At 44.0% G+C, this 144,179-nt stretch overlaps 1 protein-coding gene across 1 annotated transcript; it reads right to left on the bottom strand.

Annotated features, from left to right (window-relative positions):
* Positions 1-77,700: 77,700 nt before the first annotated feature.
* CDC42EP3 (CDC42 effector protein 3) lies at positions 77,701-139,217 on the bottom strand. The gene is made up of 2 exons (XM_075338131.1): positions 138,758-139,217; positions 77,701-79,958 (listed from the first exon to the last, which is right to left on the bottom strand). Exon 2 carries the CDS (start codon positions 79,724-79,726, stop codon positions 78,959-78,961), a length of 768 nt encoding a protein of 255 aa, XP_075194246.1. The 5' UTR covers positions 79,727-79,958; positions 138,758-139,217; the 3' UTR covers positions 77,701-78,958.
* Between the last annotated feature and the right edge of the window lie 4,962 nt (positions 139,218-144,179).

The following is a 144,179-nucleotide window of genomic DNA, read 5'->3' as shown; positions in this document are numbered from 1 at the left end:
ACAGCATTTACAGCCACATGAACCAAAGTCAGCAATAGGTTAAGAATGTGGTCAAAGGCCCACAGAGTCTCTCATGGAGAGAATAGGGACGATTATGCTAATGACACTCCGGTCAAACTCTAATCAGAGTGTCAGCTTAGTGTGATACGATTCTCTTGCCTGAGAGAATGGGATCTTACTGGCAGGAGAAGATAGAGAACAAAATTTCTCCGTCTTCTCCATTCTATGAGTCAATGGAAATAGAATTGCACTCAAATGTCACCCGAGTGTAGAATTTAATGGGCGCCCTCTGTCCGATTTCCACTGCTAATCGCAGAATGCTGCAATTTGTTTCTCATACCCAATTGGCATGAGATGAATACGCTGATCAGCACTGCCTCGTAGTATAACACTGGTCCAAGAGCTATCTGACAAAACATGGGATAGCCCTAGTCCGTGTTATATGCTCATGTGAGCAAGCCCAAAAGCTCATTAATTGTCAACTATAGGAAAGGTTTTTTTACGCATGCTGAGACCATTGTGCAGTAAGGGGAGGTGAGCTTCGACCATTACCTAATGTAAATTGTCATCCAGTGTTATCTACAGTTGAAACCAGACATTTACATACACTATCTAAAAAGACATATCTGCATGTTTTTCTCACTATCTAGTTAAAAGAAAAAGGTTTTGGTACTGTGTTAGCCAGTTGAAAAATGATTGATTGCTCTTAGTGAGAGAAACAAAAATAAAATTTTGTAGTTCTGATACCTTTTAATGGCTAACTAAGATAAAAATAAAATATGATGTTATAAAGCAAGACATCTCAGGTCTCTTCCTGTGGCCAAACATTTCTGTGCTCCAGGACACAACATAAACCACATGAAAGTTGTCATATTAAAAGGCAACTTCAGATCACAGAGCCATCGCAGGGTCTGGGAATACAACTTCATCACACTGCTTAACTCTGTGGACACAGGACTCAATCTCTCAGAAGGATTTATGACTCATTATAAAATCTGAGAGGTCAGTTCCAGAGACTACAAGGGCACCAGGCCTCTGATCCTACATGGATATTTTGGACAATAAAACTCACACCACTAATCAAAGCTAATTAAGGACTCACTTTCCAAGCTCAGTGTTTGTTTATTTAAATGTCCTTTTACTATGCATCGCTCTGCCCTGTTTTGTGTATATATTTGTGTTTCTTCAGCTATTTTGTCACACCATGCCTGAGGAAGAGACCTGAGATGTCTTGAAAGCTTGCTTTATAACATCATATTTTATTTTTATCTTAGTTAGCCATTAAAAGGTATCAGAACTACAAAATTTTATTTTTGTTTCTCTCACTGAGAGCAATCAATCATTTCTCACTATCTGACATGGAATCAGAATAAACCTCTCGTTTTAGGTCAAATAGGAACCCAAATTATTCATATTTGCCAAATCCCAGAATAATGAAAGAGAGAGAGAGAGAGAGAGAGAGAGAATATTTTAAGACATTTTTATTACTTTCTGCAAAGTCAAAAGTTTACATACACAGAGTATTATGCCTTTAAACAATATGGGGCAGCCCATATGATGATGTCATGTCTATAGAAGCTTCTGATAGGTTTATTGCAACATCTGAGTTAATTAGAGACACACCTGTGGATGTATTTTAATGCTCACCTCAAACAAAATCAGCCAAGATCTCAGGAAAAGAATTGTGGACTTGCACAAGTCTGGTTCATCCCTGGGTGAATTTCCAGATACCTGAAGGTGCCTCCTTCATCTGTACAAACAATTGTACGTGAGTACAAAAAAGATGCGAATGTCCAGCCATCATACCGCTCAGGAAGGAGAAGGGTTCTGTGTACCAGAGATGAACGTGCTTTGGTCAGACATGTACATATAAACCCAGAACAAAAGCAAAAGACCTTGTGAAGATGCTGGTGGAAGCTGGTAAGATTGTGTCATTATCCACAGTGAATCGAGAACTGTATCAACATGGGCTGAAAAGCCACTTTGCCAGTAAGAAGCCAATACTCCAAAATAAACATAATAAAAACAGATTATATTTACAAATGCATACAGGAACAAAGACCTTAATTTTTGGAAACACCCTGTAGTCTGACAGAACTCTTTGGCCATAATGACCATCGATATGTTTGAGGAAAAAGGGAGAAGCTTTGAAGCTAAGAACACCATCCAAACTGTGAAAATTAGGGGTGGCAGCATCATGTTGTGGGATTGTTTTGCTGCAGGAGGGACTAGTGCACTTCACAAAATAGATGGCACCATGAGGAAAGAAGATTATGTGGCAATACTGAAGTAACATCTCAAGACATCAGCCAGGAACTTAAAGCTTGGGTGGAAATGGGTCTTCTAAATGTACAATGACCTGAAGCATACTGCCAAAATCTTTACAAAATGGCTTAAGGATAGCAAAATCAATGTTTTGGAGTGACCATCACAAAACCTTGATCTCAATCCTATTGAAAATGTATGGGCAAAGCTGAAAAGGCAGGTGCAAGCAAGGCAACCTACAAACATGGCTCAGTTACACCAGTTCTCTCAGGAGGAATGGGACCAAATTCCTACCAACCATTGTGAGAAGCTTGTGGAAGGATATCCAAAACATTTGACCCAAGTCATAGAGTTTAAGGGCAATAGTACCAAATACTAATGAAATGTATGTACATTTTTGACTTTGCAGAAACTAATAAAAATGCCTTAAAACATTCTCTATCTCATTATTCTGGCATTTGACAAATATAATTAATTACTAATTTACCTAAAACGGGAAAGGTTTATTCTGATTTTTATGTCATATAGTGAGAAAAATCTGCAGATATGTCTTTATAGAAAGTGTATGGAAACGTCTGGTTTCAACTGTATATGGAGCTTTCAGCTTGTAAACCTGTCTGTGATGATAACTAGATAATTATATAAAAGGGATCTGTGGAAAACATCAAGTATGAGCTTAGAATTAGGGTTAGTAGCCCTGTGAAAATTGCTACATTTTAGCAATTCTTTTTACATGAATAGTGATATAGAAAAAGAAAAAAAATAATTTTATATTGCAAAACTTTTTTTTTTACCTAACAATGTTTAAATCAAGCTTTTAAGTTATCTTCAGTGAAATAGTCATTGTCTTCAGTAAATGTTTACTTTAGGTAACATGTTTGAAAAAAAAGACATATCAGATGTATTCCCATGCTCTATTGCAATATTAATTACTGCCCATACCAATCTCTAAAGCCGTCAAGAGGTTAAAATCAAAAGTTTTTTCTTTTCTCTATTGCCTCTTTACTTGGATTTATCTTCTTCGGGAATACAAAATAAATTGGGGTATGTTATACGTAATGTTCTTTAGAACATTGTGATATATCAAAGTCATATTTCAAAAGAGCGCTTGGCCCAAAAAGGAATACAAAGTTAAGACCAGAAACAAAAAATGATTTCATTTTAAATTTAAATTATTTGTCTACTGGCCCCTTGAGTATTGCTGTTAAGTCTTGAAATGTATGATTCAGTTCCAACACCGCAGGGTATATCATGGCTCTTCTCATCGAAGTTAAATGTATTACTTTGAAAACAATGAAGTGATTGTTATTCTCTTATAACTTGTAGAATGGACCAGTATTTCAGGTAAAAAAAGCTGAAACATGGAACGATTAATGGAAAGATTCTGCTTTAAATATTCATTTCACTGAGCATTAATACTGCTTCTTTGTATGTAGCACAGGGCATACACTATGTAGCCTGAAAGAAATCACACTGAGTGGAAAATGTCTACAGCAGAACCACTGATTACTTTGGCGTGATGCTGGCAAGATGACTATATTTTTAAAATGGGATCATAAAATGCATTGGTGCATCTTGTTTTATCTCTAACAAGTTCCTATTTAAATAATACTAAAAAGGCTAAAAATGTTCTCTGTTTAGTTATAGAAAAACGAGAACAAGACACTTACACAATTCTTTATGTTATCTTCGGCAACATGCGGCTATTCTTTTCTTTGCATGTCTTCTACTGCTTAAGCTAGACATTTTTTTTGTTGGCTAAATAAAATTGACCAATTGCTTAAAAAGGTTGTCCACTACTTTTACATTGATGGCCTATTCTTAGGATAGTTTAGCAATGTCTGATCGGCCAGGATCTGAAACCCAGCACTACCGCCGATCAGTTGTTCTCTGTGCTGCCGCATGCAGCACGAAGTCGGAAATACTCAGTGCCGGAGCTGCCTCATCTTCTTACAGCGGCCAGGTACTGCACGACCACCCCCTATTGATTTGAATTGGAGACGGATGTGCAGTACCCGGCCCCGACCATCAGTAGACAGGGCAGCTCTGGAATTGAGCATTTTCAGTCGCCTGCTGCCATCGCCACCACTAAGAACAGCTGATTAGCAGTGTAACTGGTGTTGGATCCTGGCTGATCAGACATTGATGACCTATCATAAAGGGCAGGCTATCCATTTAAAACAATTGGACAACCATTTTAACTTTTAATAAATACAAACAGCATAGGAGACAGATTTCTGCACGATTCGATAACTATCTAATGTGTGTAGAGATGTTCTGAGTCTCCCATAATATTAGCTTACAGAGGACAGAAGTTGGATTTTATCTTGAGAGAATAGAGGGGGGCTTTGACGTTTGTCTACTTTGCATGTCTACTTTCTAGTGTCTCTCATCTGTGTAAAAAGATTTAAAGAAAATCATACACCACTTGTATGTTTGTGCGTTGGCTAAGCAAATGGCCAATTTCTGTGTTGAGCCTCAGTTACAGGGAAGAAGACAGTTGAGCGAGAGGATGACAACTGAATTAGGAAGAAGAGAGCTGCTAACAACCTTCATAGCTTAGCCTTAGCAGAGAACCTGTTGCATATATTTTGCACTTACCAAGCATCATCATCGTTCTCCCCATTGGGGCTCACAATCTAAATTCCCTATCAGTATGTATTTCAAGCAATACTAATAATTTGGTCAGAGTCATATACTATCACAATAACAATTGCACTCAAGCAAGAGGGGAAAAAAGGCTGAATGATGATGAAAGTGAACACAGGTATGTGAACATGCATTACTGCTTGGAAAAAAAACAAAAACATTTTTTGAGAAAATGAGATACTTAGCAGATAAAAATGGCCAATTTTATTTGAGCCCAGTTACCATGTCATGGTGTACCTCTCAACTGGGTCCTATCCTAATGAATGGCTCTCTTTGTGTCAATCCTGACCTTTTATATATTGGGTGGAAAAGGACCTGCCATCAGATAATTAAAAACACCTAAAGCAACTGGGAGAAGTGCACAGTCAGAGAGCATGAACTCATAATACAAATAGATAAACTGCCAACACTTCCTAAACTAAAGGTCTGAACTGGTGCATTCTGAACATAACATATATTATCACAATAATGGTTGCACTCAAGCAAGAGGCAAAAAAAGCTGAAGGATGCAAATAGAGTACACAGGAATGTGAACATGCATTACTGCTTAGAAAAAACATGAAAACATTTTTTAAAAGAATGAGATACTTAGATAAAAATGGCCAAATTTATTTGAGCCCAGTTACCACATCATGGTGTACCTCTCAACGGGGTCAAAACCTAGTGAATGCCTCTCTTTGTGTCAATCCTGACAACTTATATAAAAGTGCACCACAAAATTAAAAAATACATATACACATAATCAACCACACAATATTATTGCCCTACAGTGCCCACATACAGTAGGATGAATAAATAGCCTCACCAATCAGTATGATAGCCACCAAAGCTGCCCACACACAGTATGATGGGACTACCGTGTGATGTACCCACACACAGTATAATGCCCCACAACCACTGACTGATAAAATAAAAACTTAACACCATATACTCACCTAACCTTGGACCCATAGAGAGTTCACCAGTACAGTGTAGCAGAGTGACACTTTGAGGTTATCAAATCCCCTGTGCTGGGACTCTCTTCATTCTAGTGTCATTCTATAACCCTAAAGTGACCTGCAACCTAAAAAAAAAGTAAAAATCAAACCTTACCAAATACTGTACAAAATACAGTCCAAAGAGAGAAAAACAGAGGGTGCTGTTTCCTGCTAGTGAGCGCAGTGAGAAGAAAGAGAGACCTTCAACCATACATGATTACCGCACCAATATCATAATAAATCCAGGAAAATTCCATTTCATGATCATAAGGTGCAATTTAATTCACATATAACAATACAATTTAACAATAGATATACAGGGATGTCATTTGGACACACAAAGTGCAGAAGTGCCTGTAAAAAATCACACCCAGGGAGGCGTGCCTGAAAAAGCAGATCCAGGGGTTTAATAACCCATAACATGCATGGGGATTATTGTAATTGCAAGCATGCAGTATTCTGTAGTACAACCATTGTATACAATTACATTTCATCAGGTTAGCTGAGCATAAGATAATAACCACTATTCAGCAATCACAGCTCATGATAAAACATGATAACAGAATGAAACATTATCCTTGCATATGGGAAAGTGCATACAGAACAGGATATTATCTCCATGTATGGAAAGGTGCTGTCACAGCCTGACCCATAGCCATGGCAATTGGGAAACAATGAGCTCCCTTGTGAATATAAGAGGCTGGACCGGCAGATAGGATAACCTACCACAATAACCCCAGGACCTGGTACAGACACACCACCCTGCACCTCGACGCGTTTCGCTGTCGCTTCGTCGGGAGGTGCAGGAATGATGTGAGTGGCTGCTATATATCCGAAAATATATCCCTTACCGTCCCTCATTGGCGCGCCGCGGCAATCCGATGCCCATCCTCCACACTGACCGGCGTTCCGGAAACCAAGGTGCGCATGCGCGCAACCCAGAGTCCTGGTAGGTCGCCAGACAGAAAGGAGGAGGGGAGATCGGACGGCCGTGCGCGCTCAGGACGGAAGCCGGTGACACCATATTTAGAGAGGGCAAAGAGATGGGCAGCACGATAATGCAGCACATAGCAGCAGAGAGCAATGACAAATAAGATCACATATACAGTAAGTCAATTTGTTAAACAACATAATAATGATGACGAGGATCCTTCTATTAGCAGATCTCTGTTGTGCTATAAATCCATATGAAACATATAGTTGTCTCTCTTCACTCTCCAGTGTCTCCCTTCCGGTAACCAATCAAATCAGGGGCAGCAGCCAGTCACATCTAAAAAATCATGTAATGGAAAAACATAAAAATTAATTAAAAACAAAAAATAAAAAATGGTGTATAGCCATCGGCACAATCAACCACAACCAATGCAGAGCCACGGTTAGTACATTTAATTCTGTTCAAGCAGATCAATTCAAAAACGGCTTGTAACTAATCATGTCATTCAAACCCCTTGGTTTAACGGTGTCAAGTATAGTTATCCACCGAGTTTCTCTTTTAAGTAGTGTATTTTTAAGGTCACCACCTCTAGATCCAAGATGAACTTTATCAATTCCTCTGAACTTTAACAAATGCCAGTTACAGTCATGACATTCTTTAAAATGTTTAGGAATATTTTTTAAAAGGAAAATATCCTCTGGCCTGTGTAGTTTGGCCGCGTTTTTGATATCCCGGATGTGCTCCAAAATCCGCACCCTGAATTCCCGGGAAGTCAGCCCTACATAGACCAGACCACAAGGGCAGACCGCCCAATAAATAATGCCTGACGAACGGCAGTTGATGAATTCTCTGATTTTATAGACATTTTTACGGCTTGAGTCCCAAAACTCCACCGCACGATCCATCTGAGGACACGCGCCACAATCCCCACAAGATCGAGAACCCCAGTTGGAACCCCTAGAACTGCCAAAAAAATTAGTAACAGTGGGAGTATAATGACTCCTCACAATTTGATCCTTTAATGTTTTTGATCTTCTTGGCGTAATAGCAGGTGTCGGACTTAAAATGTGAGATAAATCACTGTCAGTCTGAAGAATTGACCAGTGTTTTCTGACAATGTCCGACATCTCCCTCCACTGGGCATGGTAAGGGGTGATAAAGCGAATGACTTCATCATGGCACTTAATATGAGTTTTAAGTAATTCCTCACGTGGAGTATCCCTAGCCCTAATGTACCCATCTTGTATGGATCTATGATGGTAATGGCGGGCCCTGAACCTCTTTTTTAATTCATCAGATTGCTGCTCAAACAAGGCATCACTAGAACAGACACGTCGAACACGTAAGAACTGGCCAATAGGTATAGACTTAATCACCTGGGTTGGATGTGAAGATTTTGCATTCAGGAGTGAATTCACCGCTGTTTGTTTACGAAATAAATCTGTGCATAAAGTTCCATCATTCCCTTTAAAAACCCGCACATCAAGGAAGTCGATTCTCTCACTGCTGTGGACATAAGTAAGATGAATATTGATAGAATTAGTGTTGAGTCGCTGCATAAAGGTGTCAAGCTGATCAATCTCCCCCTGCCAAATCAAAAAAATATCATCGATGTAGCGCAGCCACATGTGGACTGCGCCCATCTCAGAATCTGGAAAATAAATAGACCGCTCCCAATGTCCAAGAAAGAGGTTCGCGTATGAGGGCGCACAAGACGCCCCCATCGCAACTCCTCTCTCTTGGAGATAGAAGCGGTCCTTAAATAGAAAAAAATTATGAGTGAGAATAAATCTTAAAAGAAGCAGGAGGAGATCAATCAGCCGGGCATCCAACCCAGTGGTTTTCAGAAAAAAATTAACCGCTTCAACACCGTCATCATGCTTTATAGATGTGTATAACGACTCAACATCAGCGGTTATCATTACCACATCAGTTTCAAAGATTATACCATCAAGTCTATTTAGAAAATCGGTAGAGTCCCGGATGTACGAGGGAAGGGTATTAACCAAAGGTTTAAGGTAATAGTCAAGGAATCTGCAAGCAGGTTCACATAGACTGTTATTGCCAGAAACGATCGGTCTCCCTGGCGGACAGATTATGTTTTTATGTACCTTTGGTAGAAAGTAAATTGTGGGTACAATAGGATGTTCCACTATCAGTCCCTCAAAAATGGACTTAGGTATGATGTTTCTCTCAAATGCCAGAAAAAGCAGATCAAAAAGTTCACTCTGATATTTCCTTAATGGATTAGTCTCTAATTTAGTGTAACAGCTGGTGTCATGGAGTTGTCTAAAAGCTTCTGCTTCATATTTCTCTTTTCCCCACAATACTACATTCCCCCCTTTGTCGGATTGTTTTATGACAATATCATCCATATTTTTTAGTTCTTGCAAAGCCACTCGTTGATTACGGGTGAGGTTGTCATGTGTACGCCTACGAGGTAGGCGTCTAAATTCCTGTGTTACCACTTTCGTAAAGGTATCAATCACAGGGCAAGTCGACAAGGGAGGAAATGCAGTAGATCTTTTTTTAATAAACGAGGGAAAGCCTGCCATGCTTCCATCCTCCTGTTCTGCCAATAGTGACTCCAATGTTCTCACTGCCTCCAATTCTTCAGGAGATAAGTCAGAGTGCAAACTCATCTCTTTTTTCCTGAAATACTTCTTAAATAGAAGCTTACGACCAAATAGATTAAGGTCCTTGATGGCAGTGAAAACATCGAAGTCAGCTACAGGTGAAAAAGAGAGACCCAACTGTAACACCTCAGCCTGATCATTTGTTAACAATTTGTCAGTAAGATTAATTACCTTAAGGGTATCCGCTGGGTTAGAGGATTTTTGTGCATTCTGGCGCTGCTTTTTCTTTGCAAAATTTCTCGTTTCCATCCTATATGTGAAGGGATTGTGTCTTCCATGACTACCAAAGGGAGGGCGGGAATGTGATATTCCCTCACCAGAGGAGAGTGATTCCGTGTTCGACTGTGACTTGGAGCGACTATTAGACCCAGACTTGAAGAATTTGTTATGATGCCATCTGAAAACATTCCCATTTTGATAATCAGTGACATCACGCTTGAATTTATGTGCCTTTTTCTGTTTGATATCTGCCTCCCATTCCTCAAATTCTTTGGCCAGCTCCCTGTCAAAATCTGAGAGGGCAGTTTCAGACATATTCTGCTTCAACTCATTATTGATTTTCTCAATTTCACATTCAAGTTCTTGAATTCTCTTTTTGTCATAACCTACAAGAAGCTCCAGCATGGTTCGGGAGCATAACATGCAGGCCTCTTCCCACCTGGTTTTGAACATATCATCATCTACCACAAAGGCAGGAAATGTCTGAATACGTAGCCCTCTTGGTATAATATCTTTACAAAGATATTGCTCTAGTGATGCCTTATTCCACCACGTCTTGGTCCGCTTGAACAGAAAGTTTTTCAATTTAACCTGGAGCTCGCGGTGCTGCACTGGGGGCGAGGGGCCAGGCTGGCCATCACCATTTCCAAACACATCCGACACCTGTGTTCTAGGGGTTCCAACTGGGGTTCTCGATCTTGTGGGGATTGTGGCGCGTGTCCTCAGATGGATCGTGCGGTGGAGTTTTGGGACTCAAGCCGTAAAAATGTCTATAAAATCAGAGAATTCATCAACTGCCGTTCGTCAGGCATTATTTATTGGGCGGTCACGGACCAAGACGTGGTGGAATAAGGCATCACTAGAGCAATATCTTTGTAAAGATATTATACCAAGAGGGCTACGTATTCAGACATTTCCTGCCTTTGTGGTAGATGATGATATGTTCAAAACCAGGTGGGAAGAGGCCTGCATGTTATGCTCCCGAACCATGCTGGAGCTTCTTGTAGGTTATGACAAAAAGAGAATTCAAGAACTTGAATGTGAAATTGAGAAAATCAATAATGAGTTGAAGCAGAATATGTCTGAAACTGCCCTCTCAGATTTTGACAGGGAGCTGGCCAAAGAATTTGAGGAATGGGAGGCAGATATCAAACAGAAAAAGGCACATAAATTCAAGCGTGATGTCACTGATTATCAAAATGGGAATGTTTTCAGATGGCATCATAACAAATTCTTCAAGTCTGGGTCTAATAGTCGCTCCAAGTCACAGTCGAACACGGAATCACTCTCCTCTGGTGAGGGAATATCACATTCCCGCCCTCCCTTTGGTAGTCATGGAAGACACAATCCCTTCACATATAGGATGGAAACGAGAAATTTTGCAAAGAAAAAGCAGCGCCAGAATGCACAAAAATCCTCTAACCCAGCGGATACCCTTAAGGTAATTAATCTTACTGACAAATTGTTAACAAATGATCAGGCTGAGGTGTTACAGTTGGGTCTCTCTTTTTCACCTGTAGCTGACTTCGATGTTTTCACTGCCATCAAGGACCTTAATCTATTTGGTCGTAAGCTTCTATTTAAGAAGTATTTCAGGAAAAAAGAGATGAGTTTGCACTCTGACTTATCTCCTGAAGAATTGGAGGCAGTGAGAACATTGGAGTCACTATTGGCAGAACAGGAGGATGGAAGCATGGCAGGCTTTCCCTCGTTTATTAAAAAAAGATCTACTGCATTTCCTCCCTTGTCGACTTGCCCTGTGATTGATACCTTTACGAAAGTGGTAACACAGGAATTTAGACGCCTACCTCGTAGGCGTACACATGACAACCTCACCCGTAATCAACGAGTGGCTTTGCAAGAACTAAAAAATATGGATGATATTGTCATAAAACAATCCGACAAAGGGGGGAATGTAGTATTGTGGGGAAAAGAGAAATATGAAGCAGAAGCTTTTAGACAACTCCATGACACCAGCTGTTACACTAAATTAGAGACTAATCCATTAAGGAAATATCAGAGTGAACTTTTTGATCTGCTTTTTCTGGCATTTGAGAGAAACATCATACCTAAGTCCATTTTTGAGGGACTGATAGTGGAACATCCTATTGTACCCACAATTTACTTTCTACCAAAGGTACATAAAAACATAATCTGTCCGCCAGGGAGACCGATCGTTTCTGGCAATAACAGTCTATGTGAACCTGCTTGCAGATTCCTTGACTATTGCCTTAAACCTTTGGTTAATACCCTTCCCTCGTACATCCGGGACTCTACCGATTTTCTAAATAGACTTGATGGTATAATCTTTGAAACTGATGTGGTAATGATAACCGCTGATGTTGAGTCGTTATACACATCTATAAAGCATGATGACGGTGTTGAAGCGGTTAATTTTTTTCTGAAAACCACTGGGTTGGATGCCCGGCTGATTGATCTCCTCCTGCTTCTTTTAAGATTTATTCTCACTCATAATTTTTTTCTATTTAAGGACCGCTTCTATCTCCAAGAGAGAGGAGTTGCGATGGGGGCGTCTTGTGCGCCCTCATACGCGAACCTCTTTCTTGGACATTGGGAGCGGTCTATTTATTTTCCAGATTCTGAGATGGGCGCAGTCCACATGTGGCTGCGCTACATCGATGATATTTTTTTGATTTGGCAGGGGGAGATTGATCAGCTTGACACCTTTATGCAGCGACTCAACACTAATTCTATCAATATTCATCTTACTTATGTCCACAGCAGTGAGAGAATCGACTTCCTTGATGTGCGGGTTTTTAAAGGGAATGATGGAACTTTATGCACAGATTTATTTCGTAAACAAACAGCGGTGAATTCACTCCTGAATGCAAAATCTTCACATCCAACCCAGGTGATTAAGTCTATACCTATTGGCCAGTTCTTACGTGTTCGACGTGTCTGTTCTAGTGATGCCTTGTTTGAGCAGCAATCTGATGAATTAAAAAAGAGGTTCAGGGCCCGCCATTACCATCATAGATCCATACAAGATGGGTACATTAGGGCTAGGGATACTCCACGTGAGGAATTACTTAAAACTCATATTAAGTGCCATGATGAAGTCATTCGCTTTATCACCCCTTACCATGCCCAGTGGAGGGAGATGTCGGACATTGTCAGAAAACACTGGTCAATTCTTCAGACTGACAGTGATTTATCTCACATTTTAAGTCCGACACCTGCTATTACGCCAAGAAGATCAAAAACATTAAAGGATCAAATTGTGAGGAGTCATTATACTCCCACTGTTACTAATTTTTTTGGCAGTTCTAGGGGTTCCAACTGGGGTTCTCGATCTTGTGGGGATTGTGGCGCGTGTCCTCAGATGGATCGTGCGGTGGAGTTTTGGGACTCAAGCCGTAAAAATGTCTATAAAATCAGAGAATTCATCAACTGCCGTTCGTCAGGCATTATTTATTGGGCGGTCTGCCCTTGTGGTCTGGTCTATGTAGGGCTGACTTCCCGGGAATTCAGGGTGCGGATTTTGGAGCACATCCGGGATATCAAAAACGCGGCCAAACTACACAGGCCAGAGGATATTTTCCTTTTAAAAAATATTCCTAAACATTTTAAAGAATGTCATGACTGTAACTGGCGTTTGTTAAAGTTCAGAGGAATTGATAAAGTTCATCTTGGATCTAGAGGTGGTGACCTTAAAAATACACTACTTAAAAGAGAAACTCGGTGGATAACTATACTTGACACCGTTAAACCAAGGGGTTTGAATGACATGATTAGTTACAAGCCGTTTTTGAATTGATCTGCTTGAACAGAATTAAATGTACTAACCGTGGCTCTGCATTGGTTGTGGTTGATTGTGCCGATGGCTATACACCATTTTTTATTTTTTGTTTTTAATTAATTTTTATGTTTTTCCATTACATGATTTTTTAGATGTGACTGGCTGCTGCCCCTGATTTGATTGGTTACCGGAAGGGAGACACTGGAGAGTGAAGAGAGACAACTATATGTTTCATATGGATTTATAGCACAACAGAGATCTGCTAATAGAAGGATCCTCGTCATCATTATTATGTTGTTTAACAAATTGACTTACTGTATATGTGATCTTATTTGTCATTGCTCTCTGCTGCTATGTGCTGCATTATCGTGCTGCCCATCTCTTTGCCCTCTCTAAATATGGTGTCACCGGCTTCCGTCCTGAGCGCGCACGGCCGTCCGATCTCCCCTCCTCCTTTCTGTCTGGCGACCTACCAGGACTCTGGGTTGCGCGCATGCGCACCTTGGTTTCCGGGACGCCGGTCAGTGTGGAGGATGGGCATCGGATTGCCGCGGCGCGCCAATGAGGGACGGTAAGGGATATATTTTCGGATATATAGCAGCCACTCACATCATTCCTGCACCTCCCGACGAAGCGACAGCGAAACGCGTCGAGGTGCAGGGTGGTGTGTCTGTACCAGGTCCTGGGGTTATTGTGGTAGGTTATCCTATCTGCCGGTCCAGCCTCTTATATTCACAAGGGAGCTCATTGTTTCCCAATTGCCATGGCTATGGGTCAGGCTGTGACAGCACCTTTCCATACATGGAGATAATATCCTGTTCTGTATGCACTTTCCCATATGCAAGGATAATGTTTCATTCTGTTATCATGTTTTATCATGAGCTGTGATTGCTGAATAGTGGTTATTATCTTATGCTCAGCTAACCTGATGAAATGTAATTGTATACAATGGTTGTACTACAGAATACTGCATGCTTGCAATTACAATAATCCCCATGCATGTTATGGGTTATTAAACCCCTGGATCTGCTTTTTCAGGCACGCCTCCCTGGGTGTGATTTTTTACAGGCACTTCTGCACTTTGTGTGTCCAAATGACATCCCTTTATATCTATTGTTAAATTGTATTGTTATATGTGAATTAAATTGCACCTTATGATCATGAAATGGAATTTTCCTGGATTTATTATGATATTGGTGCGGTAATCATGTATGGTTGAAGGTCTCTCTTTCTTCTTTTTGTGCTCTCTTTTGGTGACCCTTCATATATATAGGTGTTTAATAGTATGGACCCAATTATTCATTTCTTGTTGTTTTCTAGTGAGCGCAGTGGTAAGCAAAAGAAAACCAGGACTGCCATCCGATAATATAAAACCATTTCTTTATTCAAGGTCTTTAGTAAAAGAGTTCAAAAGGACACATAGAACAGCATGTTCAACTGACACGTTTCTAGCAAAACTGCCCTTAGTCATAGCATGTGACTGTGGGCAGTTTCTCCAGAAACATGTCAGATGAACATGAAGTTCTGTGGGTCTTTTTGAACTCTTTTTTTTAATGGACCTTGAATAAAGAAATGGTTTTATATTAACTGATGGCAGTGCTGGTTTTCCTTTTTTCATTTTTCTTTTAAAACATTCAGATTGATTTGGAAGAGAGACCATGGCTCCTTGTTATACCATAGAGAATGGTCTCCATATCGATACAGTTTAGAGTGATGGTCACACTGGGGGTTGTGAGAGTGTGCCAAGGGCAATGGCCCCTTCTGCACCCCGGTAGCTATGTGTCACACTGGTGACTATGATGTGACTGGATAGGGATCCCTAAGCTGACCCAATGACTAGGGTGGACCCTGAGCTGACCTTCAACCCAGAGCTAGACTGGGCGGTAGTGAGGCTTAGACCCCCAGCATGTCCTCATCCCTCCCCATCAGCTGTCCAAGACCCTGTTGTAACACCCTCCACACAAGGGTCAGGTTGGGACAGAAGTCACAAAACCCCATTGAAAAACAACACAGACTGGGGGAACAACAAAACTCACGCACCCCAAAAACAAACACCAGGGGGACTACAAGAAGATGTATAGTGGGTAAATAAGGTAAGGGGAAGATAACTAAACAACAGAGTACAGCCACACCAAACAACTGAAGATGACAACAGCAACGGCAGCAAGACCAAGAATGAATTCTGAATAACCGGTGCCCTCTATAGGGAGCAGCGGGTATTAATCCAGGTTGGTAGTGGTTATCAGCAGATACACCTAAGTAGGGGTAATGAGCTTGCTGCTAGCAAGAAAAGTGACATTAACCCTGTGCATGCCAAAAGGGAAAAATACATTTAGGCTATGTGCGTTTTTCACGGCGTTTTTGCGCGTTTTTCTGGTGCGGTTTTGATCTTAAAACTGCATGACTTTACTTCCCTAGCAAAGTCTATGAGTTTTCATTTTTGCTGTCCGCACAGCACAGTTTTATTTTGAGTCCGTTTTTGTGGTGACCACAAAGATGCAACAGGTCAATTCTTTCTGCATTTTTGCCAGCGTTTTTCACCAATGCAATGCATTGGAAAAAACGCAGCAACAAAAAAACGCCAAAAAACCGTGGTAAAGCACACAAAAACGCATGAGTTTTTGTATGCGTTTTTTACCGTGGGTGCATTTTTGTGCGTTTTTTTAGTGGCCAAAAACGCACAAAAACACTGCACCTTAGTGGTAAAAAAAAGGCAACGTGCGCATATAGCCTTAAGGCCACTTTACACGCTACGACATCGCTAAAGTGATGTCTTTGGGGTCACAGAATTTGTGACGCACATCCGGCCGCGTTAGTGATGTTGTTGCATGTGACACCTATGAGCGATTTTGAATCGTCGTAAAAACGTTCAAAATCGCTAATCGGTGACATGCCCCCCTATTCCTAATTATCATTGCTGCTGCAGGTTCGTCCTTCCAGCGGCAGCACACATCGCTATGTGTGACACTGCAGGAACGAGGAACCTCACCTTACCTGCGGCCACCGGCAATGAGGAAGGAAGAAGGTGGGCAGGATGTTCGGCCTGCTCATCTCTGCCCCTCTGCTTCTAATGGGCGGGGGCTCAGTGACGACGCTGTGACGCCGAACGAACCGCCCCCTTAGAAAGGAGGCGGTTTGCCGGTCACAGCGAGGCAGGTAAGTACTGTGATGGGTCGGCGCGATTTTGTGCGCCATGGGCAGCGATTTGCCCATGACGCAGAAACGATGGGGGCGGGTACTCACACTAGCGATCTCGCTAGCGAGATCGCAGCGTGTAAAGCAGCCTTTAATGTGTAGTCTCAAAATGTAATAAGAGACTCAGAGCCTAATCCTGCCAGAGGGAAATGACCGTGACACTATGCTACTCAATTTTAGGAATTTTGCTTTGTAGTTTTCTTTATCTAAGGATACGAATAATATGAGTATTCTCAGCAGGAATGTATGAGAGTTAAATACTGCTGTATATTTAGCTCACATTTAAATACCAAACTTTGTGTCCATTGTAAACCTGTGTATTATAAGAAATGATATATCCTGTATGGTAAACATATTCATACTGGAATTTCCTGAGCTTTCAAAAAGCAATGGTTATACACATCCTTACAGTACAGTGTATGGAATGTGGCTGCTTCAGGTCCTCAACTCCTCATTAGAGTTGAGCGCGGTTCGCGGTTCGAGGTTCTCCAGTTCGCGGCTCGAGTGATTTTGGGGGCTGTTCTAGATCGAGCTATAACTCGAGCTTTTTTGCTAAAGCTCGATAGTTCTAGATACGTTCGAGAACGGTTCTAGCAGCAAAAAAACAGCTAATTCCTAGCTGGCTTTCCGCTGTAATAGTGTAAGTCACTCTGTGACTCACACTATTATGACATTTCAGTGTATAGTGTGCGGGAACAGCGCATTCAGATCACTGCTGTATGTATAATGGCGATCGCCATTTTTTTTTTTTTTTCCTTGTCTTCCATCCCTAAGCGCGCGCGTGTAGTGGGGCGGGCCAGCATGTCAGCCAATCCCAGACACACACACAGCTAAGTGGACTTTTAGCCAGAGAAGCAATGGCATGTGTGATAGGATGTTCATGTCACATGTCCCTGCATTATAAAACCGGACATTTTCCTCCAGCACGCCATTATCTGCCTTCTGCGTCCTTGGTGTCAGACATCACTGGCGCAGCTCCTATCGCCGATACTGCTGTATACGCTCCATACACAGCGCTGGACAGCTTAGGGATAGCACTTTCTATCAGTCCTTTTAAGGGCTCATATCGGCAGGGTCAGAGCCATAGGTGACAGAGTTTAAAATAGAGTTTAACAGCTACACAAGATGACAGCGTCTGTGTAGCTAAGGTCAGGGATTTCCTCGCTGCATTTCCCCATTAGGAGGGATAGAAAGGCAGGCTTCCTTTCCTCTACCCAGAGACCCACAACCCTGCCACTGTACACTCCTGCACTTTGCACACTCCAACTCATTGTTACTAAGCCATTATACTAGCAAACACTGAGTGAACTTAGTGGCATCCTAAACGTGGCTGTTGGACTGCTGTATTGCCCCAGTAGTGCAAAGATATTTGCAGCACGTCTGCCTGCATTGCACACTCCAACTCATTGTTACTAAGCCATTATACTAGCAAACACTGAGTGAACTTAGAAAAAAACCAAAGAGAAAAAATTGCATGAAAAATACCCTGACTATAAATAAATAAATTGCAAGTGCTTAATAAGAGGGTACTTAGTGTATACATTTTTGCAAAAAGGTAAAAAGCTGTCTCACCTCGTCAAGGTGTACCCATCTGAGACAGTCCCTAACCTACTGAAGTTAAAAACATTTTCAATACCTGACTTGTGTCATGTCAAACTCCAATATGAATGGTGGCAAGTGGTCAGCTGTGTCCCAGATTAAATACACAGTGAAGTGAGACGCAATTAGTTGTTCAGTCTCAGTATTAGGAGGCCTGCGCCCCCAACTTGCAAAAAAGCAAGATAACATACAAAAAACACAAAAAAAAAAAACCTGAGCTGAAACAATGTTCTGTAAACATGCAACATTAAGCATGTGAATTGCAGCCTTAAGACTAGAAAAAAACCAAAGAGAAAAAATTGCATGAAAAATACCCTGACTATAAATAAATAAATTGCAAGTGCTTAATAACAGGGTACTTAGTGTATACATTTTTGCAAAAAGGTAAAAAGCTGTCTCACCTCGTCAAGGTGTACCCATCTGAGACAGTCCCTAACCTACTGAAGTTAAAAACATTTTCAATACCTGACTTGTGTCATGTCAAACTCCAATATGAATGGTGGCAAGTGGTCAGCTGTGTCCCAGATTAAATACACAGTGAAGTGAGACGCAATTAGTTGTTCAGTCTCAGTATTAGGAGGGCTGCGCCCCCAACTTGCAAAAAAGCAAGATAACATACAAAAAACACAAAAAAAAACCTGAGCTGAAACAATGTTCTGTAAACATGCAACATTAAGCATGTGAATTGCAGCCTTAAGACTAGAAAAAAAACAAAGAGAAAAAATTGCATGAAAAATACCCTGACTATAAATAAATAAATTGCAAGTGCTTAATAACAGGGTACTTAGTGTATACATTTTTGCAAAAAGGTAAAAAGCTGTCTCACCTCGTCAAGGTGTACCCATCTGAGACAGTCCCTAACCTACTGAAGTTAAAAACATTTTCAATACCTGACTTGTGTCAGCAAACTCCAATATGAATGGTGGCAAGTGGTCAGCTGTGTCCCAGATTAAATACACAGTGAAGTGAGACGCAATTAGTTGTTCAGTCTCAGTATTAGGAGGGCTGCGCCCCCAACTTGCAAAAAAGCAAGATAACATACAAAAAACACAAAAAAAAACCTGAGCTGAAACAATGTTCTGTAAACATGCAACATTAAGCATGTGAATTGCAGCCTTAAGACTAGAAAAAAAACCAAAGAGAAAAAATTGCATGAAAAATACCCTGACTATAAATAAATAAATTGCAAGTGCTTAATAACAGGGTACTTAATGTATACATTTTTGCAAAAAGGTAAAAAGCTGTCTCACCTCGTCAAGGTGTACCCATCTGAGACAGTCCCTAACCTACTGAAGTTAAAAACATTTTCAATACCTGACTTGTGTCATGTCAAACTCCAATATGAATGGTGGCAAGTGGTCAGCTGTGTCCCAGATTAAATACACAGTGAAGTGAGACGCAATTAGTTGTTCAGTCTCAGTATTAGGAGGGCTGCGCCCCCAACTTGCAAAAAAGCAAGATAACATACAAAAAACACAAAAAAAAATAAAAAAAAATTGCCCCAGTAGTGCAAAGATATTTGCAGCACGTCTGCCTGCATTGCACACTAAAACTAATTGTTACTAAGCCATTATACTAGCAAACACTGAGTGAACTTAGTGGCATCCTAAACGTGGCTATTGGACTTCTGTATAGTCCCAGTAGTGCACAGATATTTGCAGCACGTCTGGCTGCATTGCACACTCCAACTCATTGTTACTAAGCCATTATACTAGCAAACACTGAGTGAACTTAGTGGCATCCTAAATGTGGCTGTTGGACTGCTGTATTGCCCCAGTAGTGCAAAGATATTTGCAGCACGTCTGCCTGCATTGCACACTAAAACTCATTGTTACTAAGCCATTATACTAGCAATTTATGCTGCCAGTTTAAGGGCCGTAGTTGCATTGTCAGGGATAATTATTCTTTATTATTCTGCTGTTAATAAAGCTAGACCACCGCTGCAATCTACACCACCTCTCAATTTTTACTACCACATTTTAAGTGCACAATCTTGTCGCAATCAACATGAGTGGCAAAATGACAGATGGTGGTGGAAAGGGGAAGAGGCGTGTTGGAACAGGAAAAAAAGGGTTTGTCCGTGGGGAAGGTGGCAAAGATCCATTAACATCTGCTGAAGATAGACCATCTACCAGCAAAAGTAAGATGTCTACTACTTACCGTGGACAATCCGATGTGCTCCCATTTTTACGGACACGAACAACAGGAACAAAGGTAGATGATGGCCAAAAAAGGAAAATGCTTGAATGGATCTCAAGTGGTCCAACAAGTGCCCTCTCAGCCACCTCAACTACCGCATCCAAAAAACACCAGTCCTCTGAGTTGTCATCCCAATCAAACTTGCTTTCTCCCAGCTCTGAAGTCTCCATCAGCCCTGCACAGTATGGTGGAACTGAGATGGCTGAGTCTGCAGAGCTGTTCAGTCACACTATAGCCTGGGAATCAGAGGTCTGCTCCCAAGCTACAGTGAGTACAGACCAGGAAATGGTCTGCAGTGATGCCCAGAACCTTTGTGACTCTGATTCAGGCCGTGAGGACTAAGTTTCTGAGCATAATGTTGACCCTTTGTCACAAACTGTAACACCTGTGGTTATAGACAATGAGTAACATACTGATGACGATGAGACGCAGATACCAGATTGTGATGACAACTTAAATATTCGGTCAGGGCAAGAAGAGGCTCGGTCTGAGGGTGAGGGGAGTGCAAACACAACAATTGATGAGGAAGTTCTAGATCCCACCTACTGTTAACCCACAGTTAGGCACTCGAGGAGGTCAACAGAGGCGGTGGAGGAGGATGCAACCGACGACGAAGTTACCTTGCGCCTTCCTGGACAGAGTCGGAGCACTGGTAGCACGTCTACAACTGCATCATCAGCCACCACTCTGCCTCTGAGCACTAGTCGGGGGGGCTCAGCAGGTCGCATGCCCTCTAAGCCTTGCCTAGCCTGGTCCTTTTTTGACATAGAAAAAGATCGCCCAAATTATGTGATGTGTAAAATTTGTCGTGATTCTGTTAGTAGAGGTCAAAACCTCAGCAGTTTGACAACTTCTTCCATGAATCGTCACATGAATAAATATCATAGGTCCCAGTGGGAAGCTCACCGTGCTGCAATGCGGCCTAGCGGAGCGAACCATCCACGGCCTGCCCCTTCCAGTGCATCCGCGCGCTCTTCATCTTCTAGGACTGTGGTGACAGCTGTCACACCTGGTTTTCCACGCACAACTTCTACCACTGTAACCGCAACAGGCAGTTTGCTTGGTAGGTCGTCAGTTGGTTTGGAAGGGGAAACAAGTGCGTGTGTACAGCTCTCTCAGACATCGATAGCACCTACGTTGGATGAAGGCAACATCATGTCTCCGACTGCACTTTCCTCACAAACCTGCATTTTTCTAGGGACACCCTACTCAACACCGTCTACACACAGCAGCCAGATCTCTGTCCCTCAGATGTTGACAAATAAAAGGCCATTTCCTGCGACCCATGACAAAGCTAAGAGGTTGACTTTATCCCTCTGTAAGCTCTTGGTGGGCTGGTCAGGCCACCAGTGTTCTCACTGCGCAGAAGGAATCACGCACCCCTCATTACTATGCTGGCAGCAGAGCGCAACGTCATCAGGCGGTCTTTAGCTTGACATGTCTTGGGAATAGGAGTCACACAGCTGAGGAGTTGTGGTCAACTCTGCGGTTCGAGTTTAATAAATGGTTGTCTCCACTCAACCTGCAGCCTGGTAAGGCCGTGTGCGACAATGCTGCAAACCTGGGTGCGGCCCTTCGCCTGGGCAAAGTGACACACGTACCTTGTATGGCTCACATGTTGAACCTTGTTGTCCAGCAATTTTTAACACACTATCCCGGCCTAGATGGCCTTCTGACCAGGGCACGAAAACTGTCTGCTCACTTCCGCCGTTCAAGCGCCGCAGCTGAGCGACTTGCATCGCTCCAGAAGTCTTTCGGCCTGCCGGTTCATCGCCTGAAATGCGATGTGCCGACACGCTGGAATTCGACTCTCCACATATTACAGCAACTGTGGCAGCACCGCCGAGCCCTGGTGCAATACGTCATGACGTATAGCCTGGGCCAACAAGATGCAGAGGTGGGGCAGATCACCCTGATGGAGTGGTCTCAGATCAAGGACCTATGCACCCTTCTGCACAGTTTCGATATGGCGACAAATATGTTTAGCGCTGACAATGCCATTATCAGCATGACAATTCCAGTCATTTACATGCTGGAGCACACGCTAAACACTATTCGGAGTCAGGGGGTGGGGCAACAGGAAGGGGAGGAACTACAGGAGGAGTCATATGCGCAAGACATAACAACATCTCCAAGGTCCAGACGTTCATCATCACCAATGCGGAAGGCATGGGACCATGGGGGACAGGGATCAACAAGGGCGCATGGTAGTAGGCGAAATGTTGAGGAAGGTGCAGGAGAACATGAAGAGATGGAGGACGAACTGTCCATGGACATGGAAGACTCAGCGGATGAGGAAGACCTTGGTCAAATTTCAGTTGAAAGAGGTTGGGGGGAGATGTCAGAGGAAGAAAGAACGGTTAGCACCTCTATGCCACAAACACAGCGTGGACTTGGTCCGCATGGCTGCGCAAGACACATGAGTGCTTTCTTGCTGCACTACCTCCAACATGACCCTCGTATTGTCAAAATTAGAAGTGATGATGACTACTGGCTTGCCACACTATTAGATCCCCGGTACAAGTCCAAATTTTTGTGACATAATTCCAGCCATAGAAAGGGACGCACGTATGCAGGAGTATCAGCAGAAGCTGTTACTCGATCTTAGCTCGGCTTTTCCACCAAACAACCATGCAGGTGCAGGGAGTGAATCTCCCAGTTGTAACTTGACAAACATGGGACGGTCTCGTCATCTTCAACAGTCTACCCGTACCAGTAGGACTGTATCTGGTGCTGGTAACAGAAACTTTATGGAATCTTTTCATAATTTTTTTAGACCCTCCTTTGCAAGGCCAACAGAGACAACAAGTCTAACACATAGTCAACGGCTGGAGAGGATGATACAGGAGTATCTCCAAATGAACATCGATGCCATGACTTTGCAAATGGAGCCTTGCTCATTTTGGGCTTCAAATATTGCAAAATGGCCAGAGCTCTCCAGTTACGCCTTGGAGATTTTGTTGTGTCCAGCTGCCAGCGTTGTCTCTGAACGTGTCTTCAGTGCTGCTGGGTGTGTGCTGACAAATAAGCGCACGCGTCTGTCCAGTGACAATGTGGACAGACTAACGTTCATCAAAATGAACAAGTCATGGATCCACAAGGAATTTACTACCCCTGTGTCATCCTGGGGAGAGTAAATGCTTGTGGATTTGGAATGTGCTTGATGCAAATCAAAACATCCTGTTTGCAACTAGGGCACAAGTGCTGCCACTAATGTGGTGTCTGTGTTGTCCAATGTTTTGAAAAAAGGGAGACTCCGCTTGGAGTAACCCTTGCTTACATTGTTTTTAAAAGGAGCCAAGATGAACAAGTCATGGTTCAGCAAAGACTTTGCTACCTACCCCGGTGTCATCCTGGGGACGGTTAGGAATGGCGTATTTTTGAATGTGCTTGATGCAAATCTAGCTGTGAAGTGTACAACTAGGGCACAAGTGCTGCCACTGAATGGGTGGGTGTGTGTGGGGCACAAATTTTGGAAAAAAGGGAGGCTCCGCTTGGAGTAACCCTTGCTTGCTGTGTTTTTTAAAAGGAGCCAAGATGAACAAGTCATGGTTCAGCAAAGACTTTGCTACCTACCCCGGTGTCATCCTGGGGACGGTTAAGAATGGCGTATTTTTGAATGTGCTTGATGCAAATCAAAACATCCTGTTTGCAACTAGGGCACAAGTGCTGCCACTGATGGGGTGTCTGTGTGGCCCAATTTTTGGAAAAAAGGGAGACTCCGCTTGTAGTAACCCTTGCTTACATTGTTTTTTAAAAGGAGCCAAGATGAACAAGTCATGGTTCAGCAAAGACTTTGCTACCTACCCCGGTGTCATCCTGGGGACAGCTAAGAATGGCGTATTTTTGAATGTGCTTGATGCAAATCTAGCTGTAAAGTGTACAACTAGGGCACAAGTGCTGCCACTGAATGGGTGGGTGTGTGTGGGGCCCAATTTTTGGAAAAAAGGGAGACTCTGCTTGGAGTCACCTTGCGGTGTTTACATGATTTTAGAAGGGCGTGCCATGCCTATATCTGTGTCTCGTCCTCTTTTTCCTCGTTACGCTCTTTTGTTTTCGCATGAGAATTTGTTCTTGTCACTTTCCCATGTGTTTGTGTTGTGTTGTGAGTTGTTTGTCACCTTTTGGACACCTTTGAGGGTGTTTTCTAGGTGTTTTTATGTGTTTGTGAATGCCTGCCATTGTTTCCTATGCGGTTCGAGTTCGGTTCGTCGAACGTTCGACGAACCAAACTCGAACGGGACCTCCGTCCGGCGAACCGACCTCGAGCCGAACCGCGACCGGTTCGCTCATCTCTACTCCTCATACACTGTGTGCAGAATTATTAGGCAAGTTGTATTTTAGAGGATTTTTTTTTATTATTGATCAACAACTATGTTCTCAATCAACCCAAAAGACTCATAAATATCAAAGCTTAATATTTTTGGAAGTTGGAGTGGATTTTTTTAGATTTGGCTATCTTAGGAGGAGATCTGTTTGTGCAGGTACAGTGCCTTGCAAAAATATTCAGCCCCTTTGAATTTTTCAACCTTTTCCAACATTTCAGGCTTCAAACATAAAGATAAAACATTTTAATGTTATGGTGAAGAATCAACAACAAGTGGGACACAATTGTTGAATGAAGTTGAATGAAATTTTGCTTATTTTAAACTTTTATAAAAAATAATAAACTGAAAAGTGGGGCGTGCAATATTATTCGGCCCCTTTAAGTTAATACTTTGTAGCACCACCTTTTGGTGCGATTACAGCTGCAAGTCGCTTGGGGTATGTGTATCAGTTTTGCACATCAAGAGACTGAAATTCTTGCCCATTCTTCCTTTGCAAACAGCTCGAGCTGTGTGAGGTTGGATGGAGAGCGTTTGTGAACAGCAGTTTTCAGCTCTTTCCACAGATTCTCGATTGGATTCAGGTCTGGACTTTGACTTGGCCATTCTAACACCTGGATACATTTATTTGTGAACCATTCCATTGTAGATTTTGCTTTATGTTTGGGATCATTGTCTTGTTGGAAGACAAATCTCCCTCCCAGTCTCAGGTCTTTTGCAGACTCCAACAGGTTTTCTTTAAGAATGGTCCTGTATTTGGCTCCATCCATCTACCCATCAATTTTAACCATCTTCCATGTCCTTGCTGAAGAAAAGCAGGCCCAAACCATGATGATGCTACCATCATGTTTGACAGTGGGGATGGTGTGTTCAGGGTGATGAGCTGTGTTACTTTTACGCAAAACATATCATTTGGCATTGTGCCCTAATAGTTCGATTTTGGTTTCATCTGACGAGAGCACCTACTTCCACATGTTTGGTGTGTCTCCCAGATGGCTTGTGGCAAACTTTAAATGACACTTTTTATGGATATCTTTGAGAAATGGCTTTCTTCTTGCCACTCTTCCATGAAGGCCAGATTTGTGCAGTGTATGACTGATTGTTGTCCTATGGACAGACTCTCCCACCTCCGCTGTAGATCTCTTCAGTTCATCCAGAGGAATCATGGGCCCCTTGGCTGCATCTCTGATCAGTCTTCTAGTTTGAGATGAAATTTTTGAGGAACGGCCGGGTCTTGTTAGATTTGCAGTGGTTTGATACTCCATTTCAATATGATCGCTTGCACAGTGCTTCTTGGGATGTTTAAAGTTGTGGAAATCTTTTTGTAACCAAATCCGGCTTTAAACTTCTCCACAACAGTATCATGGACCTGACTGTTGTGTTCCTTGGCCTTCATGATGCTCTCTGTGCTTTAAACAGCACACTGAGACTATCACAGAGCAGGTGCATTTATACAGAGACTTGATTACACACAGGTGGCTTATATTTATCATCATTAGTCATTTAGGACAACATCGGATCATTCAGAGATCCTCAATGAACTTCTGGAGTGAGTTTGCTGCACTGAAAGTAAAGGGGCCAAATAATATTGCACGCCCCAATTTTCAGTTTATTCTTTTTTACAAAAGTTTAAAATAAGCAATAAGTTTCGTTCAACTTCACAATTGTGTCCCACTTGTTGTTGATTCTTCATCATTACATTAACATTTTTATCTTTATGTTTGAAGCCTGAAACGTGGGAAAAAGTTGAAAAATTCATGGGGGCCGAATACTTTCGCAAGGCACTGTAACTATTAATGTGCAGAAATATTAGGCAACTTAATAAAAACCAAATATATTCCCATCTCACTTGTTTATTTTCACAAAGGTAAACCAATATAACTACACAAAATTTGGAAATAAACATGTCTGACATGCAAAAGCAAAACCCCAAAAAATTAGTGACCAATATAGCCACCTTTCTTTATGACAACACTCAACAGCCTACCATCCATAGATTCTTTCAGTTGCTTGATCTGTTTGCGATCAACATTGCGGGCAGCAGCCACCACAGCCTCCCAGACACTGTTCCGAGAGGTGTACTGTTTTCCCTTCTTGTAAATTTTACATTTTATGAGGGACCACAGGTTCTCAATGGGGTTCAGATCAGGTGAACAAGGGGGCCATGTCATTATTTTTTCATCTTTTAGATCTTTACTGGCCAGCCACGCTGTGTAGTAGTTGGATGCATGTGATGGAGCATTATCCTGCATGAAAATCATGTTTTTCTTGAACGATACCGCCTTCTTCCTGTACCACTGCTTGAAGAAGTTGTATTCCAGAACCTGGCAGTAGGTCTGGGAGTTGAGATTCACTCCATCCTCAACTTGAAAAGGTCCGACAAGTTCATCTTTGATGATACTAGCCCATACCAGTACCCCACCTCCACCTTGCTGGCGTCTGGGTTGGAGTGGAGATCTCTGCCCTTTACTTATCCAGCCTCTGGCCCATCCATCTGCCCCATCAAGAGTCACTCTCTTTTCATCAGTCCATAAAACCTTTGAAAAATCAGTCTTAGGCCCTGTGCGCACTTACCGTATTTTCCCGCGGATTTCCTGCGGTTTTGCTGCATGTTTCACTGCAGAAAATGTTCATAACATCTCTGCAGTGATTCACCAGCAAAACCTATGGGAAAAAAATGCTGTGCTCACTATGCAGAATTTGGCAGCTGCATGTTTTGCTGCGGGATTCCCGCAGCAAAAACAATTGCATGTCACTTCTTTTCTGCAGGTCCCTGCGGGATTTCACTCCATTGACTGCAATGTAATCGTGAAATCCCGCAGGGAAGTGATGTCATTACAGGAAGAGGAAGCGGAGCAGAGAGTAAACACACACACATCACTCACACATCATAGACATAGAATACACACACATCACACTCACACACAGACATATAGAATACACATACAAATCAAACAGAAATATAGAAAAAATAACACGTGGGCTCCGCCGTATTTTTACCTTCCAGCCAAGGTAAGCACACAGCGGCGGCCCGGTATTCTCAAGCTGGGGAGGGCGGGGGCAGGGTTCATGTCCCCCCTCGTCCTGCAGCTGAGAATATCAGCCGCAGCTGCCCCGGGACTGTCGCATGCATTATGCGACAGTCCCGGAGTGTCCTCGGCTCTTCCAGATGCCGTGATGCGGTGGCTATCCGGGTAATAACGAGTTAATGGCAGCGCATCGCTGCCATTAACTCCAGGCTTGATCATGGCAGCGTCTATGTGACAGCTGACATGATCACCCCGTAAGTAAAGTGAATAAGCACACACACTGAAAATTCCTTTATTTTAAATAAAACACAAAAAATCCTCCTCTTTAACCCCTTTATTAACCCCTCCCAAAACACACAGCTCCGGCGTAATCCACAGGTCCGGCGTAATCCACAGCTCTGGCGTAATCCACGTCTTGCGCTGCTTGCATCCAGGAGCGAGTGACACAGACACAGGCTGAATGCAGCCTCGCAACGAGCCTGCAGAGGTAACCATAGGGCATTTCCCACGGCCGGTAATGTGAACTCAAATTACCGCTCGGGAGAAATGTGCTCACAGGGACTCTATTTATCCCTCTATCTATCCCTCTATCTATCCCTCTGTCTATCTATCTATCTATTCTTCTATCTATTCCTCTATTTGTCTATTTATCTATCTACTATCTATCTCAGAAGGAAATTACCTTTTTTTTTTTTTCAATGTGCTTTATTGCATTGAAGGCATTAAAGCACACGTACCAACCCGCATGTGGCAAAACCACGGCAATACCGCGAACAATACCGCGGTAAAACCACGGCAAACCGCATGCCATTTTCGGGTGCGGTTTGCCACGGTTTTTTACCGTGGGTGCGGTAATCTTTCAGACCATGCGGAATTTTCTTAAAAAAATTCCGTTTTCCAGTGCGCACAGGGCCTTAAGATATTTCTTGTCCCAGTCTTGACGTTTGATGTTTCTTGTTCAAAGGTGGTCATTTTTCAGCCTTCCTTACCTTGGCCATGTCCCTGAGTATGGCACACCTTGTGCTTTTTGATACTCCAGTAACGTTGCAGCTCTAAAATATGGCCAAGACTTTATGCAAGTATACCTAGAAGAATTGATGCTGCTTTGATTATAAAGGGTGTTCTCAGCAAACATTAATTTGTTTTAGATTTCTCTTTTGTACATTTACTTTGCATTTTATTTAATAAAAATAAACTTTTCTATTAACACTTCTATTTTTATACATTCTTACTTTACAGCATTTTTTTCCACATCTGCCTAACACTTTTGCACAGTACAGTGTAATTATACATACAAATGTATTTCCTGTTACTATATATAATAACATTATATATGCACATGCACACACATATATATATATATATATATATATATATATATATATATATATATATATATATACATATATATATATATATATATATATATATAAAGCATATTAAATGAGTATTGAACACATCATCATTTTTCTTAGTAAATATGTTTCTATAGGTGCTATTGATATGAATTTCTCACCAGATGTCAGTAACAACCCATCCAATCCACAAAGGTAAAGAGATCAAACCATAGATGTCCATATATTTAGTGAAGTGAAATAATGAAGAATGACAGGCAAAAAGCACAGAACACGCTTACTGACATTTATTCAATACTTTGTACAAAAGCCTTTGTTGATGATGACAGCTTCAGGATACCTCCTGTATGGAGAAACTAGTCACATGCATTGCTCAGGTATGATTTTGGTCCATTCTTTCACACAAACACACTTCAAATCCCAAAGGTTCTGTGGGCTCCTTGTATGAACTATGAACTTTAGTACTTCCATAAGTGTTCTATTGGATTCAGGTCAGGTGATTGGCTGAGCCATTCTAGCAGCTTTATTTTTTTTATCAGAAACCAATTGAGACTTTTGTTGGATGTGCGTTTTGGGATCATTGTCTTGCTGAAATGTCCATCATTTCATCTTCATCATCCTGGTAGATGGCAGTAGATGTTTATCAAGAATGTCTCTGTACATTTGTCTATTCAATTTTCCTTCAATCATATCAATCTTCAAATATGAAAAACAGTCTAACACCAGTTCCCACCTCCAAACTTTTCTGTTGGTATGCTGTTTTGGGAAAAATATGCAGTGCCTTTTGGCCTCCAAACATAGTATGTATTATAGCATCCAAAAAGTTAAATGTTGGTCCTAATTGACCAGACTAAATTCACCCACTATTTCACAGGCTTGTCTACTAGTAATGGGCAACCCCCTGATGTTCTGGATCGGAGATAACGCGAACTTGCATCAGAACCCCCGAGCTTGGACTTTACACTTATGTGATGGGGTGGAGGGGCTGTAAAATAAAGAATATAGTTAATAATAAACATTGTCATTATACTTACCAGTCCTGCGACGCGTCCTGCGACGTGTCCTGCAGACCCACTATCTCCCGGCCGCTTCTTCTTCCGGGTCCAATCATTAACTGCCAGGGGTATTCACTGCACTGTTCATCACTCTGCAGTCATCGACTTTTTTCGGCTGTGTTCAGGGTTCACCCGAGTCCATGGCTTAGCCACTGTCACTGTCAGCCTGCTTCTCGCTCTGTAGAGATGCTTGTCTATACAGAATGATGAAGCAGAGTTGACATTGTTCTCCCTGTGGACTAAAGATCTTTTTTAAAATAAAGACTGTTTACTAGAAATTCATGGTGGCTATGTCTAATTTGGCATGACACCATGAATTTCGGGCTTAGTAACAGCTGAGAATTATAAAGCTGGTATTAACCCTTTTATTACCCAGCTTTCCACCGCCATCAGGGCCACTGGACAAGCTAGATAGAGCACCTGGAAGTGGCGCTAAGAAACAATGCGACATTTCCAAGGGTGGCTGCGGGCTGCGGTTTTCAGCTGGGGGGCCCAGAATGCTTGGGCCTTACCACACTAAGAATCCCAGCCCATAGCTGCCTGGTTTTACCTGACTGGCGATCAAAATAAGCCCATGCATTTTTTTACAATTATTTTTTTAAATAATTAAAAAAAATTAATGGGTTTCCCTGTATTTTGATTGCCATCCAAGGTAAAGCGAGGCAGATGGGGGTGGCAGCCCGTAGCCATCCGCTTTATCTGCACTGAGAATCAAAAATACCGCAGAACCCTAAGTCATTTTTTTTTTAATTATTTGTTTTTACACTAGCATATGTATGAGAGACCCAACAGCCAATCACAGACACTGTCATGCAGAATGGGAGTCTGTGATTGGCTGTTGGAGTAACCTGGATTCTGCCCATACATTCTAGATGCTAGAATGTATGGGCTGGTTTCAGGCTACTCCAGCATCCAATCACAGACACCCACTCTGTGACAGCGTCTGTGATTGGCTGTTGGCTCCCTCACACATATAGTAGTGTAAAAATAAATAAGTAAGACATAGCGCTCCATGGTAAAACTGGGCAGCTGGGGGCTGGGATTATCAGCGTGGTATGGCCCAAGCATTCTGGGCCCCCCACACTAAAAACAACAGCCCGCAGTTGCCCCTGGAAATGATACATTGTTTCTTAGCGCTATTTACAGACGCTTTACCCAGCTCATCCAGCGGCCCTGATGGCAGTGGCACGCTGGGTAATAAAGGGGTTAGGGCCAGCTTTGTATTAGCAGCTGGCACAAAGTCCAAAATTAATGGAGTTACACTAAATTAGACTTGGCCACCATGAATTTCTAGTAAACAGTAAAAAAAACACAACACAAAATTTTTTTTTATTAGAAATAAAACAAAAAAACATAGAGACTCAACCTTTACTATAAAAAAAATCCTTAGTCTGACATAGTACACAGGTAGAGCAATGTCAGCTCTACTTCAGACAAGCATCTATACAGAACGAGAAGCAGGCTGAGACCGGAGTTCAACTTGCGTATGACTCGTACAAGTCTCACATCAGTATCACCCTGCACACTCTCCAGACATGAGAGCCTCAGCTGTATGGAAATACATGCAGCTGACCCGCTCCTGTCAGGAGAGTGTGCAGTTGTGCAGGGTGATACCAATGCGAGACTCACATGAGTCATACGCAAGTGGAACCATACTCTCAGGGTATGATTCCACTTGCATATGACTCGTGCGAGTCTCGCATCAGTATCACCCGACACGGTGTACACTCCTGACAAGAGTGCCTTAGCGGCATGGAAATACATGCAGCCGACCACCTCCTGTTAGGAGATTGTACGCCGTTCTGGTGATTCTGATGTGAGACTTGCACGAGTCATATGCAAGTGGAACCGCACCCTAACAGTGATAGTCAAAGTTCAATTGAGTCCATGGCTAAGCCATGGACTCGGGTGAATCCTGATGTCACAAGGCTAACACGGCCGAAAAAAGCCAGAGACTGCCAAGTAATGAGCAGTGTAGTGAATACCCCCGGAAGTTAATGATTGGACCCTGAAGTAGAAGCGGCCAGGAGATAGCGTGTCTGCAGGATGCGATGTGGGACCCGTAAGTATAATCCTAATGTTAATAATGTGATTTTTTTTTTACAGCCCCTGAACCTTAACTGGACCTGAACTGTAACACGGATTTCCCAGGAAAACTCATGTTCAGGACCTTGTGCATCAACACTATGTGTTCAGTACGGACCCCGAACTTTACAGTTCGGGTTCGCCCATCACTATTGTCCACATGTTGTTGAGCAAACATTAAAAATGCTTGAACATTCATATTGTTCAGCAATGGAGTGTTGTGCGATGAGATGGACGGTGAGTGCATTACTCATTGTTTTCTTTGAAGCAATTGCACCTCCTGATTCTTAAGGGCACTTTAAATGCTGCGATATTGCTATCGATATCGCTAGCGAGCATACCCGCCCCCATCGGTTGTGCATGACGGGCAAATCGCTGCACAATATCGCTTACACCCGTCACATGGACTTACCTTCCCTGCGACATCGCTGTGGCCGTCGAACTGAACTACCTCCTTTCTAAGGGGGCGGTTCATGCGGCGTCAAAGCGACGTCACAGGGCAGCCATCCAATAGAAGTGGAGGGGTGGAGATGTGCGGGCGGCATATCCCGCCTACCTCCTTCCTTCCTCATTGCCGGTGCACTCAGGTAAGGAGATGTTTGTCGTTCCTGCGGGGACACACACAGCGATGTGTGATGCCGCAGGAATGACGAACAACCAGCGGCATGCACCACCAACGATATTATGAAAAGGAGCGACGTGTCAACGATCAACGATTTTTGACGTTTTTGCGATCGTTGATCATCGCTCCTAGCTGTCACAGGCTGCGATATCACTAACGACACCGGATGTGCATCACAAACACCGTGACCCCGACGATATATCGTTAGCGATGTCGCAGAGTGTAAAGCACCCTTTAGTCTTTCTGTAGCTCTCCACAGGTGGTCCTTGAAAAAAGTGTGAAAAAAATGTGTAAAGTGCAATAGTAGAGACAAAGAGAAAGTGCAATAGGGTCTTACCAAGGTAACAGGAGCAGGAGAGTGTAAGGGATATGCTCATCCAGTGAGGTTGTGTGAGACACAACCACTGAAGTGCGTAAGAATAAAGCTGCTGCAATATCTACAAATCAAATGTGAAACACTTCCATGGGATCGATTAAAATCTGTGCTGCCCAATTGAAGAGAAATCTAGGTGTAAATGAATGAAAAGTGGTTTATTTGCTGACGCATTTCTGAGTCAACCAGACTCTTTCATCAGGACAGCCTCATAAAAGTTTTATGTGGTTGACCTGATAAAAGAGTCAGGTTGACTCGGAAATGCGTTGACAAATAAATCACTTTTCATTCGTCTACCTCTAGATTTCTCTTCAATTGGGCAGCACAGATTTTAATCCATGCCATAGAAATGTTTCACAGGTGGTCCTTGGCTCTACAGATAATTATTTTTTCTCCACTGTCTGAAATTTTGCAGGGAGCACCTGGTCGTGGCTGGTTTATGGTGAAATGATATTTTTTCCACTTCCGAATTATGGCCCCAACAGTGCTCACTTCAGTAATCTGGAAACTCTTCTTCAACCAATGCCATCAGTATCTTTTGCAATAATAAGGTTGCAATGGTTTTGAGGCAGCTCATTGGGTATACTCATCATGAACCAGTTGATATTATTGTTTACTAAGTGGCAGGTTTGATTTATTATTACTGGTAGAATTTAGGTTTTATCATGACTTTCTATGACCTTTGCACCTCTCTTTCTTCATGTGTTCAATACTTTCTCCCTGTGTCGTTTCTCATTATTACAAATAAATTTAAGTGTGAGGAACAGAGCACACAATAGGGTGATACCCTAGGGAGGGAGAGTGAGTAAGTGCTTAGTTAACGCTCCCCTGTTGTAGTTATGACAGGCACAGCTCTTATGTAGGCATGAAGAACAGCTGCTGCCCATTGGTTGGTGGATGGCCTCCAGGAAATATTGGATCCAGTTGGATGAAAACATGCTAGGTGGGCTGTGCTGCTGCAGTAAATGGAATCTTCAACAATGATAATAACAAGGTTTTAATTCACAACGTGTTTCAATGTGGTACTGACTTCTTTATGAAGTGAAAAACTAGAAAATGTGTTCAATCCTTTCTACCTGTGTTATTTCTCATTATTACACATGACGTGTAATGAGGTGTGTGGATTGGATGGGTTGTTACCGACATCTGATGAGAAATTCATGTCATGGTATCGACAATTTAAAGACACAGGATGGTTGTGTAAATGTAAACACCCTGTTCGACCGAGTGTTACAAGCAAAGCCGTGGAGAGGGTTTGAGAGACCTTTGCACATAGCCCACAGAAATCAACATGTTGCACAAGTAGTTAACTTGGCATTCCTCAGCCAACTGTTTGGAAGATCCTGCGATGGCGTCTGCGCCAGAAACCATAATGCATACAGCTATTGCAACATTTACAGCCACCCCACAAATTCTACGCCTCTCTAATCACCATCACAAGACATGCTGAATCGTGTTTGCTCTAAATTGGATTATTACATAGAGGAGTGCTGTGTGACAAAAGAAAGGCACATAGAACATTTCTAAACCTTATGTGCTAAACTTGGAGTTTATGTTTGTTGTCATGTGCCATTCACTATTGTACATGTTTACAGTATGTGTATATATATATATATATATATATATATATATATACTGTATATACTGAGTGTATGTATATATATATATATGTATATATATATATATATTTACTGTATATACACGAGTATATAGTGTTATAATATATAGTAATGAGAAATAGAGTTGTATTCTTTCATTTTGCGTATGTTAGATAATATTAGCAGTACACCTATATGTGATTTTTAGGCACATTAAAACAAGGAATTTGGATATTGTGAAAGCGGACAAGACTTCTATTTCCAGGGGATTTGGAATTCAATCATCTGTATAAAATGCTTGGAATGCTGTGCTGGTACCAGACCTGTGGTCGGATCCTAGAGGAATGCAGCCCTCATCAGTTGACTGATTTTGTAATCTCACTAGCTTGTCCCCAAAACAGACAACAGATCAACTACATCAGAGAAATAGACACCCTTGTAAAAAAAAAAAAAAAAGACCACATGTGAATTATCAGATTTTGGATCTTGAGTTTCAATAATTTTTATTGTACTTTAAATTTAAACATATATTACATAATGAACTGCATTTATGAATTTGTTTAAATACATTCTGAATAAGGACACATACATTTAGCATTTAGTATTTTTATGGGGTAAGGAATGAGAGGTTGGGGAGGGTAAATTAGGGAAGAAGAACTTTATTGGGGGCAAATTTGGATGGATCAAGGAAAATAATGGAAGGGTAAGTAGTAAAGGGAGACTTAACCTTATTATAAAAAGATTATAAGAGTAAAAAAAAAAGAAAATGAAATGAAGAAGAGATAGAAAAAGAGGGAAAAGGTTGGGTAAGTGAGACAGAGGCGTTTTATTTTGTATCTTTGAAGTAGACTGTCTTTGAGAAATCTATAAATTTCATAAGATTGTCAAAGAGTAGTAGATGTCGCCCTATATAGTTTAGGATTCAATAGTCATCCAATATCTGTTAAATTGTTTAACAAAACTCCCCATCTTTTATGGTAAGAGCCGAATGAATTATTAAATATAGCATGTTTCCTTTCAAATTTGTGGTGTAATATGAGCTTGTTGTTAATTTCCATTATATTTGGTATATTGTCACTATTCCAATTTGCTGCAATGGAATTTTTTATTAAAAGAATATGAATAATAATTGGAATATGACATGGGTTAATGGATTCTCGGTCCATAGAGAGTAGAGCCATTTGAGGTGTTATTTTAATTTTAGAATGTGTAATTTTATTTATAAAATTAGCAGCTTCTGTCCAAATGTTTCGTATTTTTGGGCATTCCCAGAATACAGTTAGGTCCAGAAATATTTGGACAGTGACACAAGTTTTGTTATTTTAGCTGTTTACAAAAACATGTTCAGAAATACAATTATATATATAATATGGGCTGAAAGTGCACACTCCCAGCTGCAATATGAGAGTTTTCACATCCAAATCGGAGAAAGGGTTTAGGAATCATAGCTCTGTAATGCATAGCCTCCCCTTTTTCAAGGGACCAAAAGTAATTGGACAAGGGACTCTAAGGGCTGCAATTAACTCTGAAGGCGTCTCCCTCGTTAACCTGTAATCAATGAAGTAGTTAAAAGGTCTGGGGTTGATTACAGGTGTGTGGTTTTGCATTTGGAAGCTGTTGCTGTGACCAGACAACATGCGGTTTAAGGAACTCTCAATTGAGGTGAAGCAGAACATCCTGAGGCTGAAAAAAAAGAAAAAATCCATCAGAGAGATAGCAGACATGCTTGGAGTAGCAAAATCAACAGTCAGGTACATTCTGAGAAAAAAGGAATTGACTGGTGAGCTTGGGAACTCAAAAAGGCCTGGGCGTCCACGGATGACAACAGTGGTGGATGATCGCCGCATACTTTCTTTGGTGAAGAAGAACCCGTTCACAACATCAACTGAAGTCCAGAACACTCTCAGTGAAGTAGGTGTATCTGTCTCTAAGTCAACAGTAAAGAGAAGACTCCATGAAAGTAAATACAAAGGGTTCACATCTAGATGCAAACCATTCATCAATTCCAAAAATAGACAGGCCAGAGTTAAATTTGCTGAAAAACACCTCATGAAGCCAGCTCAGTTCTGGAAAAGTATTCTATGGACAGATGAGACAAAGATCAACCTGTATCAGAATGATGGGAAGAAAAAAGTTTGGAGAAGAAAGGGAACGGCACATGATCCAAGGCACACTACATACTCTGTAAAACATGATGGAGGCAACGTGATGGCATGGGCATGCATGGCTTTCAATGGCACTGGGTCACTTGTGTTTATTGATGACATAACAGCAGACAAGAGTAGCCGGATGAATTCTGAAGTGTACCGGGATATACTTTCAGCCCAGATTCAGCCAAATGCCGCAAAGTTGATCGGACGGCGCTTCATAGTACAGATGGACAATGACCCAAGCATACAGCCAAAGCTACCCAGGAGTTCATGAGTGCAAAAAAGTGGAACATTCTGCAATGGCCAAGTCAATCACCAGATCTTAACCCAATTGAGCATGCATTTCACTTGCTCAAATCCAGACTTAAGACGGAAAGACCCACAAACAAGCAAGACCTGAAGGCTGCGGCTGTAAAGGCCCGGCAAAGCATTAAGAAGGAGGAAACCCAGCGTTTGGTGATGTCCATGGGTTCCAGACTTAAGGCAGTGATTGCCTCCAAAGGATTCGCAACAAAATATTGAAAATAAAAATATTTTGTTTGGGTTTGGTTTATTTGTCCAATTAATTTTGACCTCCTAAAATGTGGAGTGTTTGTAAAGAAATGTGCACAATTCCTACAATTTCTATCAGATATTTTTGTTCAAACCTTCAAATTAAACGTTACAATCTGCACTTGAATTCTGTTGTAGAGGTTTCATTTCAAATCCAATGTGGTGGCATGCAGAGCCCAACTCGCGAAAATTGTGTCACTGTCCAAATATTTCTGGACCTAACTGTATGTGTATGAGCATGCCTTTTTCTTTACATCCTCTCCAACAAAGGGGGGAAATTTTATTATTAATTTTATTGAGTCTTGCCGGAGTGTAATACCAGCGAGTCAGTAGCTTATAAAACGATTCGTAAAGTAAGGAGCAAATGTTAGAAGAATATGTCGCTTTTAAAGAGGAAATCCATTTCTCCTCAGGAATTTCTATATTTAAGTTCTTCTCCCATTTTACCATATAATGTAGTGTTTCAAATTTTAAATCTTTATTGAAAAAATTCTAAAGTTGTCTGGTGTTCCAAATGTTGTCATTTAGATCGCAAAACAGAGCACTAACTATTTATGGGATGTTAGAATTGTTTTTTAAAAGTTTTGAGAGTGAATATCTTAAAGTTAACAGAAGTTTAAAGTCTGGGTCAAATAGTTTATATTTCATTTTTAGGTCCAGAAATGAACAGATTTTGGATCTTGTTTTCAAAACCAAGTAAAAACTATGAAACGTTTGGCCTCTTCTAATGATTCTTTGCAAACAATTTTACTCCAATAGAGGAAAATTGCCCTTCAGTGAGTATATCAATTCAGTTTCGCAAACCTACTAATCAAAACAAAAGAAAATGAAAACTCAAAATTAGAGAGTTTTCCATTCTGAAATAAAAACATTCTGGCTTGGTTGCCTTACAATTGAATGAAAGTCAACAGTGATAACTTTACAAAATTATATATTTGGGATTAATTACAAATATTTCAAATATAGTCATTGCATTGGCAATGCATGCTAAGTTTCCAATGCTGTAGAGGAAAAGGTGCCTTATGCAACAGTATCGGTAGAGCACACAGGTTAGATCAGTAGCGCCACAAAGTTGTTGCCCTGAACTGTAACTCAAGCAGGAGCGCACACGCTTGCCCCAACTTAACAGGAACCAACCACAATGTTTTTCCCATATAAACTAGAATCAGTAGCTTGAGCATTGGGCCGGGACTTTCAAGTCATCTGTAATAATTCCTCCTCTTGCCTTGCCTCATTTTCTTTATTTGAATTTTATCACTGTTGGCGGTGCATGCAAATTGCTGATGGGACGATATCTTCAAGAAAATGGTGCTAGAATCAGCGCATACGCGTACTGCAATCTCTGCCGCCATTTTATTGAAGACAATGTGGAGACGAATATGAGCAGCGATGCATGCACAGAACTATTTTTTTTCTCATTGGCGCATGCGCTGCCACTGCTCATAGTCATTGCAACAGTGTTGTCAGTAAAATGGCGCAGAAGATCGGGGTACGTGCATATGCTGATTTCAGGGCCTTTTTACTGAAGACATCACAATATCAATGAGCATGCACCGCAAATAATGATAATGGCGGCAGCAGTGAAAAATTTAAATAAAGAAAAGGGGACAAACCAGGAGGAAGATTAATTGCATAGGACCTGACCCAAAAAGTCACACCCCGATGTTCAAGCTACTGCATCAATGGCATAAAGGTTTGAACAAGCATAATTCTGCAATCAAACATCAGTTTTGTCAACTAAAAGTATCATTTTAATCAGCATACTAGCACAATTATGGCGCTGCCTCTAGTTTATAAGGCAAAAACCTGGTGGTTTGTTCCCTTTAAACAAGTCCTTTGGCTGTTGAGTACTGTACTCCTAAAGTGGGTAGTGAGAACTTTGTAATGTTATTGGATTTACCTGATCTTTCTTCAGCAGGTTGCCTTTTTCTTCATGAATATTCAGTCAACAATCCTATAGTAAAAGGAAGGAAAGAGTGGGATGGAACTGCCGGTTTTCTTTCTTAGTTTGTGTGAGATGGCATGCTGTGATAAAGGAGAGAAATAAGCAAGACGAGGCATTTGGTTGATTCACAGCACAAAGCATAGTTCCATCATCAATCCATGAAAAACCTGTCCACTTAAAAGACATATGTAGAAACCAGCAGTTGGAAGGAAACGGACCAAAAATATACATCTAACACACAAAATTTCTGTCTCTTCTACATCTGTGTCTACAGCTGGAGAAGAAAAATACCTTTTTTTGTAGTAATATCAATACAATAAGGTTTCATATGAAGCATACTTGAATTCCAAAGCTCAGATACTGTATGTCTTAGGCCGGGGCCACATGGGGACTAATGCGATTCTCGCATGACACTTGGCTCACGCTGGCAGCACAGTGGGAGCTGAGTGTCATTTGAGTGTCACTGTGACTGAGGTCCGATCATGCGATCGGACCACAGCTGCGGGGGGCGGGCTGGCACCAAGGAGGGGCTGGCCAGTGATGAGGAGTGGAAGGACGGCGCTGAGGAGGAGAGGGAGGGATTTATCTCCCTCTCTCCTCCATAGCCGGTTATAACCAGTCTCGCCCTGCACTCGCGGTACACCGGTGTACTGCGAGTGCAGTGCAATGTTTCTCTCGCCCCATAGACTTGAATGGGTGCAAGAGAAACCAGGAACGCATTACAGTCGCCGCATGTTGCGATTGTTTTCTCCGTCTCATTAGGGCTGAGAAAATAATCACTCATGGGTGCTGACACACAGGCTAATATTGGTCAGAGTGGAATGAAATGTTATATTGCATTCCACTCACTCCGATTTTCATGCCTTATGTCTTAGGCCTTATATACATTATCTATGGTGGCCAGTAAAAGAAAGCCACTGCCACACCATGGTCAACAAGTTGGTATGTATAACATTATATCATAGAAATACATGGTGGGATGAAGGACCCAGGCAGGTCGCAAATATTATGCATAAAAAGAAAGACTGCGACAACAACGCCCATATGTGAAAGTGATAATCTTTATTGAAAACAGGGAAGGTGAATAGCGGCACAATTACAAGTGAGACTACAGGTTACTTGTAGTCTCACTTGTAATTGTGCCGCTACTCACCTTGTTGTCGCAGTCTTTCTTTTATGCATTATCTATGGTGGCCGCATATTCCACAAGGTTCTAGATCAGTGTTAAATACATAATACATGTTCTTATTTTTTATACTAGTAAATCAAAGATTTTTAGCATAGTGATCATATACATAAAGGAAAAGTAGAGCTGAGGAGGTAGAGGGTGAGATACAACAGAACACACACTATTTTGTTGTAAATAAATATAGAATTTCTACAACTTTAGAGATTGCTTGACTTTACTAGTCTGCCCTGTCTTAAACACATGAGGCAAAGCTGGCAGTATGTCTGTCTGGAGACTTTAATGTACAGAAACTGTAACAGTTTAATCTCTCAATGTATACACAATTAGCTTCAGAAATCTAAATAGCAGAAACAGATCTTAACCGTAAAGCTGAGGTACAAAACTGTTCCATGATGTCATTCTCTAAAAATTCAGATTGCTACCTATACTACTGTGTTTAGTGACTCAGCACTTGGTAGTATAGCCAGAGTACATTATGGGCTCATCTGTGTAACATTACATCCAATAATGTTTATTGGAAATCATAACTATTTAGTCAGCAAACAAAAACTTGCTGTTAAGATATTATCATAAACTGGAAACCATAAACTGCTGTTAATGCATTATTTGTATTGGTCAGTGAAGCTAATTAATACATAATGGAAATCTATCACTAAATGACTTCTGGACTAACAACAGGGCCGCCTCCAGGTTGTCATGGACCCTGCCGAAAGAGTCTCTTTAGACTCCATGCACACGCAGACACGCACATACACAGATACGTACACATATAGGCAAACATACATATACATATTTGAAGACCTATTCACAAAAATACATAGAAACAGTCATAAATATATACACAGTCATAAGCCAGATCAGATACCCACACTTTGCACTGAAGAGGGGCAATCACCCCGAAACACTGTGTCTGCAAATTGGGATTCTGATCTGGTATTAAATCCTAAGTCTTATGAAAAGGCTTGTTTAAAAAGCCACTCTTGACTTTTAGGATTACTACTTTCACTAAGTGGCGCTAGAGTTTGTCTCCTTCCTCACTGGAGGGACAATTTGAATAATTCCCAGTGGGCATTAAACCTATAAGTCCCCTCACTGGCAGCCAGACTGGTTTGTCAGGTCTCCATAAGGAGAATAATCTTCCCCATGGTCCCCATATAGCTTCTCATCAGCCAGATCAGATACCCACACTTTGCACTGATGAGGGGTAATCACTCCAAAACACAGTGTCTGCAAATTGGGATTCTGATCTGGTATTAAATCCTAAAGGCCGCTTTACACGCTGCGATATCGGTACCAATATCGCTAGCGTGGGTACCCGCCCCATCTGTTGTGCGACACGGGCAAATCGCTGCCCGTGCCACACAACATCGCCCAGACCCGTCACACCACTTACCTGCCTGGCGACGTCGCTGTTACCGGCGAACCGCCATCTTTCCAAGGGGGCGGTTCGTTCAGCGTCACAGCGACGTCACAGCTGCGTCACTGAACCGCCGCCCAATAGAAGCGGAGGGGCGGAGATGAGCGGGACGTAACATCTCGCCCACCTCCTTCCTTCCGCATAGCGGCCAGAAGGCAGGTAAGGAGAGGTTCCTCGTTCCTTCGGTGTCACACGGAGAATTGTGTGCTGCCGCAGGAACGAGGAACAACTTCGTTACTGCTGCAGTAACAATTTTTTACAATGGACCCCCATGTCACCGATGAGCGATTTTGCACGTTTTTGCGACGATGCAAAATCGCTCATAGGTGTCACACGCAACGGCATCGCTAATGCGGCCGGATGTGCGTCACCAATTCCGTGACCCCAACGAGTTCGCATTAGCGATGTCGTAGCGTGTAAAGCGGCCTTTAGTCTTATGAAAAGGCTTGTTTAAAAAGCCACTTTTGAATTTTAGGATTGCTACTTCCAATAGGTGGCACTAAAGTTTGTCACCTTCCTCACTGGAGGGACAATTTGAATACACAGTCATATATACTAGAAAAAGGGAGCCAGCACGATCTGAAAGTGGTATGCATCATATAAAAAGTGCAAATTCATTGATTTATTCCAACTGTACTATAATACAAAATGAGATTTTTAGCAAATAATTGATCAATTTTGTGAGCCACCCCTGCCACGTCTGTTGTGAATGTCAGTTATACTTTTGCTGCTATGAGGCTCCCTCTTGTGGCCAGGAATGGTTTGCTCAGAGACCAGGTGTGTTTGAGCAATGGGCGTTTCCATTGCTAACTCTCTGCCTATTTAAACCTTGGTCTGCTAGCATTCTTAGCCGGATGTCAATTGTTGTTTAGTTTTCCAGCCTTCTCATCCTGCTCCAGACCACATCCACCCCAGATAAGTGCTTGGTTCTTTCTTATGTTGTTTTGTTCTTTTTGCTCTTATCTGAGTTTGTCATTTACTGTGGTTGTTTTCAGTTTGTTTGCAGGCAGGAATCTTCCCTCTCAGTTGCTTAGCTGGGACGCTCCCTGCAACTATATTTGGAGTATTGCTCCTATAAGTCCATGTGTTTGTTGCTTCTTGAATGTGTAGTAGTTCTGCTTTCTGTTTATTGGTATGACGAGCGCCTGGTATAGGACGGAGTTCAGATCCAGCGATCTGAGGGCTTTTTTGTACTATCAGGAATTTGGATTTTATTTCAGAGCTTCCCGTCTCTCAGAAAATGACTGTGATTTGGGTGATCTGTGATAGATTCTCCAAGATGGTCCACTTTGTTCTCCTGTCTAAGTTGCCGTCTTCATCAGAGTTGGTGCCTTTGTTTTTCCAACATGTTGTTCGTTTGCATGGTATTCCCGAAAACATTGTTTCTGACAGAGGGGTGCAATTCGTATCCAGATTTTGGAGGATTTTTTCTTCCAAATTGGGTGTTCAGCTGTCTTTCTACTCGACGTTTCATCCTCAGACCAACGGTCAGACTGAAAGGGCTAACCAGACCCTGGAGACGTATTTACAGTGTTTGTTTCTGCGGATCAGGATGATTGGGTTTCGTTTTTGCCTTTGGCTGAATTTACGCTTAACAATAGAGCTAGCTCTACCACATTGGTGTTTTCTGCAATTTTGGGTATCACCCCAAGTTCCTCTAGGGGCAGCTTGAGGCATCTGACTGTCTGGGGGTGGATTCTGTGGTAAACAGAATGCAGCAGATTTGGGGGCAGGTAGTGGATACATTGTTTCAATCCCAAGAAACTGCCCAAATGTTTGCCAACCGGCGTCGGACTGTTGGTCCTCGGTTTAAAGTGGGGGATATGGTGTGGTTGTCCTCTAAACATATTCCTATGAGAGTTCCATCTCCTAAATTTAAGCCCAGATTTATTTGACCTTATAGGATTTCGGAGATTATCAACCCTGTATCTTTCCGTTTGGCTCTGCCTGCGTCATTTAAGATTCACAATGTCTTCCATAAGTCCTTGTTGAAGAGACATGTGGAGCCAACAGTTCCTGCAGCAGCGCCTCCTGACCCTGTTTTGGTACAAGGGGATCTATGGTATGAGGTTGAAAAAAATCTGGATTCCCATCGTAATAGCTGGAAGCTTCAGTACCTTGTGAAATGGAAGGGTTATGGGCAGGAGGATAATTCTTGGGTTGTGGCTTCTAACATTCATGCGGACAGGTTGGTTTGCGCCTTCCATCATGCTCATCCTGAGCGACCCGGTGGCCTCGGTGAAGGTTCGGTGACCCCTCCTCAAGGAGGGGTACTGTTGTGAATATCAGTTATGCTTTTGCTGCTGTGAGGCTCCCTCTTGTGGCCAGGAATGGTTTGAACAGAGACCAGGTGTGTTTGAGCAATGGGCGTTTCCATTGCTAACTCTCTGCCTATTTAAACCTTGGTCTGCTAGCATTCTGAGCCTGATGTCAATTGTTGTTTAGTTTTCCAGCCTTCTCATCCTGCTCCAGACCACATCTATCCCAGAACCCCAGATAAGTGCTTGTTTCTTTCTTATGTTGTTTTGTTCTTTTTGCTGTTATCTGAGTTTGTCATTTACTGTGGTTGTTTTCAGTTTATTTGCAGGCAGGAATTTTCCCTCTCAGTTGCTTAGCTGGGACGCTCCCTGCAGCTATGTTTGGAGTATTGCTCCTATAAGTCCATGTGTTTGTTGCTTCTTGAATGTGTAATGGTTCCTGCTTTCTGTTCATTGGTATGACAATAGCGCCTGGTATAGGACGGATTTCAGATCCAGCAATCTGAGGGCTTTTTTATACTATCAGGAATTTGGATTTTGTAGGGTTTTTCTCTGGCCACCATCAGCCCCTTTCCTATCCTGTCCTATTTAGTCAGTTTGGCCTCACCTTTGCTAATCCAATCATCTATCTGTGTATTGTATTTTCCTATATCACCGCAGTCTTTGAATTTGGGTGGCTTGCTATACCTTTATAGTCTATTTCTGAGGCAGAGAGTTATTCATCTTTCCTTCCTTTAGGATAGCTAGCTTCTCCGGCTGGGTTCGCGGTGCATAGGATGTTAGTTCACCCCTCAGCTACTTCTAGTGTTGATTGTTTTGTAAGGGGATGGCAGCCAGATTAGTTGCCAATGCTCTTGTCACCTTTTTACCAATGATTTATGGTGATCTTCCATGGTTCCGGATCATAACACACGTCACTGCAAATCTCAATACAATTGCCACACACAGGCAATGCTAATTAAGCACCATACTTGGGTCTGGTCCACCTTTATTTAAGGTTGATGGTCTGGCACTGTGAAGATCAGTTCTGACATTGTCCTTGTGTGAGTGACATCTGCTGCACATGCTGGGACCTGGGCTGCCTTTTATCCGCAGTTGCCTCTTTTTGGGGCATGGAAGCGGTTATATATAAGGTAAAGATATGTGTGCTTCAATATGGTTCTGCTTTTTATTTATCTAGGAGACCGCATGGCACATGAAATACATAATATAGAGTAGGACCCCCCTATTAAGATTTGCCGTGATGTGGCAGAGGTGTGTCAAAAAATTGATCAATTATTTGCAAAAAATCTCATTTTGTATTCTAGTACAGTTAGAATAAATCCGTGAATTTGCACATTAGATGATGCATGCCACTCAGATCGTGCTGGCTCCCCTTTCTCTGTTTGGTTGTAGTTATGCTACATTTTTCTGGTGGCTGACCACCACCATGCCATGCACGCCTGACTTTGGTTTGCAATATATTTCTCCTGTTGGTGGCTGTTCACATTCAACCACCTCACCCTTTTCCACATCAATGCTAATTAAGCACCATACTTGGGTTTGGTCCGCCTTTAGTTATGGTTGCTGGTCTGGCACTGTGAAGGTCAGTTCTGACATTGTCCTGGTGTGTGTGGTGTCTGATGCACATGCTGAGACCTGGGCTGCCTTTTATCCGCAGTTGCCTCTTTTTGCGACATGGAAGCGGTTATATATACTGTAGGTTACAGGTATGTGTGCTTCAATATGGTTCTGCTTTTTAATTATTTATCTAGGAAGCTGCATGGCACATGAAATACATAATATAGAGTGGGACCCCCCTATTGAGATTTGCCGTGACATGGCGGGGTGGCTGAAAAAATTGATCAATTATTTGCCAAAAATCTACTTTTGTATTATAGTACAGTTGGAATAAATCTGTGAATTTGCACTTTATATGATGCATGCCACTCTCAGATCGTGCTGGCCCCACTTTCACAGTCATATATACTGACATACACAGATATACACATCATACATGCACACACATCACCTGTATAATCAGCTGTATAATGTATAAAGACTGCTGTACTGCTGTATATACACTACAGTTAGGTCCAGAAATATTTGGACAGTGACACAATTTTCACGAGTTGGGCTCTCCATGCCACCACATTGGATTTGAAATGAAATCTCTACAACAGAATTCAAGTGCAGATTGTAACGTTTAATTTGAAGGTTTGAACAAAAATATCTGATAGAAATTGTAGGAATTGCACACATTTCTTTACAAACACTCCACATTTTTGGAGGTCAAAAGTAATTGGACAAATAAACCAAACCCAAACAAAATATTTTTATTTTCAATATTTTGTTGCGAATCCTTTGGAGGCAATCACTGCCTTAAGTCTGGAACCCATGGACATCACCAAACGCTGGGTTTCCTCCTTCTTAATGCTTTGCCAGGCCTTTACAGCCGCAGCCTTCAGGTCTTGCTTGTTTGTGGGTCTTTCCGTCTTAAGTCTGGATTTGAGCAAGTGAAATGCATGCTCAATTGGGTTAAGATCTGGTGATTGACTTGGCCATTGCAGAATGTTCCACTTTTTTGCACTCATGAACTCCTGGGTAGCTTTGGCTGTATGCTTGGGGTCATTGTCCATCTGTACTATGAAGCGCCGTCCGATCAACTTTGCGGCATTTGGCTGAATCTGGGCTGAAAGTATATCCCGGTACACTTCAGAATTCATCCGGCTACTCTTGTCTGCTGTTATGTCATCAATAAACACAAGTGACCCAGTGCCATTGAAAGCCATGCATGCCCATGCCATCACGTTGCCTCCACCATGTTTTACAGAGGATGTGGTGTGCCTTGGATCATGTGCCGTTCCCTTTCTTCTCCAAACTTTTTTCTTCCCATCATTCTGGTACAGGTTGATCTTTGTCTCATCTGTCCATAGAATACTTTTCCAGAACTGAGCTGGCTTCATGAGGTGTTTTTCAGCAAATTTAACTCTGGCCTGTCTATTTTTGGAATTGATGAATGGTTTGCATCTAGATGTGAACCCTTTGTATTTACTTTCATGGAGTCTTCTCTTTACTGTTGACTTAGAGACAGATACACCTACTTCACTGAGAGTGTTCTGGACTTCAGTTGATGTTGTGAACGGGTTCTTCTTCACCAAAGAAAGTATGCGGCGATCATCCACCACTGTTGTCATCCATGGACGCCCAGGCCTTTTTGAGTTCCCAAGCTCACCAGTCAATTCCTTTTTCCTCAGAATGTACCCGACTGTTGATTTTGCTACTCCAAGCATGTCTGCTATCTCTCTGATGGGTTTTTTTCTTTTTTTTCAGCCTCAGGATGTTCTGCTTCACCTCAATTGAGAGTTCCTTAGACCGCATGTTGTCTGGTCACAGCAACAGCTTCCAAATGCAAAACCACACATCTGTAATCAACCCCAGACCTTTTAACTACTTCATTGATTACAGGTTAACGAGGGAGACGCCTTCAGAGTTAATTGCAGCCCTTAGAGTCCCTTGTCCAATTACTTTTGGTCCCTTGAAAAAGAGGAGGCTATGCATTACAGAGCTATGATTCCTAAACCCTTTCTCCGATTTGGATGTGAAAACTCTCATATTGCAGCTGGGAGTGTGCACTTTCAGCCCATATTATATATATAATTGTATTTCTGAACATGTTTTTGTAAACAACTAAAATAACAAAACTTGTGTCACTGTCCAAATATTTCTGGACCTAACTGTATGTAGGTGATATAGAAACTGATTATATATATATATATATACACAATAGAAAAAAAACAGAATGAAACAGGGGTTCCCTTGCTGGTTGCTTTGGTTTAGAATATTCTAAATACATCCATTTATGTAAAAGGTAGAATTTATTTTGTTTGTTTTTTCACAGTGTGCGACTGGTCTTTTTTGTCCCATATTTACCCACCATCCAGATACGCACCTGTCCACATTGTAAAGGTGCTGCCGGTACGGTTTGAAGTCAGGTTAGTACCAGCGTGGCAAACCAGCAAGGGAACCCCTGTTTCATTCTGTTTTTTTCTATTGTATAATGCATATAACAGGGAGTGGTGCTCTGTGATTTGCACTCCAACTCCTGGCTGCTTCATTAGCCTCCTTTTTGCTATTGAATTGATCAATGCAGAAGAGCCCCAACACTACGCCAAAGTATTTCTCAACGTTGGGGTCCCTAGCTAGTGTGTGTCCTCTCATGCAGTTAAAAAACTTACCGTGTTGGGAAGCTGAGAGCCAGGCTATATATGCGTATAATGTGGACTGGCAATAGGTGTGGTGGGGCCGGGTTCACAAACGAAAGACTACAAATCAATTAAGAAAGAACATCTGGAACACCAATTCTGAGTCTGAACTGGGGGCAAAAACCTAAAAAATCTACACTATATGGAGAGAAGGTATTGACACCAGTGACTATGTAAGGGGAATACATGGAATAGCAGAAACTGCTGTGTGAATACTGACATGGAAAATCCAATAGCTATATGTAAGAATGAAAATATGAAAATGGAATCTGCATTACTGCCATGAACATATGAATAAAGAGAAATTTAGCTATTGAATTGATCAATGCAATAGAGCCCCAACACTATGCCAAAGTATTTCTCTACGTTGGGGTCCCTAGCTAGTGTGTGTCCTCTTGTGACGCCCTGGGCAAGCCAGGGGTCACAGGTCATAACACCACACGCACCCCACATTCCCTGCAGAAACACCAAGGTCAGACCAGAAACCCTTGTTGCCTTCCTCCAGGGGCTGATGTCCACACCAGGGGGTGGGCCAGGCGGTTGGCTCCGCCCACCGAGGAGTTCACAGCCCTGGAGGCGGGAAAACTAGGCAGATAGAAGTGAGAGTTTGAAGTGTGATGAGTAAACAGTGGAGTTGTAGTGAGAGAAGGAGAAAAGTGACAGCAAGAAGCCTGAAGTTGGTCCGGGTGTGTGCCCCGGACTGAGACAGCAAGGTTGACAGACGGCGGTGACCGTCTGCAGGAGATATTGCTCGGAGGTTGCCGAAAGGACCGTGGACGGGTGGTGACCCGGCGGTACTGGAGCGGTATACAAAGAACAGTCAGCACCAGGGCAGGGGCCTTTCGGATCCCGGCAAGGCTAGGAGTCGCCATAATTTGCCAAATCCGTCAGTGAAGGGGACCACTGGGTCTCCCAACAACCAAGTCCCGATTGAAGGCAACAGTCCGACCGTTAAGGGGAGACACCGCCACCGCCAAGGCACCAGTTTCCCAGGGCCAGTGCCTGCGGGCAAGAGAGGGGCTCCTCCGGCTCATATCCAGGTCGGGGAGCGGGTTACCGGTGGGAATCCATCGCTACCAAAGGACTATACTTAGGTGCAGGGAAGTGACCGTCACCGCTAACTGCAGGGAACATCAGCACCGTAACCGTCCGAGGGACCCGTCCAACCAGCCGTTTGTTTACCGTGAACTGTCTCATCATTCTTGGGCTGAGTGAGTACCTCCGTGCCGTGCGGCACAGCGCTGCCCCTGCGTCCCTGCACCTCCACAGGCCCCATAACCCGCCTGTCCACCATCCCAACCCCATCACTGGGCCCCGGGACCAACCAACCCCCTACCCACGGAGGGGAGAACTAATAACTTTGCTGCTCCCTGTCACCGCTCCCGGGATCCCCATACAGAGCAGCGGTGGTATCCCTACAATCACCACAACCGTGGGTGGCGTCACGGACAATAAACTATCCCCACAACCAAACCCCTTTCACTCACGGGCGAGGAGCGCCGCTCGAGTCCCCGGGATCCGGCCCATCGCTCGAGCCACCGAGCAGCAGCAGGCCGCAGCAGCAGCGGCAGCCGGACCCGAGCAGTGGGAGAGCGCAGCGTCCCCTCCTCCGCCCGCGACAACTTGGCGTCACGAACAGGATCTTACCGCTCTGCCGTTGGGAAGAGGTGCGCCTTGTGACCGCCGGAGGTGTCCGGCCGAAAAGTTTCAGAAACCGCCATCTTTGGCGCGAAGAGTTCCCGCTCGAGCGTCTTCTCGAGTAGCAGAGGCGCGAAGGCCAAAACCCCACCCCAATAGAGGAGGGGCCGGAAAGAAGCTAAGGGGGACACGGATGGAGAGATGGCGGCGTCCTCGAATTGGAGCGCGGGAATACCCGCGACCGGAGCATCCAGGCTCTGGGGGAAACGAGGAGGAGTAGCCTTTGAAGACTGCAGCCCGGGTGAGCTCCCCGCCGGGACCGCTGAGTGGCTGGAGCGGGAGTTGGGTCGGTTCTGCTTGAAGGTGATGGCGCAGAGCCTGCAGCAGTTGATCGATTGGAAGGCGGAAATGCGCAGGATGGTTGCTGTAGTGGGGGCCCGTGAGCAAGGGGCCGCTGCAGCTGTGCCGTGTCGCGATCAGTCCACCCAAACCCCAGAACCGGCCCTGATCGAGTGGGAGACGGACATCAGCACCGCGGCCGGGGGTCCGGAGAGAATGCCGTTGATGGAGGAAGAGGTCCCAAGTATGCTGCCTCCACCACCGTTCCTAACGGCTGTCAGTGGTTCGGGGTTGAACTGCCAATGGAAGGAATACCCCATGTACCGCTCGGTCCCGGAGTGGGCCGACCCCCTGCGATGGTAGCCGCTTCAAGGTCAGCGGAGGCCCGCTGCAGTTGTCCCCGTTGGGACCAAAGTGTGTGTTTGTTTGAAAAGTTTGCAAATGTTGAAAATGAGAATGATAAGTAAATGGAACCGAACAGTTACCTGATTCACCGTGATTTGAAACCGGCCGTTGCCGGCACCGTTGTCCCCGTGGGGACCGTTTAAAAAGTTGTTTGCATGAGGAACTGCTCATGGACAAGCCCGTGAACTTGCAGGGCAACCACAGACGCTAGTGGCTTGTAAATAAGTTAAGTTACCGTTACCGTTTCCGCAATTGCCGGCTCCGGAGAGGCAGATTGGAGGGAGGGCCCGCAGCAGAGCAGGCTGGGGCTCAGCCACCACAGGAACCGGTGGCTACCCTCTGGAGGGGAAGAACAGATCCCGCTCGGGTAACTTGGTGCAGGACTGGGGTCAAGGGGTGCTGCCTGTTTTCTAGGGGCAGCATCAGGGCCAGGTTACTTGGGTGGGAGAGAGCGGAGAACGTAACCGTTAACCGTTAAAACCATAACGTTTAAAGAAATGTGCCTCCCGCTGTAGGATGATGTTAGTATACCTGTATATGTGTTACTGTTTTTTATCTTTTCCAGAAAAAAAAAAAGAGGAAAATAAAACCGGTGTTGGACGGGCAGCCCGAGGACGGTCTGCGTTTTGCTAAGGGGGAATGTGACGCCCTGGGCAAGCCAGGGGTCACAGGTCATAACACCACACGCACCCCACATTCCCTGCAGAAACACCAAGGTCAGACCAGAAACCCTTGTTGTCTTCCTCCAGGGGCTGATGTCCACACCAGGGGGTGGGCCAGGCGGTTGGCTCCGCCCACCGAGGAGTTCACAGCCCTGGAGGCGGGAAAACCAGGCAGATAGAAGTGAGAGTTTGAAGTGTGAGGAGTAAACAGTGGAGTTGTAGTGAGAGAAGGAGAAAAGTGACAGCAAGAAGCCTGAAGTTGGTCCGGGTGTGTGCCCCGAACTGAGACAGCAAGGTTGACAGACGGCGGTGACCGTCTGCAGGAGAGATTGCTCGGAGGTTGCCGAAAGGACCGTGGACGGGTGGTGACCCGGCGGTACCGGAGCGGTATACAAAGAACAGTCAGCACCAGGGCAGGGGCCTTTCGGATCCTGGCAAGGCTAGGAGTCGCCATAATTTGCCAAATCCGTCAGTGAAGGGGACCACTCATATCCAGGTCGGGGAGCGGGTTACCGGTGGGAATCCATCGCTACCAAAGGACTATACTTAGGTGCAGGGAAGTGACCGTCACCGCTAACTGCAGGGAACAACAGCACCGTAACCGTCCGAGGGACCCGTCCAACCAGCCGTTTGTTTACCGTGAACTGTCTCATCATTCTTGGGCTGAGTGAGTACCTCCGTGCCGTGCGGCACAGCGCTGCCCCTGTGTCCCTGCACCTCCACAGGCCCCATAACCCGCCTGTCCACCATCCCAACCCCATCACTGGGCCCCGGGACCAACCAACCCCCTACCCACGGAGGGGAGAACTAACAACTTTGCTGCTCCCTGTCACCGCTCCCGGGATCCCCATACAGAGCAGCGGTGGTGTCCCTACAATCACCACAACCGTGGGTGGCGTCACGGACAATAAACTATCCCCACAACCAAACCCCTTTCACTCACGGGCGAGGAGCGCCGCTCAAGTCCCCGGGATCCGGCCCATCGCTCGAGCCACCGAGCAGCAGCAGCAGCGGCAGCCGGACCCGAGCAGTGGGAGAGCGCAGCGTCCCCTCCTCCGCCCACGACACTCTCATGCAGTTAAAAACTTACCGTGTTGGTGTACCGCCCTGAGAGGGGCCCGGCCGCTCTCCGCTGCTCGGGCCGAGCCGCTTGAGGTCCGGGCTCGGGTTGTCGGTGGCACGAGCGCCTCCCTCTGTTAAGGGGAGGTAATGGGGTGGTGGTGGTGTGGGACGAGGTCCGCAGCCGGGGGGCCGTGTTGTCGTCGTACGGGTCAACCATCAAACTTAAGTGAACTGGAATTGTTTTGTAAACAGGAATGGTCAAATATACCTTCATCCAGGATCCAGGAACTCATTAAAAGCTACAGGAAGCGGCTAGAGGCTGTTATCTTTGCAAAAGGAGGATCTACAAAATATTAATGTCACTTTTATGTTGAGGTGCCCATACTTTTACACCGGTCAAATTTTGTTTCAATGCGGATTGCACATTTTCTGTTAGTACAATAAACCTTATTTCAATCCAGAAATATTACTCAGTCCATCAGTTATTAGATATTTGAAACTGAAATAGCTGTTGCAAAAACCCAAATTGTTATAAAGAAAAAAGGTAAACATTAATAGGGGTGCCCAAACTTTTTCATATGACTGTATAGCTATTGGATTTTTCATGTCAGTATTCACACAGCAGTTTCTGCTTTTCATGTATTCCCCTTACATAGTCACTGGTGTGCATACCTTCTCTCCATATAGTGTAGACTTTTTAGGTTTTTGCACCAAGTTCAGACTCAGAATTGGTGTTCGAGACGTTCTTTCTTAATAAAATGGGTTGTCCAATCTAATTTCATAAATCTGAAGTCACGTTATGTGTAGACTTATGAATACTCACATCGAACGCACTGTGTGCTGAGAGGATTTGCCGGTTTCAGAGCCAGGAGCGGCAGTCAGGTGGCTGCGAGTATGCAACATCAATACTCATGTCCATATTCCAACTAGATGTAGGCGACCTTGCTAAATATAATTATATTGAGTTAGGCTGCCTCCCTCTAATCGCATTTCTATTCGGGAGTATGGATATCACATAGTCACGGCCAGTTGACCACCGTTCCAGACTCTGAAACCGGCAAATCATTGCGGCACACAATGTGTGTGAAATGTCGTTTTATAAGTCTATCATCACATAGAGTGACTTTAGACTTTGGTATTTAGACCGGACAACCCCTTCAAGGGCAAAGACCTGCAGTAGTGTAAATCTGTTACACAGGGAGTCTACACAAACACTGAGGGCAAACATTGCCCTAAAGGCCCAGTCACACTAAACAACTTATCAGTGATCCCAACAACGATACAACCTGATAGGGTTCGCTGGTAAGTTGCTAGGTCGTTGGTGAGATGTCACACTAAGCGACGCTACAGCGATCCCACCAGCAACCTGACCTGGCAAGGATCACTGGAGCGTCGCTACACAGGTTGCTGGTGAGCTGTCACACAGGCAGATCTCACCAGCAACCAGTGACCAGCCCCCAGCCAGCAGCGCCGCGTGTAAGCGATGCTGCGCTTGGTAACTAAGGTAAATATCGGGTAACCAACCCGATATTTACCTTGGTTACCAGCGCACACCGCTTAGCGCTGGCTGCCTGCACACCTAGCCACAGTACACATTGGGTTAATTACCCGATGTGTACTCTGCTACGTGTGCAGGCAGCAGGAGCCAGCTCCTGTGGACGCTGGTAACCACGGTAAACATCGGGTAATCAAGAAGCCCTTACCTTGGTTACCCGATATTTACCTTCGTTACCAGCGTCCGCCGCTCTCACACTGCCAGTGCCGGCTCCCTTTTCCTTGCACGCCTAGCCACAGTACACATCGGGTTAATTACCCGATGTGTACTGTGGCTACGTGTGCAGAGAGCAGGGAGCCGGCACTGACAGGGTGAGAGCGGCGGACGCTGGTAACGAAGGTAAATATCGGGTAACCAAGGTAAGGGCTTCATGGTTATGTCGCGGGCGGAGGAGGGGACGCCGCGCTCTCCCACTGCTGCTCAGGTCCGGCTGCCGCGGCTGCTGCGGCCTGCTGCTGCTCGGTGGCTCGAGCGATGGGCCGGATCCCGGGGACTCTAGCGGCGCTCCTCGCCCGTGAGTGAAAGGGGGTTTTGGGTGTGGGGATTGGTTATTGTCCGTGACGCCACCCACGGTTGTGGTGATTTGTTGACACCACCGCAGCTCTGTATGGGGATCCCGGGAAGGATGGTATGGAGCAGCCAGTTGTTGTGTTGCCCCTCCGTGGGTAGGGGTTGGTGATCCCGGGGCCCAGTGATTAGGTGGGTGATGCAGGGCTTGGTGGGCGCAGGGATGTGGGGGCAGCGCTGGGCCTTGTGGCACTGTGGTACTCACTCAGCCTGAGACGTTGACACAGTTTTCGGTAAAACACATGGCTGGAAAGACGGTTCCCACGGACGGCTGCACTTGCTTTCCCCAGTAGGTGACGGTGATGTCCCTTTTCCTGCACCTAATGTTTCTGTGTTGGTAGCGATGGGTTCCCACCGGTAACCCGCTCCCCGGCTTGGATATGGGCCGGAGGAGCCCTACTTTGCCCGCAGGCACTGGCCCTGAGAAACTGGTGCCCTGGCGGTGGCGGTGTCTCTCCTCAATGGTTGGACTGCTGCCTTCAATCGGGACTTGGTTGTTTGGAGACAGACGTCCCCTTCACTGACGGATTTGGCAAATTCACGGCGACTCCTAGCCTTGCCGGGGTCCGAGAGGCCCCTGCCCTGGTGCTGACTGTTCTTCGTATACTGCTCCAGACCGCCGGGCCACTACCCGTCCGCGGTCCTTCCAGCAACCTCCGAGCAGTCACCCCTGCGGACTATCACCGCCGTCTGCTGACCTTGCTGACACTGTCCTGGCACACAGCCGGACCAACTTCAGGCTTTACTACTGTCACTTCAGCTTCTCTCTTTAGCTTCACTACTCCTTCCTTCCACTTCACTTCACTTTCCTCACTCCACTGTTTACTCTTCACTCTCCTAAACTCAACTGCCTGGTTCCTCCCGCCTCCAGGGCTGTGTACTCCTCGGTGGGCGGAGCCAACCGCCTGGCCCACCCCCTGGTGTGAACATCAGCCCCTGGAGGAAGGCAACAAGGATTTTGGTAGCCTTGGTGTTCCTAACTGGGGTGTAGGGTGTGGTGGTGCAATGACCTGTGACCCCTGGCTTGCCCAGGGCGTCACATTCCCCCTTAGCAAAATGCAGACCGTCCGCGGGCTGCCCGTCCAACACCGGTTTTATTTTCTGTAAAGTATAAAAAGGTAAACGGTAACATAACATCATCCCACAACGGGAGGCACATTTCTTAAACGTTGCTAAACGGTTTACGGTTACGGTTTCCGCTCTCTCCCACCCAAGCAACTTGGCCCTGATGCTGCCCCTAAAACCCAGGCAGCACCCCTTTACCCAAGTCCAGCACAAGTTACCCGAGCGGGATCAGTCCTTCCCCTCCAGAGGGTAGCCACCGGTTCCTTTGGTGGCTGGGCCCGAGCCTGCTCTGCAGAGGGTCCTCCCTCCAACCTGCCTCTCCGGAGGCGGTAACTGCGGAAACGGTAACGGTAAAACAACTTATTTACAAGCCACTAACGTTTGTGGTTGCCCTGCAAGTTCACGGGCTTGTCCATGAGCAGTTCCTCATGCAAAACTTTCAAACGGTCCCCACGGGGACTACGGTGCCAGCAACGGCCGGTTTTCTCTCAATCACAGTTGTAGACAATCTGATGAAACTTCGGTAATCATTTTTGCTTATCATTCTTTTTCAACAAACTTTTTTAACATACACACACTGACTTCCTGATCCCCTCTTTAAAGGACGGTCTCCCTGTACCTAAGCGGGGGTCTGCCTAAGTTGGAACGGGTGGACCTCCGGGGTCCGGTATCAGTAGGACTGGGCAGTGGGGTAGAGGGAACAGCCGGTTCCTCCTCCCTGCTATCATGTGGGGCAGGCGGAGGCATAGGGGAGCTGGGCTCAGGTTCATCCCTGGGCACTGGCGCTGGTTCTGGCTCACGGTTGACCGCTTCCACCACTTATTCATCCACAGGTTGTGGGAACAGTATCACTGGAAGAATCACCGCGCCGTTCTGTGTAGGCCAGTCTGCTGGGAAGTCACCCATCACAGTGTGGATCACCTCTTCTGCCTTCTCCGCTGGTGGAGGAACTGGTACTTCAGCCATCGCCCTCAACGCTGGTGGGCACCTTTTCAAATGGTCCCGGGAAACTGTGGCCAAAGTGCCTCCTTGGTCACGACTAATTTGGTAGGCCTTCCCATCTTCCCATCCGGTGGGCTGTATGACGTACGGGTTCTGTTCCCATTGGTCATCCACCTTGTGGGTTTTCCTCTTCCGCTTCAGGACGACATCTCCGGGCTGAAAAGGGCCAGCAGACGCCTTTTGATTAAAGCGCTGCTCCTGCAGTTCCCAACTCCAACTCAAGTTCTTCCCGACATATTCTTGAATCTGCCGGTATTGTGCTTTCCGCCAAGTTTCCCATTCAGCTGTTGAAGGGAGTGCTTCCGGGGCCTCCAACCCCATCTCCAGGTCCACCGGCAGGCGGCCGGGGCGAGTCCTCATCAGATATGCTGGGGTGCATTTTGTGGAACTGGATGGGATATTGTTGTACATATCGACCAGGTCGGGTAGCTTCTCCGGCCACAGGTTCCGCTCTTCCAGCGGTAATGTCTTGAGGAGTCCCAGGACCAAGTGGTTCATCTTCTCACACATGCCGTTGGTCTGGGCATGGTAAGGGGTGGTCCGGATCTTCTTACAGCCATACAACTGGCAGAACTCGTGGAACACCTCTGCTTCAAAAGCCGGGCCTTGGTCAGTAAGCACCTTTTCGGGATATCCATGCGGTCGGCAGAAATAAGCCTGGAACGCTCGAGCGGCTGTTCGACCAGTTAAGTCCTTGACGGGGACAACCACCATGAATCTTGAATAGTGGTCTACGATGGTCAACGCGTAGGCGTACCCACTTCAGCTGGGGGTGAGCTTGACATGGTCTAAGGCGACCAGTTCCAGTGGCTGATGTGTGATGATCGGGTGTAGGGGCGCCCTCTGGCTGGTCTCGTCCTTCCTCCTCAGCGTGCAAGGACCACACTCCCAGCACCAGGCTTCTACCGACTCCCGCATCACACTCCAGTAGAACCGCTCTCTCAACAGCATCTCCAGCTTTTTCCACCCGAAGTGCCCGGCACCATCATGGTATGCCCGCAAAACAGTAGCTACATCAGCTTGAGGAATAACCAACTGGCAGATTTTCTCATGAGTCTTCGGGTTGATTAGCTCACGGTACAGCTTCCCTTGATGTAAGAACAGCCGTTTCCGTTCTTTCCACAAGCGCTGGGCTTCAGCTGGGGCGGCAGGGTCCACTCCAACAGCACCTTGTTCCACCAGGGTCTTGACGAGGCGGACAGCCGGCGCCTGGTTTTGAGCTTCCTGCCACTCTTGACTGGGCCGTGGGTCCAAGTCCACCCGTTGTTGGTGTACCTGTACTTTCTCAGTTGATGGCTGGTGAAATGCAGGCAACTCGATCTCCTCGAGGTCGTCATTCTCGCACCCTTCCTCCGACAAATGGGGCATTCGGGAGAGTGCATCAGCATTGATGTTGACACGACCAGCACGGTACTTGATGGTGAAGTTATAGTTGGCTAGCCGGGCCACCCACCGCTGCTCCAACGCGCCCAACTTGGCCGTGTCCAGGTGAGTCAACGGATTGTTGTCCGTGAAAGCGGTGAATTTTGCTGCAGCCAGGTAGTGGCGGAACCTCTCTGTGATAGCCCATACCAATGCCAGGAGCTTGAGCTTGAAGGAGCTGTAGTTCTCAGGATTCCTTTCAGTTGGCCGAAGCTTCCGGCTAGCATAAGCAATCACTTTCTCCTTCCCATCCTGGACCTGGGACAGGACTGCTCCTAATCCCACATTGCTGGCATCAGTGTAGAGGATGAACGGACAGCCATAGTCAGGATACGCTAGGACCTCTTCTCCGGTCAAGGCCGCTTTCAGCTGGCAGAAGGATTCCTCATGCTTTTCTTCCCACACCAGTGGGGCTCCGATGGGCCTACCACCTTTGGTCTGTCCCACGAGGAGATCTTGCATGGGGGCAACCATCTTCGTGTACCCTTTGATAAAGCGCCGGTAGTACCCCACCAGACCCAGAAACTGCCTTACTTCCCTCACGGTGGTTGGTCTCGGCCAGCCCTGGATGGCAGTGATCTTCTCAGGGTCGGGGGCAACACCTTCTGCACTTACCACGTGCCCCAGGTACTGCACTCTGGGTTTCAGCAGGTGACCCTTAGAAGGCTTCAGCTTCATCCCATATTTGGCAAGGAACGCGAACACCTCGGCCAGGTGCTCCAGATGGGCTTCATACGTCTGGGAGTAAACAATCACATCATCCAAGTACAATAGGACGGTCTCGAAGTTTAGGTGTCCCAGACAGCACTCCATCAGCCGTTGGAAGGTTCCTGGGGCATTGCACAGCCCGAACGGCATACTATTGAATTCACAGAGCCCCATCGGGGTGGTGAAGGCGGTTTTCTCCCGGTCTTCCGGGGCCACGGCCACTTGCCAGTACCCACTGGTGAGGTCAAGGGTAGAGAAGTAATTTGCAGTTCTCAGTGCGGCCAAAGACTCTTCAATACGGGGCAGTGAGTAGGCATCTTTATGGGTTATCTGATTAATCTTCCGGTAGTCCACACACATCCGCATGGTACCATCCTTCTTCTTGACCAGTACCAACGGAGCGGCCCAGGGACTACAGCTGTCCCGAATAACCCCTGCCTCCTTCATATTCCTCAACATATCTTTGGCACACTGGTAATGTGCAGGGGGAATAGGCCTGTACCTCTCTTTGATAGGGGGGGTGTTCCCCGGTGCGGATATGGTGTTGGACCCCCTGGATCTGCCCAAAGTCTAGTGGATGTTTGCTGAAAACCTGTTCATACTCCCGCACCACCCTGTATACCCCGGCTTTGTGATGTGTAGGGGTATCATCAGTGCCCACGTGTAGCTGTTGGTGCCACTCATTTACCTCCCCTTGAGGCGGGGAAGTGCTGGTAGTAGGTGGGGAGACTGAGGGACTGGCTTCGTGGATGGTGTGGGGATCCAGGGTGAGTAGCTTGGCAATGGTGGCATACCGGGGAAGCCTGACTTCTTCCTCCCCACAGTTCAGCACCCTCAGGGGCACTCTCCCCTTCTTCTCGTCTACCACCCCTCGGGCGGCCATTACAGTGGGCCAGTGCTCGGAGGGTATGGGCTCCATCATGGCAGGGTAGTCACGCCCCTGAGGCCCTACTGCTGCCCTGCACCAAATCATCATCTCACTCCTAGGGGGCACAATCAACGGAGCAACATCCATCACTCTCACTCCACCAATCTCTCCTCCTGTTGAGTTTACATGCTGGCGGTACATCAAGGCTCGGATCTCACGCTGCACAGCTCTCTGTCGGCTCCCCGCCGCCGTGGCGGCCAGCTGTTGCAGTAGGGCCAACACATCACCCATACAGTGCTCCATCACATTGGTTCCTAGCACTATCTTCGGGTTATTATCACTGGGTTCATTCATGATCACAATCATACCCTGGTGTTGCAGTTCAGCTTGCCCTACTGTCATAGCCACCTGTTTATACCCCACTTGGGTCAATGGGAGTCCATTGGAAGCAATTAGCGTTATACTAGTATCTGGGGGTGCCAGCTCGTCTATCCCCCAATACCGCTGGTACAATGTGTATGGTATGGTGGTTACCTGTGATCCAGTGTCCAAGAGAGCCATCACCGGTATGCCGTCCACAACCACAGGGATGATGGGTCGGGCCCCGATATACCGGTCCCGCCAGTCCGAGGGGCCACGGGGTTCTACTCCTGAGGATTGGCCCGGGGCCCCAGGGGTTGCTCGTTTTAACGGGCACTCTCGGATGTAATGCCCAGGCTTACGGCACTTGTAGCAGGTGGGAGGTCTGCTCCGCGGGTTGCTATTACTTCTCCGCTGCATCCAAGGGACATCTTCAGGGCTGTCGGCAAGCTGTATCTGTGCTGAAGGCTGAGATCTGGTCAAAGGTTGGAGTGCAGCAAGAATCTTGGCGAGGTCTCCGTCCATGCGACGGACCGGAGCTGCCAGTTCCTCCATAGTGCTGCTTAGGGCTGCAGGTGTTGGAGAGGTTGGTAGGGCAGGGGCCACCACCACGGGGGCTGTCTTAATGGGCCACAGGGCTGGCTCCAGGACTTCTGAGGCTGGGGGCTGTAGTGCTTTAATGGCCCGTTCCTTTAACACAGCAAAGTCCACATCAGGGTGTTCCAGGGCCCACAGCCGGAGTTGTTTGCGATCCTCAGGGGATCTCATCCCCTGCACAAATTGCTCTACCAACATCTTGTTGCTATCCGCCTCATTGATAGGATTCACCCGCTTTAGCGTGCGGAGGGCGGTTTGCAGACGTAAAGCATAGTCCCGAATGCTATCCACAGCCCGTTGCCGGCACTGGTAAAACTGCATCCTCAGCTCAGCTTCAGTCCGGGTCTCGAAGGCAGTCTGTAGCTTCTCAAAGATGGTGGCTACAGAGAGCCGGTCCCCCTCGGCCCAGGTCTCCGCCTCCTGCTCAGCCGCACCGGTTAATTGGCCTAGCACTATCGCTGCACGTTGCTTATCGGTCAGGGGGTACAGCTCTAGCAACGGGTTAAGCTTTTTCCGGAAGACCTGTAAGGCATCCGGTTTCCCATCATACTGCGGTAGCCAGGCAGCTCCGGGCGCATAGGGCAAGGAGAACGGCATCACCTGAGCGAGCGCGGGGACCGCGGCACCTCCCGCCAGCGCGGCCGGGACCTGGGCAGGCCCATTCCCATCCGCGGGTGCCACTGCGGCTGCGACCACCGCTCCTCCAGCGGCTCCGTTGGGCGCAGACATCTTGTTTCCGTCCCCCTTAGCTTCTTTCCGGCCCCTCCTCTATTGGGGCGGAGTTTTGGCCTTCGCGCCTCTGCTACACGAGAAGACGCTCGAGCGGGAACTTTTCGCGCCAAAGATGGCGACTTCCGAAATTTTTCAGCCGGACACCTCCGGCGGTTACAAGGCGCACCTCTACCCAACGGCAGAGCGGTAAGACCCTGTTCGTGACGCCAAGTTGTCGCAGGCGGAGGAGGGGACGCCGCGCTCTCCCGCTGCTGCTCGGGTCCGGCTGCCGCGGCTGCTGCGGCCTGCTGCTGCTCGGTGGCTCGAGCGATGGGCCGGATCCCGGGGACTCTAGCGGCGCTCCTCGCCCGTGAGTGAAAGGGGGTTTTGGGTGTGGGGATTGGTTATTGTCCGTGACGCCACCCACGGTTGTGGTGATTTGTTGACACCACCGCTGCTCTGTTGGGGATCCCAGGAAGGATGGTATGGAGCAGCCAGTTGTTGTATTGCCCCTCCGTGGGTAGGGGTGTGTGATCCCGGGGCCCAGTGATTAGGTGGGTGATGCAGGGCTTGGTGGGCGCAGGGACGCGGGGGCAGCGCTGAGCCTTGCGGCACTGTGGTACTCACTCAGCCTGAGACGTTGACACAGTTTTCGGTAAAACACACGGCTGGAAAGACGGTTCCCACGGACGGCTGCACTTGCTTTCCCCAGTAGGTGACGGTGATGTCCCTTTTCCTGCACCTAATGTTTCTGTGTTGGTAGCGATGGGTTCCCACCGGTAACCCGCTCCCCGGCTTGGATATGGGCCGGAGGAGCCCTACTTTGCCCGCAGGCGCTGGCCCTGAGAAACTGGTGCCCTGGCGGTGGCGGTGTCTCTCCTCAATGGTTGGACTGTTGCCTTCAATCGGGACTTGGTTGTTTGGAGACAGACGTCCCCTTCACTGACGGATTTGGCAAATTCACGGCGACTCCTAGCCTTGCCGGGGTCCGAGAGGCCCCTGCCCTGGTGCTGACTGTTCTTCGTATACTGCTCCAGACCGCTGGGCCACTACCCGTCCGCGGTCCTTCCAGCAACCTCCGAGCAGTCACCCCTGCGGACTATCACCGCCGTCTGCTGACCTTGCTGACACTGTCCTGGCACACAGCCGGACCAACTTCAGGCTTTACTACTGTCACTTCAGCTTCTCTCTTTAGCTTCACTACTCCTTCCTTCCACTTCACTTCACTTTCCTCACTCCACTGTTTACTCTTCACTCTCCTAAACTCAACTGCCTGGTTCCTCCCGCCTCCAGGGCTGTGTACTCCTCGGTGGGCGGAGCCAACTGCCTGGCCCACCCCCTGGTGTAAACATCAGCCCCTGGAGGAAGGCAACAAGGATTTTGGTAGCCTTGGTGTTCCTAACTGGGGTGTAGGGTGTGGTGGTGCAATGACCTGTGACCCCTGGCTTGCCCAGGGCGTCACAGTTACCAGATGTTTACCGTAGTTTCCAGCGTCCGCAGAAGCCGGCTCCTGCTACCTGCACATTTAGTTGTTGCTCTGTTGCTGTCACACACAGCGATGTGTGCTTCACAGCGGGAGAGCAACAACTAAAAAATGGTCCAGGACATTCAGCAACAACCAACGACCTCACAGCAGGGGCCAGGTTGTTGCTGGATGTCACACACAGCAACATCGCTAGCAATATCGCTGCTACGTCACAAAAGTTGTTCCTTAGCAGCGATGTTGCTAGCGATGTTGCTTAGTGTGACGTAGCCTTAAGCCAGTAGTCTCCAAGATATGGTCCACCAGCAGTTTCTAACCTACCGCTCCAAACATATACTGTCAACTGGATTTCTAGTTGTTGCAGAACTACTAGTACTGGCATGCACTGATACTGGTAAATGGATAGGGCATGCTGGGTGCGGGATACTGGACCAGATTTTACAACTAAAGTGTCACAGGTTCTTGACCACTGACAAATTGATTAATGCACACTAATATAATCCTCTGGTAGTGATACATAGATTGTCCAGATAACCATTTTCATTGCTGGCTGAATTATCCAATGTTTTAGAGATATGGTAAAATAAGGATAGAAAGTAACAAGATAAACATTATATAGACAGTGCTTGTTGGAAATTTTACGCGTCTTCAGCCATCATCTTGTTGTTCTTCTAGATCTGAATGTCTTCACTATTTCATTTTTGTCTGTAAACATCATGTGGCAGTGCGTGAGATACAGCACTATAATTGATATACTTATGGAGCGCATACACTAACGGCACAATGTTCGCACTTTTCGGGGTCAATCTGACTATATGGTTAAATTATCCTATACATGGATAAAAAAAGTATACAAGTTTATTTCCCTTTTTTTTTAAAATAAATAAATAAAAATAAAAAATAGCACTTTGTTTTACCCCACAAACCTTTTCAAGGTTAAATTCACAAAAGTGTATTAAAAAAAAAATCATCCAATTATTATTAAGATTTTTCATCTGTGTGCAGTCTGTATGGCATTCATTTTTATAGATCAGCAGTGAACAAAATGAACAAGACCAAGGCAGTTTTCTAGGTTAAGGCCTCTGTTCCACCTGAGCAATAGCTTCCGATGAGAGCTGCTGTGAGTATCAGCCAAGGGTCATGCGACTGTGATCTGATTTTGTGATCAGATCACAGCTGCGAAGAATATGGAGGCAGCACTTTCTCCTTCTCCTTCACTGCCTGTCTCTGCATACATCGCACTGCGATCAGATGACATGCGAGTGCTGTGCGATGTTTCACACGCATCCATAGACTTGTATGGGGGTGCGTGAGCTGAGACTCGCTGTCACATGCAGCGATTCATTTCTCATGCCAACATGGCATGAGAAATCAAACGCAGATGGACACTGCCCCAGAGTTTTGCACTGGTGCAAGTGCAATCCAATTTTATGGGACTGCACTCGACTGTACAAAACGCAAGTGGAACCGAGCCCTAATAGTGATAATGTACCTGTATAAATCAGATGCTGCACAGATTTGATCTCTTTCACAGATTGATACACTGGAATAGGCGAATCTAACCTCTGAAAAGGAAGAATCTAATGCATGCTGCAATTTGGTGTCTCTGATGTCAGTTTTTTCAACAGACAGCACTAGGATGAAAAATACACTTGTGTGAACCCAGCCTTAAATTGTAAGCTCTTATAAACATTATGTCCCTTTTTTGGTATCTTTGGGTGCAAAATCCACGTTTACTATGACTATACATATACATTATATATCAGCCCATCTTTTGGCTGAGAACTGGTTAAAAATGTTTTATGCCCATTTTGAAAATGTTTCATGTCCATTCATGCCCATGCTTCTTGTCAATCTTTTCTTTTCTTTGTACCTTCTCTGCATTTAGATTTTCCTAAGAAATGTTTTGGGCCATTTACTATAACATCCTACCAAGTGTGGTGTGTATCAAGGGCCTTTTGTTTCATGGGGGTCAAACAGAAAAGATGGCAGTGAATGGTTTCACAAACTATGTTGCTAGTTTATGGACAGAGTATGCAGCATTGGTCTTGGTCCATAAAACAATGTCTACACCTTCTCAGTTTCAGGGCAGAGTATAGTATTACATGAAAGAAGATAAGTCAATTTACAAGGGTCATTTATGCAGTCTTTCCCATGATGACCTCTTTCTTCACACCTGTTTCCTATAATTGATGGGAGCTGACTACGATCTTGTCTTGACGCTTAGTATGTGTGTTATGCCATAGGGAACGGCACACAGTTATTTTAGACATGAAAAGACGGCTAATGGCACATACCTGACAATCAGAAATGAAGGCTAAGCTTTAAATTAACCTGACACAGTATATCTGAAATACAGCACAAGATGATGAAGCCGTAGATTACATTTGTGATACATCATGGATGTGATATGTTGAAATAAAGTAACGAGGGCTGCCATCAGAAATATCTGGGCTCCATACAGAAAAATGGGCAAGGCCACTTAACTCCACAATGTCTGCAAACCTTGAACTTGTGCCCTATTGTGTACACAAGAAAAAGGCATTAAGTCATCCAAATCACAAGTTCCTACTCTATATTTATGAGGTCTGTATGGGAAGGGAATAGTATACTTACATACTTACCGTATTAGAGCATATCACAAACTGGGCCGGGCCGGGGTGGGGGTCACTCAAGATCCCTCCACTCTGTCATGGACCAGTCAATCTGTAACGAAACTGCACCTCGCAGCCCCACCCTGATGTCTCATACACAAAGGAGCCACGCGATATGACCTAGTCATTTCCGCCAACACGTCACGTTCCGCGCCCCCAATGGGTACATAAGGTCCACTTGGCGCAAAGCAGCACTACCCCCTCCTGTCCCCGCGGGCACAGGAAATGGAACAGAGTAGGCCGCACAACCTCCATCGCAGCACCCAGCTTTCCCACAACCCCAACAGGCCAACAAGAATTTTACACTAGCCCTAGTGGAACAGAATTCTGCCAGTCCAGTAAAGTGGGGTAGACTGCCACCAGTTCCTTGTTAGATATAGGCCTAAAATTTAAATGGCTTTACATAGGCCCAAAGTTGGCTGAAACGTTGCTACCTGCACTTTATTTTTGTATGCTGGGATTAATATATTTTTGGATATCTACCATGAAAATTCAGTTTACTCTTTAGGCAGAATATTATACAGTAGGGGGAACTGAGGATATTGATATATAGTTTTGGGAGAAATTATTCAGTATAACCTGTGTTGTAATCATTAAACCTCTGCTCTTTCTGGGACTTCTAGCGCAGTGGGCGGTCATATCAGTGATTGATAGCTATCTCTGTATGTACTCTTATACAAAGAAAGCTGTCAATCACTAATCGGACGGCCCACTGGACCAAAAATCCCAGAACAAGCAGGAGGTTTAAATATTAAAACACAGGTTATACTGAATCTTTTTCCACAAGTATATATCAATCTACTCAGATCCACTTGCTCTATAACATGGTGCCTGCAGATTGCATGGTGACAGGTTCTCTTTAAAGGGTTTAAATACTGCATAGATTTAAGTTACTAATCAAAATCAAGGATAAAAAAAGAGCAGATACTCTAGAGTAAATAATAAATAGTAATAGGACATTTAATTAACATAGGTACTTGGTTGACACTATTTCGATCAAAAGAGTGTAAAAGCCATCCCGCCATGACAAGGTGTACCCAATTAGGATAGACCCTAACTCTAGTATCTCACCTCGCTATGTGCCAGCAGGCAAAACAGATGGGGGCAGAGCAGAATCCAGACTTGACTGTTTCACATCTGCCCTTGAAAAACCAAAATAGTGACTAGGTCATGCTCTACCCCAGTCTATTTTGAGGCTTTCTGGTACATAGAAAGGGTAGGTGCTAGAGTTACGGACCATCCTGAGTAGGTACACTGTGTTGCTTTGGGATTGTTTTTACTATTTTGATTAAAATAGAGGTACCCCATTTTATTTACTTCTGCTATTACTATTTATTGTTTTTTTACTTGCCGCAGGGTATTTGCTTATTGTTTTTATCCTAGGTTTTGTTTCTTAATAACCACAGTGTATATGCGCTTCTCTACTTATACCAACAGGTGTGCTGGATCATTTTTTACCATTTTGCTTAATCTAATCCTAAAATGTAGAGTGTGTGGCAAAATTCTAAATAGGATCCAGATAAATCCACTGCAGACAGGAATATATTAAACAAAAGGAATAATAAAACTTGTAATGGAATTATATGTAAATAGTTGAAGGTAAAAAAATACGCCACATGTACTATAATATAAAGAGGATAAAAAACAGCATAAGTGGTAAGGACATCATCGCCCTTTAAGGGTCTGATTTATGACCACAAAGATGGTCTGAAATTTCCTGTGGTCAAATCAGTTAAGAGGAGATCAGAATGAAAATGAGAACTCTCTGGTCAAAACAAGCTCACTGACTCACTCTTAGTTTAGGGTCTCTGCACCTACACTTACAAGCAAAAGGGTAACAATGTTTATAACTTTTGATATTCAGGCTCCATATCTCACTATCCACTACAGCGTCAAATGTGAGACTATCTTCGATTTATAGACATACATCTTAGTTATCTCATACATAAATTTGACTTGCAACTATATAGCATTTAATTAGTTATGCATATTCTTGTCATGTCACTGGATTGTTAGTTGTTTTACTCCTGGTGGTGGAAAAATCTTTTTCTTACTGCATACTACAAATTACATGTTCTCCCATTCCCTATAGCTCAGTGTGTTATTAGGTTGATTCCCAAGTGAAAGATCACTGGTTCAAATCGAGGAGCAGCCATGAAGATTTCCCAAGAAAAGAGAAACAGCGTTAGCCATGTCATCAATAGCAGTTGCTCCGCCAAGAAAATTGCCAAACTGTATTATGTGAGTGCCACTACAATTGAAAGAATACAAAATGAAGTCCATCCATCTATTCAAAAGTCAAGAGGTTGACGTCCAGGCAAAATATCAGTCAACAAGTCGGCTCCTCACAAAGCCCATCAGTTCTGAAGAGTCAAACATGGCAGTGGAGGTTGCTCGTATGCTTCGTAATAGTGAGATCACAGACACCCAAGTAAGCACCATATGATGCACGTTACAGAAGTCTGGAATGGAGGCCCGAAAAAAGGTGAAGAAGCATTGACTTTAATATTGTCATAACAAGCGTTGACTTGAGTTTGCAAAAAACTATGGAAAATGGACAGTAGAAGATTAGAAAGGGATGATTTGGTGGGATGATACAGAAAAATCAATAGACTAGGATGGGTGGAAAGGAGTCTGGAAATAAGGGAAAAAAGAGTTAATGGATCGAGAAATGGAAGGTACTGTCAAGGTCGGTGGAGGAAGCTAGATAATATGGAGTTATTTCACAGCCAAAGGCACTGGATACTTGACCAAGATTGATGGTGGTCTCAATGCTCAGCTATATGTGAGTATCCTAAAAGACACGTTTCTTCATACACTCCAGTACTATGGGTATGAAAAAAACGACAGTGTTCCAGCAGGACAACGACCAAAAGCATACATCAAGATTGGCGAAAAAAATGCTTCACTGACAATGAAGTAAAGTTAATGGATTGGCCCCCACAGTCCCCAGACCTCAACACAATCGAACATTTGTGGGTAGAGTTGTAAAAAAATATCTGTATACATACTCGCTGTTTGGATCCTTAACACTAGAAGTCCCAGAGAGGGGTCATTTAACATTTCTACGGATTTTAGCTAACATCCTATAATCACCGTCTTTTGTGCTGTAATTAAGGCCATTACTGTCGCACCACAGGAGGTTGTTGTTTTCCATTGAGTTTAGCCATTTAGTTTCTAGTTAGTTCTATTCAGTTTGGACTAAGGGTCATTTGACCCTTTTTCGGGACTTCAGGGGGAGCTCGAAATTTCTAGGACTTCTAGTGTTAAGTGTGGATCTATAAGTGTGCAGAAAATAAATTAGACTGAATTCCATATTATGCACTTATTTATTCATCATCTCTACTCTCAATCATCCAATCATCGTGTCTGCTCTTTTCACAGGTATGTGTGACAACTACCCATCTTACCCATGAGTTGCCTTTAATTCTATGTATCCTGCTTTCTCTGCATCTAGTATGTGTGACAACTACCCATCTTTCCCATGAGTTGCCTTTATTTCTATGTATCCTGCTTTCTCTGCATCTGGTATGTGTGTACTGACCACTCCATGAACCCCCCCATTCTCACATTTCTTTATGACCTCCTTGTTAGCTGTGCCTATGCTATCCCACAGCTAGGCTTAACTTTGGTTTAAGTAATCAGAATGAGTACCAGCCCCTCCTTTATGTGATCCACCTGAGTGCTTTCTAACACTATATATGTGGCTCACATTGTCGGCTTAGACATTGCCGGTGTGTGGATCTATAAGTGTGCAGAAAATTAATTAGACCGAATTGGGCCGGAAGGGACCGGAAGGTAACTGGATACATAGTCACTTTAAACTATGTTTGTGTGTCTTTTTACTTTCACCCCTATAATACTTCACTTTCTAATTTCCCGTCTGATCCCTACACCCTGTAATGAACTATTCCTCTCTCCCACCATCCTCCCCGCCCACCTCACCCTCTCCTCAGATCTGTTCCTCCACTTTACACACTGTGTCCCCAGACATACACGACCACCTCATGGCCTCTCCTGCTCCCACCTACTAACACTCTCTCTGCTTCTCCTCACTGATGGGGATATCTCTCCAAATCCTGGCCCTCCTCACCACATCCCCATTGTCACATCTAGCTGCTATCCACAATCTAACACAAATTTTCGCAACCTTTCTAACCTTATACCCATTCACCCAGCCCCCGCGCCCCCAGTTCCACTAACAGGAGCCCTATGGATCGCTCGCTCTGTCTGCAATAAACGTTCCTACATTCATGATATTTTCATCACTAATAAACTTTCCTTCCTTGGCATCACTGAAATCTGGCTCACCCCCTCTGACACTGCCTCTCCTGCTGCACTTTCTTATGGCGGTCTCCAACTCTCTCACACCCCCTGCCCCAGTAACAAGCATGGTGGAGGAGTTGGGTTGCTCCTATCCAACCAATGCTCCTTTACACCAATTCTACTACCATTCTCTGTTACTCTCTCCTCTTTTGAGGTGCACTCCGTACGCATCTACACCCCTTACAACCTCCAACTGGCTGTCATTTATCGCCCTCCAGGGCCAGCCACTGCCTTTTTTGACCATTTCACCACCTGGCTACTACATTTCCTTTCCACCGTCATCCCCACCATCATCATGGGTGACTTTAACATCCCCATTGACACTTCTCACTCATCTGTCTCTAAACGTCTAACACTTGCTTCCTCCTTCGGCCTCACCCAATGGTCCTCTGTAGCTACTCACAAAGATGGAAACACGCTGAACCTCATCTTCACTCGCCTCTGTTCCCTATCTAACCTCTCTAACGTGCCTCTCCGCTTGTCTGACCACAACCTACTAACATTCTCTTCCCTGTCTTCTCAAAGTACACAACCCCCCCTCCACAAACTTACACACCCTCGCAGAAATCTCAATCACCTTGATTTACACGCACTTTCTCAGTCTCTTTTCTCTCTTTCAGACATTGCTTCTTTACACGATACAGATGCTGCCGCCACTTTATACAACACCACCATCTCTGCAGCTCTCGAATCAGCTGCCACCCTCACACACCAAAGCCCGCACAATCAACAGGCAACCCTGGCACACAAGTCAGACAAAAGAATTGAGACGGGCTTCCAGAATTGCTGAGCGCATTTGGAAGAGGTCTCATTCTGCCGAGCACTTCATCGCATACAAACAGGCCCTCACCACTTTCAAGTCTGCACTCACTGCTGCAAAAGAAACCTACTTCTCATCTCTCATATCTTCTCTATCTCACAACCCTAAACAGCTATTCAACACTTTCAACTCTTTCCTCTGTCCCCCGGCACCATCTCCCTCTCCTCTCATCTCAGCTGAAGACTTTGCCTCTTTCTTCAAGCAGAAGATTGACAACATCAGAGCAAGCTTTGGCCCACAATCACCACAGCCACTCTTCACAACTACTCAGCCTTCTCCCTCCAAATCCAGCTTCTCTACCATGACAGATCATCTTTCCACTCTACTCTCAAAATCACATCTCACAACCTGCCAGCTTGATCCACTCCCATCCCACCTCATCCCCAATCTCAGCACAGTCTTCATCCCAGCCCTAACCCATCTCTTCAGCCTATCACTAACAACTGGTGTATTCCCTTCATGCTTTAAACATACCTCCATCACACCCATTCTCAAAAAGCCCTCCCTTGACCCTTCCTATGTGTCAAACTATCACCCCATATCACTTCTCCCCTATGCCTCAAAACTACTGTAACATCATGTTCATCTTGAACTGTCCTCTCTTCCTGCTCCCTCTTTGATCAGTTACAATCTGGCTTCCGACCCCATCATTCCACTGAAACTGCCGTAACCAAAGTCACTAACGACCTACTAACCGCAAACGCCAAGCAACTCTACTCTGTTCTCCTCCTCCTGCACCTGTCCTCTTTGACACAGTAGACCATTCCCTTCTACTACAGATTCTCTTGTCTCTGGGCATCACAGACTTGGCGCTATCTTGGATCTCCTCATACTTAACCAACCAAACTTTCAGCATCTCCCACTCTCACACCACTTCCTCATCTCGCACCCTATCTGTCGATGTCCCCCAAGGTTCAGTTCTAGGACCCCTGCTGTTTTCTATCTAGTCCCATGGCTTTCAGTATCATCTCTACGCTGATGGTACGCAGATCTACCTTTGTGAACCTGACATCACCTCCCTACTAACCAGAATCCCACAATATCTGTCTGCTATTTCATCTTTTTTCTCTACTCGATTCCTAAAACTGAACATGGAGAGAACAGAATTCATCATCTTTCATTCTCCTCACTCAACCCCCCCACCTGACATATCCATCAATGTCAATGGCTACTCACTTTCCCCAGTTCCACGTGCTTGGTGCCTGGGAGTAACTCTAGACTCTGATCTCTCTTTCAAGCCACACATCCCGTCTAACAGTCTCGCAACCCTACAATCTATTCTAAACTATGCTGCCCGGCTAATCCACCTGTCCCCCCCGCTACTCCCCGACCTCTCCTCTCTGCCAATCCCTTCACTGGCTTCCCATTGCCCAACGACTCCAGTTCAAAACACTAACCATGACATATAAAGCCATCCACAACCTGTCTCCTCCCTACATCTGTGACCCAGTCTCCTGGTACTTACCTGCACATAACCTTCGATCCTCACAAGATCTCCTCTGTTCCCCTCTCATCTCCTCTTCCCACCATTGCATCCGAGATTTCTCCCGTGCCTCCCCCATACTCTGGAATGCTCTGCCACAACATATCACTCTCGGCTACCTTGACAAGCTTCAAAAGAAACAAAGAAACCTGAAGACCCACCTGTTCCGACAAGCCTACAACCTGCCATAACCCTCAGTCTAAATATATATATATATATATATATATATATATATATATATATATATATATATATATATATATATATATATATATATATATATATATATATATATATATATATATAAAGGAGAACGGGTTTTAGCCGTGCTAATGCTAAAAAACCACTGTTGTCAGGATATTAATAAAAATCTCTTTTATTTCAGCATTCCAACACGTTTCAGAGACAAGGACCGTCTCCTTCTTCAGGGAAAAGAGAAAATATACACACAGTCTGCAGACCGGTTACTTATAAAGGAGTCTATGCCGCCACTTTGACATCTATGACGTCAATGTTCTCATGGTAACAGAATGACTCATAGACACGTGAAACTGCAAAGGAGGAGTATTTTCTGCTAACACGTAAAAAACATAAGTAAAAGCATGAAATAAAGAATGAATAAAAAAAATATATAGAGAATAAATATACACTGCTTGGTTTTTTCAGAGCGCGTCAATATGATAACAAACGTATGTATTTAACGTGATTCCCGAACCTAAAAAAGAAGGGTAATCACTGAGCTTAAAACAGGGTGGTTGTAGTTACCCATTACTCCAAAGCTGGCCAGTTTCAGGGGAAAGGGAGATTTAAAGGTTTCACTAGTGTCACAGTGAGGCAATAAATAAAAGAATCAAATGTGCTGATTTAATAGAAAGTGCGCATTGGGAATATGTTGGGAACATCAACTCAGAGGAGTATAAGAATATAATCAAGGTGTTAGAAAAATTCCTAGAAAGCAGGAGACAGGGGAAGTGAAAGGGGGAAGAGCGCCTGCGCGAAGACACTGGGCAGGTTTCCAAAGGGAGCTGGGGTGAAATGAGTTCAGACCGTGGGAACTAAAGAAAGAGCGCACACGCAGAGACACAGTGGAGGTGACTCAAGTTCAGAAATGTGAGAAAGCAGACCGCATCAGTGTTCTGGTTGCAAAAGGGGGACAGGGGTGGGCAATAATAGAGAAACAAAGACCAAAAAAGGGGGGGGAAACCCGTGTGAGACATGAGTGAACAACTGAATGAATAAAATTAGAGGTACGGTGTAAGTGAAAAAAACGTTGATGGGAGAAGTTCCTAATGTAATATTAGTATATGATTCATAGACATTAAAAAATATATAAATATAAGTATATGTATAATAGAAAATAAATAAAAAAATAAATAAATATATATATATATATATATATATATATATATATATATATATATATATATATATATATATATATATATATATATATATGTAAAAATGTAATAAATATATATACATAAAAAGGATTGCTGATATCTCATAAAAACCAATATAAATACTGGATAGTAGTAATAATAATAATAATGCACATACATATACATACACATGTGTATAAAAATTCATATACATGCATGCAAGAGGAACAAATGTACAAATGATGATATAAGACAATAGGTACAAAAACTTGCGATGGAAAATTAATAAAAATTCGATTGGCAGGACAGACGACCTTTTATTTTAAATGATTCACCCTCATTTGAGGGGGTGCTTCTGATCCTCAAATGGGGGTGAATCATTTAAAATAAAAGATCGTCTGTCCTGCCAATCGAATTTCGTTGTCTACCTTATAGAATGTTCTTGTGGCAAATTATATGTCGGCAGAACGAGCCAAACCCTTCACAACAGGCTTAATTCACATCGCCACAACATAAGATCGGGTTTTCTCCTACATGGCCTGTCAAAACACTGTACGACCCAACACAATAAAAGTCTGGATTTCAAGATCACTCCCATCGAGCAAATCAGCCCCTTTGTACACAATAGATCTGAGACTCTTACCCGTAAAGAAACGTTCTGGATCCACAAACGCAACACTTTAAATCCATTTGGTCTGAATTAGGTGGCGGATCTGTTTTATTAGCTTTTAGCCATCGGCCTTTTCATTATTATTAATATTAAATATTTTTATTAATTTTCCATCGCAAGTTTTTATACCTATTGTCTTATATCATCATTTGTACATTTGTTCCTCTTGCATGCATGTATATGAAGTTTTATACACATGTGTATGTATATGTATGTGCATTATTATTATTATTACTACTATCCAGTATTTATATTGGTTTTTATGAGATATCAGCAATCCTTTTTATGTATATATATTTATTACATTTTTACATTATATATATATATATATATATATATATATATATATATATATATATATATATATATATATATATATATACACACCGGTATATATATATATATATATATGTATATATATAATATATTTATTTTCTATTATAGATATACTTATATTTATATATTGTTTTATGTCTATGAATCATATACGTATAGTGTTTTTCTGTACTTTCAAATTTCATCCAAATGTTTTATCCCAGCGCGTTTCCATGTATCACGGACATAGTCTCCCTTTTAAATACAGCCATTTACTTCATTTTTTCAATTCACCGTAACAATATAATAGGCATTTCCTACTAATATTACATTAGGTTCTCCCATCAACATTTTTTTCACTTACCGTACCTCTAATTTTATTCATTCAGTTGTTCACTCTTGTCTCACACGGGTTCCCCCCCCTTTTTGGTCTTTGTTTCTCTATTATTGCCCACGCCGGTCCCCCTTTTGCAACCAGAACACTGATGCGGTCTGCTTTCTCATAATAAAAGATCGTCTGTCCTGCCAATCGAATTTTTATTAATTTTCCATCGCAAGTTTTTGTACCTATTGTCTTAAATCATCATTTGTACATTTGTTCCTCTTGCATGCATGTATATGAATTTTTATACACATGTGTATGTATATGTATGTGCATTATTATTATTATTACTACTATCCAGTATTTATATTGGTTTTTATGAGATATCAGCAATCCTTTTTATGTATATATATTTATTACATTTTTACATATATATATTTATTTATTTTCTATTATACATATACTTATATTTATATATTTTTTAATATCTATGAATCATATACTAATATTGCATTAGGAACTTCTCCCATCAATGTTTTTCACCGTACCTCTAATTTTATTCATTCAGTTGTTCACTCATGTCTCACATGGGTTTCCCCCCCCCCTTTTTTGGTCTTTGTTTCTCTATTATTGCCCACGCCGGTCCCCCTTTTGCAACCAGAACACTGATGCGGTCTGCTTTCTCACATTTCTGAACTTGAGTCACCTCCACTGTGTCTCTGCGCGTGCGCTCTTTCTTTAGTTCCCACGGTCTGAACTCATTTCACCCCGGCTCCCTTTGGAAACCTGCTCAGTGTCTTCGCGCAGGTGCTCTTCCCCCTTTCACTTCCCCTGTCCCCTGCTTTCTAGGAATTTTTCTAACACCTTGATTATATTCTTATCCTCCTCTGAGTTGATGTTCCCAACATATTCCCAATGCGCACTTTCTATTAAATCAGCACATTTGATTCCTTTATTTATTTCCTCACTGTGACACTAGTGAAACCTTTAAATCTCCCTTTCCCCTGAAACCGGCCAGCTTTGGAGTAATGGGTAACTACAACCACCCTGTTTTAAGCTCAGTGATTACCCTTCTTTTTTAGGTTCGGGAACCACGTTAAATACATACGTTTGTTATCATATTGACGCGCTCTGAAAAAAACAAGCAGTGTATATTTATTCTCTATAAAAAATTTTTTATTCATTCTTTATTTCATGCTTTTACTTATGTTTTTTACGTGTTAGCAGAAAATACTCCTCCTTTGCCGTTTCACGTGTCTATGAGTCATTCTGTTACCATGAGAACATTGACGTCATAGATGTCAACGTGGCGGCATAGACTCCTTTATAAGTAACCGGTCTGCAGACTGTGTGTATATTTTCTCTTTTCCGTGAAGAAGGGGACGGTCCTTGTCTCTGAAACGCGTTGGAATGCTGAAATAAAAGAGATTTTTATTAATATCCTGACAACAGTGGTTTTTTAGCGCGGCTAAAACCCGTTCTCCGTTATATATATATATTTTTACTACGTCTCCACGGGGCCGCTGCTTGAACCACACGGACACTCACATGCTCAATAAGGGGTTGTGACTGGCACAACCTCACCAGGTGAATGTACCTATTTTTATCTTTATATGGTTATTACCGGGTAAGACCCTATTTGCGCCTTTTGTTTCCCCTTCTCCAGCAGAGATAACCCTCAGTCTGATATAACGCCGCACAACCAGCTCTACCCTAACCTACTGTATCCTCACCTATCCCTTGTAGACTGTGAGCCCTCGCGGGCAGGGACCTCTATCCTCCTGTACCAGTCTGTGCCTTGTATTGTTTATGATTATTGTACTTGTCCCTATTATGTATACCACTTTCACATGTAAAGCGCCATGGAATAAATGGCGCTATAATAATAATAATACTACTGAAGTGCATTGACCAATATGCACCAACATTGGGACCATGTAGAAGAGACCTGGGATCATATTTTGTTTTAGACAAGCTTGAATCTGATGAAGAGCATGCAAAGAAGGATTACGACAGTGTTGCATGCCAAAAGTGGATTTCCAAAATAATAAAAATTAAAATTTAGATTTTTAGGAGTAAAATAGTAACAATGCAGTGACAGACATGACAAAAATCTGCATAACTAATCATATGATAAATAGTTGAAAGTCAAACTTATGTATGAGACAGCCAAGATGATTGTCTATAAAATAATGGTAGTCTCACATTCTAAGCTAGTGGATGGTGAAATATGGAGCCTCAAAGTCAAAATTTCAAAACATTTGTTACCCTTTTGCTCATCAGTATATATCCAGTGGTTAACTAAAACACCAGATGGAAACTGAGTGAGAAAGTGATGCCATTGTTTGCATGTTTGATCCCATAGGGGCAAAAAAAAAATATAATGATATAATGAGCCAGAACACAATGTTTGATGCAATGTAGTGATCAGGCAACATATTAGTGATTGAAAGAAAATGGTGAAAAAGTTGTCTTGTATGGAAAGTTGCATCAGGCTCAAGATTAGAGCTTGATGCTGCTACTATGTGAAACCGGCCTAGATCATTTTGTAGTCGCAAAAATGCCCCTAAAATGTGTCTATAACCTTTAAACTTTATCATATTTGCTAATAAAATTCTACATTATAAAAAAATCATCTGCACACTTTTGGTAATTTATGTAAAGGAAATTTATTTACCTTTAATATTTAACATTTCCTAAATATAAGAAATGCATTTAAAACGTTAATGAAAACAAAATGACAAGTGCTTTTTATTTGTGTTCATAAAGTGGCGGTGTAAATCCAACAAACACTATTTATGCTATTGCAGATGAGCTACTATACTGTATATAGTATTGGTTGTATTCCTAAAGGGAAACTCAACACTAAAATAAGTGGGCCTCATAAGACACCAAACTATGTTGATACATATAAAGTAAAAAAATGCGAGAAATTATACTAATGTGTTCCCATGCGCAGAAAACTGCAGGAAGGGAAATACATAATCAATACAAAATATTGTACTTGTTTGTTTACGTCCAACTATAAATTAGAGTTTAGTTTCCCTTTTACTAGCTAAAATCTATAAATACTGACTTCCAACCAAGCAGTTAAACTATTTATTGTAGGTACTTTATCAATGTGTTAAACTAATGCTTCATTTACAAATGTAACATTGAAGCTTTAAAGCATTTGTAGGACTTAGATAAGGAACAAAAAGATGCACAATTCCTTGAACACTCACGAAAATATACAAGAGACCTGCAATGAAAAATCTGCAAGCAATACAAATGGTGATGCGATATCTAAAAAATACAAACTTTGCAGTAAAAATACAAAGGCACGTAAAAGGATACTCAAACAGAAATAACTTATGTAGCTTAAAGCTTGGCGTCATAAATCCTAAATGGAATTTTTGACACTTATTGCAAAAGCTGAATTGGTAATTGAAATTAATAATATAATGTAACATTCATTGACATGAATAGAAAACTACAAAAAAAGGTCAAATAAAATGTCTGCAGATCTGTATGCAGATATTCAATTCTCCCCTAATTGTGTAACGCGTTCGTAAACATATTCTTGTACAAACCTGGGGAGAATCTTCTTAAGACCCATAGATGACCTTATATTAGTATAGTCACCAGTATTGAGGATGGATCGCATTTATAGCTCTCATACAGAGGGATTAGAATATGAAAAAAAGCTATGTTTCACTGTCAAGCCCTACAGAAGGCAGAATTTTCAAACAATACATTAAAATTGGAAGGTTGACCTCATATTTACATAATCTTTAACTCCAGTATTGCTACTACTAATCATGAAAAACATGCCCCGTGGAAATATATGCAAAAATGTAGACCAAAATTGAAGCCTTGCTATGTAGAACATTGTATATGTACCATGTGTCTTATGTACACTACAAGTCAATTATTTCATGGTTTATTTTTGTCCATTACATGAAGAACCTCATCCAAAAGAGAAGGGCCCAAATCAAGCTGCAGAGTTAGAAGAGATCCTGCTAAGTCAGAAAGAGATTCCTCTTGCTTTAAATCAGTATTCTCAATTTCACAAGGACTATGACTATCTTCAAACAAGTCAAGCCCTTGCCAATCACTATATTGTTCAGAGAGACTAGATGAATGGCTTGACCTTCCATTTGTTGAGCATGATGCAGAGCCACTGACCTTCCAAGAACTTCCACGGTCAAAGTGGTGATCACTTTCATAAGGTTCACACTTTTCCATCAGCTTTTCCTCTAAAACTGGCTCACAGCTAAGTCTCGGTGACTTAGAAGGGCTGTAAGAGTCCCTTTTAGAATTAAACGTCACAGCGGATAACAAAGGCAAGACCAACGCTTGGGAACCACCAATTGTTGGTAAAGAGATTGCATTTTTAAGAACAGGTGAAGAGGTGTCCGAAAATATTGATTCACACGTGCTGTTTGCCCTCATAAATTCATTATGTCCATTTAAATGACTTCTTGGTCTTCCTTGGTTTCCTGGCAATAATTCATAATTTCCTTGAAGAAATGAGATATCCCCAAAGACATCATGTTGTCCATCTTTACCAATGTGTATAGTGTGCCGAAAATCTCCTAGAGGTGGGCTGATCAAGTCTGAGGACAAAACATCCCTCAGTTTAAATTTTTTACCCTTCTTGCTGTTTCCAGCCTTTAGATAAATGGGTGTCTTCGCAGGCATCTTGAAATGGTCTGAGGAAGCAATTCAGAATAAAATGACCCAACGTAAAGTTTATGTTTCTGTAACAAGAAGTCACATTCTTGGCCTTGCTGTTTCAGTAGACAATCTCTGAGACATTCTCAAGTTGTACTTGAAATTCTGATAATTTCAGTCCTCTGGCCAAGCTTGAAGTCTTCTGTTAGCAGCTGCCAGCGATATGTGATAAGTGTATTCTTCTGTAAATTAGGGAAACCTACAAAACACAGAAAACAATGCATCAATAACACATTTTTCACAGGTCATTCATTTTCTTTCAACACATCAATTAGTGAAAAATCTGATGGTTCCACTTCTCAATTTTACTTTCTGATGTGGATTTCCTCCACTAAGCCACATGAAAGAAAATGGCACAAGGTCATGTTAGCCCTTTAATGGCTTTAGTGGTATGTAAAATAACATTGTGTCCTACTTTTTGAAGATTTTATTTTTTGTACTATAACTTCCAAATTTTCTTGTTCATATCTAAGCCTCTTTTCTATATAAGTGTGAAACAGTTACCTAAGAATCATATCTAAATGCTATATATTTTATCATTATTTATTATGCATTGCGTATATAACGCTATCATATTTCGCAGCCCTTTAAATACATTATCTGCGCTGTTGCCAATAGAGCTCACAATGTCTTTGTACTGTGGGAGGAAAAACAGAGAAACTGGAAGAAACTCATGCAGACACAAGGAGAACATGAAAACGCCTTGCAGATGGGATTTGAATCCAGGAACCCATGCAGTGCAAGGCTACAGTGCTAACCACTGAGCGACAGTTAGGGTTATTCTGGTTCTTCTAACAAGATATTAATAATCTAAAGGTAGGTGATTACCATTAGATTAGTGTGGGTCTCAGTAGTAAGACCCCTATCATTTACCAGAAGAAGAACATGAATCCCACTTTTTAAAATATTCTTGATTGGCCTGTTCGCTGCTGTTCCACTTGATGTGTAAGGGACTGATGGAGACAACAAAGTACAGCACTCAGATTTCTCCAGCAGTCCCATAAATATTGGATAAAACAGCCACGCACATGAACAGCTGCAACCTAATTTGAACAATTGGTGGGGGTTTAAGCTTTCAGCCCCCCACTGATTTAGTAGTTATCAATCCACATAAGCATTAAGAATACGTTGCTTGTAAACTTTCTAAAAGCCACTAGAGTACAGTGTAACCTTGGAATACGAGCATAATTGGTTCCGGGAGTGTGCTCTTAAACCAAGTTACTCTTATATCAAGGCAAATTTTCCCATAGGAAATAATTGAAACACAAACAATTCGTTCCACAACCCAAAAATATTTACTGTATTTATACAAACTTATTACAGTAATACAAAATAATGTACTGTATTTATATATAATTACAGTACACTAATACAAAATACTGTACAGTAAGAAACATATAACGCAAATTTAACTGCACTTTAGCTTACAATAGAATTGTTGGTGTGCGAGAGGGAGGTACAGTATAAGTAATGTGCTGCACTGATTAGCAGAAAGAAAGTACAATACTGTATCCACAAATGCAAACTGATAGACATGCTGTGCAGTATATACTGTACTGTACAATGGAATACTGTGTACAGTATACAGTACATATGTTTAGAAAGTTACCTCCAGAATAGGCCAGAGCGTGGTGAAAGAACAGAACTGGAAGCATGCATGGTGAGTATTTGCTCTTATTGCAAATCATTGCTCTTAAACCAAGTTACTCTTATTCCAAGGTTCCACTGTATTCCCTTTTTCTCCAGATTATCACGTAGAGGCACAACAAAAATATTTACCATTTTAAAAAAAGTCAATGACGGACCTCAGCTGGTGGTCAATGTGTCCAAGTTGCTGAGTGCCAAGGTATCACTGATATCCTATACCTGGTAAAGTATTCAGATACATAGCTAAGGGTCCCTTTACATGGACCATCCGCCGGACTAAACAAATGGTAATCCATTACCAACCAGCTGTCATTTAATAGACTGTTTACATAGGAGGACCGCAGTAAACGATGTAATAGATCACTCAATAACCATGGGCTGCCACGCTTCTTGGCGGTGCATGTCCTGTTTATACAGGATGAGGCACCACCGAGAACGATGATCTTTTGCGTTGCACAAAAGATCATTTCACCCTATACAAGCAGAAGTACAAGCATTTTGCTCATTCACTGGATGATTGACAGCCAGCTAAACTGAAAGGTTATCGTGAACAAGCGTTCTTAAGAAGTTTCATTCAAGATTATGTTTCAAGGTAAATGCAGCTTAAGACAGCAAAGAAAATCATAACGACAATCAAATGTTACAGTATACGGTGTATGAGAAAATGTATCAAGACATCTCAGAGAGCAGCCAGGTTGAGGATTCCTTCCCCCTCTCCATGGAGAGCCCGCTTAAAGTTTAATTCCAAATCCATGTGAATGGCGTACATATGCTACCACTGATAATTTAATTTCCATATAATAACACCCTCCAAGGCTTACCAATGAAAACACGACACTGCATGAAACAGTTTTTCCAATACGAAGTACTAAATCTGACATGTCATGACCTCTTTACTGTCAGCCTGAGCAAACAGAAAAGTTGGTTTAAAAAAAAACAACGAAAATAAAAATACAAAATTGTGATTTTTTTTTATTTTATTTATATATTATGAGGGCAGATGCAGTGTACAAAATAAAAAAATAAATAAAAAAAAATACTATCAGTTTAAATTAACCTTTGCTTTAATCCCACTGTAGAACAGGATTAAATGTGGCATCATCTGATGTGCCAGCTGACGCATGCACAGCGCCATGCATGTTGTGTATGTGGCTGCTGTCTTTTCAGAGTGTCAAGCAGCGTGATCCACATGCTAGATTAATGTATCACATGTACGGGCAGATTAGGAGTATCCAGGGCCCCGAGCAATTTAAAAGGTAGAGGTTCTCCCAGCCCCGATGTATCATGTGACATGCATTATGATCTTTTGATTGGTCATGTGATTAGCACACAGGTGAACATCTGCAGATACAGAACGAGAAAGATGGTGCTCTAAGCATTTTTTTTCTCTTATGTATCGTGCTATATATAACATAGCACTATACATACTAAAGCAGGGTTGGTAAATTAATTTTCTTGAGGAGCTACATGGGAGACCGTGACTGTTGTGGAGGCCAAACTAAAAGGCTGAAATTAATTCTGCTCAATATTAACATATTAATTATACTTATTGATTTATGTTAATAGTAATTCTATCACTAAATATTGAGCAGAATTAAGTATGCTGACACCCCCTATATACAGTAGAGCCCATACACAGCACCCACTATATAAAGTATGAGCTCCCATATAACCCCTATGTATAATATGAGCCCTCACATGGCCCTCTGTATACAGTACTAGCCCCCACATAACTCCTATATACAGCATGAGCCACCCACATAACCCTCTATATACAGTATGAGCCTCCACATAGTTCCCTATATACAGTATAAGCCCTCACATAACCCCCTATGTACAGTATGAGCTCACATATAGCTCCCTATATATTGGCACACATCCCATACACATAAAACAGAAAATAAAACCACATTCTCACTTCACTCCCGTTTCCCTGGTCCGCTGCTCTGGTTCACCAGGCGTCCTGATGGCGATGGCGGCACCAGTTAATGACGTCATCACGCCAGCATTGGGAGTTCCCCTGGAACTGCCTCCATTCTGTTTTGCCAGCAGTGTAGTTGCTGGAAATTTCCTTGCCCAGAGATCTGAGCTGGGGGTACGGAAGTGAGATGAGTATGTGTTGCTGCACAAAACATTACAATGAGGGTAATCTGGCCACGGGCTCTCAACAGCTTCAGGCCTCAGTTGGTAGCCCATATTGCCCTCATTATAATCTCACTATGAGGGAACTGGTGTGAGATGTACCAAAAAACTGTGACATTTGGTAAAAGTCCCATTTCATGAATTATCTGGTTATGTAAGTTGTAGAGCAAAAATAAAAAATACAACTTAAAACACAGCAAAAAACATATACACATTAAGCCGCTATATGAAAGCCACTAACAAAGAGCAAATTAGTAAAGAAAACTGGAGAAATAGCAATGATGAATTGGGGCCCTAGTGGCTGGCATTTTGGAGGGACTTTTCAGCTGTAAACTGTTATTTTGAGAAGAAAAAAAAAAAGTACGTAGCAATTATGTTTGCGGTTGCATTGGCCATCAGATGAGCTCATGTTCATTGTAACGACAGTGGCCATTTAAATATATTTTGTGGAATTACACAAATACTTTAAAATCCAGTTTCCTTGTAGCCTACAGCCCCATAACTGCATTATAAGCGCTGTTACTCAATGTATTTATTGCACCTAAAGCCGTTACATAATGATTTGTTCTTGCAGAAATAAAAAGATTAAGAGAAATGCTGATGGCTGAAAATTCTTCCTATGTTGCTCTCCAAAGTAATCTTTCTCCTGGTATGAAAACAGCTCTGAAAAATGGGAGGAAAGTGCCTGTGAAATGAAATAATGCTAAAGATTTATCCCAGTCCTGTAAGTGCTAAATCATCACAAAATTGGATTCTGGGAGCACAAGATTATATCAGCTATGAACATAATAATAAAGGTCTCACTGAATTTTCAGTTTTTAAAAGAACATTGACCAGAACGGTTTTTCTATACCTTGTTATGTATATACTAAGTTTAATGTCATCTCTATTGGATGCAAAATCAATGTAATTTTTAATAACCCTTCCACCTACTCACACATGATCTGGTAATGCTTATTACATGTCATATGCGAAATCCAAGTAATGTTACCCCCATACATAAGATATTACATTGTAAGGGACTATCACACTGTAAAGTGACAGATAACAAAAAGCAAAACACAGAAATACAAAACGTCAGGTATCTTACAAAGCCTTAAAAGAGAATGATCTATTGTTTAAAATGAGTGTTTATGTTAAATATATATAACCTCTTCACAACCTATGATGTACCGGTACGTCATAGGTTGCGTTGCGCCCTTTGATGCAGGCTCACACGCTAAGCCTGCACCTTTCCTTGCACATGTCAGCTGAACTGATCAGCCAACATGTGTTTCTAACATGCGTGGGAAGATCGGAGCTCCATTAGTGCCTGTTAACTTATAAAAAACCCTGTTAATCTCTTGACAGCACGCTGGCGGGGAACGCGCCATTCCCAGTTCCCATCGGCAGCCTCGTGACATGATCATGGGGTGTGGATGGGTTGTCATGACAGCCAGGGGGTCAGCTGATGACCCCTGTCACGATGTAATTACGGTGAATGCCGGCTGAACACCAGGGTTCATAGGAACAAAGTATTGTCTTTAATGTGCATAAACAGTAGTTTGACTAATATGCAAATAAAGGTGTTCGGTGAACACTTGACTTAAGGCTACTTTACACACTGCGATATCGGTCCCGATATCGCTAGTGTGGGTACCCGCCCCCATCTGTTGCGCGACACGGGCAAATCGCTGCCCGTGCCGCACAACAGCCGTCACACATACTTACCTGTCCGGCGACGACGCTGTGACGGGCGAACCGCCTCCTTTCTAAGGGGGCGGTCCGTGCGGCGTCACAGCGACGTCACTGAAGCGTCACTGAACCGCCGCCCAATAGCAGCGGAGGGGCGGAGATGAGCGGGACGTAACATCCCGCCCACCTCCTTCCTTCCACATAGCGGCCGGGAGGCAGGTAAGGGGAGCTTCCTCGTTCCTGCGGCGTCACACGCAGCGATGTGTGCTGCCGCAGGAACGAGGAACAACTTCGTTACTGCTGCAGTAACGATTTTTAAGAATGGACCCCCATGTCGCCGATTAGCGATTTTGCAATGATGCAAAATCGCTTATCGGTGTCACACGCAACGGCATCGCTAATGCGGCCGGATGTGCGTCACAAATTCCGTGACCCTAACGACTCCGCATTAGCGATGTCGCAGCGTGTAAAGCCCCCTTTAGCCGCAAGTGCTCAGTCTACTGTTCCACTCCTTAATTTCCATCCCTGGCCTCCTCCTCCTATGTAGATCGACAGCACTCACTGGACCAGAGGGGGCGCTGCCTGAAAACAAAGCTCCGGCTTTTGAGAGCAAGTGTGAGTGCAAGAGTAAGGGGTACTTTGCACACTACGACATCGCTAGCGACATCGCTAGCGATGTGAAATTCTAGATCGCAAGTGCGATCTTTCTAGAGCGCACATGCGTAAAATGACCTATATGCGATCACGAAAGATCGCACTTGCGATCTAGAATTTCACATCGCTAATGAGATCGCTAGCGATGTCGCAGCGTGCAAAGTACCCCTAAGTGCAGCACTTTCTCCTCTCTGCTGCGGCTGATAGACCAGTCATTGTACAGTCATGGCCAAAAGTTTTGAGAATGCTACAAATATTAATTTTTACAAAGTCTACTGCTTAAGTTTTTCTAATGGCAATTTGCATATACTCCAGAATGTCATAAAGAGTGATCAGCTTAACAGCAATTACTTGCAAAGTCAATACTGGCTAAGAAAATGAACTTCAACCCCCAAAACACATTTCAACATCATTGCATTCCTGCCTTAAAAGGAGCAGCTAACATTGTTTTAGTGATTGTTCCATTAACACAGGTGTGGGTGTTGATGAGGACAGGGCTGGCGATCAATCAGTCATGATTAAGTAAGAATGACACCACTGGACACTTTAAAAGGAGGCTGGTGCTTGGTATCATTTTTCTCTTCAGTTAACCATGGTTATCTCTAAAGAAACACGTGCAGCCATCATTGCTCTGCACAAAAATGGCCTAACAGGGAAGAGTATCGCAGCTACAAAGATTGCATCTCAGTCAACAATCTATCGCATCATCAAGAACTTCAAGGAGAGAGCTTCCATTGTTGCCAAAAAGGCTCCAGGGCGCCCAAGAAGGACCAGCAAACGCTAGGACCGTATCTTAAAACTGTTTTAGCTGCGGGATCGGACTACCAGCAGTGCCGAGCTAGCTCAGCAATGTCAGCAGGCTGGTGAGTATATTATATAAATATAGTGAGTTGTCATATAGCTCTGACGACATTCACATCACAATGCTTAGACTGGCCGGCGGCACTCCAGCAGAGTGAAGGCAGATAGCCGTAACGTACATGACTGAGGCAGTGATAGATCCAGGAAAGGGTTAAGGAGTAAGGGATGGGTTTTTACCTAAGGAATGTGGTGGTGGTCAGCAAGCAGGAGGAGAGATGGGGGCAGGGGCCATATAAGAAATAGGTCCCATGTTAAGGTGTCATTCCTTTGTCCTGGACTCAAAGACTGAACCAGCAGTTGGCATCTGTCCCTTCTGAACTTTCTGAACATCAAACTTTAAGAAGATCCAGACCTCCTGAGAGACTAACTTCTGAAATGGCCAATAGGACTCACAATAGGATCATCAGTCCTTCTGTTACTTCTAGGAAAAGAGCAAAGCGCAGCACGGCCTCTGATCCATCTTACAGGCCAGGAGGAAAAATACAATATCAGAAGAACAAGGTACAGAGAAAAGAGCCAGATCATCTAACCAGAGAGACACCAAGAAGTCCAAGGAGAAAGTCCAGCTCTACTGAGGTGCCAGCCAGAGAAGCAGCCACACAAGCTACAACTGACGTGACCACAGCCCACGATGGATCCTTAGAACTTCCTCAACAATCTTTGCATCATTCTAGAGGACATCATACGGCCTCACCCCAGGAACTAAACCAACACGGGGGGATGGGCTTAGGACACACAACTTTTCCGGATCCGGGTTCACATTACACGAGGAGTGGTAGGAATCCAAAAAGACAACTGCGCAAAAGTACTTTAACCAGACAAAGACTTCATCGGCCGGCTCAGGATTGGAGTCAGGCAATAAATCTACAGCTACAAGACTCAGCAGAGATTCCAGACAATGACTATGACACAGATAACGACTCCCCAGTAGAGGGCAGCAGCACGCAGCACTTCAATAATGAAGGGGCTGTAGAGACTATAACTAATACGTCACGGACGGCTGGTCAACCTAGGACGCAGCCGGGTATTGGTGAGAACAATTTTTCTTGTCCTATATCTAGTGTAACAACACCTGTAATGAGTCCAGTGGGCGCAGTTGGGGGTGCAGTTCCCGGCAATGTAGGATGGGATCTTAATTCAGTAGTACAGCAATTAGTGTCCGGGGTTAAGGAGGCTGTGAGTCAGTCTAGCTTACCCATAACTTCTTCTCCTATTGCTGCATGGTGTGGAAATGGTTGCCGGACATCGGAGGTGGTAAGTCAGTCGTGTGCTGACCCAGAGACACAGGAGGATGCAGTAATTTCACAAGGGGTTACATTATCTGATGCAGCAAAAGGAGAATTATATGTATGTTTTGAGGGTCCTCTAGGAATTCATTTGAAACAGGAGGTTAGGGAGAAGATTTGGGCCGACGAATATGTGGAAATATTTTCATTATTGCCCTTAGAAAAATATAACTTGGATAGAGTCCGGTTTGATGAGAGGAAAAGAGAGGAACAAGAAAGACGGTATTGTCTCATCCCCCAAACATTTGCCAATTGGTTCCAGGCCTTTGCCATATTAGCAAGTGTAATAGGCCAAAAAACTCCTGAACATTGCTCTGCCTTATTTTGTTACATGAATTCTATCGGGGAGGCGCACCGTGTGTATGGAGGTTTAGCATGGCTGCGCTATGATGAGCAGTTTCGCCAACGAAAGGCTGGTCGCCAAGGGATTCGTTGGGATCACAAAGATATTAGTTTATGGATGCGTCTCATGACAGCGCCACGTGGGGTTAATCAGCCCTTTCAGGGCTATGTCGGCAGATCATCAGCAATCGGATTGTCGGCAGCAAACAGAAAGGTTGCTGCTGGCAGTTCAATGATAGCCAGTGCAGATTCGGAAACACATGCAGGTACAAACATGAATGCACCTTCTGTAGTGGAAACCATAGCCTATCAAAATGCTTTACACGAAATAAAACCCCAACAGCAGAGATTAACCAAAAAGGGGGAAACCCCAATTAGACTCGGGGAGATGGTGGGCTATCTAAGCAGGTACCCAGATAGAAAAGCAGCACAATTGCTGGGGGAGGGTTTCTCAGAAGGTTTTAAGATCCCATCTACTTCAGGCCCATTAACCTGTTCTCGTAACCTTGCTTCAGCTTATACATATTCTCACATTGTCTCCACAAAACTAAACAAAGAAATTGACCTGGGCCGCATGGCAGGCCCATTCCCCAAAATGCCAATAGAAAACTTAAGGGTCTCTCCATTGGGGGTGGTCCCAAAGAAGGAACCCAATAAGTTTAGGCTGATCCATCATCTGTCCTTCCCTCATGGAAGCTCAGTTAATGATGGAATCGATCAGGAACTTTGCACAGTCTCGTATACTTCATTTGATACAGCGATTGCATGGGTACAGAAGTACGGCAGAGGAGCTTTAATGGCAAAAACAGACATTGAAGCTGCCTTTAGACTCTTACCAGTCCATCCAGAAAGCTTCCATCTCTTGGGTTGTCAGTGGCAGGGAAGGTTTTATGTAGACTTGTGTTTACCCATGGGCTGCTCCATCTCATGCTCCTTGTTTGAATCATTTAGCACATTTTTGGAGTGGGTAGTAAAGAAGGAAGCCGGCGTGCGCTCTGTCCTGCATTATCTAGATGATTTCCTATGTATTGGTCCACCAAAGTCATTTGTTTGTGCTTCATTATTGGCAGCGATTCAGTCGGTTTTTAAGCGTTTCGGAGTACCGTTAGCATCAGATAAAACAGAAGGCCCGTCTACACTTATCAAGTTTTTAGGAATTTTGATTGACAGTGAGGCCATGGAGTGCAGATTACCGGATGACAAGGTCAGTGATCTGCTGGAGGCAGTCAGAGAAGCTAGTTCTCACCGTAAGATCAGATTAAAGGATCTACAATCGCTGTTAGGAAAAATGAACTTTGCGTGTCGCATTATTCCAATGGGTAGAGTTTTTTGTAGGCGCCTAGCTGCAGCTACCTCAGGCATAACCTTTCCACATCACTTTGTGCGGCTGGCTAGAACATTAAAGGACGATCTGGCGGTATGGGAACAGTTCTTAATGGAGTTTAATGGGAGGTCATTGTGGATCAGACCACCGGTTTCAAATTTTGATCTAGACATCCACACTGATGCAGCGGGGTCAACTGGTTTTGGTGCATATTGTTCGGGACAGTGGTGTGCAGATAGGTGGCCAGAGAGTTGGAGAAACAATGGGTTAACACGAAACTTAGTACTCCTTGAATTGTTCCCCATAGTGGTTGCTTGTGAAATTTGGTGCAATATTTTCCAAAACCGAAAAGTGAGATTTCATTGTGATAATTTGGGAGTTGTAGAAGTCATCAACAAACAATCAGCTTCTTCCCTGCCTGTTGTTACGTTGCTGCGTCATCTAGTGCTGCGCTGCTTAAAGTCAAATTGTCAGATTACAGCTGTGCATGTCCCCGGTGTTTGCAATTCTGTGGCTGATGCTCTGTCTCGTTTTCAGTGGGACAGATTCCGTTCGTTAGCCCCGATGGCAGAGGTACAAGGCAAGAAGTGTCCGGATTTTCTGTGGTCACTGCCAGTGACACCGCATACGCTCTGATAGAACGGTCTGTGGGTGTAAGCACATGGCAGAGGTACCAGTCAGCATGGAGGGAATGGGAAGACTTGTGTGCTCTAGTGGGACATGATGCCAGTGTACATGACAATGTTTCCTTGTTGTTATTTTACATTAGCAGGGCCTTTGTGGACGGTATTTCATTGTCCAGTATTGATAGTAAAATGTCTGGATTAGCTTTTTGGTTTAAGTTGCACGACTTCACTGATTACACAAAGCATTTTTTAGTTAAGCAGGCCCTAAAGGGTTACAGAAAAAGTTGTAAGAAGACCAGAGATAAACGGCGTCCGATTTCTTTCCAGTTATTGCAGCAGATACTGAGTGTACGAGGCCGAGTCTGGAGCAGTCCGTTTGAAGTGTTTCTCTTTAGTTGTGCATTCACACTGGCCTTTTTTGGAGCTTTTAGAATCAGCGAGTTAGTGTCGAGTAGCTCCACCAGAAGTGGGGGTCTACAAGACAAGGACGTGCATCAGTACACAGACAGAAGGGGTCTACAAGCTGAGGACATGCATCAGTACACAGACAGAGGGGGTCTACAAGCTGAGGACGTGCATCAGTACACAGACAGATTGGAATGTTTTCTGGCAAAGTCAAAAACTGATCAACAGGGTAGAGGAAAATGGATCACATTGTTTCCTTTAAGCGGTTCCAGTGCCTGCCCGGTCATCTGTTTTAGAAACTATGTCTCAAGAAGGCCAAATATCCAAGGTTCATTACTAATTCATGAGGATTGTAAGTCATTGTCACAATTTCAATTCACAGCAGTTCTTAAAAAATGCCTGACAATATTGGGAGAGTCTCCAAATGCATTCACTTCACACTCATTTAGGATAGGAGCAGCCACAGAAGCTGCTAGATGGGGCTTAGAGCCTGACATAGTTAAAAAAATCGGGAGATGGGAATCGAGCAGATTTAAGAGCTACATTAGATTACATTTATTATAAATGGCGTACATGTATATATATGTGTACATTTTGGTAATCTTATAGTAGTTGTGTCTTCATTTAGACAATTGTGTGATAATTGTGTTTTTGTTTTAGCTGAACAGCAATGGCTGGTTTGGATCATGGGACATTCATTTGTTTTTTGGGGGGCCTTACGTGCAGCAGTCAGGCCTAATGGTAAACAGTTGGGATTGCCCAGTTCCTTGGCACGGGTGACATGGATAGGAAAGAGGGGAATGCAGTGGCATCAGCTGTTAAAAGAAATCCAGTATCATGTGGAGTTCTACCGCCCCCCGGACGTCTTACTTATCCATTTAGGTGGTAATGATTTAGCAATAAGAACATCAAGACATTTAGTTAGGAACATAAAGCTTGATATGTTGAATTTATAGAGGTCTTACCCAGAAACAGTGGTGGTCTGGTCGGATATAGTAGCTAGACAAATGTGGAGAACAGCGCGATCAGTGGCTCGCATCAATAATACAAGGATAAAGGTTAATAAAAAAATAACAAAATTTGTGTTGGAAAATGGAGGGGTGGCCATACGTCACCAGATGCTTGAAAATACAAAGGAACATTTTTGGAGAGATGATAAGGTACATCTTAATGACATTGGCATTGATATATGGATGTTGGAAATACAAGAAGGAGTAGAACGAGCCATTAAGTTGTGGAGGAACTCACTCTTGTAAGGTGTCACAAGAGCGAGTCTTGGCGGGATGTGGTTGTTTAAACCCCCTCTTTGTTGGTTGGAGAATTATGTTTTTAATGGGGTCCCTGGGCCAGAGCTCAGCGGACAGTGGAATATGGGTCCCTGGGGAGGAGCTCAGCGGACAGTGGAATAGATGGGTCCCTGGGGAGGAGCTCAGCGGACACAAGGAAAATGATCAAGGGGTATACCCAGAATCCCCCTTGAGCTAGGTGTACACGGCGGAGGGGGATATGGGGCTGGGATTTATAACAACCACATCTCTGGGCCGATAATCTTGTTTTTTCTTGTTGATGTTTTTTCTTATAAAAATAAAGGGCTGCTGTGGCCAAAATTTTAATCCATGTCACGCAGTGTGTGGTGTCTTATTTATTAGGTTACCAGGAGCGCAATTCACTAGTCCATCAGTCATGGCCTGATTATGAGATTTGCACAGAAATACACAGTCACGCTCAGGTCAGGAGAGCTGCCAGCAAGTCCAAGCATTACAATGTGATCGTCGTCCGAGCTATACGGCTGCCTCATTGTGCTCTAAAAACAATGGCCCGAATTCATTAACCCCTTCACGACCATGGACGGATCTTTCCGTCATGGATCGTGTCCCGGTAAGCCCCGCCCCCTGCCGCGGGCAGGCGGTGTGGATCGGCACACATATCAGCTGTTTTCAACAGCTGACATGTGTGCCTACATGTTCCGAGTGGAATCGCATTCCACCCGGAACATTAACCCCTTAGATCTCGCTGCCAATGTCTGGCAGTGAGATCTATATGCGCGCGGCCATGTTTTTTACTTACCGCCGCCCCCTCCGGCCGTCACGTGAGTGATCACGTGACGTTCGGTGGTTGCCATCGTAGCACAGGGTCATGTGATGACGCCTGCTGCTATGAAGTTTCACTTTCATTCTTCCTCGGCACGGAGCAGAGGAAAAGAGAAAGTGACTATTTCTGCTGTTTACAGCGGTATAGCTGTGATCATCAGATAGCGATCAGCAATCAGATTGCTGATCGCTATAGCCCCCTAGGGGGACTAGTAAAATAAAATAAAAAAAGTAAAAAAAAAGTTTTAAAAAATTAAAAAAAAAACAAAAAACCTAAAAGTTCAAATCACCCCCCTTTCCCCCCATTGAAAATTAAAGGGTTAAAAAATAAATAAATATACACATATTTGGTATCGCCGCGTTCAGAAATGCCCGATCTATCAAAATATAAAATCAATTAATCTGATTGGTAAACGGCGTAGTGGCAAAAAAATGCCAAACGCCAAAATTACGTTTTTTGGTCGCCGCAAGTTGTACGCAAAATGCAATAACAGGCGATCAAAACGTAGCATCTGCGCAAAAATGCTACCATTAGAAAAATCAGCTCGAGACGCAAAAAATAAGCTGTCACTGAGCCATAGATTCCAAAAAATAAGAACTCTACGCGTTTCGGAAAATGGCGCAAAACGTGCGCCACTTTTATTGGACAAACTTGTGAATTTTTTTTAACCCCTTAGATACAAGTAAGTCTATACATGTGTGGTGTCTACAAACTCGCACCGACCTCAGGCATCATACCTACACATCAGTTTTACCATATAGTGAACACCGTGAATAAAACATCCCAAAAACTATTGTGCCATCACACTTTTTTTGCAATTTTTCCACACTTGGAATTTTTTTGCTGCTTTTCAGTACACCATATGGTAAAACTTATGGTTTCATTTAAAAGTACAACTTGTCCCGCAAAAAACAAGCCCTCATATGGCAAGATTGACGGAAAAATAAAAAAGTTACGGCTCTCGGAAGAAGGGGAGCAAAAAACAAAAATGCAAAAACGGAAAGTGCCCCGGGGCTGAAGGGGTTAAGACTGCCCGTCTTCATGAAAGGACGTGTCGAAGTCTGATGCTCTTGATTCATTAAAAATGCATGCCTTTGAGTATCTCAAAAGTGGCAAGTGCCTCCATGCACCTCAACACGAATCCTACTCCTTTCATATACACTAAAAAGATTTCTATAGTAAGGCACATCATAAATTAGACGAGCTCTGGCTTCAATATGATTTTAATCGACAACTCCTTTAAGATTAATCAGTATATAAACGGACGGCACACATTTATGTCATAAAAAAGGATGATGCTATAGATAATCAATTACATACAAAATCATTTATTAAACAACAGTGTTATTGTATTTTTTGGTTTTATGCCTCAGGATGCGATGATCTCAGAGAATCTATTCACTAAAAATAAATCCAGGCATCAAGTGACAACTGCAGCCATTCTACAAAGATGAAGAAACGATTGAAGAATGTCTCCAAAACAGCTGCTTCCTGCAGCATCCTCACAGATGAAGAGCAAGGACTGCTGACTATCTGCCGGAATCAAGATAACATGGCTGAATATCCCTGGGCAGTATGCTGGCTGAATGTGCTCAGTGGTGATTACCAAGATGACTAATGACAAGATGAATGGATGTTCAGAATAGTGATATAGATTGCAAAGATTCTTTAAGAACTTGTTTGTCTCCTGGAAGATACAGAAACTTTTCTTCTCTGTCATGTGTTCAGCAGTCAAGCAAAGCAGAAAAATACAATCCATAATGGGAGGAAATTATAGAATTATGTTATAAGTATGAAAATGATATCCTGAATATGTGTACAGATCCTCCATGCAGCTGAGCTGAATGTGTCTTGTTTAGCTTAGGTGGCAAAAAGGTTTCTTGCCATTGTTCTCATGAACTATAGGAGGTCCAGAGTTCAAATCTGTCACGCTCCCGGTGTCCCAGCAGCGCTCCTTACCTACTGAGCCGGTTTCACCATCCAGGCACCGCTCCGTACCCACTGATCCGGTCGCATCTGCATTACACCGCTCCGTGCTCACTGATCCAGTCTCACCACCGCTCCTTGCTCACTGGTCCAGTCCATGCGTCCACCGGTCACGCCTGCCGCTCTCGCTCTTGCTCCCCTGAGTCCTGTTCCAGGTCTCAGGAGTCTGACTCCGACTGATGCCTCTGTATATGACCGGGCCGTGCCCACTCACCTGGTCTTATAGGCCCAGCACTGCTGCAACAGGAAATGACCTGAGGCTGTGCTGGGTATATAGGACTGGCCTTTCCATGTGGGCGGGGCCTGATCATCGCTTGTGTTTCTTTGCTTTGTCTTGTGAGCTAGGTGCTCAGGTCCTTTTGTTCCTGTTTCCTGTATTACTGCCTTAGGGTACTTTCACACATCCGGACTTTTGCTCTGCGGCACAATACGGCGTTCTGCAGAAAAACCGCAACCGGCTTTTGTAACGCCGATTGCGGTTTTTTTTGCATTGACTTACATTAGTGCCGCATTGTGCCGTAGGGGCTTGCGTTCGGTCCGGTTTTTGCCGCATGCGGCAGATTTAGCCGATGCGGCGGCCGGATCGAACGTACCCTGCAACGTTTTTTGCTCCGGCAAAAAACACCGCATCGCGCCGCATCCGGCCGCTGCGGCGCATTTTTCAATGCATCCCTATGGAGGCCGGATGCGGCGCGATGCGGAAAAAACCGCATCCGGTCGCCGCATGCGGTATTTTCCACTGCGCATGCTCAGTAGCATGCCGCAACCGGAAAAAACCGGACCGGCCGCATGTAAAAACTGATGCAAAGGATGCGGTGTTTTCACCGCATCCGTTGCATAGTTTTCACAGCCGGATTGAGCCGCAGGGCTCAAACCGGATGTGTGAAAGTAGCCTTAAAGGGAACCTGTCATCAGAAATTGAGCTTTAAATCTAAAAGTTTCCCCCTCTGCAGCTCCTGGGCTGCATTCTAGCAAGCTTCCTGTACTTTTTGTGCCCCCTTTTAAACCAAATAAAACACTTTATAAAGTTGTACCTTTTTGCCTGCAATTCTTGTAAATTTTCCATGTGGGCGGGCCGTGTGGTGTCGGTTACTGTCCCTCCTTCTGGTTTACGCCGTCCCCCATTGCTTCATTTCATAGATCAGGACGCCGCCCACAGCGCCCGAGGCCCCGTGCACGCGAGGACTGCTGGTGACGTGGTCGCAGGCACGATATTATGGGCGGCGCTGTGATTGCATTGCAAGTGCTCGCCCATAATACCGTGGCCGCGCTCTCCCCTTTGCCTCCTGCGTTCTGCGCAAGCGCTGGCCAAATGATCCGACGTCACCTTTCCCATCTTGCCCTGCAGCAGGAAATAGATGGGAGCAGCGGATCAGGCCACCACAGGTTACGAGGAGACGCTTGCGCAGAACGCAGGAGGCAAAGGGGAAAGTGCGGTCACGAGGTTATGGGCGGCACTTGCTAATGACACTCACAGCGCCGCCCATAACCTCGTGTCCGCGCAAAGAGTCACCAGCGGTCACACGTGCACACAGTGCTCGGCACCGCTACAGTCGCACAGCGCATGCGCGGGACCACGGGCGCCCAGGGGCGGCATCCTGAGGTTTGAAATTCAGTGTTCGGGGGCGGCGTAAATCTGCTGGAGGAACAGCAACGGATCCCAGAGAGCCCGCCCCCATGGACGATTTACAAAATTTGCATACGAAAAGGTACAAGTTTATAAAGTATTTATTTTGGTATAAAAGGGGCCACAAAAACTATAGGAAGCTTGCTAGAATGCAGCCCAGGAGCTGCAGAGGGGGAGACTTTTAGGTTTACAGGTAAATTTCTGATGACAGGTTCCCTTTAAAGTACGCTGTGACCCTAGTGACTTGGTCATGTCTTTGCTTCCTGATACCTGCACCTGTTCCTGTACTGTCCTATGGGACTCCATGACCCTGGTGACCTGGTTCTTCCCGTTCCTGCCACGCTAGTGCTCCAGCTACCGTGTACTCTGCCCTCCAGGTGGGGTGCTCGGTCCAGTGGATCCACCTCCTGGGCCTACCAGTCCTCCCCGGCCCTCACAAAATCTGACCAAGGGAAAAATCAGGGGTTGTCCAGGACTCTGACAAATCCTTTTTAAATACTGTATTCCCCAAAGTAAAATAAAAAACAAGACACCTCGCACATCGGTGCAGTTCCAACAAAGTCTGTGCTGCGCCTCCAGACACTCCTATAACATTTTATGCCATGAGCGCTGCAGCCAATCAGCGAACAGTGATGGATTACAGTTCTTACTCTTCCTTGGACATTCATGGGAAAAGTTTGATGTGGCCCATTAATTGGCGCAGCACCCATGTGGCAAAAGTGTCATATGAGCACTTCGGATACCCAATGAAGATATACCTGGAACGGGACCCATGTGGGAGGTGAGTATCTGTTATTTTTATTTTACACTGGCTATATGGTACTTTAGAAGGTGTTGTCTGAGTAGTTTGGTACGTCAGCTTAGAGGAAGGGAGTGCAGAACTAAGATGCACCAAAGAAGCACCTTAATGAATTTAGCACATTTTTCAACTGCCATAAGCCATTGCCAGTAATGTCCGGGGGGCAGGGGTTGGCATACATTTGTCTTCTGTTTTTGTTGCAAATATTATGATAAATTTGTCAGATGCTTGACCACATGCTATCCAACATTAGCTGTGGTCATTTTAAAAAAATTGGCAGAGGAAGTCGCAAAAGGTGTTAAAATACTAAAAGTTGTAAAATCTGTGCACAATGTCAACTCACCAATGAAGCCAAAACATTGAGACTGGAGTATTGGCGGGGAGCTGGCTCTAGACCCAGGCCGAATACTTAGATAGGGTGTCCACTATTTTTACAGTGATGGCGTATCATTAGGGTAGGTCATCGATGTTTGATCGGTCAGGGTCCAACACCCTGCACCCCCACCGATCAGCTGCTCTTGGTGTCAGCAGCCGGATATGCTCAGTTACATGCTGTCTTCTGATTGTGGATTCGGCTGGGTACTGCACATCTGCCCCCTATTGATTAGAATGGGAGGCAGATGTGCAGTACTCGGCAGCGGCCACGATCAGCAGTGAGCATTTCTTGCTGTCTTCTACCGCCATCGGGACCGAAAGCAGCTGATCAGCAGGGGTGATTGGTGTTGCACCCGGGCCGATAAGATATTGATAGCCTATTCTAAGGATATGTCATCAATGTAAAAGTAATGGATAGCCCCTTTAAGCATTTTAGAGTCAATTTATATGATATTACATGTATATCATATTCTATGTATATATATTTTGTGCCTGTGTAATATTTCGGTCATAATACATTCTCAGTAGCAATTTCTTTTGCCAATAAAGTACACAAAGTAAAACTATTTACCAGTCTTCTAAATATGCCCTTCAGTTATAAATGTCTACAATAATTATCTAAATTTCCTGTAACTTCTAATTAAAAAAAAAGTTTCACTTGCGGTATGTGCTGTTAATTGGGGAGTTAATTCCAAAAATGCAGCAAAAGTCTCCTTTATATGGTTAATTATGATGTTTGCAGCCATACAGCCTGTGATTCAAATGATAAAAATGTTTTAATAACTTCACTTGGCAAATGTTACTAATGTCTCTGGAATAACAACGACTGCAATTTCTGGCATGTAGACAAACAGACCTTCAGTTACTGCTTTCTTTTAAATACTATTAGAATATGAGTCATATTCCTGTTTTCATACTTCTAATTCATTCATATTAAAGTCAAACCCTCTGCACGCTCTATTATGAGACACAGATTAAGATAAAATAAGTGTATTGTGTAGTATAGGTTACAGGACTTGAAGATGGATGGTATTCTAGGAGTTGTAGTTTTCCAATATTGATATAAACTAGCAATGTTCTCAGAGGCTAACTACAGACAAAGTATGTCGCGGGCGGGGGCGCAGGCCACGGCCAGTGGGGAGCTACTCGAGACGCTCGGATCCGGGATTGTGGCTGTGGCTCGAGTGGCAGCCGGATCCGGGGCTCGCGCAGCAGCCCGTCGCCCACAACAATAAAAAGGGGGTATTTACAGGGGAGAGTTTTTCAGTGACGCCACCCTTGGGTTGCGGTGATTTGTTGGTTTGCACCGCCGCTGCCTTTGTATGGGACGCCCGGGGCTGATGGAGCGGGGCAGCAGGATGGTATCCCCTCCATGGGTAGGGGAGGTGTTGTCTCGGGGCCCAGGTGTAGGTGGAGTGCAGTGCTGGGGCGCCGTCTGCAGGCTGGACCGGATTACACCGGTGTACTCACTGTGTAGAAATAAATCAGTCAAAATCCAAGTAGTAAACCTAGTGTCAGATACCGGTAGCCTCCGGAGAGGTGTGCTCGGGTCCCACACACCTGTTGACAGGACAGGGGCCCTTCCTCCTGCACTTCAGTGTTTTGTCTTGTGTGTTGACGAGTCCGCATGAAACAGGAAACGTCCGCTCCCGGTGTCTTTGCTGTGGGAGCTGTTGCTCGTGAGAACTGACCATTCGGATTTTTGCAGGCACTTGCAGATGCCCTATCCTCCGCGTTGGGCTTCCATCTCGCTCTATCTGGGCTTACTGGTGGGACAAGACGTAGAATCTTTTCCCCTGCTGGCTAATTGACAAGTGACAAGGGACTTGAAGCTGTCCTCGCCCTAGGGTCCAGGCACTCCGACTGTGCACGGCCTCCGGACCGGATTCCCGCTGTCAGCATCGGCGGGCTACAACCCTGCCACGGTCCTCATAAGGTCTCCCGCGACCGGATCTCCGTCACCTGTGGCCCTGTTCTGCCGTCTGCCACCTAGTCAGCTCCGGTAGTCCGGGAGCTACAACCCCCGACTACCACTTCACTCCTCTCACTTCCACTGTCCAGACTCGACTGCTGTGTTCCCTCCCCTGACACCTCAGGACCCCTAGGTGGGCGTCACCATCTGCCTGTCCCCGTCCACTGGTGTGTCCCTATTGTCCTGGGGGGGGTGACTAGGCTTTGTGGCTGGTGTTTGTACCTGTGTGTGGGTTGTGTTGGTAAGGCAAGGAGGAGAGAATTCTGCATCTGAAGATGGATGCAGTCCCCTGTGACAACCTGGTTTTGCCAGGGCGTCACAAGTACCTCGCCACATTATTAAAGGGGTTGTCCGGTCTAAAATTATAAGTCTGCAGTCGCACAAGGACCCAAGAGGTAAGGGGACCGACTTCTATATTCAAAGCAACTAGAATTGTGTATTTTGAGGAGTTATTGAACTGCAAAGGATCCATATATTATTAGAGCTCTTCCATTTGCGTCCGCTCCTTCTGCTCTTCCTTCAATGTCCATTTAACAATTCATTTTTACAAACTACAGAAGTAAAAATTCAAACTGTCCAATCAATTCTTCCCACAGGTGATCGTTCATTATGAGCAAAAAACTCCGTAACACCATACAAATTTGGATGTGGGTATGGATTCTGCCAAATCCCCACATACAGCACAAACTCTTTAAAACCATGTTATTGAGAGAAAAGAACAAGAGTTTTATAGTGCAAAAGTTATACAAAATTTTATTATAAAGAAGGTGAACATCCATTTAATCTAAAAGCATATTAAAACACCAGGACCATGCCCCGAGATAGGTAGACACCACTAGGGATACGTAAAACAAATTACATGTTATGAGGATACAGATGGCAGAAACATCATAATATCAGAATATAGTATCTCCATCGAGTTTAATTACAGACAACATGAAGTCAGATCCCCTCAAAAAGTCTTAAAGCATACCAAGATGTAATGCTGGAGTAGGGCATGCAAAAGCAGCGGTGGTAAAGCTGAATTCGGTAACAGGTCACTGGAACTGGAACCTCAAAACACATAATATATGGTGACCATACACCTTAGGCTGCTTTCACCCATCCGTGTTTGCCGGCCGGCACAATCCGGCAAAAAAACTGATGCAACGGATCCGTTTTTGTTGCATCAGTTTTTTCCATGCGTTACTTCCATTTTTTGACGGATCCGTTGTGCTACTGAGCATGCGCAGTTCAAAAAACCGGATCTATCATTTGGATTCCGTCATATGCCGGATGATGACGGATCCGGCGCCCATAGGCTTCCATCATACAACATGACGGACGGTGCTGGATTCGGTGTGGTCCAGTTGTTTTTGCTGATATTGGACAGCCAAATGATCTCTCTCTCGACTCCACCATACACATGTATGTTCTGCATAGTGGAGTGTGCATAGGTTTTCAATGCATAGGGTGACATAAGCCAGTGCAGACACCTCTGGCAGAAACCTGTCACCTGGGAAAACATAAAGATTGTGATCTGTAATTAAGCAACACCTCTTGGGAGATCCCCATGTCGACATTGGTGTGTCTAAACAACTTTAATCCAATGTCTATGGGTTCTATATACATGAGATTACCAGATTAGATAAAAATCAACAGAATCTGTTGACAAAAATTATGTGTATAATGGTAATTTAAAGGATTATTCTCATGATGAATTGTAAAAATTGCTAAGTGATTAGTAAAAGCCTTCTCCATTCTTAAGCTTAGAGGGATTTTTCATTTTACTACATGCTGACTAGGTTACCAACCACTGCTGCAGTTTATCAGGGGTGGTCAGTCTCTTTGGCAAGGAGCGCAATGTATACACGCTGTTTTCTATAGTATTTGTAAGTGTTGCTCTGAAGGGTCACTGCATTCCTCCAATGCTGCGCTTGGAGAGGGATAAGTTCGGGCTAGCAGTGCAATGATGCTGCTGGTATAAGCTAAAAGCAGGGAAGCCGTGAGCTCCTGAAAGTGAATGATGAGAACAATCCTTTAAAAGGGAACCAACCAGCAAAATTTTCACATATAAAGTAAAGCCATTCCAGCACTAGGATGCGGAAGCCAAGCATGCGCAGTAAAGGCCCTGTCACACACAGAGATAAATCTGCGGCAGATCTGTGGTTGCAGTGAAATTGTGGACAATCAGTTGCAGGTTTGTGGCTGTGTACAAATGGAACAATATGTCCATGATTTCACTGCAACCACAGATTTGCCAAAGATTTATCTCTGTGTGTGACGGGGCCTTAACATCTAGAAGTATTTCCTGAACTCTTCACTAAGATGTCATTGGACTCAGCGCCTGCACATAGTGCAATCTCTGGTGCCATCTTATTAAAGACGCAGTCCTCAGCACAAAAATCTGACACGTTCAAAGCATTAGGACAGCGTCTTCAATAAGATGGCACCAAAGATTGCGCTACGTGAAGGCACTGATTCCGATGCCATCTGAGTGAAGAATTTCTGAAATACTTCTAGATGCTACTGTATGCACAACGGCCATAAATAAAATGGCGACCATGAAGGGAGAAAGGCTAGGCAAGCACATAGGGGTGGAATAATAACTCAAAACCCAACCCAGATAGTCCTGCCCCCATGCACATGCCTCTCAAAAAATCAGTGCACTTCTGGAACTTTGATTACACATTTTTCTGCAATCAAGAATCCAATCTCTCAACCAAAGGAAATATAGGATTCAGCATGCTACCGCCACTATGGTACTGGCTTTACTTTATGTCTGAAAATTCTGCTGGTTGGTTCCCTTTAAATGGGTATTCCACAATTATGTACTTTTCATAAATATCTGAAGTTGCCAGTTACCAAGGTCAAATTTTTATATCGGGAGATGAATTATCACTACTCATACGTTGGGTCCTAGAGTCTCATTAACTGGTTATGTTATGTAAGGACACGTAAAAAGATTTTTCAAGGAACATCCAATGATGGTTTATCTTTGGAATCCATTGGCCGGACTCCATCCAAACACACATTGAATGACCCCTCCTAAGCAAAACAAAGGTGCATATTACTAATCCTGGATTTTGAAAATCTGATTTATTAATTTGCCTTTAAAAGGTAAAGGAAGTAATCATTCCAGGATATGATTGTATCTACAAAATTTAATGAACTTCCTCAATGGTTGACAATCAGTTAGTGACTTCACCCTTTGTCAAAACCACACATTACTTATTTGCCAAGAAGCCAGGAAATGACCATGTCCACTGCAAAGGAGATCTCATGGACTGAGATGACATCACAAAGCTAGCACTAAAATGACTTCCTATGCAACTCCAGGATGTGTTTAATGATGACCAGAGCTATTCTGAGCAAGAAATGACACTTTCTCTGAGTCATCAATTTCCTCTCATAAATTTTATGCATTTATACCAGCTTAATCCAAAAGTAACAATGCAGTTCTCAGCTCAGGACTGCCATTAAGAATGATTGGAGCAGAGGTGAACAACTGACCACTGCTCCATACACATGGGACTTTTCAAAGAATTTGTTCTTAGGAATAGGATAGGGCATAACTTAAACCTTTTGTACATAGAGGTAAAGGTCAACCTTGGTACATCCCCTTTAAATACTTTATTCACCTGTTTTGGGGTTATCTTACTTCCCTACATGAGTAACAGAAGTTATTTTACAGCTTCTATTATCTAACATTACAGTGCACAATATGGGGTAATCCACTTTACTAAACATCCTGCCATACACGTAATTTAAATTGCTATAGAAAATCATTATTTATATTATGAAGATTTATATATTCAAGGCTTATAGAAAATGTGTTTGCTTATCCCCTATAGATACTATAATAGTATTTATCCGTTATAGGGGTTGTCTCAAACTGTGAAAACTGCTAGTATAGGCCATCCATCCGTTTATGATCTGGTGCTCCTGAGTGCCATGTAAGATCCAGATGAGGATTCTCTTCTACTAATTCCAGAGGTTGCTTTTGCATCTGCACACTGGAGCAGAGGGGAGTCCAGAAGGTCTCTATGGCCCATATATGAAGAATAATATTAAAGACCAGAGATACATTTCCTGTAGGAAATTCTGTATTGGGGCCCACAAGCTTTAAAGAAGTTTCCTATTACCAATATGATCCCCTTTCGTTTATCCTAACTCTTTCTAACTAACACTTTCCTAATTATACTTCTGCGATCTACCCTGGTCCTGTAAGCTTATCTGTAAGAGGCTTGTAAAAACGCTTATAGTTGTTGTAGCTTTGATCTTTTCACCTGCAGAACAGAATCAAACTTACTGAGCAGGGCACGTCACTAGTGGGGTGGTACTGCCTCTCTGTGAGTGAAAGCAGTCTGAGCACACATGCCTAGATCACACTACACTCTCCTCTCAGCCCCCACCTGTGACGTACAGGAGCAGAGTAGATTGCAGAAGTATATTAGGACAGTGTTAGGTAGGAACAGTTAGGATAAAAGAAAAGGGATCACATTAGTAGATTACCTGCTAACCCTTGAATTTCCTGTTATTATTTCTCTGCTCTGACACCAATGACGGCTAGAAAAAAATGAAGTGGTGCTAGGAAAGTTCTTAGATTTTTCCGTCCACTTGATTCCAGTGATTAGTGGGTATCACAGTAGTCAGATGTTCTAGAAAAAGGTCAATGTCTGTGAGGAAACAATGGTCAAGTGGAAAAAGCTACATATATAATTGAATTAAGCATGTAATCATGGACTAATAAGTTAGTCACCGACTACTGCTTTCAATAATGGGTTCAAAATGTATTTACAGTTTAAATGGTTAACAAAACCATGTTGTTGAAGGGAGATACTCTGTCGTATTCATTCTGCAGACAGGGTTACCAACTTGGCTTTTTATTTTTTCTGGACAGCTTAACATAAAGTCATGGACAGAATATTTTTTATGGACAAATTGGAAAATCACAATAAACCATTATTATAATTATAAGAGATCAATGTCCACAGCCGATAATTCTGACAAAACAGTAGCTGTTATCACTGTAAACTTAAAAATGACGACAATTACGGTCAAAATAATTAATATCAAAAAAATCTTCGACACCTTCATTTTTTGTTATGGACAGGGCAAAAAAAGTTGCCTATTTTTGTTGACGGTTTTAGAATTTCTGGACTGGTCTGCCATATGAAAAAGTCACATTTATATTATCTAGCTATCTATCTATTTATAAAAAAACCCACTTATTATTTATTCAACTTGGTAAAATGTGACTGCCAATCTGAACACATTTAGGAGCTGTGGGTTTGTCAATGTTGGCTCAGAACAACTATCAAATTTGATATCCCCTTCGTAAAGGTCATTTCCAATTGACAAACACTTCGCTGATCACTGCTGTCTACTACATTTCCACCGGAACAAAATAAATAATTATTCAGACAATAAGCACAGCAGCATAGATAATTGTGACAAAGTATCACAAAGCAAACTGGAATGATTCAATCTTCTCCAGAGACTTGACAGTTTATAACAAGATTAGTAATAACACTAGGAATTTATGTTGCTATAAGAAAAATGAGCACAACTAGGAAGACTGAGCAACGGAAGTATAAGTTACAGCTTAGCTTCAATAACTAATATAATCCGCAGCATAACACCACCATAATTCTTTTACAACTTGGCAGGATAAAAGCTTTGGAACACAACAAAACAATTGAATTAAACCATAACATTCATTTTACAGCCAAAAAACAGCCAAAACATTTTCTGCATAATCAAAATATATTATATTACATTTTTATAATATTTAGTGACTTGTCAATGTAGAGGGATTAATAGAGACACATTGTTGGTCAAGTCAGAGGGAAATAGTCTTGCACTTAGGCTGGAGGGCTGGAGTCACATTAGCGTATGGCATCCCATGTGAGAGCAACAGATGTGATTAATGATCTCCGGCTCAGGCTCAGCGTGAGCCGAGTGTCATGCGACTGTGACCCGATCGTGAGCTGAGGGCAGGCACTGCGGATGAGAGGGAGGGATCTCCATCTCCTCCATTGTCAGCCTGTGCGTATATCACACTGCACTCGGATAACATTCAAGTGCAGTCTGATTCCACCCATACACTTGAAAGGGTGGAAGTTACACGGCTCTAGCAGAGCAATGCTGTGATTTTTTCCTCTGTCCGTTTAGGGCTGACAAAAAAAAAAAAAAAATCGCAGATCTGAGTTGCAGCATTGTCTAACATGGGGCCGAGTGCAATGCGAGATTTTCTCGCATTACACTCGTCCGATTTATACGCTCGTGTGCGCGTACCCTTAGGGGTACTTTGCACACTACGATATCACAGGTGCGATGTCGGTGGGGTCAAATCAAAAGTGACGCACATCCGGCGTCGCTGTCGATATCGTAGTGTGTAAATCCTTTATAATACGATTAACGAGCGCAAAAGCGTCGTAATCGTATCATCGGTGTAGTGTCCAACATTTCTATAATTTAGCTGCAGCGACGGTAAGATGTTGTTCCTCGTTCCTGCGGCAGCACACATCGCTGTGTGAGAAGCCGCAGGAGCGAAGAACATCTCCTACCTGCGTCACCGCGGCTCACGCCGGCTATGCGGAAGGACGGAGGTGGGCGGAATGTTTACGTCCCGCTCATCTCCACCCGTCCGCTTCTATTGGCCGCCTGCCGAGTGACATCACTGTGACGCCGCACGAACCGCTCCCTTAGTAAGGAGGCGGTTCGCCAGCCAGAGCGACGTCGCAGGGCAGGTAAGTGCATGTGAAGCTGCCGTAGCGATAATCACAAGATATCGCTGCTGCGACGGGGGCGGGGACTATTGCGCTCAGCATCGCAAGCATCGGCTTGCGATGTCGTAGTGTGCAAAGTACCCCTTAGTCTTGAAGGAAAATTAATCTTGATGTGAGCTGGTTTCATTGAAATCCTAATTTCACAACTCTACCTGCTTTAGCCACATTCATTTGTTGATTTAACCCCTTCACGACCTTTGATATACCTGTCTTGACAGCCGGGGGGTCCTCTGATGACCTCGGTCACGATGTCGTTCCTGTGAATGCCGGCTGGTCGCCGGCATTCACAGGTGATCAGAATTTCTGCTGTCCAGAGCGATGCTTCAATAGAAGCTCAAGCAATCGGACAATGTCACCTTTAGGTCCCATAAGGGGACTAGTAAAATCAGTAAATGGAAAAAAAAAAAGCTTTTAAAGATATATAAAAAAACATTCAAATCACCTCCTTTTTGCCCCATTGGGAAAAAAAAAACAATTAAAAGGGCGTAATGAGAAAAAAATACTAGAATTACGTTTTTTTGCTTATCGCAACATTGCAATAAAATGCTATAACAGATAAAAACATCACATCTATGCAAATATTGTATAATTAAAAATGTCAGGTCAAGGCGCAAAAAATATGCAATACCGAAAAATGAGAACGCTATGTCTCTCGGAAAAAGGCGACAAAAGCACAATTATTTTTTTGACAAATTTCTAAATTTTTTTTCACCAATTAAATAAAAATAAAACTATTATACAGTGTGTCCACCCATATCCTGTCCACCGCCATTAACTTGAGAACGGCGGCAGCTATAGGCATAGAAGTGGTATCTAGGTATAGTACAATATCCATGAGCTACGCAATGAAACCACCTATAGCGCCACCTGGTGGAAAACAATAGAGTTAGCATTTTTATCTTGAAAACGGAACAAGATAGATAAAAAAAGTAAATTACAAAAGCTGTAGGGCATCATCAATTCAATACGAATCGTCACCTTGCATAAAGAAATGCTATGGTTAGAACGTGTAAAACTCACAAGGCTGCGGACGTGAAGCGATGCCTCATGGAGACCTTCCTACAAGTCATTGGGTACTTTAGTATGCCCAGACACCACTTCTATGCCTATAACTGCCACCGTTCTCAAGTTAATGGCGGTGGACAGGATATGGGTGGAGACACTGTATATGTTTGGTAGCTACAAACTCTAACAGATCTGAGGGATCATGTCAGGTCAGTTTTACCATATAGTGAACATGGTAGATTAAAAAACTCAAAAAACAATTTTGGAATTGAATTTTTTATAGAATTTTACAGCACTTGGATTTTTTTTCCTGTTTCCAGTACAATATGTGGTAGAATGAATGGGGCGTTCAAAATACTACTCATCCCTCAAAAAACAAGCTCTCATATATCTATATTGATGGAAAAATGAAAAAAATTGTGGCTCTTGGTGGAAGAGGGGGAAGAAAAAAAAATACAAAAACCCCCCAAAAAAACGGAAAATCGCCGGGTGGTGAAAGGGTTAAAGTTTTTGTTGACTTGAACGACCTCTCCTCTAAATGAAGATGTGCTGCCGATAAACTAATCATAGAACGTCCGGCCATTGATGTGGAATTGCATAGGAAAGATATCCGTAGCAAAACTTATGCAAATGTCAGGAGAAGGATCACGTTGATTATTATGGGGTCCATCTGAGTTCCGTTATATGTCCGTTTTTAGGATGGAAGAAAACCGCATCATGCACAACTTTGTTTTCCATTCTAAAAACTAACAAATGATGAAACACAGACAGAACATATAATAATTAATGGGGTTCCTCTGCATCAGATATGCAAATAAACCATTTTTTACATTTTTGTGTTTGTTTGTTCCTAAAGACGGAACAGAGAAATGTAATGCTAAGACGGAAGACTGAACTTCGTTCAGTGTATAAAATTGTGCTGAGGCCTCGATCTGAGGCTCTGAGTAAGCCGGGGTCACACGAAAATCAGGTCGATTATGCTAATGGCACTCTGTTCAGAGTTATAGCATAATGTGATCCGATTCTCTTGGACGAAAAACTTGTAGGACCTTGTGAGGAGAAGATCGAGAAATTTTGTTCTCCATCTTATCCATTGTGTCAGTCCACATAAATCAGATTGCACTTAGAGTGCAGAGTGTTGAGTGCAGTTCAATGTGTTCCATGCACCCATAGATTTGAATGGGCGAATCTTGTCTGATTTAGGTTAGCTTCACACATTCGGCTTTTCGCCGGTTTGCCGAATTCGACGGACTCCAGTACAGTGTGATACAGTACAATGGCAGCGCGGCAACTTTCGGGTCACATGCTCCGGTCACATGACAGCATGTGACCGGAGCTTGTCGCACTGCCATTGTACTGTATACACTGTACTGGAGTGTGCCGAATCCGGCAAACCGTCGAAAAGCCGGATGTGTGAAACTAGCCTTATGCAGCAAACCACAGCATTCTGTAATTTTTGTTCTTAAGCTGGATTGGCATGAGAAAAAAAGCGTTGATTAGCACATTGGATAATATTGGTCCGATCACTTTTGCAATGTATAGGGTGGTGTGACCCTGCCCTAATAGAGGAAATCATGAACACGCAAGGCTTGGACAGGTAAATGGGTATGTGTTACCATGATGGAACAGATAGCAGTCATAATCTCTGGTCATTGAGTTTTCAGTCTTGTTTGTATTGTATTCAGTAAGCATGTAGATGGATGTTTTGTTATACTGAATCCTAAACATACTTGTTGAATAGAAAAGTTTACCAGCATCTATAACTAACAAATATACAATATAATTAATCCTTTCCCGATATAGCTATTTACTGTTTTCCATTTTGTCCCCTCCTTCTTCCAAGAGCCAAAACTATTTTTTTCTGTCCACATAACCATATGAAAGCTTTTCTTATTTTATTTTTTTTGCAGTACGAGTTGTACTTTTGAGTGGCACCATTTTTTTTTTATCACATGATGTATTGGAAAGCAGAAAAAAAAATTGGTGAAATAGCGAAAAAAAATAAATAAATCACAATTTCACAATGTTTTTTGTTTTTTTTTTTAATTACAGTGTTCATTGTACAGTAAAAAATATTCGGCAGTATGATTCTCCAGGTCAGTATGAATACGGTGATACTAAACATGCAATTATTTTTTATTTTAGTAGTGCAAAAAAAATTATTTTTTTTTTTTGCTTATGCTGCCATTCTCTGAGGCTAGTAACCGTTTCGATTTTCAGTTGATGGGGCTGTGTGAGGACTTTTTTGCACCCTTAGGCTAATGTTTTTATGGATATCATTTTTGGGTACAAATGCTTTGATCGCCTCTCATTTTATTTTTAACAGCGTTGCAGAGAACAAAAAAAAAAAATGTTCTAGAGTTGCAATTTACTTTTTAATTACACCGTTTATGCATCGGGTTAATTAATTTTATAATTTTGAAAGCTCAAACTTTTACATACTTAGCAATATAAAAAATATGAGTTTTTTTTATTATTATTTATTCAGAAATTGTTGAAAAGGTGGGGATGATTTAAAATTTCATATCTTTTTATATTTTACAAAATTTTTTTTTTTTCGTTTTACTGCATTAATTAGTTTTCTTAGGGAACTTGAACCTACAATCATCTGATCGCTTCCACTATACACAGCAATAATACTATACTGCTGTGTATAGTAAAAATCACGGTCTCCTATGAACACCAGCTACATGCTGGCTTTCACGGCAGCATCATCATAAAAGGCACAGAGATTGACAGTGGCATTTAACAGGTTTACAACCACAGTCCGAGCTCCACTCCAAGCATGGCTGGAAAAGGCAGATGATGGCTATGATATTCAGCCATCATCTGCGAGCCCACATCAAAGTCAAGGAGCCAGTATATGACGTAAGGTACAACATATGTTTGTAAGGGGTTATAACTAAAGTAGACAATATCATTTATTGGCAATAATCAGTCAGATATATCACACAAAGCTTTCACATAAGATAAGGCCAATACATTTTATTTATTTAGCAGAACTCTGTCATAAGAAGGGAGTAGAAGGCTTGCATCTGTCCAAAACTTTGTCTTGGTCAGTAAAATAGAACATTAATCGACTGTCCAAAGCCTCTAAAACAGAGAATAGCCCTTGTACGGTATCTAATAGCATAATACTTTGAGCACATGTACTTTACCAGTAGGTCAGGAGTCAGCTATACTCTGCAGGATCCACTTCCACTAGCTAAGCACTCACGTTCTGCATCCCATCACGTACTCCACTCAAGCTTCCAAATCTTCTCTGATATGAAGATATTTATATAGAGTCAGTTTCCTGTTTGTCAAGCAGCTCTCACAAGAAATATCTTAGCTATTGAAAACAGACACCTTAATTACACAGAAATTACTAGAACTGTGGAATTAAAGAACACAGTAGCTTGCAAAGATGTATTTTGGGGGATGGAATAGCTTTCATGGCCTTACTTGATATCAACCTTTTTTTTTTATAATTAGCCGTAAAAGTTAGTTTTTGTTAGCAAGATGTGAAGTTAGGCCTTGGGCAAAAGCTAGAGGATAACTTGCAACTGCTGGGAACCCGACCAATCCGGAGGACACTGCTCTAAAAATCCCAATTTGAATGGAGAGGGGATTGATCACCTCCTATTGAGTAAGAATAGAGCAAAGATGCACATATAGATATGTTTTCTCTACCTTATCTAACTTGCAAACCCTTAAGTTATTATTTAGCCTTGTAAATATAAGTAATTGTTGTGTAATTGTCAAGTGTTAAGAAATATCAGGCATTTCAAACATTTATCATTTTGGGTTGCCACCCATCATTACTAGATTCCTGAAAAGAAGATCTGCCAAGTTATGCAGTGATACATGAGCTGGATAGAAAGCCATATGGTATCCAGAAGATTTAGTGGTAGCAACATTTAGTCACCCAAGTTATCGAGAAATAGTGGAATAACTTTTTAGTATTTCAGTCAATTCATTAATTTTTGCTGAAATGTTCACTGTTTAAAACCAATAATTTATAGTGGCCATTTATGTTACGTAATAGTTTACGTAATTGCAAAACTATATATTAATTATTAGCTAGTGAAAGAATTAAAGCGTCTTATGATAGATACATTTCAAGCTTACATTTCAACCAAAGAAACGTTAATAATGGAGTTTTTAACTGATCAGGAAGTTTGGCTCTTGTCCAGACACGCTAGGAACCTCGGTGGGATTGGGATCCTTGTCTTTTCTCCTTTCTGTTCATTTATATTATCTTTGTTGCATTCATAATTGTTGACTGAATTTAATCTACTGTTATACATTATTCTCAAAAAGTTAAAGATATTTGGCTGTTGGATGAAATTTATAGAAAAAGTAAAAATTTCACTCTACAGTGATATTTTATCATGAAAGTATGGCATTTAAGTAGCAGAATGCCATGGTGAGTTTCTCATCTGAAACAATTTATGCAATGAAAAGCCAACAGCACTGGTGTGTACACCCCCCAAAATGTCAAAGTCTCAATAACTTGTCATGTGGTCTTGAGCATCAATTACACCTTTACAACAACGTCTCATGCTCTTCACAAGTTATTGTCTGCTGAGGCATGGCATCCACTCTTCTTGAAGGGCGGCCCTTAGAGGTCATTGAGGTACTGGGGTACAGAGTTACGAGCCTCTACATGACTTCGCTGATCCCATAGGTTTTCTTTTGGAATGAAGTCTGGAGAAAGTGGACGCTACTCCGTTTGAGGTACCCCGGTCTCCAGCAGCCGTTCCCTAATGATACGACATCAATGAGCTGCAGCATTGTCAACCATGAGGATGGAATTAGGCCTGTGTTGTTCTTGCAAAGGGACAATGATTAGTTTAATAATGTTATTTTTTAAGTTGTATGGGCTTGTCACTGTACCATTCACAAAGTATAGAGTACTTCTGTATTGACTACACACACGTGGCTCACCTGGTCACAACAGTGGCTGATGCATCACACTCTGCCTGACGTGCCTGACGGGCATCTCTAACATCATTGGCAGCCATCATTTCTGTTTAGCACGCATCGACTTTCATCAGTGAACAGCACTGTGGTCCCCTGGTCCCTCGTCCAGCGTAGATGCTCCCTCATCCAGCAAGATTAAAACGCCTGTGCCTGGTTGTGTGGTCAGGTACCCTTGCAGGTCGTCTAACACGCAGATTATGCTGATGTAAACATTATCAAATGGTCTGATGTGACACTTGGGTGCCTCTCACCTCCCATTAATGTGCCTGGAATTGTGTGTGATTCATCATAAGTTTCTGAAGGGTATTGTTCACAATGAAGCTATCATCACTGTGGTATGTGACCAAAGGACATTGACTTCTATAAATTTATGTGACTCTTCCAGTCTCTCTGTATCTCTGGTGCAACCTACTGATGATACTCTCAGCTCAGTGGCCACTTCCGTCTGAGAACATCCTGCAAGGAGTCTTAAAATGGTGAGGTACTGTTGATCAATTGTTACGTGTCATATTTGTCTCATGTTGTCAAAATATGAACAGCACGATGAGGAGGACTGTTTTAATAACAATTCTAATTGAACTGCAAAATTTATTGGGTGATTCTTGGATCAAACACCTGTGTGAATTTTGTTTTTAAGCTGTTAAAGAAAAGCAACTTAGGCAAAAAGTACTGAAACGTTTAACAGTTAGATATTTGCATCCAAAAAATTAGAAAAGGTCACAGTAAGTTCACCTGAAAAGGTTAGAATGCATTTTAGGATCATCCTGAAATTTCACCCGAAAGCCAAAGATCCCTAACTTTTTGTAAATAGCGTATATTGTTACCTTGTGCAACAATTTAAACCCTGTTGCGTCTATTTCTGATGTAGCCAAATAAAAAAAAATAAAAAATTGAAAAAAATATTGTTACTTTGTGCTTTAATATGTGTAGTTTTTATATCCTACTTTTAACTTTTTTTTGTTAATGCTGTCAAAGCGTATAAGTAAAGTTACAAAGGCTAATCTCTTCAGCAAATGGAAAACAAAAAAAATGTATACTGCCCACTGTCACGTCAGGTGGTAAGAGCCACCCTACTAACTTTGTGTACCACTCTGTGCTCCCCAGGGTCTGACTATCTCGCTTAGCTGTCTTGTGCAAACACTTTCAGCTCTGCTATATTCTTCTTTTGCTGGAGAGTCTCCACCTGGCTATAGGGAAGCATGGCCAGATTCTGCAGGAATTTAAATTCACTATATCCTGCAGAGTTCTGCTTCCCTGGCCTATCCCCAGCCTGTAGATATATTAGAGAATTGCTCCCTCTACACCTTGCCTCAGCTTAGCTGCTAGCTGCCATTTGCTTTAATCCTCTGTCAAGGTGTTGCATTGTTCTGTACCTCCTGTTATAGACCCAGCTTGTTCACTCATCCTGTCTGTCCTCTCTGCTCCAGACACAAATTCAGAGACACTTCAAATGTTAATCCCAAATATAAATGCTCAAATTTAAAGTGATACAGTGGAACCTTGGTTACCGAGAACAATCCGCTCTGGGAGTGTGCTTGTAAACCAAGTTACTCGTTCAGCAAAGCAAGATTTCCCATAGGAAATCATTGCAATGTAGACAATTCGTTCCACAACCTGTTAAATGTCCCATTCCACACACATAAAAACACACACACACACACACACACACACACACACATATTATGCTCACCTTACCTTCCGTTCCCTCGCCGGCCTCATGGGACTTGTAGTTCGCCCGTACACGCTGTGTATCGGGTAACCATGCAACTGATGCCGGACCTTCCGCTCCCAGCACACTGATGTCAAAGGCAGGAGCCGCTTGCCTCTTATTGGCCAGCGCACTGCCTTTGAGTAGCGGCTGACAGGGGAAGGTCCTCCCTCGTCACTACAGGATATGTATCTGTAACCATCGCGACGAGGGTGGATCTTCCGCTGTCATCCGCTTCTCAAAGGCAGCGCGCTGGCCAATCTGAGGCAAGCGGCTCCTGCCTTTGACGTCAGCGCGCTGGGAGCGGGTGTGTACAATCGAACTACAAGTTCCAGGAGGCCGGCGAGGGAACGGAAGGTAAGGTGAGCATAATATGTGTGTGTGTGTGTGCATGCGTGTTTGTTTGTCTGTGTGTGTGTGTGTTTGTGCGTGCTTGTGTGTGTTTGTGTGGACTGCAAGAGCGGGTTAGAGCGCTGTGCATGTATGGAACCGGAAATGTGTGCGGTGAGTATTTTGCTCGTACAGCAAAGCTTTCTCGTAAACCGAGTTACAAATTTACAGCAAGCTTTGCTCGTATAGCGAAATACTCGCTAACTGGGTTACTCGTTAACCAAGGTTCCACTGTATTCTCAAGTTGTCTCTTGAGCAGCTCACCACTCTGCAATCTCCTTACTTCCAGGTTTCTAGCACGGTGGGCTCTCCTCCTTGAGTGACAGTCCTAGTGAGTAGTAGAGCTGTAGCATTAGTAGAACTATAAGGCTCAGCACAAGTTCTGCTGAAATGCATTCAGATATTAGTGGTTGTTCTGAAGTCTTCACAGTTATCACTATATTTTCATACAGGGATAATAGTATATGGGTCAGGACAGTGAAAACCGTGATGCTGGGGGTAGGGGAACTGTCATTACACAGGACTGATAAAAGCCCTGGACAAAAAAGGTGGGTTAAGCAACCTCCAATTTATGTGGCAAAAAAGACACTAGGTGCTTAATCCACTGAACAGACTATATAGCTCCCTAATTCAACAGAACATTAATAGGGTATAAAATGATAGCACACTAAGAATACTTACTATTACCCATGAGGGAAGGCACCCAATGATACCTCTATATCCACTGTTTTTGTATCTCACACCACCTTCTTCTACAACCACTGCTTTTGTACCACCATTGGCAATAGTAATGTTCACATTCTGTCTCTCTCTGAATCCCTAGACAGACCAGTGATCTAATCCATTCATATACTGGTACAAACTGATTCTTCCTTTTTTTCCTTCATCCAAGAGGGACACCCCCCACACATCCCATTTATAGTCTGATGAAGTGTACATCACACGATCATTGCTATTCTTCCCATTGCATTTTTTTTAATATTAAGAAACAGAAATAAAAAGCATTAAAAAAAAAAAAAGTTCCTTCTTGCAGCTACTCTTGGTGTGATATTCCTTTATATACTAATAATGTTTTGATAAGAACCTTGTCAGGAGTTGAGTTGAAGAGGGAAGGAGGGAGGGAAGGTGCTAACTGCTGTATAGAAATCAATGGGCTAGAAAGAGCTGGGATATTAGGAGTTAACTCCTCACCTGCAATGCAATTACTATAGACTAAAACATAACAAAAACAGGCTAGGACTGACAAGTGTGACTACTCCATTGAAGAAAACATGAACATTGGAATTAGTTTATATGGACAATCGGGATAGATAATATTTATTCACTTATCTAGCGCCATTAATTCCTCAGCGATTTACATACATCAGGAACACTGTCCCCTTTGGGGCTCACAATCTAAATTCCCTATTAGTGTGGTTTTTGGAGTGTGGGAGGAAACCGGAGAGCCCGGAGGAAACCCACGCAAACACAGGGAGAATATACAAACTCCTTGCAGATGTTGTCTTTGGTGGCATTTGAACCCAGGACCGTAGCACTGCAAGACTGCAGTGCTAACCACTGAGGATAGATGTAACCAAACCTTAAATTAACTTGTTAGCAAAATTTGAAGATCTTCTAAAGACTTTATCGCAATTCGTTGTATTACAACTAGAGATGAGTGCTCTCGGGGAAGTTCATGGAAATTCTGTAATGGACCCGAACCGCATTGGAAGTCACTGATTGGGCAGTTAAGCTCTCTGCCATAAAAAGAGCACTTCCATGGGAGGGAGAGCGGAGTTTTTGCATTTTTTGTACACTCTACATCCGATAATGCTGTTGTTACCCCCAGTGAGAGCCGATCACACACTGTAAGCTGCTCATACTGGGTTGAGCACAGAGCACAGTGATGTTCGAGCGAGTTGTTTGCATACATAAACCACCCAAAGTCCGAACCCGAACACTAATTTTTTTTGTAAAGTCTGTTTGCGGTACGAACATCAAACGCTAAAGTTTGGGTCCGATCATCTCTAATCACAACTCCTGGTTCTGTCAAAAAGGCTTTTTTTTTTTTCTTTTTACCAAAGTAATTTAGGTTAACCTTCTTATAAGAAGCCAACCTAACCCACTGATGAAGTGTACTGTATGCTGTCTTAGACAGTAATTTACACGAATTGATGCTTCATTTATCACTGAAAGGAACTACTGAAGTCATTGGTGTCACAATTACAACTGCAAGTCAAATTATCAGTCAAGCTTATCGTGCTCTACAACTAACCGCTACAGTACCCATGTCACCATGTATCATGTATAGGGGTAATCTAAAGCTTGAGGAAAGGGCATCATTTATAGTACTCTTATGAGACAATGGAGTAAGGGGTTCACTCAGAGTCACTGCACCTTGTATAGTACTCCTGCTTTAGCATATATTCTTGGATTTTATATATGGGTTAACTATAAATATACTTTTTCTTTCTGCTCCCTTTATAAGCCCTAATGTAGGTGGCTGAACACTTTAAAGACTATGTGTACACGACCAGGACCTGCTGCGTCCTGGACATGGAGGGTCCTGACCTGCGGGGCCGGGAGTCTCCTCTGCAGAAGACTGCAGTTGTTCGTGCCCACGATCTGGGCTTGGGCAGTTGCAGTCTCTCGCTGTGTTCTCCCTGCAGAGATCACTTGCATCTCCGCAGCAAACAATTAACATGCTGTGGCTCGGAAGCTGCACCATAGGTCACTTTTTGCTGCGGGACAAACAAGCACAGTGGGCAGGAGATTTTTAGACATCCCATCCATAGTGCTTGTACTGTACAACGAAGCGTTTTGGGCACAGCGAAAATACTGCATACAAAACGCAAACACTGATCGTGGGCACGCAACCTAATACTATTACAGTGGAACCTCAGTTAACGAGTAACCCAGTTAGCGAGTATTCCGCTTAATGAGCATAGCCTGCTGTAAATTTGTAGCTCACTTTATGAGGAAGCTTTGCTGTACGAGCAAAATACTCACCGCACACACTTCTGGTTCCGTACATCCATCACGCCCTGACCCGCACTTACAGTCAGGACAAACACGCACAAACACACACATATTATGCTCACCTTATCTTCCGTTTCATCGTCGGCCTCATGGTTCTTGTAGTTCGTCGCTACAGGATGTGTATTGGTAACCATCGCGACGAGGGAGGAACTTCTACTGTCAGCCGCTACTCAAAGGCAGCGCGCTGATCAATCAGAGGCAAGCGGCTTCTGCCTTTAACGTCACCGCTCTGGCAGACGAATGTCCTCCCTCGTCGCGATGGTTACCCGATATACATCCTGTACCGGCGGACTGCAAGATCCAGGAGGCCAGCAATGGAACGGAAGGTAAGGTGAGCATAATGTGTGTGTGTGCGTGTTTGTGTGTGTGTGTGTGTGTGCGTGTGTGGGATGGCACAATAGGGGACCAGGATGGGACATTTAACAAGTTGTGGAACGAGTTGTCTGCATTGCAATGATTTCCTATGGGAATACGAGTAACTTGGTTAACAAGCACACTCCCAGAACGGATTGTTCTCGTTAACCAAGGTTCCATTGTATCTGCAAACTAAAATATTTTACCTTGTATCAATCACACGTTTTCTACAATTTACAAAACATTTGTGTTTACATTTAGCGTTAGAGGAATTAATAAAGACTTTCTTTGACATATGCCATAATGATAACAACAATTCTAAATTATGTTACGTGGTGCATAAACCAAAATCAGCCATTGTCAAACCCAGTGAACACACGAGTATCCAATGAAGTGTTATAGTTTATACACTGTCAATCTCGCATTCCTCAGCTTCAGCTATCCAAATGTAGCAAAGCAAAAGAATAAAACGTACACCTATAACTGATGTATCCTGTCACAGAAAGTGAAATGACTCCTGGAAAATTAATAACGTTCTATAAAATGTATTAACTATTAAGTCCATTATTCCTCCACTCTGAGAAGGAATAATGAAACTCAGATGTGATTTATGATAAGCCAAGCAAACGTCCCAAACAGAAAATACAGCATGTCCAGCCTAACCCAGCCAAGATATGTTATACGGCGTTATAGCTGACGCGAGGCCAGTGAAATCTCCTTATATAGTAGCTTTACATGGAATGATTTAGCTAGGCCCTTCACTTATGGGCTTTGTAACATTAACAAATACCAGGTGTTGCCCCTATATAAGTAACGCTGAATGTTTACGGTCTCGGTCGCTAGATTCCATACATTAATGACATCAATAGAACACGTTTTACCCTACTAGATTGTTCACTGCTTGTATGAAAAGTGTAAGGGGTTAAAGTATAAATTCACCAACACATGCATGAAATCCCCCTCATATGTTTATTATTGGAATTGCACAATTATAACCAGAAGCAATGTGGAAATGTAAGGTCTTCCCTAAATTCCAGTCAACCCATCAAAGCACGCAAGCAAGTTATAAAGTGCCTTCTTAGGTAGAATACAGTCCTCTGCAAAAAGCAACTTGTACTCTGGTGACATATTTGTATTAAAACTGTAGAGATTCTAAAAGTTCCAAGTTCCGGTCCCAAGAAAAATGCTATTAACCTGCAGATATAAATTTAATCTGCAGGTTAATAGCATTCTGAAACTGCCCAGTGTCTGCACATTAAATCTCGTTGCCGGCTAGGATATTAACTTTATTCCTCCTGGCAGCATTCTGGTTTCAGTCACGGGGGTGGCGCCGACGCGGGTTCAGTCACTGCTCTGGAAATGTAGACCGGCGGCTGCACATTAAACCCCGCTGCTGGGGGGAACAGAACTTTAATCTGGCAGGCAGCATTCAGGCTTCAGTCATGGTGGCGGTGCCGGTTCAGTCACTGCTCTGTGTATGAAGAGTTGAGGCTGTAACCAGACCCCCTGCACTTACTGATAGTCGCTCAACATTAGATCCAACTGTCAGTCAGTGCGGGGGACACGGTTCCGAATGCTATTAACCTGCAGATTAACTCCATATCTGCAGGTTAATAGCATTTTTCAACGAGACAGGTTCCCTTAAGGCCTCATGCGCACGCTGAAGTTTTGAATGTTTTTTTGGTGCATTTTGTAGTGACCTTTTAGCCACCACAAACTGCACGCTATTCCTTCGCCAGCATAGTCTATGAGGTTTCAGATCTGCTGTGCGCACGTTGCTTTTTTTCTGGGCTGCATTTTGTGGTGACCACAAAAATGAGGCATGTTGCTTTTTCCCTGCATTTTTCACCCACTGATGATAAAAAAAACACACCAAAAATGCATGCAGGTTTTTTTTGCCACAGGGTACATTTTTGGTGAGGACATAGCCTTAAAAGGGAATCTGTCAACAGGTTTTTGTTGTGTAATTGTACCGCCCCGCGCTCAGCTGCTGCCGCCGAGCCGCTCGGGTCCAGGCTCGGGTGTGTGTCGGTGGCTCGAGCGTCCCCGGACCCGGGGGTCACGTCGCTCTGGAAAGGGGGTTTGTTTTGGTGATCGGGTGGGTGCGTGGCCAGGGCCGCTATGGAGATTGTTCGTGACGCCACCCACGGGTCGTGGTGATTGTTGGCACCTCCGGTGCTGGTGATGGTGGGGGCTCCCGGGTGGCGGTGTTGTGGCGCAGCTAGGTGTTGACCTCTCCGTGGGTAGGGGGTGTGGGTCCTGGGGCCCGCTGGGGTGATGATGGAGCTGCCGGAGGGATGCAGGGCAGGGCGGCGTAGCGCAGCGCTGTGCCTGAGGGCACTGGTGTACTCACTCAGAGAAAACACACTTGAGTCACTGGTAAACCAAAAACGGGATGGTGGTCGGTGCCCGCAGCCGGCTGCGTGGTTCCCCCTACTCGGGTTGGTGGTGACGTCTTTTCCTTGCACCTCCTAGACTTTATGACTACTTATGTCTGAACAACGGTAGTCCGCTCCCCGACTTGTAGGTGCCGGAGAAGCCCTCTTGCCCACAGGCGCTGGCCCGTGGGATCTTGGTGCCTGGGCGGTGGCTTCCTATCCCCCTTGGTGGGCTGTTGCCGTCTATCGGGACTTTGGGTGGGAATGGACCTATAGTCCAGGCCGTAATCAGTTGATTTGACTCGGTCCAGTTGCTTCTGGGCCTTGTACGGGGTCTGAGTACCCTTCTCTGGTGCTCCGGTTTCGGTTTGACTCCCCGATTCGGTACCGGCGGGCTACGACCCAGCCCCGGTGCCTTGACGGTCCCGCCGGTTCTACTCCCAGCCTCCTGCAGACGGCCACCACCGTCTGTCTCCTGGCCACAGGGTTCCTAGGCTCCCACCTAGGCCCTGACAGATTTACTCCACAGCTCACACTGCTACCTCCTCTCCTTTCCTCTCCCTAACACAATCTGTTTGTTTTTCCCCGCCCCTGCCCATCAATCCTCCTCGGTGGGCGTGGCCAAACGCCTGACCCTGCCCCCGGGTGTGGATATCTGGAACAGATAGGGGTGACTCAGGGTTTTTAGTGACTGGTGTAACCATTTTGGGGGCAGGTGTTGTGCAGGGGCCTATCTGTGACCCCCTGGCTAGTCCAGGGCGTCACATAATCTAAATACAGAATGCTGTAGGGGCTAACGCAGAGAATTTAGCCATGTGTCTCTTATCACAAAGTGTGTTATTATTTACCTGCAATAGGAAAGGCAAGGAGAAATTGAGAACTCACCTTGCTGAGGACTTAAATCAATTGTCAGGAAGAGTGCTAGTTCACCGTTGGTGCAACACAGCAGACAAATGCAAGGAGGAAGGAAGAGGAGTGCAGCACAACCATCCGGTAAGTATAAACTCTAAATTGTACTTAAAAACATTAAAAAATAATCATGTATGCAGTGAGTTGTGCCACACTCGTCTTCTTTCCTCTCTGTATTTACCTGCAATGTTTGTATAAGCGCCAGTAGTTTATCACTGGTAGGCCAGCAGGCACAGGACACTGCTGTGATTAGCAGCTTCTCACAGTCTATAGACAATGCCCGCAGTGGGCAGAGGTAGCTTTTTCATCCCTTCTGCATTGCTAAATCTAAAAACTCTGACTTTGTCAAAATCACTGCATCTAGTAATCTAAGTGATACATCGTTGGATTCAGGGTCTCCTTGCCAGATCATGCTGCTCTCAGATAAGGTAACAAGAACCAACTGACAGATTCCCTTTAATATTATCTCTGCAGTTAGTAAAGTGGCTAATTGAATAATAAACGTGAACCTACATATTAAAGAGGATTGCAAAAAAGAATAATATTACATCTGAGATTTTTATTTTTTTTTATAATTTAATCTTAGGCTAGGTGCAGACGCTGTGTATTCTCTGAATCAAAAGATATGGGTCGATTATGCAAATCGCACTGATAAGAATTTGATCAGTGTGAGCATAAAGTGATCCGATTCTCTTGGTTGAGGAAAAAAAAAAATGGAGACACATTTCTCCATCTTCTCCATTTTGTCAGTCTGTGAAAATCAGACTGCACTAAAGATGTCATCCAATTGCAGTCTGATAGTTTCCTCTAACTCATTAACTTGAATGGCCAAGTGTCAACCGAATATCAGATCAAACTTGGGCATACGGCAAGTCAGTCCGAGGAAAAAAAACTGACATTTTGGCAGCCCCATAGAATAACACTGATACCAGTGTGATCCGATATTTTGTGAGATCGCACTCATACCAAAAATACTGTTACATGCATGAGCCCTTAGAATTGGTTTTCATTAAAAACGATGCATCATTAGGCTTTTAAAGAGTCTTTGTTTCCTGGAACATTCAACTTTGATGTGCTCTGTGGCCATAAATCAGCTGAGGGGAGCTAAATAAAGAAAGAAGAGTTACTAATCCCCTGTAAGGCTGGTTTCACACTACGTCTTTTTAACATCCGTCGAAAACGTTTTTTTAACGGAAGTACGGATCCTGTGCAAATCCGTTTTCATGTCAATGCATTTTCAATGGACTCGCGTCCACCTGCGTTTGCGTGCGTTTGCGTCCGTTAGACGCAGGATCCGTCCTTTTGCGTTATTTTAACATGTTTCAAAAACGCAACATGTAGCGTTTTTGAGCTCCGTCCAAATACTGCAAATTGCTGGATCCTGACTATAACGCACGCAAACGCTGGTGAACGTTGCATGCTGATAGACAGGATCCTGCTTTTGGACTGAGCATGCCCAGAACCAGTGTCTCTCTCTCTCTCTCTCTCTCTCTCTCTCTCTCTCTCTCTCTCTCTTATTAATTCTCATAAAATTATCAACAATCAATTAATCAAGCAGAGATCTCAATTTCATAGTCACACTAGACGTGGCAACATACCAAAAAAGCCGCAGTGAATCCCCATCAAGCCAGGAATGCACCGTTATTACCTCCAGTACTTAAAGGTTTTTTGTATATGGGAACTCCAATTTAAGATTCCTACCCTCAGTGGTAGGTATACTGGTATACTTGGGGTTTAGATCCAAGGAAAAATCCAATTGCTCATTCCACTGTGCCTTTAGAAGCACTAGTTTACAATGGTTTCTGCCTGGGCTCAATCAGCAAACCCATAATTAAATGTCATCATAACAATTCCGCAGACCAGCAAGGTGGCAGTGTGATCACCGAGCCTGGACTCCCACCCCCACATTGGATACATTAAGATCACTCCGGCAATGGGTAGATACACTGAACTGACAATGGATAGTAAACGTGCACACGCCCCTGAAGAAGTGGGAAACGCGCGTCGGGACAGAGGACAGGCACACCATTTACTATCCATTGTCAGGTCAGTGTATCAGGTCAGTGGAATGAGCAATTGGATTTTTCCGTGGATCTAAACCCCAAGTATACCAGTATACCTACCACTGAGGGTAGGAATCTTAAATTGGAGTTCCCATATACAAAAAACCTTTAAGTACTGGAGCTAATAACGGTGCATTCCTGGCTTGATGGGGATTCACTGCGGCTTTTTTGGTATGTTGCCACGTCTAGTGTGACTATGAAATTGAGATCTCTGCTTGATTAATTGATTGTTGATAATTTTATGAGAATTAATAAAGTTGATTGTTTTAGGTTCAAACACCTCCCGTTGTGTTTCTTGCATGTGAATATAGCCTTAGACCTTGATGGACTGACTGATGGATTCTCAGTTAAAGCACCACTTTGGTGTTTTTTTTTCCAATGCTGGAGTGTTTTTTTAAATGCAAGTCCCCTGCCCATCATCTCTGCATGTCCAAAACGCTGCATTGTACAGTACAAGCACAGTGGATGAGGTTTATATAAAATTCATGCCCACTGTGTTTGTTTTTCCTGCAGTCTAAACTGACCTGTACTGCGGCTTCCCGAGCAGCCATGTCAATTTATTCTGTGGAGCCGTGAGTGTTCTCAGCAGGGAGAACAGAGAGAGAGAGGCAGCAGCAGCCTGAACCCTGATTAGGGACACGGACTGCTGCGGTCTCCTGCGGAAAGCACTTGCTGCCCCACAGGACAGGACATGCTGCATCAGGACCAATAAGTGATACAACTCTGGAATTAGTCTCTATCTGTATTTCATGCTTATCTCAGATTGGGTAGGAAAAACCTGGTGACAGATTCCCTTTCAACTTGAATTCCTGGAGAGTCCCTTTTGTTTCGAACGAGTCCCGCCCCGGCAGCGGTCGAACCGCTCGGATCCGGGTGTTATTGCCCGTGGCTCGAGGGTCTCCGGACCCGGGGTCTCGGGGTTACGCCGAAACTTTATGGGGGGTTATTTACAGGGGGGTTTAGATAGTTCGTGACGCCACCCGTCGTGTGCGGTAATAGGGAGTGCCGCCGCTGCCGTTAGGAGTACCCGGGGTCATGGAGTGGGGCAGCCAGATGACGTTACCCTCCATGGGTAGAGAAAGGCCCCAGGACCCTGGATGGTGGGATGGATTACAGGGGGAGCGCAGACTCGCTGGTTGCAGGGGTTAATCAGGTACTCACTCAGAAGGAAAGCAGACACTGACAACGTAGTAAACCAAGTCTCTGGGTGCCGCTGCCCTCTTGGAGAGCTCGTCCGGGTTCCGTCCCCTGCAGCACTGCCGGGTGGTCTGTAACCCGCATCCGTGCACAGAATTTTGAAAGTGTTCTGGTGGCCCGTAAACTTGGGGCTGTCTGGGCCCAAGAGGAGCTTGCTCTCAGGAGCTCACGCTTGGGATTTCAGTGGGCTGCTTTGCTTGGAAAGCCCTATCCCCCTCATTGCGCTAGTGCCTCCGATCTCTGAGCTTCGTGGGAACAGTCAACAAAGGCCCTGTCCTTCGCAGGTTAATTGCTGGGTTGCTTGAAGCTTCTCCCCGACCTAGGCTCCAGTACCCTGACGTGCTTTTGGCCCCAGACCGGCTATTGGACTGCAGCTGCCGACCGTCCTCCTTGACTAAACCAGCACCCAGTCCCAATCTCCTGCGACCGGGTTGCCGACTCCTCCGGGTCCAGACCATCGTCTGCAACCCAATCTGCATTTTCCTCTGGGAGCTCCAACTCCCAAATTCCTCCGAGCTCCTCACAGCTTGAAGGCTACCACTGTTCTGACTTGACACATCCCACCTCCCTGCCTGACCCCTAGGTGGGCGGCCCTATTCCAGCTTAGCAGCTGGTGTGGTGCGAGGTGTGATTAGGATTTGTAAATGCTGGTGGAGGCAGTACTGCAAGTTGGGAACCCAGAACCATGGGGGGTTGAGTCCTGCACTGGGGAAGAAAGAGCATGCAGTACCCTGTGACGACTTGTCTAGTCCAGGGGTGTCACACTTTAACTACAAGAAACACGGGGAACCAGAGAAATGTAGGGCTTATTCACACATCAGTATTTGTATGCCAAAACCAGGAGTGTCTCCAAATCACAGAACAGGTGTCAATCTTTCAACTAAAGTTTTTTTTTTTACCGTCAGTTCCACTCCTGGTTTTGGCAAACACTGATGGGCAATAGTAGTGACCAAATACTGAAGGGTGAATAAGCCAAAAGCAAATTATGCTTGCTTTTATCCCTGGCAGAGAGGAAACCTCAAATGGTCCTGGTGACCTCTTATCTAATCACATTAGAAATTAACAACCAAACTCATCATGTGTTTGGCTAAGAAATATTTAACGGGAAGGAAATAGATTAAAGTCATCAACACCCGGCGGTTTTCCATTTTTCCCTCCCTCTCTCCCAAGACCCATAACTTTTTTTTATTTTTCAATCTATGCAGCCATATGAGGGCTTCTTTATTGCAGGACGAGTTGTTCATTCATTCTTGCACATATTGTACTGCAAAATAGGGAAAAAAATCAAAAGTATGATGAAATTGCAAAAATAATGCAATTTCACTCTTGCTTTTTATTTACCGTGGTAAGTTGTACGTCATAGGTCGTGAAGGGGTTAGAGAAAATCTGTCAGCGGGTTTTTGCTATTTAATCTGAGAGCAGCATAATATAGGGCATGAGATCCTGATTCTAGACATGTGTTACTTATTAGGCTGTGTGCTGTAGTTTCAATGCAATCATAATCTTTATATATCACTAACATATTTCACAGCGCTTTACATACTTCAGCATCACTGTCCCCATTGGGGCTCACAATCTAAGCTTCCTAACAATCTGTCTTTGGAGTGTGGGAGGAAAACAGAGAACCCAAACACGGGGAGAACATAAAAACTGCTTGCAGATGATGTCCTTGGTGGGATTTGAACCCAGGATTCCAGTGCTGCAAGACTGCAGTGCTAACCACTGAGCCATCCATGCCACCTGTAAGTACTTTACCAGTAGGAGATTATCATTAAGGGTCTACAGCTAACGGGACAGGCAATGAGGCTAATCTGTATCGCCAACATCACTTACAATGCACAGTGTACAAAAGGGAGCTGCCAGTGAGAGTTGTGGGCTGGTTATACACAGTTTAACACTTAAGGGTGCTTTACACGCTGCGACATCGCTAACGATATATCGTCAGGGTCACGGTGTTTGTGACGCACATTCGGCGTCGTTAGTGACATCGCAGCGTGTGACAGCTAGGAGCGTCGATCAACGATTGCAAAACGGCAAAAATCGTTGATCGTTGACACGTCGCTACTAATCAAAATGTCGTTGGTGTTTCATTCCGCTGGTTGTTCGTCGTTCCTGCGGCACCACACATCGCTATGTGTGACACCGTAGAAACGACGAACATCATCCTACCTGCGTCCACCAGCAATGAGGAAAGTAGAAGGTGGGCGGCATGTTCCGGCCGCTCATCTCCGCCCCTCCTCTTCTATTGGGTGGCCGTTTTGTGACGCCGCTGTGACGTCGCTGTGACGCTGAACGCACCTCCCCCTTGAAGGAGGGATTGTTCGGCGATCACAGCGATGTGAACAGGTATATGCGTGTGACGCTGCCGTAGCGATATTGCTCGGTACGGCAGCGATCACCACATGTCGCACGAACGACGGGGGAGGGTGCTATCGCTCGCGACATCGCTAGCAATCGCTAGCGATGTTGCAGCGTGTCAAGCACCCTTTAGGATATGTACACCCAAAAAGGCTTCCAAAATGCACCTTATGGCAGAAAAACACACAAAAAAAGTATGCATTTTTGTGTCTTGCAGGTTTTTTTGAGAAATCAATGCCTGAGAGGGCTAAAAAACACAGGGGAAAAAAACCCATCAACAATTGACATGCTACAGATTTTTTTTCTGCACCCAAATCTGCAAGGAAAAAAAAGAATCAACATGTGCACAGCACTTCAGGAAGGACTCTCACTGACTTTGCTGGGATAAAGGTAGGCATGCAGATTTGGGCAACAAACTATAAACTGTAATAAAAAACTCGGTGTGCGATCACAGCCTCAGCTCTGCTACATCTCCATCAGATAGAGCAGGTATCCTATGATTAAACCAAGCAGCCATGTAAGTGATACATCCCTGGAATCTGGCTTTCTTGCCCTATGTTATGCTGCTATCAGATTATATAGCAAAAACCTCCTTAAAGATTCCCTGTAATTCCCTTAATCCGGTGACATCAAACAGGTATCGCAAACATCCATCTCATGTGAGCCGATATGCTTTTAAGATCTAGCTGACTAAACGACCTACATTATAAATAGGTCAAAGCACGCAGTCATTAAACGCTGGGCCCTATATTACTTCAAAGCATGAACTCATAAACCTGAGATCAGAAGGCAGCACAGGCCGGTGGCATAGGAAGCCGCATTGTCAGAAGAGCTGCAGCCATGATGTGACAATATAAGGAATCACACAGCAGGGTCTGGCCTCGTATGATACATGGAAAACCAGGAAGGATGTGAATGTGAGGCCATTGTCATCATCAGCTTTACTTCCCATTCACATTAGTTCTCCAGGATGTTGTTTAAACTAAACAACATCCGTCAGGAAATCCTGTGTTATGTTCACAAAAATCTGTGTTTACCGAAAAACAATGTCCTTCCATTCCTGAAACTGCAGAGCAGAAAGTCAGCGCTTGTGTGATGGATGTTTGGCGACAGGTGCGAGGCTCTGGGTGTGAAATTATTCCAGTAGTATGTGAACACGGTCTAAGCATCTACACAGCGTTCCACTAAATGCCCTATAGTGCTCACGTAAAAAGATCCCAAAAAGTCAAATATACCCAATAGGACTGTAGAAACAGAACACAAAATCTGTAGGTTCTAGAAATCAACAGAACACTCAGGCGGGCTTTGCACGTTGCGTCATCGCAAGCCAATGCTGCGATGCCGAGCGCGATAGTCCCCGCCCCCGTCGCAGCTGCAATATCATTGTGATATCTGCCGTAACGAATATTATCACTATGGCAGCTTCACATGTACTCACCTGGCGTGCGACGTCGCTCTGGCCGGCGAACCGCCTCCTTGTTAAGGGGGCGGGTCGTGCGGCGTCACGCGGCAGGTGGCCAATAGGAGCGGAGGGGCGGAGATGAGCGGGATGTAAACATCCCGCCCACCTGCTTCGTTCCGCATATCCTACGGGAGCAGCGGTGACGCAGGTAGGAGATGTTCCTCGCTCCTGCGACTTCACACACAGCGATGTGTGCTGCTGCTGGAGCGAGGAACAACATCGGACCGTCGCGTCAGCGTAATTATGGAATTCGCCGACGCTACACCGATGATACGATTACGATGCTTTTGCGCTCGTTAATCGTATCATCTAGGATTTACACACTACGATATCGCCTGCGATGCCGGATGTGCGTCACTTTCAATTTGACCCCACCGACATCGCACCTGCGATGTCATAGTGTGCAAAGTACCCCTTAGGCTATGTTCACACATTGCGTGTTTACTGCATTTTTTTATGAGTTTGTATGCAAATTAAAAAGTTGCTTCTTCCAGTACCAGCAAAAGCGGAGATCCCAGAAATCTCATGCACACACTGTTTTCTTTTCCCTAACTGAAATGGAGAACTGCTGTGATTTTGAAAGAAGCAGCATGACAATTTTTTCAGCTTTTTTCACTACTGAAAGCAATGAGAAAGTGCAAATATGCAGCTGCGTTTTTGTTGCGGTTTTGCTGTTTTTGTGGTGAATGAAACTTTTCTGAAGGCCTCTTTCACACGTCCATGAAAATTACGCAATTTTTCACGGACGTGTCAAAGGTCCGTATTGTCCTCCGTGTGTTCTCCGAACCAGAACTTTCTGCTCACCTGTCCCTGGCGTCACTGTCCGTGGTGATGATCTACGGTCTCCGGCCCTGCTGACTTCCCGCTGCTGCTGCTTCCGGCCGCAGTGGAGTGAATATTCAATGAGCAAAATGAGCGGGGGTCGGAAGCAAGTGCCAGCAGCGGCAGAGACAGCAGGGCTGGAGAAGGTGAGTATAGAATTTTTTTTTTTTACAAACACGTGTGTTTTCTCAGGCGCGTGTCATACGGATCACATCCATGCGGTCGGTGTGCGGGCCGTGTGACACCCGTGATGCTGGAGAAAAACAGACATGTCACTGTGTGGAGCACGGGCACGAGCACGGGCACACATATGCTCCACGCGTACACACGGTCCATAGCAAAACACGCACATGTGTGCAGACCCATTGATTTTAATGGGTCTACGTGTGACCGTGTCTCCGGCACGTGAGGAAACGGACCAAACACGTACCGGAGACACAGACGTGTCAAGGAGGCCTAAACATGTACTATAGACAAATGACCCAACAAAAACACAGTTAAAAAAAAACGCAATAAAAACGCAGTAAAAACATAGCAACTGTGAAGCTTTTGGGAAGCAACATTTTTATAGCCAAGAGAGAAGGTTTTGCTGTAGAAAAAAAAGCAACAAAACAGAGGCAAAAAAGCAATGTGTGAACATACACATACTGTTCTTTGTTTATACTCCATTCAATATGGCTACAATTAGAAATGTAGTATATTTCTCCTGATATAGCCATGTCTCTTACCTTAATTGCAGGGTATTGCAGCTTAGGTATCCATGGTTACGTCTACTCATATAGTGACAGTTAGTGTACGCTCACACGAGCGTATGAATCAGACAAGTGCAATGAGAGAAAAATCTCGCATTGCACTCGGACCAATATTAGTCAATGAGGCAGGGGAGATGGTCAGCTTCTTTCTCATCCAGATTCTGGATGAGCAAAAAGTTGCAGCATTCTGCGATTGTCAGCGAGAGCCGTGTCACCCGCACCCATACAATACTATGGGTGCGAGTAAAACATCTCATTGCACTCAGACAGCTTGCAGCAGAGTCTGAGCTGAGGGTCATTAGCATATCGCATCGGATGCTATGCATTTGTGTGAATCCAGCCTTAGGCCCATGCAACTGTGATCCGATCTTCACTCGCACCCATAGACTCGTATGGGTTCGAGTGACACGTCTCTTGCTGTCAATCGCAGAATGCTGCGATTTTATCCTCAGTTCAATTAGGGCTGAGGAAAAACTCGCATATCTGAGCTTCAGTATTGTTTTAAATGGGACCAAGTGCAATGCGAGATTTTCTCGCATTTGACTCATACGCCAGTGTGACTCTACTCTTAGTTAGTTGCTCATGGTCGTAACCAAGGTTACCTGAGCTGCAGTGCCCTGCACATGAGGTATGAGTTATGGCTATAGCAGGAGAGCTATACTAAATTTCTAATTGGAGGTAATTGCTAACATTACTACGGTAATATTACACCTAATATATATTGGGATAGCATCTTCGAGATGGGAATACCCCTTTGATAACATGAAGTTAGTCTATTGTGGCTCAGTGGTTAGCACTGTAGTCTTGCAGTGCTGGGGTTCTGAGTTTAAATCCCACCAGGGGCAACATCTGCAAGAAGTTTGTATGTTCTCCCCGTGTTGGTGTGGGTTTTCCTCCCAAAGCCCAAAGACATACTGATAGGGAATTTAGCTTGTGAGCCCCAACGTTGATAGAGATAATAATGCCTGGAAAGACCTGTGGAATAATGCCGGCGTCACACGGGACGATCTATCGTGTAATCACATGAGCGATCGTACCCGCCCCCGCCATTTGTGCATCACGGGCAATTATTTGCCCGTGGCGCACAAAGTCATTTTCCCCTGTCACACGCACTTACCTGCTGACCGACGTCGCTGTGGGTGGCTAACATCCTCTTCCTGAAGGTGGAGGGACGTTGGGCGTCACAGCGATGTCACACAGCGGCTGGCCAATAGAAGCGAAGGGGCGGAGATGAGCGGGACGTAAACATCCCGCCCACCTCCTTCCTTCCGCATTGCCAGCGGGACGCAGGTAAGCTGTGTTCGTCGTTCCCGAGGTGTCACACGGAGCGACGTGTGCTGCCTCGGGAACGATGAATAACCGGAGCACAGAAGGAGGACCGACATTTTGAAAATGAACGGCAAGTCAACGAGCAACGATAAGGTGAGTATTTTTGCTCGTTCACAGTCGTTCAGTAGTGCCACACGGTACGATATGTCTAACGATGCCGGATGTGCGTCACTAACGACGTAACCCCGACGACATATCGCCCGATATATCGTACCGTGTGACGCCGGCATTACTGGTGCTACAAGTAAATTAAATAGATAAATAATTACCTCATAGCTCATGACATTACATAGCATAAGAAGTAGAACGCTTGTAGCAATGTAATGGAGGCATGTGATTGTTATGTACGATAGCTTTTAACATGTGATGTGTTGTTATAGCGGTACTGTTTTCTATAGACACAGATGGACCACAGCAAAACAGAGGAGAGTTTCATGGAAACTACTGTGTACAATTGTACTAACAGCTCTTGTAAAACTGAATCTAAATATTCTTGGTGCGCTCCCTCTCCCCCTTGTCCTCATTGATCTGCAGTCTTCGGCTATTGTCCCGCAGTTCTCAGCTGAGCCAAACTCCATATAACTACCTGATTAGTACAAAGAGCAATCCATCAACCAATTATTGTCAAAATTGGTGGAATTACATTCCTTAGGGATCCTCTGCCAGTCCAATAACAGACCCAAGCGTTTTATTACAGGCAGTGCCTACAGCTCTTCAGATTGTGCAGGGTGCAATAAATGGTAACCTGCATTCTGCATACAGATTTGTACAAAGCTAAAACAATGAATGTCATAATGTCCTGCAAACTTATCAGATGACACCTGAATGTAGCAGTTTGTCTTTATATGAAGTATATTGAATGGTTTGTTATTTTCTAATTTATTAAAGTAACACTTAAAGAGATTGTCCTCTACATTAACATTGATGGCCTATCTTAAGGCAAGGTCATAAATGTCTGATCGGTGGGGGTGCGACACCCAACAACCCCGCCAATTAGCTGTTCCCTATGGATTTGAAAGGGGGCTGATACCCAGTACCTGGGGCGGACACTAAAGGGGGCTTTACACACAACGACGTCGCTAACGAGATGTTGTCGGGGTCACGGAATTCGTGACGCACATCCGGCCTCGTTAGCGACGTCGTTGCGTGTGAAACGTACGAAAGACTGCTAACAATCAAAATTACTCACCTAATCGTTGACTGTTGACACGTCGTTCTAATCCCAAATATCGTTGCTGTTGCAGGACGCAGGTTATTCGTCGTTCCTGAGGCAGCACACATCGCAACGTGTGACACCCCAGGAACGAGTAATAACACCTTACCTGCGTCCTCCGGCAATGAGGTGGGCGTCACTTTCTTTTCTTTCGGCTGCTTCTCCGCACCTCCGCTTCTATTGGACGGCTGCCGTGTGGCGTCGCTGTGACACCGCACAAACCGCCCCCTTAGAAAGGAGGCGGTTCGCCGGCTACAGCGACGTCGCTAGGCAGGTAAGTATGTGTGACAGGTCTGAGCGATGTTGTGCGCCACGCGCAGCGATTTGCCCATGACACACAACCGACAGGGGCGGATGCTTTCACCAGCGACATCGAGTGTAAAGCAGCCTTAAATGTTAGACAAGAGTTGTGCAGCTCTGTAATTTTGCAGTTCCAGGCGCTGCTGACATTGAAAACGGCACAAGCATAGGTCATCAATGATAAAAGGAGTGGAGAACCTCTTTAGTTCAATTTAATTGGCACAGGTAAACTATGACATTTAATGCCTTGGTAATAGAGATGATTAAATCTTGTGAAATTTCAATTTAGCAACTTTAGCAAATTTTTCCCAAAAGTTTGATTAATGGGAAATCACAGGTATTTTAATTGCTCTGAACAGATGTGTATACTTCTGAGGTCTCCTAGAATTTTATCCAACCCCTTTCAAGCTCTTTAAAGGGGCTGTCCAACACTAAGATATCCCTTCTGATTCCACATGTTACCCCCAGTGAAAATAATAAAGCCTTTACTCACTTTCCAGATAGGTGCTGGGGCTCATGTGGGGTTGTAATACCGTATTATGCAAACCCTGCATCCAGACAGCTCCGGCTTCTGTCTCCCTGCCTTCGGACCAATCGAGCAATAGACAGCAAGTGAGCACAGCCACTGCGCTCACTTCCTGTTGATTAACTCGTTTAGTCTGAAGGCGTGGAGACTGAAGCCGGCGGTATTAATTGGACGTGGGGTTCATGTGACATCACAACCCCACGTGAGCCGCAGCACAGCCTGAACAGTGCCAGTACAGGAGGTGAGTATAGGCTTTATTATTTTACCTGGGGGAAATGTCAAACAGTCTTCGTAATATAAAAGTGACCTCAACATATAAAGCTATATGCATGGTATCTGCTGTTCACTCATGTTGTGTTACCCATACTATCTGCATGGTTCATTCAGTATTTTGTGGCTCTATTTTTCAATTGATAATATGTGGCGTCCTCTCACTAAAGAGATTCACCCCAAAATGCCTGCTGTGTTACATCCTCTGCTTCGGCTTTTATATAGGTTATCATACACTGTGCTATACTATGTGATGTGAAGCCCAGACGTTGGCTCCCAAGATCATGTGGGCCTTCTCTGACTGAGGCAAACGTTTGGATTGTGTAAAACAGGGATGGACATTTTTGACTATTTTTGCAAATTGATTAGCAAATTGTTAAAATTCTACAGGTCCAAGGAACGTCTTAAGATTCTACACACATCTGATTCACATCGAAGTTATTCATTCATCTTTACTGGGCACCATCTATTAAACATAGTGATATAAGACAATCATATCATGGGAACTTTCACGTGACTCTTTATCTGGTTGATCCCCATTTATCATATCATAAACTGCAAATATTCAGACAATGAGCATTACCATGCAAATGAACAGTCATTAAAATACAAGACATAGCTTCTACTTTCCAACCTTTGTTCCGCAGCAAACCAGCATCACACCGACTCCTCCCTTTTACCACAATGAATAACTTCACGTGCAATCACATAAACATGTTTATAGCAGCCATGAAGTCACCAACCTAATGATTAAAGGCATGCAGGTGGAGATGAATGTCTGCCAACTGAAATTACCCAACACCGCAGGTGACTGAAGTTCTTACAGTAGTCCAGCTTCTTCCATCTTTCACGGGATGAACAAGACGCTTTGATGCTGTGTATATGACCAGTGCTCGTGAACAGAAGGTTACTAAAGTGTTTACACAAACTGAATTAGAGCAATTTCTTTATATGCTGTGTTATTGAAAAGGATGGGGAACTTTAACATCAAGGACCATTTCACTACGAAACAAATTATTGACCTGTGCTACTATCTAGGAAGGGTTGTGAGCATGCATTAAAGTGCTGAAGAATATATTAGCCCCTTAAAAATAAAATCATTAATTATTATTATTAATATTATTATGCAGTCAGATAAGTGACCACATCATACACAAAAATCAGGGTCATACAATACATTGATATAGTATAGCCCCATATCAACCCATACAATCTGTACTGTACAGAAGGCCTTAAAGGAAACCAACCAAGAGGATTTTCATATATAAAGTAAAGCCAGTGCTATACTGGCTCTAGGATGCTGAATGTAAGCATAGCTTTTGTTCTGAAATTGTAGGTTTTATTTCAGAAATATGTGCAAGTAAAGTTGCAGAAATGTACTGCTATTTGATTGACAGGTGCAATAGGAAGGGAATATGTGGGTCATGCCCCTACCTGCCTGGCCTTCCTCCCCCTGTCACCGTAATAGATGTTAATTCCAGCGCAGGTAGACAAACAGGGACCGGAATAGATAGCAAAACCCGACCCACATATTCCCACCCCTCTTGCACCTGTCAATCAAATTTCAATGCATTGCTGGAACTTTACTTGCACATATTTCTGAAATAAAACATCCAATCTCTGAACAAAAGCTATGCTTACATTCAGCATCCTAGCACTGGCTTTACTTTATATATGAAAATCCTGCTGGTTGGTTCCCTTTAAAGTACAACCCATGGACACCACAGGATGGCAGAAACAAGAGAGACCTACGCCCTGCTAATATAGAAGCCAATGGGGTGGATTTTCATGAAACCTACAAGATCTCACAAGCAATGAATATAGATATCGATAACAGTTTCTTCAGTTTGACCTATATGCTAGCACCTATAGTCTGTGGTAAATAATTTAGTTCAAGGGTAAGCATGTTTTAGAAGATGTGCAACAGCTGGAACGTTGGTCATGCTTGCACTGCACACTGGATAACATACACATAATATTGTGTGTCTATTGGCCTAAAAATAAGCGGACATATCATTGGTGCAACAGGGGACCATGAGCTAAGAGGGCCTATTTCTACCTCCAAAGCAGGTGGAATTGTGCATTTGGATGAGTTATTAGACTAAAGTGTAGGCTGATCAAGAGCCCAGACATCAAAAGTCACAAAGCCCATGGGCTACATGTGGCCCCTTATATGTGGCCCGCAGGGCACCACAGATCTCGAGACATGAATATTGACAGGAATTTTCTTTAACCGCTTCAAGATATCTGCTATTACACACTGTATATGGTGCGAGCCAGTATCATCATCAGCATGTCAGATTGTGTCGGTAGTTACCATCAACCAAGTAATGGTCTTCGGGTAACTGAGCTTTGATGGCTTGTACGGCTCTACAATAAACAGGGTCTAACAGGCACAATATCCGTTTAAAAATGGACATACCCAAAATTGTGCAATGAAGAAGTATTGCAGTGTACTAGATCAACGATCAGGCAAGTATAAGTTACATATAGGGAGTAAAAAATAATTCCAAAAAGTTTCAATTGTATAGTATGGAAAATATTTTGCCAATATAAATACTGTTTTACGTAAAAACTAAAGCAAAATAGAAAAACGCATGTTTGGTATCGGTGCTTCCGGCCTAAGCTACAAATCGGTACCAGCTTTCTCATTATAACGGCACACGAAAAAATGGAAGAAAAAGTCAACAAAAAGTCGTATATAAAAAAGATAGTATCATTATAAACGTCAACACCCCCCACAAGTAATGTGGCCCACCAACTTAAAATTCGTTCTTTGTTCTATGTGCGGCCCATTTAGCCGGCCGAGTTTGAGACCCATGCCATACATGAAGAAACACTGCCTGGCACCATGACCATGGCGACATTTCTTCTTTACGAAGTAACTACATTTATAACCTTATCTATATTAGTCTACCATGGTGAGGAATTCCATTTAAAACATTAAATTATATAAATCAAGGAACTTAACGTCTTTAATACAAGGAAACGGCAACCACATAGGTTAAAAACACAAGTTCCAACATACCCGCCGCACAAGACAGCCGGACCAGCATCCCAACATGTAAGTCCCATAACGGCTTATGGTATAGGACTTTAATATTGGAAGAGTGCTAAATCTATGCACCATACAAAATAAAGGTTGCCTATCCCTGATCTAGGCTGTATATGTTCTAGCCTTGTTATGCTTTTATATTCTTGTTAGTTGTGAAAATAATACTGATGTCGTCAAATCTCAGTAATATATACGTAAACACCGGCTAAATAATAATTACACGCTTTCACGAGCAATATTTATATTGCAAATCAACTAGTTTGTTATGTAATGGAGCGTGTGCTGGGAATGCCAATGGCAGAGACCATCCTCAGCGACACCTCCTTATAAAATGCAGTCTGTCTGAGATAAGACATAGGACGTAGCTGTATACTGAGCTGGGCACAACGCATTGCAGTATGCCGTATACTGCCAGCCATGGAGTCAGCAGACTAGAACCCTTACATTTCCACTGCAGTATAATTATGGCAGAGATCAGCATTATTCACCGAATAATTATTTTACTCCGCTCTATTTTATTGGACGTCGTTTTCACTTGAATGCTCAAAATGCTGAAGCGTGCTAAGAAAAATAAAACTATATCATTAGATCTGGACGGTTAGAGCCTGTCAGCATGTGCTCAATGCAGCATGTAGATAAGCGCTGCTAAAATCTCATCCCTCGCCTTCTATTTTTACCCTGCTACACTCTTTAATTAAAGTCATTGCAACATCTGCAATACATGAATGCCAGTGTTATCTTAGTTCTGTGTGCCAAACCATACAAAACACACACAAGAAACACAAGTCATCTGGTGGAACAGAAATTCTTGAACCGAAGAGGGCGACGTTGGATGCCAATAAATTCTGCTTTAGATCAGTTACTACTCTAGCAAGATCATCAGTGGTAATTAACCTACTGATGACCAATAGGCATAATATACACATTGCACATATATATTTTTTATTATATCTAAAAAAAAAAAAATGTTAGAAATTGTGATATTTTTCACCCATTCCTCTCCTGGCAATCCAAAAGCCTCATGTTCACTGTGCCTCGCACTGAATAATTATTCCGAAGCAGTCTTATTGCTAAAAATATATCACCATGGCGATTAGTATTCAATTAAAAATTTAAAACACCATAGATATCCGATCATTTTGCGACTGAGAAAAAAAATTGGGAGCGACCCTGCAGATTTAATACAAATATGTGGCTTTGCTGATCAGAATCACACTTGTATTGCGCCCTACCCAGATATACGACATGTCGTCAATGTGTTATTACACACAAATTCATAGACATATATATATATATATATATATATATATATACATATATTTCTGAGTATATTATATCTTACAATGATAAATGTTTGTATATGATCCTCCTGAATTGTAAAGCGCTACGGAATATGTTGGCGCTACAGAAATAAAGATTATTATTATTATTATTATTATTAAAGACAAGAACTACTGAGATAAACGGATAAATAGATGGATGGATTGATAATTAGGTGTATGGATATATAGATAGATAGATAATGGATGGATAGATAGATAGATAGATAGATAGAGGGATAGATAGATAGAGGGATGGATAGATAGAGTGATAGGATAGATAGATAGCTAGATAGAGGGATAGATAGATAGATAGATAGATAGATAGATAGATAGATAGATAGATAGATAGATAGATAGAGGGATAGATAGAGGGATGGATAGATAGAGGGATGGATAGATAGAGGGATGGCTAGATAGAGGGATAGATAGATAGATAGATAGATAGATAGATAGATAGATAGATAGATAGAGGGATAGATAGATAGATAGATAGATAGATAGATAGAGCGATAGATAGAGGGATAGATAGATAGATAGATAGAGGGATAGATAGATAGATAGATAGAGGGATAGATAGATAGAGGGATAGATAGATAGATAGATGATAGATAGATAGATAGAGGGATAGATAGATGGATGGATGGATGGATGGATGGATGGATAGATAGATGATAGATAGATAGAGGGATAGATAGAGGGATAGATAGAGGGATAGATGGATAGATAGATAGATGGATAGATAGATAGAGGGATAGATAGATAGATAGAGGGATAGATAGATAGATAGAGGGATAGATCCCTTTGTGATTCTGGAATTGATTACTGCTCTTTCTCTGGATCAATATTGAACACATTCACAGTAAATCGCAGCACAGGACAATCACATTAAAATGAGATTGATGTTGAACAGATCAATGTAAAGGGTGAGCGCAGATGTGCCTCCATATACATGCAGTGCTCCTTATCTGCAGGGAGGGAATCACACATATTCACAGCATACATGCCATTATTTACTTACAGAGCTCTGGGCACTGTCTGGAGATGGCTTCTACCTCCTGCTGTTCCTTGCTTCGCACATGGGAATCTGGCTGCCCCTCAGCAGATCTATAGTCTCCTTCCAATGTGGATATGTGGGTCATACAATGTATCCAAGTGCAGAAGCAGCAGTAGACTGCCTGTCTGGAGGAGCAGGAGGGAAGGGGCAGCTGCTTGTTGTAGCCACCTCCCTTCTCTACATGAGCACCAGCATCTCTCCACCTGTGACAGTTCTTCTGCAGTCACCTCCCAAGACGCCTTCCAGATGACTCCTGCTCCTGTCAGGATGTGAGCTTATTGTGTGAGGCAGGAGAGGAGGGATGTGTGCAGCCGTCTCCAGGGCTAGGTTGCAGTTGCAGGCACTAGTTTTGCAGGGAGTGGTAGATGTTATGAAGATGTTTAGGGTCTGGGTGGGTGATGATGTGATGGGCTGCATGTATGGGTGGGGTGGCTGGCCTGACATTGCTTGGCAGGGTGAAGGAAGGAGGAGTCACTTGAGGATAGGGCAGACTTTGTGCTAATTGACTGCATTTTAGCTTCATGCTTCTGAGGGCTGTGATGACAGATTGTCAGTGATCTCACTGCTGTAAAACCAACAGTTTAGAATGAAACAGGGCAGTAGGCATATTACTCAGAAATCCAGATTATAATGACCAGCTATATACATATACAGGGCTGTATTTGGCAGTCATGCTGCCCTAGGCACTTAAGTGGTCGCGCCCCTTACTGACAACTAAAACCATGAGTATATAGAGTACACACGACATCTATTTAAAGGGAACCTGTCAGCAGAAATTTCCCCTAAAACCTAACAGATTCCCCCTCTGCAGCTCCTGGGCTGCATTGTAGAAAGGTCCCTGTTATTATTGTGCCCCCTTTCTGACCAAAAGAAAGAGTTTATAAAGAGGTACCTTTTTGGCTTCTGATTCTATAAATCAGACACGGGGGCGGGCTGCCTGATGGCCGTTATTCTGCCCCCTGGTCCTGTATGCCGCCCCCATCGCTGATTTCCATACTTTTGGACGCCGCCCACTGCTCCAGCCATCCCCGCGCATGCCCAGTGCCAGTCTCACGGGACTGAGCACTGTGACTGCTGGTGACGTGTGCGCAGGCAAGTGATTATGGGCGGGACTGTGACTGTTATCAGCAAGTACCCGCCCATAATCTCGTGAGCGCGCAAACCTCTCCAGCGTCACACTGTGCTCAGTGTAGATGCTAGACTGTATGGGCTGCTTCCAGGGATGACGTCCCTTTGTCACGTGATAGGGGCGTGTTCAAAATACTATCACGTGACAAAGGGACGTCATACCTGGAAGCAGCCCATACAGTCTAGCATCTACACTGAGCACAGTGTGACGCTGGAGAGGTTTGCGCGCTCACGAGATTATGGGCGGGTACTTGCTGATAACAGTCACAGTCCCGCCCATAATCACTTGCCTGCGCACACGTCACCAGCAGTCACAGTGCTCAGTCCCGTGAGACTGGCACTGGGCATGCGCGGGGATGGCTGGAGCAGTGGGCGGCGTCCAAAAGTATGGAAATCAGCGATGGGGGCGGCATACAGGACCAGGGGGCAGAATAACGGCCATCAGGCAGCCCGCCCCCGTGTCTGATTTATAGAATCCGAAGCCAAAAAGGTACCTCTTTATAAACTCTTTTTTTTGGTCAGAAAGGGGGCCCAATAATAACAGGGACCTTTCTAGAATCCAGCCCAGGAGCTGCAGAGGGGGAATCTGTGAGGTTTTAGGGGAAATTTCTGCTGACAGGTTCCCTTTAAGGGTACTTTCACACCTCCGGTTTTTCTTCTGCGGCACAATCCGGCACTTTGCAGGAAAATCGCAACCGGTTTTTTTTGCTGCCGGTTGCGATTTTCCTGCATAGACTTTAATTAGTGCCGCATTGTGCCGCATGGCCTTGCGTTCCATCCGGTTTTTGCCGCATGCGGCAGATTTAGCCGATGCGGCGGCCGGATGGAACGTTGCCTGGCACGTTTTTTCGTGCGGCAAAAAAAACCGCATCGCGCCGCATTCGGCCGATGCTGCGCATCTCTCAATGCATGCCTATGGCGGCCGGATGCGGCGCGATGCGGCAAATACCGCATCCGGCCGCCGCATGCGTTTTTTGCCACTGCGCATGCTCAGTAGCATGCCGCAAGCGGCAAAAACCGGGCGGGCCGCATGGGAAAAACTTATGCAAAGGATGCGGTGTTTTCACCGCATCCGTTGCATAGCTTGCACAGCCGGATTGAGCCGCAGGGCTCAAGCCGGATGTGTGAAAGTAGCCTCAGTCGGATCTACTCTGTAACACACTTGAAAAAAATTCTGAATGAACATGTGTACTTGCTGCATATACAGTACATTTTTCTTAGCTTTTAACAGTTTCAGATTTTCAAAGAATTTAAGCAGTTAACATTAGAAGTTGACTAGTACTTTAATACAATTTCAATTTTAAAAAAAATAACAAAAAACAGTGCTAAAAATGTTAGAAAAGAAGCAAAGAAAAAGATGCCAGTGTTTCCTAACCTGTCCTCCATCTGAGAAACTCAAAAAGATTTGCAGATGTCTAAAAGCCACACCCTAACAGTTAATATACCCTTCAGATAGTAGTTATGGTGCTCGTACACAGACTACAGTTGGCCAAAACCAGAGATAGACAGGTTCGACTGACAGTCTGATCGTCAGGGAGAAGAGGACCCAACATGTTCAATTTCAGACCGTGGACCTTTTTTTCTCTAAAGCGGGGTTTACAAGCTGCGATATCGGTCCCGATATCGCTAGCGTGGGTACCCGCCCCCATCTGTTGTGCGACACGGGCAAATCGCTGCCCGTGCCGCACAACATCGCCCAGACCCGTTACACATACTTACCTGCCCGGCGACGTCGCTGTGACCGGCGAACCGCCTCCTTTCTAAGGGGGCGGTCCGTGCCGCGTCACAGCGACGTCACTGAGCGGCCGCCCAATAGAAGCGGAGGGGCGGAGATGAGCTGGACGTAACATCCCGCCCACCTCCTTCCTTCCGCATTGTGGCCGGGAGGCAGGTAAGGAGAACTTCCTCGTTCCTGCGGTGTCACACGAAGCGATGTGTGCTGCCGCAGGAACGAGGAACAACCTCGTTACTGCTGTAGTAATGATTTTTGAGAATGGACCCCCATGTCACCCCCATGTCACCGATGACCGATTTTGCACGTTTTTGCAACGATGCAAAATCGCTCATAGGTGTCACACGCAACGGCATCGCTAATGCTGCCGGATGTGCGTCACCAATTCCGTGACCCCAACGAGTTCGCATTAGCGATGTTGTAGCGTGTAAAGCCCCCTTAAGAGATGAGCACACAACCAGAGATGTCTAGTAGTGTCTGTCTCATAGAGAACACAAGAGCACTCAACAAAGTGAACTCTCCTTTGTATGGGAGAGTCAGGGAGATAGCTGCCAGCCGAATGATGGGACACCTATGTGTAGTGCAGGGGTGGGGAACTTCCAGCCCGCGGGCCATTTGCGGACTGTGATGACTTTTTCTGCAGCCCCCGATCACATTCCCAGAAATCGCAGTGCTTGAGCGGCAGCTGCGCTCTTGCTGGCTGCCGGCCTTTTAAATCCAACTGCGTGATGTGGGGAAGCACACGCACTCTTGCCTGTGGGTAGATGCTAGAATGTACGGGCACCTTCCAGATCTTTATTGCAGCCCGTATATTGTAACAGACTTACTACTGAAGACGCTAGAATGTACGGGCTTCTTCCGGGACATAACTGAAGCCCATACAGTCTAGGCTCCTAAGAAGGAGGTGGGCGGAATATTATGTCCCGCTGATCACCACCCCTCCCCTTCTATTGGCTGGCCGCTTAGTGACGCCGCAGTGACATCGCTATGATGCCAAACGCACCTCCCCCTTCAGGGAGGTATTGTTTGACGGTCACAGCGACGTCGCTGCACTTGTATGTGCGGGTGACGCTGCCATAGCGATAATGTTCGCTACGGCAGCGATCACACAATATCGCACGTGTGATGGGGGCGGGTGCTATCAGCCGATGCTAGCGATGTCGCAGCGTGTAAAGCCCGCTTTAGACTTCATAGACTCCATAGATTGCTCAAAAGACCTCTTATGCGGGCTTCACACGGTACGATCTATCGTGCGATTGCACGAGCGATCGTACCTGCCCCCGTTGTTTGTACGTCACGGGCAAATCACTGCCCGTGTCGCACAAAGTCGTTAAACCGCCGTCACACGTACTTACCTGCTAAGCTACCTCGCTGTGGGCGGTGAACATCCTCTTCCTGAAGGGGAAGGGACATTCGGTGTCACAGCGATGTCACACAGCCGCCGGCCAATAGAAGCGGAGGGGCGGAGATGAGCGGGACGTAAACATCCCGCCCACCTTCTTCTTTCCTCATAGCCGGCGGGTGCCGCGGGACGCAGGTAAGCTGTGTTCATCGTTACCGGGGTGTCACATGGAGCAACGTGTGCTGCCCTGGGAACGATGAACAACCTGCGCAAATAAGATTAAACAATTTTTTAAAAATGAGCGACGAGTACACGATCCACGATTTATAACCGATTTGGAGTCGCACATAGGTGTCACATGAGATGACGTCGTGAACGATGCCGGATGTGTGTCACGAAACCCGTGACCCCGACGACACATCGCACGATGTGTGACGCCCGCATTAGAAGTGCACAGCTGAGCAGGCAGGACTGTGACTTTCAACTGCATCCACTCTGAGCTCTTCTAAAAGAACGTTTCAGTTGTGGTTCAAGGTCTCTGGACCAGATTCCCCACAAATCTGCTCAGAATTATTGGGTATAAAACATAAAAAAAATCTCCCAAAAGTTTAGTTACTCTTTGAAGTGCAATTACAATGCTGTCTAAACAGGCTGTCAGATCACCCGATGCACATGCAAACATTTTCATTTGTCCAGGAAAATTATTTTTCTGCTTACCTAAATAAACATTTACGAGGGGCTGCTGATCAGTCTTTGGCTTTATCCAGAAAGAAACCAGATAGGATGATGAAACTTTACATTTATTCCACATACTCTCCACTGATGTCAGCACACTTCTTACATCAGTATTCCAAGTTCAGTGCCCAGCCGGAACCTCCACCCCCTCCCTAGGGGGTAGGTGGAGGCCGACATGACGTGGCTAGGGGGATAGGTGAAAGGCAGGAGAGGGGTGGGGTTAGAGGGACCGTTGGGGGAAAAAAGAGTGAGCCCAGTGGGGAGGGAGCCATTGCCGTGCTTCCATACAGGAGAATCTGTGGAAGAATCGGCAGAACATAGAATACAGCCTAAGAATGTCGGATTGCAGCAGCTTAATGGAGGAGCTGTGGGAGGCAGCCTGGCGCCAACCTCCAGGCTGGTTATACGATCAGCTGCTGGCTGTCCTGACCGGCAGTGCGGTGCCGGGC

Source organism: Anomaloglossus baeobatrachus, chromosome 3 (assembly GCF_048569485.1).
Source record: "Anomaloglossus baeobatrachus isolate aAnoBae1 chromosome 3, aAnoBae1.hap1, whole genome shotgun sequence".
In the NCBI taxonomy this organism is placed as follows: Eukaryota; Metazoa; Chordata; class Amphibia; order Anura; family Aromobatidae; genus Anomaloglossus; species Anomaloglossus baeobatrachus.
The sequence above is the reverse complement of the archived record's forward strand: the minus strand, read 5'-3'. Positions and strand labels throughout refer to the sequence as shown.

What these genes read in the sequence shown, in the direction of transcription:
- CDC42EP3 (XM_075338131.1), bottom strand. Translation starts at nt 79,726, where the DNA reads ATGCCTGCGAAGACACCCATTTATCTAAAGGCTGGAAACAGCAAGAAG.